The sequence below is a fragment of the Stenella coeruleoalba genome (assembly GCF_951394435.1).
Source record: "Stenella coeruleoalba genome assembly, chromosome: 15".
In the NCBI taxonomy this organism is placed as follows: Eukaryota; Metazoa; Chordata; class Mammalia; order Artiodactyla; family Delphinidae; genus Stenella; species Stenella coeruleoalba.
Genome location: NC_137161.1, coordinates 5,477,644 through 5,618,823, shown reverse-complemented (window position 1 = coordinate 5,618,823; position 141,180 = coordinate 5,477,644). Strand labels below are relative to the sequence as shown.

The 141,180-nt window shown below is 51.1% G+C and overlaps 3 protein-coding genes across 9 annotated transcripts in view; 2 read left to right on the top strand and 1 right to left on the bottom strand.

Moving 5' to 3' along the window:
- RBM38 (RNA binding motif protein 38) overlaps positions 1-6,237 on the top strand; it is a 15,385-nt gene extending 9,148 nt beyond the window's left edge. The window contains exons 4-5 of one of the 3 annotated variants that reach the window (XM_079945522.1): positions 4,883-5,072; positions 5,343-6,237. In XM_079945522.1, the coding sequence (XP_079801648.1) occupies positions 4,883-5,072; positions 5,343-5,384 (232 nt within the window). In that variant the 3' untranslated portion in view covers positions 5,385-6,237. Of the gene's footprint in view, positions 1-4,882 lie in introns of all 3 variants that reach the window. The other 2 variants (XM_079945523.1, XM_079945521.1) reach the window with 2 other exon arrangements.
- A 67,596-nt stretch (positions 6,238-73,833) lies between these two features.
- CTCFL (CCCTC-binding factor like) lies at positions 73,834-100,942 on the bottom strand. Of its 3 annotated transcripts, XM_079945147.1 has the most exons (12): positions 100,838-100,942; positions 99,926-100,245; positions 99,695-99,799; positions 99,053-99,266; positions 94,811-94,981; positions 94,368-94,501; positions 91,165-91,285; positions 90,339-90,488; positions 87,998-88,158; positions 84,520-84,702; positions 78,751-78,874; positions 73,834-75,335 (listed from the first exon to the last, which is right to left on the bottom strand). In XM_079945147.1, the coding sequence occupies exons 1-12, from the start codon at positions 100,851-100,853 to the stop codon at positions 75,187-75,189; spliced, it is 1,848 nt and encodes a 615-aa protein (XP_079801273.1). In that variant the 5' UTR covers positions 100,854-100,942; the 3' UTR covers positions 73,834-75,186. The 3 variants fall into 3 exon arrangements, with proteins under 3 accessions (XP_079801273.1, XP_079801271.1, XP_079801272.1); XM_079945145.1 differs by having other exon boundaries at positions 99,695-100,245; XM_079945146.1 differs by having other exon boundaries at positions 73,834-75,332; positions 99,695-100,245.
- Positions 100,943-101,045: 103 nt separating this feature from the next.
- PCK1 (phosphoenolpyruvate carboxykinase 1) lies at positions 101,046-140,570 on the top strand. Of its 3 annotated transcripts, XM_079946298.1 has the most exons (11): positions 101,046-101,076; positions 103,163-103,265; positions 135,263-135,526; positions 136,009-136,205; positions 136,721-136,924; positions 137,047-137,234; positions 137,449-137,611; positions 138,233-138,457; positions 138,557-138,688; positions 139,075-139,170; positions 139,502-140,570. In XM_079946298.1, exons 2-11 carry the CDS (start codon positions 103,219-103,221, stop codon positions 139,954-139,956), a joined length of 1,971 nt encoding a protein of 656 aa, XP_079802424.1. In that variant the 5' UTR covers positions 101,046-101,076; positions 103,163-103,218; the 3' UTR covers positions 139,957-140,570. The 3 variants fall into 3 exon arrangements, with proteins under 3 accessions (XP_079802424.1, XP_079802425.1, XP_079802423.1); XM_079946299.1 differs by lacking the exon at positions 136,721-136,924; XM_079946297.1 differs by lacking the exons at positions 101,046-101,076; positions 103,163-103,265 and having other exon boundaries at positions 135,244-135,526; positions 136,024-136,205.
- Positions 140,571-141,180: the final 610 nt, after the last annotated feature.

Below are 141,180 nucleotides of genomic sequence, written 5' to 3'. Positions count from 1 at the left end.
CCTGTGGGGACGTGCCTGAGTGGCATGGTTTCCCGGACTGTTTTTAAGATGACTCCTGGCCGCAGAGTAGGGGGCTGCGCAGCAGGCCTGCCAGGTCTGGGTGGCATGCAGGCTTGCTGCTGGGGGATGGGGGGGAACGGGGGGATTTGGGGGACTGGGGGTGCGGTGGGGTGGACGTGGGCAGGGGAGTCCCCGAGGACAGAGCGTGCCAGGCCTGTGCCCTTTTCAGAGGCCTGCAGAGCAAGCACACGGAGACCGGCAGCACCCTGATCTTTCTGGGGAGTAGGTGGGGCGCTGAGGAACCCGCTGGACGCGCACGCTGTTCCCCGGTGCCAGGCGCGTGAGACCTCCCCCGTTGTGGTGTGTGGGCCTGGGAAGGGGGCGCAGGGGCTGTGCTCAGATGGGGCCAGCCGGTGGTTTGGCTGGGGTTTCCTTTTCATCGAAGAGTCCAGTGGGTTCCCGTCGGGGGGCGGTGTGTGTGCACCAGCTCAGTCCCTTGGTCCCTGCCTGGCCTCTTCCTAGCCCTCTGCATGGGTGTCAGTGGTCGTGACAATGGTATTTGCCTTTTTCTTTGCAGTTTACAGCAGGGTCTCGACCTTACCGTGATGCTGGAGGGTTCTTTGTGGTCGGTGGGGGGGGGGGGGGCGGGGGGCATCCTGTGCACTGTTGGTGGTGTCCCTGGCCTCCACCCGCTGGCTGCCACTGGCACCCCCCAACCCCCAGTGTGACACCAGGAATGTCCCAGACGCAGCTGAGTGTTCCCTGGGGGCAGAGCCGCCGTGGCTGAGAAATGCTGTTCTGGTGGAGGGTCTCGGTTCTCAAGCCCTGACGTCAGCCTCTGCCAGACCCGTTTTACAGATGGGAAAACTGAGACTCACAGAAGCTCTGTAACTTCAGCGCAGAGCTGAGGGCCCCGGTCCCCTTCCTGGGGGTGGAGGGGGAGCTTCGCAGCTTCCTCCCACCTTGACTCAGCAGTGCTTAACCCAGTGGCAGAACCCACGCCAGCCGTTGTCTCCCTGGCCGTGTGACTGCTAGTGCCTCGGCCTCTCTGAGCCTTGGTTTCCCTCTCTGGGAAATAGGGTAACAGCAGCACCTATTTTATGGCTGTGAAATGCTTCATAAGTCATCTTGGGCTTTTCCCAAACAGAGTGAGGAGCGGGGAGAAGGTGCTTGAGGGAAACAGGTGAACAAATACAGACACGCAGTGTCCCCGCAGGCCAGGAAGCAAGGGAGTCCCCCTTCCTGTCACCCTGAAGCTTACTCGCCTGCACTGTGTCTGAGCATCCCCCAGCAGGGCAGCTCTGTGGTGGCCAGAGCAGAGCTTAGTCCTGACGACGCTGAGTGTCAGAAACCTGGTAAACGTGACAGCTGCCTTGGCCAGCAGCCTTGAGGCAGGTGTGGCCAGAAACCTGTCATTTCAGAGCCCCGGGTCCTTCTGCCGTGGGGACAGTGTGTGCCTGGTCCAGGTAGTGGTTCTGCAGTGTCAGTGTGTATCCGAATCTCCGGGGGCCTGTCAGATGCAGGTTCCCGGCCCCCATCTGACTTGGCAGTCTGCGGGGATCCACGTTTTTAGTAAATGCTGTGTGAAGCAGTGGTGCGCCTGCCCGTGTTGGGAGAAGTTCTGGGCTCAAAGCTTCCGTAGCTGCCCACTAAGGAATGTTCTAGGGTTCTGGGAGCCGCGTGGGGCTCACGTGGTGGGGGCATTGATGATGCCCAGGACAGCACAGTGGGCACCGCACCAAGACGCGCTCCATCGTGTCTGCGCTGGCTCCTTTTCAGAGAGACATCCGGGCGGCCGGGGCCCCTTTCCTTTCTCGGAGGGGTCTGTGCCCACCGGCTGTTGGTCAGCACCGCGTGTCCAGCCCCTCCCGTGGCCCGGCCCTGGGCGAGGCACCACCTGCTCATGTGAGGTCCAGTGGGGGAGATGGGCCAGGAGCTCAGGCTCTGAGCGCTGCCGCCTCCTCCGAGAAGCCTCTCCCGACCGCTCCCAGCTCTGGCTCACGGGTTGGTGTGTTCGTTGCCTCTGGAATCCAAGCGCTGAGAGGCCAGGGGCTGGGTCGTCTGCTCACAGCTGCCTCCTCGCCCAGAGCACACGCGCAGGCACGTGAGAAGGCTGGTTGCAGCCTGGGAGGCCAAGGCGGGATTCGAACCCAGGCCCTGCTCTGTTCAGGGCTCTTGTTCCCACCAGGGAGGCAGGAGGGGGTGGGCAGCAGAAACTCCTAATAGGGCAGAGAGGGAGAGTGGGAGCCATGGCCTGGGCGCAGGGTTCCGGGCCAAAGCTGCCTGGCTTCCTGACAAGCAGCAGTGTGTGGCCTTGGCGACCATAGGAGTGCTGCCACCCAGGAGGGCAGATGACGGGGAGGCGGGGGCCCGGTGTAGGCACTCCCTGGCCGGGGGAAGCTGGGGCCCCTCCGGGACAGGCCAGGTGTGCCCAGGCTCTCACCCCCAGGGGTTTGCTGCTGGATCCATGGGGCTGTGGTGCCCGTCGCCACCCCAGCTCTTTCCTCGCTGGGTCGTTCACCCCTCGCTCAGGATTTGCCCCTTGTATTTGTGCGTTTGTTGTGGTAAGGCACGCGTAATCTCAAATCTGCTGGTCTAGGGCATGAAATATATTCACACAGTCGTGCGGTCATCACCACTGTCTGATTCAGAACTTTGTCGTCGCCCGGAGGGAGGCCCGTAGCACTCACTCCCCTCCCCTGCTTTCCGAAGCCCCTGCAGTGTAACCACTTTCTTCCTGGGTTTGCTTTTCTGGAGATGTCACGTGAAGGGAATCATTCAATCTGTGGCCTTCTGTGTCTGGCCTCTTTTGCTCAGCATCGTGTCCTCGAGGTCCATCCACACAGTGGCGTGTGTCAGTGTGTTATTCTTTTTTATGGTGGAATCCTCCTCGGCGTGGGTACGCGGCAGGCTGGAAATCCATTCATCAGTGCATGGGTGCTGGATGGGTGCTTGCTTTTCCTTTTTGGCTCTTGTGAGTGGTGCTTCTCATTCCCCTTTGTGCCTGTGAATCCATTTGCCTTTTAGAGGTGCTCGGACCCACATGCAACCCTGACACAGCCTCCTTCCAGGCCTTTTCTTTGCGTTCAGAACATTGCCCCACATAAAGTTGCCCTCAGTCAGCTCTTGGACCCATAAAAATGGCAGCTCCATGCAATTCCACCTCACCCGTCCTCAGTACGGATATAAATACACATGTGATTTTTTTTAGCATGAACATTATCACCATTCAGTATAAATATCACAGTTTTGCATAAACAGTATCTCTGTTCTGCGGCTTGGCTTTCTCTCCCGGCAGCGTGGAGGGGAGCGGCTTGGGGCTGAGCGTGGACCTTGTCCTGCTGCCACGTGGGGCGGTCTGGGGACACTGGACGCTGCTCCGTCCCTGTGGACGACACTCGGGTTTCTCTGCTTTTTCGCTGTTCCCAGGGGTGCCGCCGGGACCCACTGAGGCCCTGTGCTTATTCGGGAGGGAGGGCTGCTGGATGCCGAGGGGCCTGGCGGGGGCAGGGAGCCCAGCTTCCAGGGCCCAGCTTTCTGTCCACTTGCTCTCCCAGAGCTGCCCCAGTTTCTGCCCCTGCCAGGCCTGCGGGAGCACCGGGAGGGGACGGTTCCCTTTTTCTTTCAAAGCAGCTTCTCTTCGGAATGGAAGGGGGGGGGCAGGCCAGGGGTCCGGGGCCTGTCTCACAGGCGTGGAGGGACGCTGGGGCGGACCCCAGGTGTGTAACCACGTCAGCCCCATCCCGTGTGACTTGTGCGGGCCCGAGAGGAGGAGGAGGGGCTGATGCTGGAGGCCACGGCGTCTGCCCCGCCGAGGCTGCCGTGGGGCCCGGCGCTGGCTGCAGAGTGGGCACCTGCTGGTACTGCCTTCCCGACCCTCAGGTTCTCTGTCTGCGGCGTGTTGGGTTGCTCCTACAGTGGAGGGCTGCATGCACGGAGCCCGCGGTGGGCATCCTGCAGGGAGGGACGAGTGCGGGGTGCAGCTCTCAGCTCCCAGGCTGATGCCCAGGGGGCCTTGGGCGAGGCACCTCCAAGACCAGTTTTTCTGTTGTAAAATGAGATGGTTACCTGAAGGCCAACCTGGGGGAAGTTTCAGCCAGTTACTGCGCGTGAGGCGTGGCCGCCGGCCTGCTGGGCCTTGTCCCTGAGGCTCTGGCCATCATCTTTTTTTCGCAGCACCGTCATTGCGGTTTTGCAGTTACGCCTGTACTACATCGTTGTCTCCGTTCACTCAGCAAGTGAGCCCCTGCCTGGGCCAGGGCCTGTGTTGTCAGTTCATGGGTGGCTGACGTTGTAGTCAGGGCAGACAGATGTGGTGAACAAGTAAACTGTGCAGGGTGGCACTGCAGGGGGTGGCACATGCTGGGAAGATGAACCCAGGGAAGTGGGGGGACAGGACTGGCTTCATGGACATGTGACCTGGGTGGTCACACAGGGACCTGTGCTCAGAAGGGCTTGTGCTGGATTTGATGCTGAAATTGTTCATCATTTTTAAACTCCCCACCCCTGCCCCCAAATCGTGTTGTGTTGCTCCTGTGAGGGATGTGTGGTGTTTGGGGTGTAGGGTGGGATGGGGGAGGCTGCCTGGAGGGGTTCACGGAGGAGACATTTGAGTGCAGACTTGAAAAAGGGAGGTGGGAGCCCTGTGGGTCTCTGGGGAAAGTGCTGTGCAGGTTGTGGGCACGGCCAGTGCAAAGGCCCTGTGGTAGGAGCACCATTATTGTTGTAATTGCACCCATTTTACAGATGAGGAAGTAGAGATGCTGGAGGGGGGACACGGCATCACCCAGCTCTTCCGGCACCTGCACTCCACCCGAGCCAGCTGTGTTGCCCCGCTCTGTCGCCCGACCCTGACCCTGACCCTCTCTGCTTGGCCCCACAGGCTGACCCCCCACTACATCTACCCACAAGCCATCGTCCAGCCCAGCGTGGTGATCCCAGCGGCCCCAGTCCCGTCACTGTCCTCGCCCTACATTGAGTACACACCGGCCAGCCCGGCCTACGCCCAGTACCCACCGGCCACCTACGACCAGTACCCGTATGCCGCCTCGCCCGCCACAGCCGCCAGCTTTGTGAGCTATGGCTACCCGGCCGCCGTGCCCCAGGCCCTCTCAGCCGCGGCCCCCGCGGGCACTGCCTTCGTGCAGTACCAGCCTCAGCAGCTGCAGCCCGACAGGATGCAGTGAGGGCCGTTTCTGCCCCTGCAACTGCGGCACCATCACCACGCGCTGGGCGAGTGCCAGCCGAGCCCAGGGGTGCACACCGCACCTGTGCCTCGGGAGACCCTGCGGGACCCCGCCTGCAACCCGGGTGGCCCAGAGACCACTTCTCTTTACACCCAGGACCGTCGCGCCTTGAGGGAGGACTTTGAGAGAAAAGAGTGACCGAGAGCCATTTGAAGATCAGCCTGAATGTCATGCACGCACTGTCCCCATCCTCCCGCACCCCTGGAGCCCATGGGCGGTCCCCCCAGCATCCTGTGGGGCCTTCTAGACCCTCCACAGACCCCAGCGGCCCTCTGGGGTGAGCAGAGACTTTGTCCCGCTCAGAGAGGCCTTGCTCCAGGGAAGCCCAGGATCGCGACGTGTGTGGACTGTTGTTGCTCTGTCTGCACAGCTGTGAACCGTGCACGGGGCGGATCACCGGCCCCCTGAATTCCCATTTTCTAAATGCTGGCCCCGGGGCGCTCCCCCTCCCCCCGGCCCCCAGACACCCAGGTGCGGCAGGGCCACCAGTGACCAGCGACGGGGCAGCTGGCCGTGGTCCTTTACGTCGAAGCACTGCGACTTTTTTTTCTTATCATCATTGTTTTGCTACTAAGATGATTCAGAATTTCAGTCTATTTTTTCAGCAGAGACTCTCACCACCAAGAATCCAAAACCTGTTTTTGACTTTGAAAGACTCGCTTTTGTCGATGGCTCTACACCCGAGGAGCCAGTGATAGTATTTCTGTGATAAGGTGTCTGCTGGCCCGGGTGCCCGAGCCCCTCAGAGGGTGGGCGTCTCCAGACAGTAAGTTGTCTTAAGCTTGTCCGCCTCCCTGCGGCTGTGACGGGGTTGCGGGCCGAGGGGCTGGACCGCAGCGTCCTGGCCGGCAGGGTGGAGGCTCAGAGTGCCCCCCGCGGTGTCGCCTGCTGTGTTTGTACCAGCCCACGCAGCTGCGGGATTGAGCTGAGACACATCTGCTTGCCTTGGGGGTTCGGGGACGGGGGAGGTGACAGTTCCCACAGCCCGCGATGGGGCTCCTGGAGGGGGAGGGGAGAGTGAGATGAGGGGCCAGGCCCGAGGGGGTTGGGGCGTGCGGGCCGCTCCTGCAGACCTACCTCAGGGAAGTGGGAGGCCTCGGGGCTGCTGCACACGGGCAGGCGCTTCCCTGCACGCCAGGGCAGAGTCAAGGCCCAGAAAGCAAAGTAGCTCAGATTCTAATAATATTTTTATTAGAATGTTCTGATTATAAAAATAAAACTTGTTTTCTTTAAAGAAAAAGTGGGTCTGTAGTTTTTCCCTCGAAGTGGGCGCCTCTGAGCCCCATAGCCACCGGGCTCAGTCTCTGATGTGCTCAGAGCAGGGCCCTGGGGGCAGAGGCTGGGCGGCTCCACCAGAGCCTGGTGGAGCAGGGGGCGGCTCCTTGGAGAAGGCAGGGCACTGCTGGCAGAACCCGGGCAGGAGCTGCTGAGAAGGCATAGGAGCAGGTGTCCAGGCCCCCTGCCCTCAGGTTGCTGGCAGCCGGGCGCGGCGCAAGTCAGGAAGGGACGTCTGGGTGTGCGGGAGAGGGGCTCCATCCCGGGCTGGTCCCAGCCTCTCCCACCATCCAGCTGGAGCCCCGACTCAGCACTGAGGGAATCACGGGGGCCTCCTGGAGGGGGTGTGGAGGCTGGAGAGGAGGTTCATTCACTCATTGCCTCACTTTCTCCCTCATTCATTCATTCTAAGAAGTGGCGTGTGCCAGGTCACATGCAAAGCACTGGGGATAGTCATAAAACACAGTCCTGCCCACTGGGTTTATAACGTACTGGGGGCACACAGCAAGCATGCAGACTAGTGGGGGAGATGCAGCGAAGGCAGACGGGGCAATTTCATATACTGGTCAGGACGTATCACCGGGGGTGACGGAGAATGAGCGGGTTCTAGGCAGGAGGAACAGCAGGTGCAAAGGCCCTGGGACAAGGAGGCCAGTGTGGCTGGAGAGGCACAGTGAGGGGAAAGTCAGTGGGAGGTGAGCTTCGGAGGTGATGGGGATGGGGCGGCAGCAGAGACCCGGTGGGTGGATGTGCTGTGAACGCAGTCTGGGGGGCGGGGGTAGCAATGCACAGACACGGCCTGGCCAGCACAGCACAGTGCGGTCGACGCCACGGTGGGGGGAGGACTGCACAGGGGCGAGGGGCCATCGGGGGGGCTCCTGGTGATCTGGGGCAGTGGAGTGGGCGCTCCTGGTGGGGAGGCCAGTGTGGGCAGAGCTCGGAGGTTGCGGCTTGGCCTCCTTTGGGATGGTCGCTCTCCAGACACCAGGCTTGTCCTCCCCGCAACCACCGCCCCAATCCTGCAGAGCGGAGCTCGGCCTCACAACGCAACATGTGCATCTGTCCCGCCTCCCACGTTCACCTACCACGCACAGCGGGTGAGCCGGGCTCCCTCCGGTCACTCTGAACCCCTCCCTCACCCTCACAGCGGACTCCTGCTAAGCCTGTCTCACATCTGCCCCCCTCCTCCCCTCCTTGCCCCCTCCCCTGTTTCCAGCCCCAGTCCAGGACCACCCCCTCTCTCCTGGACCCTTGCAGTGGCCCCTTCACGGCTTCTGCCCCATCCTTCTTCAGTCCACACTCCACATGCAGGTAGAGGGTCCTGCTGAACATGCAGCTAGAGGGTCACGGCTCCTCCAGCTCCCCTCTGGCTCCCCATCATCCTTGAGGAAAAAGCCAAAGCTGTCACTGTGGTCTGTGAGGCCCCTGCCCACACTGGGCACAGCTCACCCACCACAGGACCTTTGCACCTGCTGTTGAATCCTCCAGCTTTTACCTGCCGGCCTCCTTCAGCTCTCAACACGGAAGTGTCTTTGTCCCAGCGGCCTTCTCCGACCCCAGTCTCGGTCCAGGCAGTTGAACTGTGTCTCCCTTCATCTGCGTCCTCACCTGCCTCTGTCCCACCCCCTTTAGAACACCGATGCCAGGGGGGCAGGGGCTGTCTGCCTTGTGTCCCCCACACCTAGTGCTGTGCCAGGCACAGCAGCGAAGCTGAGGCCTGCCAGCACTCAGAACTTGATTGTGGCGGGGACACCAGCGGGAGTTTTGGGACCATCCATCCCAGCTGGAGTGTGCTGGGCAGATCTGAGGCTGGGGCCAGGGAAAGGGGGGCGGGCAGAGGTCAGAGCTGCTGCAGGGAATGGGGCGGAGGAGATGCATGGGGAGCACAGCACCTGCACGGAGCTGGGCAGCTGGGTCTGACCGCAGAGTCCAGTGACAACTCCACATGGTCAGCCCTTGGCTGTGAAGTGAGATGGGTCACCCCGATTCGGGAGGTGGCTGGGGGTGACCGGGAGCCACCTTCTTTGTCCTAGCGTCCCTGTGGGATCTCCTCGGGCCTTTTCCAATCCCTTTGATTCTGAGATTTGCAAATTCCCCCTTTCTGTAGTCCAGGCCTGCAGCCTCTGCCCAGGGAAGGGTCAGGGTTCCTGGGGTCAAGTCAGGTGGAATCCTGCCAGGCAGGGTCCCCTTTTCTTACCTGGAACCGCTGATGCCCCTCCCTGCCTGCCCCTGCCACCTGCCCATCTCCCTCCGGCTGGGTCTTAGTTTGCAAACACTGGCAAGGGGTCAGGGAGGTCAACATGGGGCTCCCAGCTCAGAGGAGACATTGCTGCAGCTGATAAGGGCTGTGGGGCCATGGAGAGAGTTGCAGGTGCTGCCAGGGTTATCGGGAGGGCCACTTGCGGCCAGCCCGTTTCCTGTCACTATCGGCCAGTGGCAGCCTCTGGGACAGACTTCGAGGACTCAAAAACATCCTCCTGGAGCCCGGGATTGAGGGCTCTGGACGGTGGCAAACCCAGGAGGGACAGAGCTTGCAGAGTCAGGGCACTGAGTGCAGAGTAGGGGCGAGCTGAGGGCGGCAGGGCCGAGGTCTGTGCCCGCGGGGGATGTGGTGACTATGATTATACATGATGATGGTGAGCACTGCTGGCAACGTCCGCGGTGCAGACGCGGCTCAGGCGCTGTGCAAGCGCTTTTCACGGACGGTTGGTGACCCACGAGGTGAACGCTCAGAGTGGCCCCCTTGCACAGATAGGGAAACTGAGACACGGGAGTGGGGCCGCCACTGCCCAGGCCCCTGAGGAGTGGCGGTGGGAGGTGCTCTGCCGTGGAGCTGAAGGGCGTGGGCCTGACCCGCGGCCCTGGTCCCCCCCAGGCCAGCAGGGTGAGCTCGGCCAGGCCTCCACCTCCCTGAGCCTCGCTGGGAATGGGGCCATGACCGTCCTCTGAGGCCGGGGCTCTGTCCCTTCTCCGCTGCGTCCCCAGCAGACAGTGTAGTGAGAGTGGCCCCAGTGATTGGTTCAGGGATAGGCATATGACCCAGTCTGGGTCAGTGAGTCAGTCCTCCTGGATTTCTGCTGGCACTCCTGGGGGAAGGAAGCTGTCTTTCTGCTGGGGAAGCCAATCTGGGAGCAGATAAGCCTGGAGCTGCTGGGGTGAGGGGTAGGGTGTGTGTGGGGGTGGGGTTGGGAGGTGGGACTATTTGTGCTCATGGAGGGACTGTCTGAGAAGGAAGCCAGAACTAGGGAAAGTAGAGCTGAGGAGTGAAGATAGGGTCTTAATGACATCTTTGGGGCCCCTTGATCCAGCTATGCCTGAGTTAGACACTGGACTTTTCCATTACAAGAGCTAATAAATTTCCTTTTTCACTTAAGCCTATTTAATTTTTTTTTTCTGTTCCTTGCAATCAAGACTCTGGATATATACAATCTCAAAGGGGCTGCATTACTTAAAAAATTAGGCTGAGTGACATACAATTAAAAAAATCAAAATAACTGGTTTTTAGCAAGTTACAAGTTTTTTTTTTTTCTCATGTAAAAGAAGTCTGAAGCAGAAGGTCCAGTGTTTAAATGAGAGCTCCAGTCATCAGAATCAGGTTCCTTCTAACTTCCCATGGCACTATTTTAGTGCATGGTTTACTTTCTCAAGACCATCTCGTAGAACAAGATGGCTGCCAGAACTCCAGCCATCGCGTCTGAGTTCCAGGCAGCAGAAGGAAGCAGGAGGAAAGTGAAGGAATACCTCAAGCTGGGAATTTCCAAGGAGACTTCTCAGAAATTGCACATTCCTCTTCCATTTCACTGGCCAGAACTTAGGCACATGGCCACACCTAACTGTTGGGGGGTGGTAATGCAGGGGTTTAGCTGAACATATAGCTGGAGTATAGAAAGCCTTTGGTTACTAAGGAGGAAGGTGGGAATGTCCATCATGCAGTTTCTGTCTCAGACTCTCGCAGCACTTAGCTGTGAGTGCAGGATACTAATGTCTCATTCAAAGGGGCTTTGTGGAGACTGTTACTGACTCAGTCTCTCTTTCGACCTTCACACCAGCGAGGTGAGCTGGGTCTGTCATCATTATGTCCATTTCCCACATGGAGAAATCGGGGCTCAGAGTGCTCACAGAATTTGCCTGGGGTCACCTGGCTCCCCAGGGGCAGTTCTGAGATGGCAGCTGAAGCTTCTCCCTCATGGTGTGTTCAGGTCTGGTGAACAGTCATCACGGGGCATGTCACCCTTGCGCAGGACTTGCAGCCCGAGGTGCTTTCACATTTAGGGTCCTCGAGTGGGGTGCTGGGTCTGCTGCTGCCAGGGGGGAACCGCGTGATGTTTTCCGGTGTACTGGCTCTTCTCCTCCTGGTCAGAACCCTCCCACAAGGAGTGGGCTAATAGTCCCATTTTACAGAGGGGAAGACTGGGGCTCAGAGGGGCTACGTGGCTGAACGTAGCTGGTCCAGGCTTGGGTTTGTCTGTCTGACTCCAAAGCCTGTGCTGTTGGCTCTGTGGCCTCCGGGAGCTTGAGGTGGAACATCTTGGCCTGGGCTCCCACCCCTCCCCTCCGCCCTGCACGCCGCCTCCAGGCAAGCAGACCCCATCGGGCCAACATGGTGCAGTGCCAAGGGCCGGATGTTTGGGCACCTCTGGCTCTGTCTCTGGGCAATAACTGGGTCGTGGTTACATCACCTGCACATGGGGTAATCCCCACAGTCGCCCTCCCTGGGCCACCACTGGGATGAAAGGGGGTGACTTAGGCAAAGTGCTCAGTGATAGCCCCCTGTGGGGTGGGCGCCCAGCTCCTGGAGCCCCCAACCCCCATGCCAGTGGGAAAGCTGAGCAAGCAGTGGAGGGTGGAGGTGAGAAAACCACCCTAATTCCTGTGAAAGCCGCCGGCTGCCTCTCAGAGTCCCGCCTGTGGATGAAGGACCCCGTGTTTCCAGTCAAATGAGGCAGCTCCCACCTTGTGTTACCCTCAGCTCTGGAACTAAGGCTGTCCTCAGAGTCCCAGAACTCATGAAAACTGACATTCATTAAATACTTCCTATGTCTGTTCTTTCTCTGAACCCTCCCAGCAACCCGTGGGAGGTTGACTGTGCCCAGCTCCCAGATGGGAAAACCAAGGCTGGGGAGATTCAGCTGCTTGCCCAAGGCTAGAGAGCTGGTGTGGCTGAGCCAGGATTTATACACAAGAATCCTGAATCAGGAGGGCACATGCTGCCCTTCCCAGAGGGCTGGGCTCTGGCCTCCCCATCCCCGCCCCGTTCTCCTCTCCTTCGTCACCGCCCCCCCCCCCCGCCCAGCATGTCCCTGCCCTGACTGCTGAGTCACACTTGTGCTTGTCCCCAGAGATGTAAACCCTGAACCAGACTCCCCCTAGGTTTGGGGACCATCCAGATACAGCGAGAGTAACAGGGGCAGCTGTCCGGCGTGCCCTGGGGCTGGGTGTCTGCACAGGGCATGGTGTGGGGTGGGCACCTGGCCCTCCAGATACCTCCTGGGCCTCCTGCTGGGGCTGATAAGTGCACGGCCTTGCTTATCAGCCCTGTCTGCTCACCCCAAGCCTTGTGTACACATCGGGGTGCCCAGCAGCCTGGAGATCAAGGATGGGGCAACCCCACCCCCTGAAGCCCAGCCCACCAGACATCTGAACCTGGTGCACTAAAGGCAACCCAAGAGTTCCTGGTGCCTCCTGCTGGCTTCTTGGCCCCGTGATAGGGATATTTTTAGGGAAATTAAAGTTTTTAAAAAAATAAATTATAACATTAGAACTGTTGGGGAAAAATTCCAAAATAAAGGAAATTTATTAAAATAATCTACACATGTGTATAAAAACGGGAGGAAGGAAATAGACTAGATGTTAATGGTACTAGGACTACAGGAGAGTTTTACTTTTTTCTTAACACGGTTCTGTACGATTTACAACTGAGCAAGAAAAATTGGAGAATGAAGTTTGGCACTTGGTTGACGTTACATCTGTGTGCACGTACCCCGAATACTAACAGGGTGGGGTGCCCGCCGGCTTGCCTGTGTTGCTCTTCTGCATGTCTCTGATGAGCCAGAGCTGGGTGGGGTCCACAGCTGTCCTTGCCTCCACCCGCCTCTTGCCTATGGGGACCCACTCGATCTCCTAAAAAGGTAACTCAGAGCACGCTGTTCCCTGGCATAGAAGCCCCTGTGGCTCCCCACTGGCCTGGAAGGAAACCTCAGTTCCTTGCCATGGCTCAACTGGCCCTGCCACCTCTCACATGCCTTTCTCAAGAGCCACTCTCCCACCAGGTGTCCTGTGCCAGGTCCTTTCTTTCCCTCAGCCTGGGTCCAAAAGTCACCAAGTCTCAGCTCAGATGTCATCCCCGCTCCCCACCTGCTAGACGCCTTCCCAGACCTTCTTGTCGAAGCTCTTGCCTCTACCCTGCCCCCCATCCTTGTTCTCTCTGATTTTTCTTTTGGGGCAGTGGTCTCTCTTTCTGTCGCCATCATCTGGGACAAGAGCCTGGACCTGGCCTCAGAGCGTCATTGGAATGAGGCTGGGCGGCCTCTTGCTCCCCCCTCTTCCTACTTGGGGCTGACCGGGTCCTCTGGGCTGCGTTCTCCCGACAACCCCACTCCTGCCTGACCCGAGGCCTCCCACCAGCCCTGCCCACCAGTGCTCAGCACGCCCGGGACTGCCCACCCCTGTGCGGCGTGGACCTGGGCTCTGTCCCGCTGGCATACACGAGCTCTCCTGACCCAGGGAGAGGCGAGCATCGCAGGAGTCTGCTTGGGCCCAGGATGAGGGAAGGACTTGTGGAAAAGGCCATAATCCTGAGTCTGGAGCTGTGGTTTCATGGGTCTCCAGGGTCACAGGGGGTGTGGGACCGCCGTGTTCCTCCTCGTGGGGAAGGAAGGACAGAGAATCCTGCACTTCCTGAGCACCTAGCTTCTGCCAGGCCCTGCGCCCGCCACTCAGCTGTGTCAGCTCCCAGCAACCCCGTGCAAGATGCATGTACACTGTCCCCATTTTGCAGATGCAGAAACTGAGGCTGAAAGTAGTTAGGGAGCTGGCAGAGCTGGGGCCCAAACCCCGGAGGGTCTGACACCAAAGCCCGCCCCCCCAACCTGCTGCCGGCTTCTCCTCTGGAGGGAATGGCAACATGAAATACGGTGCAGCCGTGAAGAAGTACATTTATGACATGGAGAGATGTTCACGGAGCACTGTGGAAAGGAGACAGAAGCTTCTCTGGCAACACTGGGCCCACAGTCCCGCATAGCAATGATTAAACACGTGCTTTCCCCCTTTTCCACAGTCCCCACCAGTCCTTATTGTGCCTCTCACCAAGCTCTGGTGGGCATTTTAGTTTGCCAGCTAGGAGCCATGGGAGAGAGACAAGGGCGGGGAGAAAGCAGGGGCCACATCAGATACACATATGTTTTATCCACCTCGATGTCTAACTAGAGGACATTCATGTGGTTAAGCCTTGATGGATGGATGGAGGGAGGGAGGGATAAATGAATGAATGGAAGAAAGTATGGACAGAGAGAGAGAGAGTGAGAGAAGGAGGGATGGAGAGAGAGAAGGAAGGAAGGACTGATGGATGGAGGGCTGGGTGGAGGGGTAGAGAGATGGAGAGACATGGATGAAGGGATGGATGGGTGGAGTGACGGATGAAGGGTGGATGGAAGGATGAATGGTAGGTTAGATAGACTGCTACCCCCCATCCCCACTCCAGCAAAGTCAGCACAAGGGTCCAGTGCAAGGGTTTGGAATCAGACAGGCTTGAGTTTGGATTTGAGTTTCTTTCCTTACAAGCTATGTGACCCTGGGTGAGTCACTCACCCTCTCTGATCCTCAGTTTTCTCATCAGTGCCTCCTAGGACACCAGTGGAAAAAGCAGTGAGGGCCAGGTTTGAGGGAGGAGCTCGAGGAGTGCCAGCCCTTTATTACAGTCAGTGCTTCTGTCCTGCTCGGCCCTGAGAAAACGGGTCGGTTCCTGGGGAGACTTGGCATTTCCCCCTCCAGTTCTGAGGATCTTGGGATCTCGCTGGATCACTGCCAATGCTGATAGCACCCTTCGCTCACTGGCTCTAACCTCAGCTGGACGGATATAACCCACCCAATACACAAACAGTCTGCTGTGAACAGGGGGAGGGTCCTTGCAGCACCCCCCCGACCCTGACCCCAGTCCTGGCTGCACCACAGAACCTGCCTCCACAGGGCTTCCCAAAACAATACTGCATGGGCCCCACCGGGACCAGCTGAAGCCCAGTCTCTGGGAGGAGGGCCTGGGCATGGGTATTTTTTAAAGAGCATCTAGATGGTTCTAAAGTGAAGCTTGGCCTAAGAACCACTGTGTCTAGTACCTTTCAATTTTTTATATGTTTCCCCCTGTCCTTTTTTCCTTTGTTTTTCTCTCTCGTTTCTTCAGAGGTCAAAAAGGACTCTGCCTTCCGTAGCTGGAGAAAGAATTCAAATTTGTTTCCTTTTTAGGGTTTTGATAGTTCACTTTAAAAAATATTTTTTTGGGAATCCCCTTGGAGTACAGCTGGTTAGAGCGGGAGAGACGGGAGCCCATCTCTTTCCTTCATGTGGCTCTAAGACCATGAGTATAGCGTGGGCTTTTATCGTAACTTAGACTGGTTTGAAAGGACAACGCTAAATGCAATCAAAGCCAAAAAGTGAGATGCCAGTTCACAGCCCCTAGGATGGCTAGAAGGAAAGGCCAGGAAAGAGCCCATGTTGGCGGGGTGGGAGGGGTTGGAACTCTCACCCTGTGGCGGGAATGTGAACGGAGGACAGGCTGGCAGTTTTCAAATGATTCAATGTGGAGTTACCATATGACCCAGACATTGCCCGCCTGGGTATATACCAAGACAAATAAAGACATACGCCCACGCAAAACCTTGTCCATGGGTGTTCTAGCAGCCGTATTCACAGTAGCCCCAAAGTGGAAACCACCTCAGTGTCCACCATTGAAAAATGGATAAACAAAGTATGGTATCCCATCCAAAGAATATTACTTGGTCATAAAGGGAACCGATGAAAAGGGAATGAAATTCTTTTTTTTTAAATTAATTTTCATTGGAGAATGTTTGATTTACAATGTTGTGTTAGTTTCAGGTGTACAGCGAAGTGAATCAGTTATACGTATACATATATCTATTCTTTTTTTTAGATTCTATTCCCATATAGGTCATTACACGGTACTGAGTAGAGCTCCCTATGCTATCCAGTGAGTTCTTATTACCTATTTTAGGGTGTACATGTCAATCCCATCTCCCAGTTTATTCCTCCCCCGCTTTCCCCCTTGGTAACCACAAGTTTGTTTTCTACATATGAAATTCGGATACATGCTACAACTCAGGTGAACCTTGAAAACAGGATGACAACTGGCAGAAGACAGTCACAGAAGACCGCATCTTGTATGACTCCATTCATATGAAATGTCTAGGATGGGCAAATCCATAGAGATAGAAAGTACGTCCGTGCTTGCAGGGGCTGGGGGGCGGGGGTGGCCTGTCCCATACGAGGCACACCTCACCAGGCAGGTCTTAGGAAACCAGCAAGGCAGTGGCTCTGAAACAATGAGAAAAGACAATGAAAGCATATTCCAGAAGAGCAATGGACGTCACTGCGGGAAAAGGCAGAACTCTGGGCCCTCCCCACACTTCTTTATCGTTGAATATCACTTCTATTTTGAATGATGCATGCGATGGGCACCCAGTCCTTCTTGATGTTTGTACCCAGGGTATCGGCTTGGCTGGAGCCGTGGGGCAAAGGCTGCGACCAGGGCCAGGCCCAGCCCAAGTAGGGAGTCGTCCCTGTGCTGGGCTGTGTCTCTAGGACACAAGGGGAGGGGAGGTTCTGGGCTTAACCAATCTGGGGAGGAGACCCAGACCTCTCTGAGGCCTGCACCCCCACTCGCCTGACCCTGGGCCTCCACCTCTATGGTCTGAGGGTGGACGTGGGGGCATCAGGTATAACCTGGGGGGCAGGGGCTCTGATGAAAGGGGCATTCATGGACTTCAGGGCAGGTTGAGGGGTGCTGTCTGGCGAATGGATTTTACTTTCTACTCTATACGTATCTTTGTTTGAATGTGGTACCACATTCACGTATTGCTTCTGTGATTATAAAAAACAAGAAGAGTGAAAAGAAGTACAATCTCAGAGTAAAACATTGGATGGCTACAGAGTTCAGTAACGTACAAAGGAATATTCCCTCCAATCCCAGATAACATTTGTGTTTGTTTCTCCAGATTTCTCTGTAGCAAGGCAGTGACAGTCATAAATATTTTTAAATGAGACCTCCCTATTTTTCAATGTGCTTGTCCACTGACCTTGGTAGCTCACAGCCCCCTTGTCGTTTCTGCATTCCGTGAACTCTGCTAACTTGTATTAGCGCCTACCGTGCACAGACTCTCTTCTAGGCCCTGCGGAGACAGCAGGGAATAACGCAGACAAATCCCCGCCCTCACAGGGCTTTCAGTTTACTGGGAGAAGCGGGCAATAGACAAGGAAACAGGTAACTAAGATCGTTACGGAATCAGCAGGAGCTGGGGAGGAAATTAGCTGGTGATCACAGGACCTTTGCACGAGCTGTTCCTGCTGCCTGTGCCCTTCCCGCAGATGTTCACGCAGTGCCCATCCTTGGCCGACTCCTTGCCATCTTCCCACTCTGCACTCTGCTTGCCTGCCTCCTCTGGAGAACTTATCAGGGTTTGTACTTCTCAGTGCATTTTATTTGCTCATTTAATATCTGTCTCCCATCCTGGACTGTAAGCTGGGAGGGGCAGGAGCAGGCCAGAGACATCCATGCTGGTACGCAGCCTCTGCGCCCAACGCCAGGCACATAGAAAGGGGCTTCTAATACGTGCTGGCCATGTGAATGCTAAATAATTTAAATTAAATGATCTTCTAAGTTGAGGAGAGGCAATCTGAGGCAGTGGGGAGTGCATCTTCAGGAGAGGATGCATGGGGGCGTGGGTACCCTGCCTGTGGGCTCTGGACCCAGCCAGGACCTGACCTGGGAAGGGCCAGCAGAGTCCAGGCCCGGGAAAAGGAGGGATCGCCTGGTCTGGGTGTGAGGAATTAGCAGAAGTGAGCAGCCGTACACCTCCCTCCCCACCCAAGTCTTCTGGGAAGGATCAGGGATGCCCGCGGGAGTGTGGGAGGTGGACGCCTCCCGTGGGCTCCTCTGGGGATAGGCTCGGTCTCTTCTGAGGGCTGTATGATTCAGTTTTGACCATATTTGCCTCAGAGCCAAGCGGCCACCCCGCGGGGCCATGGTATAAATATCGGTTTGTTTACTCTGTGTCCCAGTTGAGCATGGTTCTGAGGAACGCAAGGCTTCCCTGTTGTTTAGCCCGTGAGTTTGGAAAGCGGGCCCTGGGGGTGGGAGTTGTCCAGAGGTTCTGAGTCACATTCGCTGGGGCGGCTTGGGGTTCCTCGGCCCAGGCCACCCTGCGCGGTGCTCATCTCCAGAAAGTAAAACAGGCAAATTCTCGGTGCGATCTCAAGCCCCCTGGTGTGGCGGCTTCTGTGGCCCTCTGCCCTCTAACTGGGCCCGGGTGTCCCCCTGGGAACTAGCCGTTCCCTACATCTGTCCCCGAGGCTCAGGTGGCTCCACCCCTGACCCCGTTGAGATGGGCATGTGACCCAGACCTGGCCAGAAAGAATGTCGCATGCCACTGGCCTTAGTGACTGACTCGGGGGTAGGCACATGGTCCAGCTACAGGCAATGAGAGTCAGTGAGACTTATGATGGGACAGCTGGGAGAGGCAGGCCCCCTGCCTGTGGATTTAACCTGGGGGATGGGAGCCTGGAGCTGCCAGGGTGACCCATGGAGCCTGAGCATGAACCAGCTTAGGAGGCAGCAGAGAAATTAAATCCCGAGGACAGTGTTTAAACTGCTGGATCCAGCCATTCCTGAAGTCAGGCTGAGAGAGCCTGTCAATTCTCTTTTTTCATTAAACCAGTGTATTCGTTTTCTATCAAATCGTCACAAACTTAATGGCTTAAAACAACACATAATAGATGATTATGTCCTACTTTTGTGGGTCAGAACTCCAGATACAGCATGACCCAGCTTGGCCTTCAGCTTGGGGTGGCAGAAGTCAGGGTGCCTGCAGAGCTGTGATCTTTACTGGGGGCTCTGGGGAAGAATCCTCTTCCAGCCTCATTCAGTTTGCTGGCTGAATTCAGTTCCTTGTGGCTGTGGGACTGTGGTCCTCATTTCCTGCTAGCTGACAGCAGGGGTAGGTCTTTTCTTCTAGAGGCTGCCCACATTCCTTCTCGTGTTTTCCCCATGGCTTCCTTCAGCCACGGTGGGTCAAGTCCCTCCTAGTGTTCAAATCTCTCCAACTTCCTCTTCTGCTGCTCCTCTCTGCCTCCTGCTAGAGAAAGTTCTCTGCTTTTAATGACTTATGTGATTAGATTGACCCCACCTGGATAACCCAGGATACGCTCCCTCTTTTTTTTTTTTTTTAACTTTTGGCTGCACTGGGTCTTCGTTGCCGGGCGTAGGTTTTTCTCTAGTTGCGGTGAACGGGGGTTACTCTTCTTTGCGGTGCGCGGGCTTCTCATTGTGGTGGCTTCCCTTGTTGCGGAGCACAGGCTCTAGGCGCACAGGCTCAGTAGTTGTGGTGCACGGGCTTAGTTGCTCCGCGGCATGTGGGATCTTCCCAGACCAGGGCTCGAACCTGTGTCGCCTGCATTGGCAGGCGGATTCCTAACCACTGTGCCACCAGGGAAGCCCTACTCTCCCTCTTTTAAGATCTATAACCTTAATCACACCTGCAAAGTCCCTTTTGCCATGTAACAATATATTCAAACTTCATATAGTCCCAATTTCCCGGGATTAGGACACAAATGTCTTGGAGGGAGGGGCGTTATCCCACCCACCACAGCAGTCTGACTTGGGCTTTCTGTCATTTGCAAAGAAAAGAATCCTGAATGATTCGCCCTCCTTCTGGAGAATGATTAGTTGGACATGACTGGATTATGCAGCTGAATTTCTGACTTCAGGAACGGCTGGATCCAGCAGCTCAAGCACTGTTAAAAGGATCCAAGTTCTCTTTATTTCTCAGCCTATGTTGGTTTCATGCTCAGAGTCCATGGCCCCTGGCTCCCAACCTCTGGGTTATTCCATTGGAAAGAAAATGTGTCTCCTTCCCGCTGGTCCCTAACCTTAGCCAAGCCCGTCACAAAATCAACCTCCTTTATCTTGAAGGGCAGTCTAAGTTTCTGCTCTAAAATCCCCCACGTCGGTTAGATTCTGGCTCTCCCTTTGACTAGCCTCAGAACCACTGAATGTTTTCCCCCAAGTGACAGCACATTGTGCCCCAAAGATTCTTATTTTGTTCCTTATACAAATGTCCAAGCTTATTCTCTGTGCTAGGCACTGGAGGTGCAACAGTAAAAAAAAAAAAAAGTGGGTGTGGCTACTGCCCTGACAAGGGCATAAGCAAAAAAAAAAAAAAAAAAAAAAATCACTGCCTTACAAATTTGTGAAGGAAACAAGCAGGTGAGGTAATGGAGAAGAACCGGGAGAGTCCAGGTGAGAGGCGGGTCCAGCAAAAGTCACTGGAGGGCTTCCCTGTTGGCGCAGTGGTTAAGAATCTGCCTGCCACTGCAAGGGACATGGGTTCGAGCCCTGGCCCGGGAAGATCCCACATGCTGCAGAGCAACTAAGCCCGTGCGCCACAACTACTGAGCCTGAGCTCTAGAGCCTGCAGGCCACAACTACTGAGCCCATGTGCCACAACTACTGAAGCCTGCACGCCTAGAGCCCGTGCTCTGCAACAAGAAAAGCCACCACAATGAGAAGCCCGCGCACTGCAACGAAGACCCAACACAGCCAAAAATAAATAAATAAATACATTTATAAAAAAAAAAGTCACTGGAGAAAAGTCATGGAAGGGGGCAAGACGGTAGAGCGTTCCAGAGACGGTCACAGCCTGTGCAAACGTCCTGAGGTCGGGTGCGCTGGGCCAGGTTGAGGAACTGCGGGGAGGCCAGGAGGGCAAGAGTGTGGTCGGGGGAAGGTGGTTGAGGCTGGCAGAGTGTAGAGGGAACTGGGTGGGGATGAAATGCATTAACCTACCCCCAAGTCCTATAAAACAGAAACTGGCTTGGCTTTGGACTAGCAGCTTCCGGGGGGGGTGGGAGCCCCGTGACATCTTCCTCCCCTCCCCGGGGCACCCCTCCCCTCCCCCAGCACCTCCGCCTGTGCAGTGACGGAGCCAGAGACCATCGCCAGCACAGACTTCCGCCCCTGCTTCCGCCGGCCTCTCAGAATAGCGTTTGGCACCTCACTGAGGTTTCCACCTGCCGCCCTGGCCCTGCAGGCTGTCTCCACCCGCCCTTCCTCTAAGAGCAGGGGAAGCACTATTGTTCCTCGGGTGGTTGACTTAGTGAGAAAGGGGAACAGACAGGTCCAGCCCCAGGGGGTGTGCCCAGCATCCCCGCCCCCTTTGCCCCCTGCCTGGTAGTTTCTCCCACCTCCAGATGCCAGTAGTCACGTTCCTGCTCCTAAGAGCGGTGGCATTTTTATTCAGGATAATTGCACAGCTTCCATTCATCAGTGTATCGACTGGGAATTGTGGGGCGAGGGGGGCGGTTTGTGGGATGGGAAAGTCCCTCCCATCCCCCACCCGGTTCTCTTCCCTCCAGGCATCCAGGGCCTCCAGTTTCAACACATTGTATTTTATGCTTCTGTGTGTCTGTTTCCAAGTCAGCACGCGCCATCCGCTCTGTGAGGCCCTTGTTCCTTTCCCTTAAATACATCTTGAAGATTCCCCGCTGAGCCCACACTGAGCTTGCTATCGCCTGGTTGTCGGCTGCCTAGTATTCCACGTGTGAGTGGGCGTGCTCTACTGCCCGCCCCCTGGGATGGAGGTGGAAGTCGTTTCCAGCCTTTTGCTCATTCAGGCAGAGGTAGAACGAATCACCTTGAGCAGAGTTGCTGGTGCACCTGCCGTTGTCCGGTGCGTGCACACCTGCTGTGTGCCGGGATTTCACCTGCAGGCTCCTTCTCAGCCCTCACACGGCACTGCCGGGAGGTCACACCAGAGGAGGTAACTATTCAGGGCCACGCTTTTAAAGTTCATGTCCCAAACTCAGTGGCCTGGCTAGAACTTGACCCCTGAAATGGGGTCACTGTTCTTTCTGGGGCATCTGAAGAGGGATCACATATGCCCCAAACCAAGCTTGGAGATCATCGTGGGGTCTTCCTGTTTTTCTTTTCCTGCTTTGTCCTCACCATGCCTGCTGCCCCCTCGCCCCTGGAAAAGGCTGCCTGGTGCCCTTATCCCCAGACACCGGTGCCAGGCCCGGGTCCCTGCCTTGCAGGTGCCTGCAGAGCTCCGCCCTGTGAGCCGACCTAGTGCCCTGGGGTGGGGGCTTCATTACAACTCCACCAGCACCAACCCCGTCCTCCCAAAGAAATAAATACATTCTGTCTCCTTATTGTACTTATTGAACAACTACCAGATACAAAGCCCTAGTGAGGAAGACAAAAAATTCGTAAGTCATCATTGGAATAATTATTTAATTTCAGTCTGATAAATACTACAGTGAAGTGCCAAGCCCTCCCAGGTGTTCCTCTGCCTCAGGGCCTTTGCACATGCTCTTCCCTTTGCCTGGACCACTCATCTTCCAGGTATCCACACGGCTCACTTCTTACCTTGTTGCATTCAAACTCATAGCCCCCTACTCACCGTGCTCCCTCTCTCTTGCCTGTTCATTTTTCTCTGTAGCTCTTATCATGCCTCAAACCTACTTTTACTTTATGTATCACTTATTATTGCTTATTCATCTATTACCTGTACCCCTGGTGGACTGTCAGTCCATAACGGCAGGCATTCTTGTTTGCCTTGTTCACTGCTCTATCCGAGGTGCCTAGAAAAGTGCCTGATACACAGTAGCTTCTCAGTAAATATTTGTTGAATGAATGAATGACCTAACAGGGGATGTGACCTACTTAACTCTTCGGGGACCAGGAAGGACGGTGTCAGGGGATGTTTTCCTACCACTGGGGACAGACCCAGGTTTCATGGGGCCTGAAGTTTATACAATTTGGGGCACTGTCTTTAAGAAAAAGAGTATATAGTTACATGTACAGAGTAAGGGCCAGAGATTGAAAAAAAGACTGGCATTGACGAAGGGAAAGACATTCCAGGCGGAGGGAGCAGCCTGTGAAAAAGCCAAGTGTGGCCAAGAGCCAGGGAAGAAGGAGGGAAGGTGTGTGTGGCCACAGCATTGCCAGGGACCCCTGAGGGGCTGGAGATCCAGTGGGGGCCAGCTTGGAAGTGACAGGGTGTGACATGCGGGGCCCTGGTTTCTGCGGGATCCCGGGAGAAAGCCCGAAGAGGACCTCCGGGTCCTGCAGGACGGAGCCCGCCAGCCGAAGGCATTCCCACTCACTCTACCGGCCAAGCAGGGGGTGGCCCAGCCCTTATACCCCATTCCACCCCAATCAGCCTCCAGGAATGCATTTCCTGGCCTTGGGGTCCCTGCTCACCCCTACCCCACCCAGAGAGGTCCCCCGAGGCTGTCTGGGGAGGCTCCACTCTGCCTCCCCCCCAACCCCCCGCCCCCCCCCCCCACGCCCGGCTCTGCTCAGAATAAAAGCTTGGGGCCCTGGCTGGGGACCCTGTGCTCTGACCCGAAGCCTCTGCCAGCCATTTGCATCACAAATGAGGCTGGGTCAGGCTGTTGGGCCCTGGCCAGCCTGCCTGGTGCTGCCCTCGGTGACTTAAGGACACAAGCCACCATCCAGCTGCTGCACATTCTGCTCCCTCCCCCTGCTGCCTAGATTGTACCCCTGGGGGAGGATGCCCGGTCCCCGGTCCCCAGCGGGCCTGGGATCCTCCCGACCAGCCAGCCCTCCCACCAGCTGGGAAGAACAATTATGGCTGACAAACTGAGCTCCTGTCCTGTCTCTGAATGTCGGAGGTGGGGCGGGGAGGGTAGGGGGGCTCAGCATGTGACGTTCTGGCCTGTAGCTCTCACAGCAGCCCACTCTACAGAGGAGGAGACTGAGGCTCAGAGAGGGTGAGCAACTTGCCCAAGGCTGCTCAGCTAATAGCCGGCAGAGCTGGGACTTGAATCCATGCCATTCTGCTCTAGAAGCTGTTCTGTGAACAGGGGCCATCCCCTTGAGGGTCATCTGTGTTTGTCCACCGTATGCAGTGGGCCCTCATAGCTGCTGGATGAATAAATGGTCATCTGAGCTTTAGCCTTTCTCCCCAGCGTGGTTGGGGTGAGTAGGTGGGCCACTTCTCTTTCTAGACTCTGAGCCCGCAAGGTCAGGGCGCTGCCCATGCCTGTTTGTGGTCCTGGTATACAGCAGGCACTTAATCATTGTTTCTGGAATAAATAATGGAATAAATCAACACACAGACTCTTTCTGAGCCTGGGTTGTGCTTTTCTGCTGCAGGTTCCTTTCAAGGAAGAGGTGGGTTGTACCCAGCTCAGGGTCCCCAGGGCTGAGCATGCGGCTTGGTCCTGGAAAGTTCTCAGAGGTTCAGCCATGACTTATTCTCCACAAGCCTCGCGCTGGGCTGGCTGGGGCTCCTGCCCCAGATCCTGGGGGCCTGACCTGGGGAGGAATTCAGGGCTCCCTCTAAGCGAGCCTGGGCACAGGGAGGCCCCTGTCTCTGTCCCCTGCCTCTCCCTAGCTCGGCCCTGGAGTTCTGTCCTGCCCCAGGGCCTTTGCTCCTGCTGCCCTCCTGCCTGGCCCTCTCCCAGCAGCTCTTCCAGGGCTGGCTGCTTCGTCACCTCCTCAGAGAGGTCCCTGTCTAGCTGCAGCCCTTAGATATTTGCTATCCTCACCCCGTCTGTCTCCAGAGCTCTGTGGATGCCTTATCATTCCTCTTGGGTTTTGCCGGTGTCTCCTTTAGAATGAAAGAGGGAGAAAGATGCACACACTACATAGAGCAAAACAGAACGAGAAGGGAGAAGATAGAGGGAGAGAGTCAGATGGAGAGAGAGACAGGGAGAGACTGATGGAGAGAAGGGAGAAAATAGAGGGAGAGACTGATGTAGGGAAGGGAGAAAATAGAGGGAGAGAGTCAGATGGAGAGAGAGACAGGGAGAGACTGATGGAGAGAAACACAGAAATAGAAACGAATGTGAGAGAGAGACAGCAACTCAGAGGCAGAGACACAAAGAGAAACCGAAAGGAAACAGGACCAGCGTCCTGGAGAGAAATGGAGCCGGGGCAAGAGGGAGGGCACAAGAGAAAGTACTGTGTGGTGGACAAAAAGGGATATGGGGGCCCTGGGCTTCCTTCTGGGGTGATGGGAAGGTTCTGGAATTAGATCGTGGTGACGGTTGCACAACTCTGTGTATATGAAAAGCCACATAATTGTACGCTTTACAAGGTTGCATTTTATGGAACATGAATTTTGTCTCATTTGAAAACATGAGAGGACATCAGAGAAACCCAAATTGAAGTACGATCTACAAAACACCTGATACTCTGCAAATCCAGCAAGATCAGGAAGGACAAGGAAAGAGCGAGGACCATCCCTGGGCCTGCAGGAGACGAGATGACTAAATTCAATGCAGGACCCGGGACAGAGGAAGGACACTGGGGGAAAATGCGAATCAGGTCCGCAGTTTAGTTAATGGTACTGCATCAAAGTGAATTTCTTGGTTCGGATCATTGTACTATTATGTAAGAGATTAATATTAGGGGAAGCAAGGTGAAGGGGACGTGGGGACTATCTTTGCACCTTTTCTCTAAGTCTAAAATTATTTCAAAATTAAAAAGTTAAAACAAACGAAGGAGACAGAAACGACTAGAGAGCAGCCCTGGGACAGAGGAACTGCCTGTGCTCCTGACCCCGAGGAGACCACCAGTCAAGGCCCCTTCGGGATAAAGCCCTGGGCTGGGGGGGGGGGGCCTGGTGTCTAGTCCTCTGCCCATTACTGACAAAGAGGCTGCTGATGCCCCGGAGCAGGCTCTAGTTCCAGCTGAGGTACTTCCATGCCCGAGGCTGCAGACCCTGAGGCTCACCAGCAGAGGCTGCTGACAATTCGTGACTCTCCTGTTGTTCATTTAATGGTTTCAGCAGCGTTTGGGGCAGCCCCGGGCGCTCCCCTGCACCCATGACCATGCCTATTGATGTCCCTCTGTTCCACCTTCCCTCCGCCCCTGCTACCCCAACACACAGCCCTTGGTGCCTGCCAGCTGACTCTCGCAAGGCTCCTGGCATCCTGGGAAAAAACGCCCCAGATCCTGCTTTCCTGCGAAAATAGCCAAGTGGCAGCCCCATGCTGGGGTTGGGGATCACTTCATGTGGGTCCCCACACAGGACAGGCCGGCCCCCCGTGTTGACCTCTGGGTTCCTGGAAGGAAAATGCTCATTTTTATTTCCCTAGAACCCATTCCTGGACCAGGCATGTAGTAGGTGCCCAACACTTGTGTGTCTCCCAGACACCTTACTCCCAGGACCTCAGCCAAAGGCAGCTCTTTCCTCATCCAATGCTTTCAAGCTTTCGAAAGTGGTGAAATCTACCTTTTAAAAATGAAAATATTCAGAGGATAATAAGCCCCTACTACCACTACCCAGAATTAAACATGACACAAGGAGACACGAGGATTTTGTCACATTTGTCACTAATCCTTTTTCTTTTAAAGAAATAAAGTGTTACAGATACAGCTCAGCTTTGCTGTAACTCCCATCACCCTCCCCCCACAGCCAACCTCAGTGGGAGCGAGAGCTGCAGCCTCATGCCCAGGTTTCTACCTACATGTTTATGGTGACGGTCAATTTTCCGTATTGCTCTGTGTGCACCGTTTAAGCAGCTTGCTCGTGAACAGCCTCCTACAGCGTGCAGAGCTCTGATTTTGTGTGTTCCAATCAAATACACGTTGAGGTGCCCTCCTTTTAAGGAGCCGTTCCCCACCCCCTCCCCGACCCCTGCATCTGCCCCAGCTCATGCATCTGCAGCCCTGGCAGCCACACAGGGCTCGGAAGGGCCCCACGCCAGGCTTAATGCTCTGCTGTCTCCGTCTTGAAATTCTTAGTAACTTTTGCACGAGGGGCCCGCATTTTCATTTTGACTGGAGCCCACTAACCGTGTTGATGTTCTGACAACGTGGAACACCTAACCGAGCCCCCGTCCTGGCACAGGCCCTGGCCCAGGCTGGCCGGCAGCACAGACCACCTCAGCACATCCTCCAAAGGCTCTGTGAAAGGCGCGGTTCCCGTCAACCCCATTCTGCAGATGGGGGTACTGAGGCTCAGAGAGCTCCTGACTTGGGAGCCCACGCCCTGAAACAGAAGACCCACTTTGAAGATTGAATCTGCTCCAGACCCCTTTCTTTCCTTTTTTTTTTTTTTTTTTTTACGGTACGCGGGCCTCTCACTGTTGCGGCCTCTCCCGTTGCGGAGCACAGGCTCCGGACGCGCAGGCTCAGCGGCCATGGCTCACGGGCCCAGCTGCTCCGCGGCATGTGGGATCTTCCCGGACCGGGGCACGAACCCACGTCCTCTGCATCGGCAGGCGGACTCTCAACCACTGCGCCACCAGGGAAGCGCCAGACCCTTTTCTTTTAAAACCAGGGTCCTGCGAGTTGAAGGCTTCCTCGGCGGACCTGGCCCCTGGGCCACAGAGCCGGTTCCCCGCCATCCCCGCGGCCACGAGCCAGAGCCGCCTGGCTTGTCCGTGCTGCCCCGGCCCCGAGGCTGAATTCATTTCACCACACTTCCTCTCCCCATGGGGACTGTCTCAATGTGGGGTGAACCAACCCGGGGGTTAATCAGACCGCCACTTCCTCTTCCCAGAGACGACCTCTCACAGCCTGCCTTCTATAATTAGACCCCGGCCTGCCTTCCCCGGCTGGGCGTGGTTGGGCCTGAGGCTGCTTCCGGCTCTACAGAGGGGTTTCCACGCGGCTTCCCAAGAACCCCAGGAGCCTGTGGGGCAGGGGGCGTGTGCGGGGGATGCTCAGGCCGCGAGGCCTGGGATGGGGCCTCCTCCAGCTTCCTGGCGGGCCCTCCCCGCCACTACCCCTGCAGTCATGCGGGTGGACCAGATCCATTTCTAGGATCTGGGAGACGGGTTTTGCCACAGTCTAGAGCAGCGGTTTTCCACTGGGGGGCCGTCGGGCAATGTCTGGAGGCATTTTCGGTTGTCACAGCTGGGGAGGGAATTGCTCCTGGAATCTAGGGGGAAGAGGCCAGGGAAGCTGCCACACAGCCCGGGGTGGCCGGCTCCACCACAGAGAAAGGCCCGGCCCCAAATGTCAACGGTGCTGAGTTTGGAGGAGGACGTAGTTTTGACCATGAGGACAGCGGAGGAGAGGAGGTGGCTGGGATTCGAGGTATATTCTGAAGGTAGAGCGGACAGGACAGGGTGACGTCTGATTGTGGCAAGTACCATTGTTGAGAAGGAGCGCGATGGGGACGCCCGAGAGGGAAGGTGACAACAGCTTGTGGGAGGAGGTGACAGTGAGCAGAGGCTTGAATGATGAGGGACCTCCCTGGAAGATCTCCGGGAGAGCCATAGGGAGAGGAAGACAGGTGCCAGGGCAGGTGGGAAAGGATTCTGAATCTGGGTGAGGAAGTGAGAGGAAGCCAGGAAGGAAGGCGGGGGTCACACCCTGCAGAGGCTTATGGGCCAAGAAGTAGGAGTTTCACTGGCAGCCTCTGAATGCAAAGGTTCTGGGAGCACAGGACGGGGGTCTGGAGACTGGATTTCAGCTTGAATTGGGTACTCACTGGCCAGGTGACTTTGGAAAAATTACTCTTTGGGGCTCCAGTTTCTTCTCTGTCAAAATAGGGGCAATGCTACCATCTGGTCCCCCCAGGAGGCTTCTGTACAGTCAGTGAGGTGCTGACACAGGACACAGGATGGGGAGGTGACTCCCCATTCTAATCTGAGTGTTTAAGAGTGACCCACAAGAGCTGTAAGCTCGAGTCCCAAGTGTGGCGGACCTCCAAGACCCAGGCCAGGGTCCAACCAGCTCGGGCATCATTGCAAAGTGGACGGGCGTCCACAGGACTCTTGGAGAGCCATCTTCAACAGCGACCCCATGTGGTGGTAAGACGCCACGACTGCAGTGAAGTTTAGTGGGGAACAGGCCTCGCACCCACCTGTGGGTTGAAGACCCTTCAAGGTGCGGGAGGACCCGAGGAGGAGGTTCTGGGCATCTTGTTAATACAGCGCCTGGAAGCCTGAGTGATTAAGGAACAAAGAGATATAGTCATCCCAATAGCATAACTTGGAGGAATTTATTCTCATGTCCTTAGTTTGGAAGGAAAGTCTCCTGACACTCGGGGACTCCGGGAGGGCTGGGGGTGAGCAGGGGTGGTCACGGGGGCAGGAATGGTGCCTGTGACACTCCTGCCTCAGTGGGCTGGCCTGTTTCTCCAAGAATGCAATCAGTTCCTCTGGTCCCTCCTTGCTTTCTCTCCAGCTTGGGTGCCTGCAGTCCCATCCCAGGGAAGGAGTTCCTCAGTTGGGGAAGCTCTGAAGACACTCAGGTGAAGGGACGGCAGGAGATGGGGTGGCTGGGGGCGGAGGCTCTCACCACCTTTTCAGGCTGCAACCTCTCCCATCTCCCTTCCTGCTCAGAAGACATTTCCCACGTGGACCCGCCAAAGGATGTCACAGAAACCATCCGAGAAACATTCCAACGGGGTGAACAAATCATTTGTCCCCGAGAAAATATAGACAGTTGTTACATGGAAGAAGGCGCAGCCTTGCAGGCAAAGAAAGAAAAAATGCCAACAAAAGCCCCACTGCGCGCTGATGCAGTTAGAAAACAATTTGAAAATGATAAAGCCCAGGGCTGGCAGGGATGCGGGGAAAGCAACACATCAGCTTTGCTATAAATTGATTCCGATTTTTTTTTCTTTCTTTTTTGGCTGCGTCGTGCAGCACGACGTGTGGGATCTTAGTTCCCCAACCAGGGGTTAAACCCGTGCCCCCTGCATTGGAAGCGCAAAGTCTTAACCACTGGACCGCCAGGGAAGTCCCCAGATTCAGATTTTGAAGATCGATCTGTCTGTATGAAATAAACACTGAGAAACTGCACATACCCTCTCACCCAGCATTTTGTCTTTTGGCAAAGTGTGGCCTTATTTAGGAGTGGGAAATGGAAAAAACAAAAGCCCCACCCCCCAGATGCCCTGTGTTAACTTCTGTGGAGTTAACTCTGTGGAGTACTCACGGTATTTGAAACGCTGAACACGTGTTACCTCTTTAACCTTACAGCTGCTCGGCAAGGTGTGTGTTTTCTGAGCTCTCATTTCAGAGATGACGACCTGAAGGCCCCTGGAGTCCAGCCCTCCCACCGCGGTCACGCGGGTGGTAAGTGGCAGAGCTGAGGTTTGAACCCAGGCTGCCCCACCGGAAACTTGGGGGGCGGTCCTCACCCCACACTACTATCGCTCTGTACTGTGAAAGGAGAGTCGTCCACCAAAGAGACGCTGCTGCAGCTATGTGTGTGTGCGCTGTCACCAGGAGGCGACCAGAGGCAAAAGAGCTCCTTTCTGCTCCCTTCTGGTGGTGAATGCATGCCTGCTGCCCAGCAGGCATGCCCTGGCCTGTGGTTCTGGAATGCGGGTGAGCTGCTACCCCAGAGACCTGCTGTTGGTGGCCGGTGTTGGTGGGCCCGGCCCAGGCCACAGACCCAGCTGGCACACACGCTCTGTGTTTGTCCAAGGAATCACGCCAACGCCCTTCGTGCCGCCTTGATGGGAGTTGAGCAGTTGAACCGATGCCCAGAACCCTCATGTCTCCCGCTCGGGCAGAAATGCCGGTGGCCTCGCGGCTGGAAGGATAGTGACAGCTCCAGGCACCTGCAGCTTCAAGGAAGGCGTGACATTTTGGAGATGCTCTTGGCACAGGCCAGAGCTTGGATCCTCTCCCTCCCAAGAAGGGGATAGGAGGGGACACGTCCCTGTGGCATGTCCGAGGCTGGTGTGAGTGTTGACGTGCTGCGAACCCTCAGGGAGCAGCGGCTCGTGCTCCTGGGGTCTCCTCTCCCCATCTCTAAAGAGCAGGGTTGGCCCATGTGAGTTTGTTGAAAATATGGGGCCCAGGCTGCCACGGCCGCGGGACGCTGTGCGTGGGGCAGATGTGGGGCACGGGCGAGAAGGCCATCCCTTTGCAACAGTTTTTCTGTCCTTCTCAGTTCAGCTTGGTGCTCCCGTGTCTTGACGGCCGGCCACCCCCTGCCTGGCCCCCTCCTTAGTAGGCCTCAGGCTCAGAGCCAGGGGCAGGCAACAGCATTTTAATAACATGATTTGTCTTCACCGTGCTCGCTTTCGGAGTTACCTTCTATGAGTGGCAAGTGGTACTGGTTTTCTGTCTACATTGGTGACAGAGAATTTCCTTGTAAGATAAACTGAAGTAAAGCTAAAAGGCGAGTCATCCTAAATAAAAACGTGAGGCAAATGGTAGGTCAGATGGATGTGCTCAGTCATAGAGGTGACCCCTGAAAGCCTGAAGTCTGGGGCCCAAAGCTAAGGGCCCTCCGTGGTCCTCCCTGACGACATGGCCCTGGACGGTGTGGGTCTTGCCAGCCTCTCCCCTCCTGGCTCGTCAGTCCTCTGTGTCTAGGTGGCCAGTTCTTTTTTTTTTTTCAGCCGTGCCACGCGGCATGCGGGATCTTAGTTCCCCGACCAGGGATCAAACCCGTGCCTTGAGCAGTGAAAGCGCAGAGTCCTAACCGCTGGACCGCCGGGGAAGTCCCAGTGGCCAGTTCTCGAGTCTCTGGGACCTTTGGCCTCCCCTTCCCTTCCTCCTCTCTCTTCTTCCCTCCTTCTCCGTCCTGCCAAGTCAAGGCCAGGAAGGATTGCAGTGCAACCCCCTGCCATTGCCATGTTGGTCTGAGGGCTTCCGTATGGGGAGGGTGGCTGGGCTGCCCTGGGTGCTGGCTTTCCCTTCCCCAACTATTTCTCTCCGCCTTCGTTAGGCCAGTGCACCAGTTCTTACCTTGCCTGCTCATTAGAGAGGCTTCACAGGGTGAGGTGCAGCTTAGAGGACAAAGCGTCACGTTTAATACTGATGACAAGAGCTCACGGTCACTGAGCAGTTAACTGCATGCAGGGCACTGTGCTAAGAACTCCTTAGGTATTAGCTCATTGGATCCTCACCATAATCCTGACGTCATCTTTGATCCCTCCCCCCTTATTCCCCATCCCCTGTCTCCCGCTGCACCCAGTCCATCGGTGAGCGCTACTGACTCTGGAAAACATCTCCAGAATCTGACCTCCCCACCTTGCCTGCTCCCACACTGGGCCAAGCCCCATCACCTCTTGTCTGCATGATTGCCTTCTCTTGGTTGCCCACAGGCAGTGAGACAAATCCTTTAAAAAGTCAGGTGTGGTTCTGTCCTTACTCCGCTTGAAACCCTGCAGCGGCTCCTCAGCCCCTGCACAACCGGAGCCCGGCCCGCCTCTCCTTCCCCACCTCCTGCTTCACTATGCTGCAGCCACTCCAGACCTGAGCTCGCCGCAGGACCTTTGCACTGGCTGTTCCCGCAGCCCAAAATGCCCTCCCCACAGTATCTGCCCAATATCTGCACGACTTGCTCCTTCACTTCATTCAGGCTCTGCTCAAGTGTCCCCCTCCTTGAACAGCCCACTGTGCCCCCTTATCAAAGGGGACCCCCCTTCACTCTCTATTCCCTCCCCCGACATATTTATATATATATATAAATATATATATAAATATATATTCATATATAAAAATATATATTTATATATATAAATATATATATAAATATATATAAGCAAATATATATTTGTTTATATATATATTTATATATATAAACAAATATATTTATATATAAACAAATATATATATATATATATATATATTTGTTTGTGTCCCCCCACCTAGAATATAAGCTGTAGGCAGGGATTTTTGTCTGTTTTGTTCTCTGCTGTACCTTCAACATCTAGAACAGTGTCTGGCATGGTGTAGACGCCTAATACAAATTTGTGGTATAAATGACCAGCCCTAGGAGGTGGGCGCCATTGTTATCCCTACTTTGTAGGTGGAAAACAGGCCCAGAAAGGTACAGCCACTTGCCCAGGGTCGCAGGGATCTACAGGGAGGGATTCCCCAGAGCCCTTGCACTCCACCCCTGTGGAGTGCTGCCTCCTGTACCAGGTAAGGGTCTGAAGCAGACGTTTCTAGGCTCAAATCCTTGCTGTACAGTTACCAGCTGTGTGCCCCAGGGTGGCTGTCTCACCCTCTCTGGGCTTTGCTCCTTGCCTGCACAGAGTTCACAGCCCTTCCTTCCAAGGGTGCCCCAAGCCTTCCAGGAGTGATAATTGGCACAGCTCTTAACACAGGGCCTGGCATCCAGCAAGCCTCTGGCGATTGTCCCTCTCCCATTTATAGATGAGGCAACTGAGGCCCGGAAGATGCCCAAGATCACAGAGCCTCTGGATTCAAAGGCAGGCCTGTGTGACTCTGGGTCTTTGCCTGGGGGACGAGCTCTCCCCGTTTGGCCAGTTCCCGGGCCTGCTCCTGCCATCCGCGTCCCTGGCGACAGCCCCGCCCTCCCTTTGTTCTGCTGTCGCTGGCTGTCCGCAGCAGGTGGCGTTGCCCTGGCGCCAGGGGGAGGCTGAGGCAGCCACACACAGGTTGCTATTTGCTTTCCTCTCCACGGCCTTTCCTGGCCTGGGCGGAGGTGGGCGTGAGCTCAGGTGTGCAGGTGCGGAGGATTTGCGGTCCGCTCCTCCCCGTCTGAGCTCCTGGTGGTGCCTGGAGGCCTTGACTGGGCCACCTGCAGGGTGAGTGACCAACTGTCCTGGTCTGCCCAGGACAGAGGGGTTTCCCAGGAAGCAGGACTTGCAGTGCTAAAACCAGGAGCGTCCTGGTGGCCCACCCTGTGGGGTGGTGCGGTGGGCTGGATGGCACGTGGGGAGGAGACGGGATCAGCTACCCCGAGTACACTGCTCTGCACCCCTCTGGCCCTGCTGCCTGCGGGGTTCTGTACGGGGCCTGGCTTTGGCGTCAGGCAGAGCTGAGTGAGGAATCCCTGTCCCCTCCCATAACAATCACTTGGGCAAGTCATTTCAGCTCTTGGAGGCTCAGTTGCCTCGTTTGTAGAACGGGGATAAGATTCCACTCTCCTCACAGGGGTGCCGAGGAATCAAATAAGAAAACAGTCATAAGCATTTAGCAGAATGTGGACATCTGATGCAGGAGAGCATGTCTGATTATATTATTAGATGTCTGCTTAAAACCCAGCTTCCCAGCACTCTTAGAATAAAGCCACGGACCTTTGAAGCTCCTGTGATCTGCCTCTGTGACCTCTGGCTGCATCTCTTGCTCTTCTCTGCTCACTCTGCTCTAGTCACGCTGGTCTCCTGGCTGACCTAGACCTAACCCGCCCTTTCGCTGCCTCAGGGCCTTTGCATGTGCTGTTTTCTTTACTTGCAGTACCAGACTCCCCCACACCTACCCCCTTCCTGGGACTGGCTTCTTCTCATCTTTGGGCCTTGGTTTAAAAGTCATCTGCACAGAGAGCCCTTCCCTTTCTACCAAATTTGAAGGGATATTTATCTTCTTGGGAACAGAATGTTTCTTAGATGGTTCACGGCTGCTGCCTTAGGCCCTAGGATGATGCCTTGCCCAGAGCAGAGCTCAGGACACGTTTGTCAAGAGGATGAAGAAATGAATGTTGGCCTGTGAAGGTCCCCAGCAGGCTGGAGAAAGAACCCAGAGTCTTAAATGTCTTTCCTTCTCCGAGCCTCGGTTTCCTCATCTGTCCACAGGGGTGAGAGGGGCATCCAGCTCCTTGGGGTTTGTGAGGCATGGATGCGGGTACAAAGATGGACCAGTCTGGACTTCCCTGGCGGTGCAGTGGTTAAGAATCTGCCTGCCAATGCAGGGGACACGGGTTCGATCCCTGGGCCAGGAAGATCCCACATGCCTCGGAGCAACTAAGCCCGTGCGCTACAACTACAGAGCCTGCGCTCTATAGCCCGTGAGCCACAACTACTGAGCCCATGTGCCTAGAGCCTGTGCTCCGCAACAAGAGATGCCACTGCAATGAGTAGCCCGTGCACTGCAACAAGAGTAGCCCCCGCTCACCGCAACTAGAGAAAGCCCACGCGCAGCAACGAAGACCCAGTGCAGCCAAAAATAAATAAATAAAATTTATTAAAAGAAAAAGAAAAGATGGACCAGTCCTTTCACCGTGGCCGCACACAGTGGGACTCAGGGACTGGCGGCCCCGCCCATGGGGACCTCACGTGCACCTCCACACCCACCCTCTCCCTGCGTCCTCAGTGGTTCCACCACACACACTACACACAGATCAGAAAACTGAGTCCCAGAAGGAGTCGTCCCTGTCTGGTCGCCCCGAGCTGGGCAGCCTCCTCCCGAACGTGGCTGCCTGGCCCGGCCTCGCCTCCCTGGCCCGGCCTCGCCTCCCTCCTGCCTGCGAGGACTGGGCAGGCAGCTGACGCGTCACATGCTCTCGGCTCCCCGCAGAGACTCCAGCACGCCGTCAAAGCTGTCAAACAATGTCCCTGCCAGGTTTTTACAAGAATCCAAGGCCTCACTGCCCAATGCCAAACACCTCTTAAGACAATAGCTCCGGGGCCTGCGGGCCCATCCCGAGCGCACCGCCTCTGCTCGGCCACATATAGGCAAAAGCCTCCCTCTCCCACCGGACGGGCATCTGAGGGCGGCTGCCCCAGCCTTGGCCCGACCCCTGGCATCTTGCACCTCCAGGTCCACCAGCCTCTGGCCCAGGGGCCGGGTGAGGAGGCCAGGTGGGGCGGCGCGGGCCGCCAGGCCGGGCAGACACAGGGCCGGTTCAGGGGCCTCCCAGTGTCCTGTCCTCTCGCAGCCCGAGTGGCTGGCAGCACAGGCTCTTCTTACCAAATAAGGCCTGGGCCGCAGTGCCTGGACAGGCTCAAACTCCTGCAGAGCGGCGGGCGGCCCGCTGCCGGGTCACCTCTTCCTCCTTGAGCACAGAGCCAGCTGGCCCTGCAGAGTGCTGTCCCCGAGGTTCAGGGAGCCCCACCTCAAGAAGCCCGGGGGGACTGGTCAGCATCCCCGGGAGAGGCGTCCGTTGAGCACCGTTGGCATGTTCCATATGGAACCTTTGGAAAGCTCCGTTTAGAATCTGAGATAAGTCAAGGTGCACAAAGATCCCGGCGCTCCTGCTGTGGCCCCTGGAGCCCAAACTAGGCCACAGGGGTGAACTGCCCCCACCAAGTGCACACGCCTGCACCTGCTCCCACGCCCCCAGGGCTGTTCTGCTGTTGGGTGTGATCTGTGGGTCACCAGTTACACCCGTCAGCTCCTTCCCAGTGCCTGGTCCGTGCTATCAAAGGGCAAGGCTGGCCAAGGGGCGAGGTCAGGCGCACAGGGTGTCTAGGGAAAACTGAGGACCCCTGGGCACTGACCTGTCCCCAACCTGTGCCTGTAGTGGGGAGGGGGCGTGAGCACAGGATGAACTGGGAGGACCCCGTCCCTATGAACCAGCTTGAGCCGCACCTGGGGGAGAGCGTCCTGCAGGTGGGGAACGGGAAGAGGGAGGGGCAAGCCCGCCGTGGGTGACGGGGGCGTCGGGGGCTTGTCACGTCTCAGGAGCCACTGTGGGGCGTGGAGCTCCCCCGTCTGCCTGCCTGGGTTCCAGAAAGCAGCTTCACTTCTTGGAACCTAAGTTTTGCCATCATTTTTTTTTTTTTTAAACATCTTTACTGGAGTATAATTGCTCTGCATGCCATCCTTAAAATGGGTATAATACAGACTCTACCGTAAGGGTGGCTGCAGGAATTCAGCGGGATAAGGTGTTTGGAGGGGCTTTGGAGAGAGCTGTCTGAGGATTAAGTGGGATGCTGGGTGACGGAGGGGATCCCTCCTTTCCTGGGAGATAGGGGGAGACAGGGGCCCTCCCTCTGTTCCCGATGCCACCCCTGCCCAGTTTTTCACTGCCGTCCCTGCTTTCTCAATAGCCTAGGGGAGCTGGGGTGGCATTCTGAGGTCTCCTGAGCCACTCCCAGAGCAGAAAGCATGCGGCTGGGGGTGACACGATGTTCACGTGTGAACACGCATGAGTGTGTTTGAACGTGTGGGGCCCCCATGAGCTGCCATGAGCACAGCTGTGTGATCGTGAACGCATGCTGGAGTGTGGGCGCTCGGACCCCTGGCCTGGGCACGAAGGTGCGGTTTCCGCTGATTTCCACTTCCGAAACCTTTTCATGAGGTCTGGGAATCTCTGGGTGATGCGGCCCCTCTCCTGGGATTGCTTATGGAATTAGGGGCCCAGTGCAACATGAAAATGTACAACCCCTTGTTCAAACAGTATCGAGACTTCCAAGGTGGCAGCAGCACAGCGTTGAGCCAAGCGTGGGGCCTTTCGGAGCATGCTGACCCCGTGTGACTGCCTCGGCCCTGTCCCCTCCCTCTCCCTGGCAGCGTGAGCGTGTGCGAGCTGGGCTGGGCTGTGGTCACGCGATCAGCAGGAAGGGTCTTTAGCGTCTGTAAAAGTGACCTCGCAACCCCCAGTCATGGAAGCAGCCAGGAGCCAGGTCGGGACATGGAGCCCCTGATAAAAGCAGCTGTTCTCCGTAAGTCCAGGTGAGCTTTGTTCCCTTGGACCAGAGGCCAGCGAGTGTGTGCAGCTCCTGCTTTTAGCCAGCCTGGCGGGACGCTGTGGGTGAGGCTGTCTGTGAACGGGACACCCATCGGGGGACCGGGATTGGCTCAGCTGGGTGGGCAGCAGGGGCAGAGCTGGTGAGCCCTGGAGGCAGAGGCCAGGGCCAAGGGGCAGGATGTCCTGAGAGCCCAGAGCCCCTCCCTGGCACGAGAACCGGACGCTGCCATCTGGGTGCTTCTCCAAGGGTCTTGGGGCTGCCCTGACGGCTGCCACTTGACACCGGCCCTAGGGTTACACTCTGCTGGAAAAGTGTGTTTCCCCACCTCTCTGCAAAGTTGTCTGTGATCTCCAGAAACCACCCACCCAGTGCTTGAACGTGCCAACTGGGAACCTCGGGGATTCTGCCCAGAACCTTCCGGGTCCTCCCTCCTGAGCTCTGAGGTCCCTCAGGGAGGGGACCGGGCTTAGCTTGTTCGCTGGGGTCTCCCAGAGCCCGGCACAGCGCTGCGTGGGAGGGACGAAGAGACTTTGCGTGGAGGGGAGCACACAGGCCCCTTCGTAGCCCACGCCATCAGAGCCAGGAGCTGGTGTTCATCAGAATCCTCCTCTGAGGCTGGGGTCACAGCGAAGGTGCTATCTAGTCCTTTGACATTTTATTTTAATGGAAAGCCTGATGATTCACGTGCATTGGCTTATTTTTTGATGTAGAGAAAAGTCTTCTCTCCAAGGGTCTGAGGGGTCTGCCGACAGCTCACGTCTTTCTTGCATAAACCACACGCCTAAGTCATCTCCTGCTTTTTGCAGTTTCTTTAAAGTGGAGAAAGAAGGAATATGTTCACAGAGACAACCAACCAGAGAGGTTCTGGGCAGACTTCAGTGCTCTAAAGTAAACTTATCCTTTCAGTTAATTAATCAACAGAGATTTATTTGGCATGACTGCACGCTGGAGCTGGCCGCTAGATGCTGAGAAATCAGAGGAAAAATGAGCTGAGGGACATTCTGCCTGAGTGCAGCGAGGTTGGTTTTCTGTTTTATAAATTCAGAAACCAAGGCTCAGAGAGGTTGTGTGAGTTACCTAAGGCCACACAGCATGTGCATGGCAGGCTCTGGCCTGCAAGGAAGCTGAGTGCAGAAGTTGGCTAGAAGAGATGGGAAAACAGGGTATCATTTGGTGGTTAAGATTCAGGCTTTGGTGCCAGTGGAGTTGGGTTCACATTCTGCCTCTGGGACCTTGGGCAGGACCTTTCCCTTCCAAACCTGGGTTCCCTCATCCTCTGAGGGTTGTACTTTTCTACGGGCCAGCTGACCTTTTGGAGCCTGTTTCTCACCTGTAAGATGGGGACAGCAAGAGTACCACTTCAGCCACTCAGCAGATATTTACTGAGAACCTACTACGTACCACGCACCATTCTAGGAGGTGGGATGCAGCCGTGAACCAAGCAGCCCCCACAAGTCATTGTGAGAGTTGATGGGGGATGTGGGCTGCGTGCCCGGCCCCAGCTCCCTCTTCAAGCCAGAGATGGGGCGCGTCCGGGCAACAGGGCTGCACTGCAGGTGGACTTTGGCCAAACCGATCCCCAGCTCTGAGATTCCATCATCTGTCTGCAGCCTGCCGGGCCAGGTCAGGAGACCTAGGGAAGCAGGGAGAGGACTGGGGGCCAGAAGAGGGGGAAGGACTGGGGAGAGGAGTCGGGAAGCGGGGTTGTCACCATCGTCGCCCTTCTCTGGGGTAGAAGCGAGTTGACGGGCATGTCTCTCCGTCAGCTCTTCACTGCCCTGTCCTGTGGACCCGCAGGACCACCCAGTGGGGCAGGGGCCCCAGTTGACAGATGAGGAAACTGAGGCACAGGGGGTGGTCACTTGCTTAGCATCACCCAGCTTGTGGTGTGGAGTCGGGGTAGTGTCCCTCCGCAGCCCGGTTTTTAAATTATAAGGTATTGAGAGAGGAGACGGATGGGGAGAGGATGGGAGAGAGAAAGAGACTTGACTACGGGAAGACGATGCCCCGCTTCGGGGGGCTTTCTGGACCCCCCTCGCTTGCCCTCCAGCCGTGCCTCTCTGAGGGGCTCAGCCTCAGGCCAGCTCCTGGGCAAGCTTTGGTGCCTGGACCCGTGGAAGCTGTTACTCTTCTCTGAAGACGGTGCCCCCTCTTCAGGGTTGGGTTTTCCTTCCCAGCCAGGGACCTGGCATCTCTGGAAGCCTGGGAGGCTATTTTAAAACCTTACAGCTGGTTTTTATCGAGGCTGCTGATACGTACGTGTGGAAACCTGGGGTTCGTTCTGCCAACACTGAGCGAACTTTGCAAATGAGCGGGGTGGTGCTGGTCAGAGCGGAGGCTTGGCGGGGGGCGTGCAAGGCTGCAGCCAGTGTTCTGTCCCCATCGGGACTCTGGGAGGAACGGGTCACCCACCGGGTCTCCATGCGACCCCGAGCAAGTCCCTTCCCACCTCTGGTCCCCAGTCTCCCAGCAATGAAGACGGGGCAGCCAGGAATGGTTGCGCATGCCTGGCCTGCTCTCGTCTTTTGGGGGGAAAGCGAGGTTCAGAGAGGGGCTGCTGCCGGCCCAGGTCACCCAGGAGTACCCAGAAGACGTAGAGTTTGAAGCCAGCTCTGGTCTGACTGTAGACCGCAGCCGCTCCGCTCCTTCGCATGGCTCCCAGGCCCACTTCACCCTCGCAGCGAGGAAATGCTTATAGTCCCATCTCACAGAGGAGGAAACTGGGGTGCAGAGTGCGGTGACGTCCCCAGGGGTCTGCCCTCCAGTCACTTGTACCGGGTTTCCTCCTGCTTCTGTTCCCTCTGTCTCCCCTCTCACTCCAAGCGCTGCTTCTTCAGGAGACCTTCTCTGACCTCCAAACTAGACTCCACGCTCCTTTGGGGCGCTTACTATATAGTTTTTCTATTTGCTGCTGTAACCCATCACCACAAACGTAGTGGCCGAAAACGACAGCCTTTATTAAGCGCAGTTTGCGTGGGTCAGAAGCTCAGTGGGCCCCACCTGCTCGCTGTTTTGGGGTCTCCCAAGGTGGTGACAGGCTGCACTCCTTTCTGGAGGCCCCGGGGAGCGCCTATTTCCTGCTCATTTGGGTCGCTGGCAGAATTCAGAGGCTTGGCTCGTGGCCCCCTCCTCCAGCAGCCTCCAGGCCAAGTCTTTCTCCTCTGCCGTCTCTCTGATTCTCTCCTTCAGTTCTCTTCCACTTTTTCTCTTGAGGTGTGATTGACATATAACAATATATATCTGTATATGTTATCTTCCACTTTTTTTTTTTTTTTTTTGCGGTACGCGGACCTCTCACTGTTGTGGCCTCTCCCGTTGCGGAGCACAGGCTCCGGACGCGCAGGCTCAGCGGCCATGGCTCACGGGCTCAGCCGCTCCGGGGCACATGGAATCCTCCCGGACTGGGGCACGAACCCGTGTCCCCTGCATCGGCAGGCGGACTCTCAACCACTGCGCCACCAGGGAAGCCCTATCTTCCACTTTTAAGGCTCTTTGTGATTACATTGGACCTGGATAATCCAGGATAATCCTTCATCTCAAGCTCAGCTGTTTATTTTTTAATTAATTAGTTTATTTATTTTTGGCTGTGCCTTGCAGCTTGTGGGATCTCAGTTCCCTGACCAGGGATCGAACCTGTGCCCTTGGCAGTGAAAGCATGGAGTCCTAACCAATGGACCACCAGGGAATTCCCAAGATCAGCTATTTAGATAAATAAATCATGGGGATGTACTGTACAGCACGGTGACTATACTTCATAATACCATATTGCATATTTAAAAGTTGCTGAGAGGGTAGATTAACTTGAAGTCCTCACCAGCAGAAAAAAAAAAAAGGAAAACATTTTGTGACTGTGCATGGGGATGGATGCTAGCTATTGTGGTGATCATTTCTCAATGTACACAAATATTGAATCCTTATGTTGTACACCTGAAACGAATATAATGTGTGTCAATTATACCTCAGTTAAAAATTAACTAATAAAAAATTTTAAAAGATTTTCTCAATGTAACCTGAAACAGAAAATGAAGTGAGTAGAAATTTAAAAGAATATGTTTATTTTGTTTATTTGGTTGCACCAGGTCTTGGTTGTGGCAGGTGTGCTCCTTAGTTGTGGCCGGTGGGCTCCTTAGTTGTGGCAGGCGGGCTCCTTAGTTGTGGCAGGTGGGCTCCTTAGTTGCAGCAGGCAGGCTTGTTAGTTGAGGCATGCGAACTCTCAGTTGCGGCATGCATGTGGGATCTAGTTCCCTGACCAGGGATCGAACCCGGGCCCCCTGCATTGGGAGCACGGAGAGTTAACCACTGCACCACCAGGGAAGTCCCTAAAATGAGTAGAAGTTTCTCAAAAAATCTTTAACTTGTTCCCTTAAAAGTGGGTCCTTCTAATTTGCCTAGATGTTTTCATTCATTTTCTAATTTCTCATATATTTCTGTTTCCTGCCTAAGTGACTCCACAGTTTTAAGAGCTTCCAGTCTGTGCACATGAAATTGTCACACATCCCAACTGTACCTAACGTTTAAAATTAAGGGAAAAAATCTAGTATGGTATGTGAAACAAAAAAAGGTCAGCTGTTTAGTAACCTCAATTCCATCTGCAGCCTTAACTGCCCTTTGCCACATAACCTAACAAATTTACAGAATCTGGGATCGGGGTTGGACAAGGTTGGGGGACCACTATTTTCCTCCCATAGTTACCTTATTGGCCTTTTGCATCACACACATTTATCAAATTTGTTGTTATATATTCACTTGTTAGATTCTTGGTTTTCTGTCTCCCTCCCAAGACCGTTAGAGGGTTAGAGGTATTGAGTACAAATTCCCTGGACAAACAGAAGAAACTCCATGTTGTTATATATCAACAAAGAGGGTTGGTTGCTCAGTTTCTCCCCTGCCCCCAACAGGGCTGCTGTGTCCAGTCGCACAAGTTGTGGACTGCACAACTCCAGGGCTCGGCTCACACCTTAAGACTCTGTGATCCTTGCGGTTGCGTGGGGTCCAGCCTTTAGGCTCGTGGGCCATGGCTCTGCCTCTGAACCTGGAGCCTGTGTTCTTAACCCTGGCTGCCTTTGGAGTCATCTGAAGGGCTTTTAAAATCCTGATGCCCAGGCCACACCCCAGACCAGTTGCCTTGGAATCTCTGGAGTGGACCCTGGCATCTGCATTTCCCAGGTGACTCCAAGGTTGGGCTGAGGTGCGAGCCTCCCTCCTGAAGGGTCAGAGAAAGAGTTATGTAACACAGAGGGCGGGAAGCCCACTCAGCTAACTTTGCGTAACTGAGGCCCAGCAGCTGCTGGTGACACATGTGCTTTCCTCTCCCACGGGCCCCATTTCCTCACTCTGTGTGGCTGTGGCCCAGCTCCTGGGTTTCCTGTGGCCAATTAGCCGACCTACACGGGCGGCTGCCCTCATGGCCTCAGGGACGATTTCGGATCTGCCAACATTCGGCTGTCCGTGGACATGGGCCGCTCTTGTCCATCAGCACTGCTCCATCAGGGGTGGTGATGTCTCTCCTGGGTGACCAACTGGCTGCAGAGAGGGGCAGGGAGGCTTGGGGCCGGGCAGAGGGGGAGCAGATTCTCTCAGGGAGCCCATGAGGGCTCTTGCTTGGAAGTCACTTGAAGGTTGCGAGATCCTAAGTTCCACTTGGCCGCGGTCGATTTGCTGGCCCGTTAGTCGGGAATTATTTCCTCGGAGGGCGCCAAGCACAGCTTCCGAAGTCTGGGCGGCTCACTTTTGGGGCCAGGTGATGAAGTGTACTGGCAGCCGGAGTGAGACAGGGCATCACGGTCTGTTGGGGTAATGTGCTGTCAACGCTTTGTTTCCAGGACACTTCTGCTCTGCCGGGCGCCTTGGGACCCAGTGGGAGGGGGAAGGAGGGGGTGGATTGGGGGAGCCCGGGGTGGGAGCCAGCAAGAGAGGGGACTGTGGCCAGCACATCTCACCATTTCCCAGGAGTACTCGTGGCCCTGCCCCCGCCAGTGGAAGGCTGGGACACATGTCCGGGCCTGGCAGGTGTCTGCCTTTCTCCAGGGTCACCCAGAGCCTCACAGCCCCGGGCCTGGTGGCCCTCTGCCCTCGGCACTCAGCTCCTTGCCCTCCCCAAAGGCTTGTGTTTCTTTGGCCTGTTGGCCGGGGGCCTGGACACTTCTGTTTCCTGCTCAGTGAAGTTGGCGGTGCGGGTGGGGAGACTCAGGGTCAGTTCAGGGCAGGAAAGTGGAGGACCAGGGCTCCTCCCTGGCAACCCCCCAGAGGTGAGGCATCACGTGGTACACCGACCCCCTTGACGCTAGCACAGCCCCTCCACCCGTGGCCCTGGGGCGTTACCGTGCTAACAGTCTGCTGTGCCCTCTGCTCTGGCTTGGCCACGCCCCAGATGGGGCCAGTCAGACGCTGCAGCTTGCCCCAAGAAAGGGTGGAGGTTCTTGATAGAAGACCACCCTTCTCGGTGGTGCTGCAAGTTTGTTTCCATGATAATACCTGTCAAAGCTTGCTGGGCACCGGCTAGGGACCGTTCTCAACCTGGGTACGAATGAGTTCATTTAATCCTCAGAAAGCCTTGGGAGCCAGGTAAACTCTTGTACCCATTTTGTAGATAAGAAGACCGAGGCACGGAGAGCTCAGCTGACAGGGCCGCACACTCTTGGGAGCAGTGCTAGCGCGGGGACACAGCCTGAGCGCCTCGGCTCTGGGAAGAAGCCTGCTGACCCTGAGTTTGCTCGTGCTTTGGGAGGGGATTCTCGGCCCGGCTAGCCGCAGAGGTCACGGGGAGCGCTTCGGCCGCTCAAGGGGAACCGGAAATTTGGAAACCACATTCTTATCTGCTCCCCACAAGAGCTGCAGCTCGGCAGGGCTCCTGAGCAGCGAAAGTCGGCGGGTTCTTCATTCACTTGCTTGTTCGTTCATTCGTTCGTTCACTCGCTCATTCATTTGTTCAACCAATGTCGAGGCAGGCCTTCTCCTGCGCTGGGTTCTCCGCCAGCCTGGGTCAGGCCATGCTTCCTCTCCTGGAGTTCCATGTCCGAAGGGGAGACTGATAAGAAGTCAGCAAGCACGTGGTGTCCGTGCTGTGGCAGGTGGAAGGGCTAGAAAGACCATTAAAGTGGGTTATTAGAGACTGGAGGCTGATGGGATGGGTGCAAAGAGGTGGTCAGGAAGGCCTCTGCGGAGGTGACATTTGAGCAGAGACCTGAACGAAGAGAAGGGGTGAGCCAGGCAGAGGAGAGGTGTGTTAGTCTTCAAAGCTGTGGAACAAAGTACCGTAAACTTAGCGGCTGAAAGAGCACTCGGGGTGTCCGCGGGTCAGGATTCGGCACGTTTTAGCCGAGCTCTGTGCTCAGGGTCTGACGAGGCTGCAGCCATGGAGCCGGCTGGCCTGCGTTCTCATCTGAAGGCTCATCTTCAAGCTCCCTCAAGTTGTTGGCTAACTCAGAACTGAGATGCCTTTGTCCCACTAGCTGTTGGCTGGGAGCTGCTCTCAGTTTCTGAGGGACCTGGGAGCTCCCAGGTCCTTACCATGTGACCTCCTCCTTCGGCCCTCTCACACTTTCAAGCTCTGATTTCAGACGGTCCGGGTCCCTTTTAAGAGCTCACCTGATTAGATCAGGTCCACCCTAGGTAATCTCCCTTTCGAGAAACTCCAAGTCAACTAGTTAGTAACTTCCTCCTGGGATGGATATTCCGTCCCATTCACAGTGCTGCCCACGTTCAAGGGCAGGGAATTAGGCTGGGTGCCTGCACCAGGGAGACAGTGCTCTGCCACCCGCAAGGGATGCGGGCTCTGCTGTGTTGCCCGAGGAGACAAGAGCGCTGTCTGGAAGGACTCCTGGCCAAACTGCCTTAGAAAGAAATGTCAGTGAGAGGCACAGGCTCCATTCCAAAGCATTCCTTTGGACAGCTTTGGGAGTTTCTCCAAGTCCTGGACACTGTGTTTGAGAGCCAAGTGTGGAGCCTGCTCCTGTGTGGCTGTATCCTTCCCAACAGAGAGAGACGGGATACTGCTCAGGGCTCTCTCTGTCACGAGTGACACAAAACCTGCCTCAACTGACTTAAGAAAAATAATTTTTATGTAACTGAAATGGTCTGGCTTCAGGCACAGCTGGATCCAGGAGATCAAATGCTGTCCTCGGGACTTGATTTCTCTCCATCTCTGGCTCTGTCTTCCCTTCCAGTCAGCTCCTGGCAGCTCAAGATTTACAGCCGCCCACCTCCCCTTCCAATAGAAACGCAGATTATTTCTTTCCAACGGTTTCACAGAATTAACTCAGACTGGGTTGTTCTGGGGCATGTTCCTATCTGTGAATCAGTCGCCGAGGCCTAGAGGATGGACTAAGCTGATGAGCCAGGCCCGAGTCACACGTCCACCCTTGGACCCTGGGAATGGGGTTCCCCTGCCCAAACCATAGGGAATCCAGTGGGGCAGAGAGGGTCCTGTAAGAAAATTCTAAGTGCTGTTTCCAGAAGATGTGGGGATGCATACCGGGGCATGGGAGGGGGGGACAGAGAGCGATGTCAGAGACCATAGCTGTCTCTGCATTTGATGAGACAAAACCAGGGGGGAGAGGTGTGAACACCCACGTCCCACACCAGCCAGGGTCAAGAAGCCAACTGAGGGGAAATTCTAAAGCCACTGCATGCGTCTGTGTGAGTCAGTGGGCGCTCCCTGAGGTGGGTGGATGGGGGGAAGAACTCAGGGGGCAAAGGGGATACAGCCATCCCCGGGGGAGAGGGGGACTTCTGGGAAGGGGAGGAGGCGTGGCCAATTCCCTGCTGTGATGGCGGGGGGTAGATAGCAGGAACACCCGGGGGCACTGTCTCCTTGGGCCACGTGGCGAGGCCTGACCCATCTCGGGGGCTCCAGCTCCGGCCCAGCAGAGGCTGCAGATCTACCTCCTTCAGGTGGCCATGTGGGCTTCGACGATGGGTGCATCAGGGCAACGTGTGGGGAGAGTGCAGCCAGCACCTGGAATGTTCCACCTGGGGAGGGACCCTGGCTTTTCATGATACCTGGGACACTGGGGCAGTATGGGCAATCAAATTTGTGAGGCCCAGTGCAAAGTGAAAATGAAGACCTTTGTTTAAAAACTTAAGAGTTTCAAGACAGCAGAGTATCAAACCGAGCACAGGCCCTTCTGAGCTCGGGGCTGCGCGCCTCCCTGGCCGCGCCCGTGTGTGAAGCTGCCCTGCAGTGGGGGAGGAGCCCAGCACTTCCCTCCAAAAATCAAGTTTTATTTGACTTAGAAGAATTGAGTCAAGTGATGCCTCCTGCTTCCACTGCGGCATGCTTCTCCCCCTCAGGCACTCCGCCCGGAGTCGCGTCCTCTCTGGGCTGCGGTAGGAAGAAAGACGGACTCTGCTCACCTGTGCCAGAGGGGAGAGATGCCCTTGCTGGGCTCAAAGCCTCATTTCAAAGGTAGAAGAATCTGAATGTGATTCAAATCTGGGTTAAATACTGCTTTTGCCATTGATCAGCTGTGTGACCCCGGAGAGACAGTTCCTCTCTGACCCTCAGGCTCCTTCTCTGCAGGATGTAGGTTCTGATAGCGACAGGTTGGTTGAGCCCGCACGGAGCAGCGTAGGGGGTGGCCACGTCGCTGGGCTCTGAGGTTTCTCCGTGTCTATTGGGAGAACTTGTGCAGGGTGTGGGGCATGCTTGCTGGGGGGCGCTGCCCGTCTGCAATCACCCCGGAGTCGGGACACCCTGAGAACGGGGCCTGGCCTCTGTCTGCGGCCACCTCTACTGGCACTGCCTCGCGGTGGGGTGAGGTGAGGTAATCCCCCGTCGTGCACTCCCAGGTTCCTCCTGTGGCTCGGCCTCCCCGCACGCCCCCGCCCCGCCGCAGGGCCCTGGCTGTTCTGCAGGGTCACCAATGCCAGGGTCCTCTGTTTTGTTCTGAGGGGCCCACCTCCTTCCCTCCCTCTGTGCGTCCCCATCTGAAGGCCTCCAGCAGGTCCCGGGTCCTCAGGCAGGAGCATCTCCACGAGTCTGCAGGCTGAAGGTCTGCTCTGGCTGCCAGTGGCCAGAGGCATCCCAGGGATGTCCTGAGAAGGTCGTCCCTGTGCTCCGTAGTCCCTTCAGATTCTGGCTCCATCCTGCAGTGTGCCTGGGGGAGGAGGAGCTCAACGTGCCCACCCACTGCCGGCAACGGAGCAGGCGTCCCCTGTGTGTGAGGTGATTTTCTTCCAAGACCACGGGACCCAGAGCAAAGCCATTTCTGGCATCGCGGCAGATGTCCGGCAGCCGCTGGCTGATGGCCTCTGATTGGCTTATCTCCTGGAGCTGCATGGTGACACTTTGACTTTTCCCAGAGTCCCCTCCCCTCCTCCCATTGCCCCTCTTGATAATGGCGTGGGCCACTCTGACCTCTAGATCGATTTGCACTTTGACCACTGGGGAGCTATTGGGGGAGGTGGGAGCAGGGGTGGCCAGGCTGCTTGGGTCAAGGCATCTGTTAACAGCGGTCTCCACATTTCGCTCTCTGAAGGCTGAGAGACCCCTGAGCAAAGGCTGGCTTCAGGAGCGTGTGACCTGGGTAGTCACACAGGTGCTCGAACCCTAAAGGACCCCACGCTTGGTTCAGTGCTCTGCTCTCACTGTTGGGAAATTCTCAATACGTTTTGAACAAGGGCCGGGCCCCGAATTTCCTTTTCTCGCTGGGCCCTGCCCTTGGATTATGGGGCTGGCCGGGGCCCTGAGGTTGCCCCCCCCGCCACCGTGGGAAGAGCCCCTGTTTCTCGCAAACATTCTCCAATGTCTGCTTCCTCCTGAGAGCTATCTCATTGATGTGGCCCTGCTGGGGGCGGTTCATTCATTCTGGTTCAGGGGCCCCCTCAGAGCTGCTCCGCTGCACCCCATTTTTGATCCTCCAGCTTTTTCTTTAATTTTCGACCTTTTTCCGGCCATAGATTCATCAAGTCTGAGCCGGTGCCAGGCTGACCTCTCTTGCTGCGGCATCTCACTTAGTCCTCACAACACCCCCAGGGGATGGAAACGATCGTCAGTCTAGTTTACAGAGGCCGGGAGACATGCAACAGGCTGAGACGGCTCTGAATCCAGGCTGCAGAGCCCAGACCCTTAGCAGCCGTTTCCTGCCCACAAAGGGCAGAGGTCTCTGCTACAGAGGTCGGAGGAGAGACGAGCGTGTCCTGGGTCCACATCCTCCGCCCCTTGGCAATCTCCCTTCCCCAGGGCTTGCTCTGTGCTGGGGACGGTGCAAGACTTTGAGGTGCTCGGGATCCATGGCTGCATCATTGGGCTGGGGTTGGCCACCCGTGGGACCCGTCTGGGGGCCACGTCTTGTTAGTACCAGGAGCCAGCCTGGACCTCGCCTGGGCTGGCAGAGTGGCCTCCCTGGGGACACGAGGCCCCGGCCAAGCCAGGGTTCCCAGGGCTGGGTTCTACGGAGTTTTTTAAAGCCATTTCCTGGGCTACCAAGAGGAGGGAGGGTGCCAACTGAGTGCCTGGCTGAAGTGTGAGACCCAAACGTCCTGGAGCCCGGTCGTGGAGCCTCCTCGAGTTTCTGCCCCGGCCCGACACGGCATCTGGAGTGAAACAGGCCCAGGAACCTCTCCTTAGTGTCCCTTATGAGGGGAGAAGCTCTGAGCAGAACTCTCCGGACTGTATGTGCCCACCAGTGTCCCAGGGTTTCCTTACAGTCCACGTTCTGGTGGTGCTAATGCTGCTGGTCTAGGGAGAGAGAGAGAGAGAGAAGGAAAGAAAGTGGAAAAGGGAAAAAAGAAAGAGAGGTGGAGAGGGAGGGAGAGAGAGAGGAAGGAAGGGAAGGAGGGAGGGAGGGAGGAAGGAGGGGAGGAAGGGGGCATGTACTCTGTGGGAGAGAAGCCCCAGGGGGTGGGGGTGATGCTGTGTGGTAGTGACTGGTACAGGTTTTGCCACTGGAGTCCTAGGACCGAATCCCAACCCCATCACTGATGGCTGGGACTCAGGGCCTCAGTTTCCTCCTCTTGAGAATGGGCTAATGACAGTTCCTGCTTGGTGGGCTGGGGTTAGGAGGCAGAGGGCCTGGTTCCCGGCAGAAGCTCCGACTATGTGGGTTTTACGGTCATATTTGAAGTATGACCAAGTGTGGATCTTTCCAGAGACCCCGCCCTGATTTAGGGCTCCTCTGCAAAGATGGGTTTATCATCGGGCATTGGAAGATTCTTTTAAAAGAACTGAAGGCGGGGAAAATCACATATCATGTTTTAGCTACTGGGGAGTGGGTTTGCGGTAGAAGATTGGAAAGGAAACTTGAATTTTGGGCTTTGTATTCTATTGTATGTATAAGCTCCCTGGGGCCCCTTGAGAACTTCAAGGGGTGCCCTTGAACTCTGAAGAAAAGTTGCAAAGATAGCACAGTGTTTGCATACGTCCCTCACTCAGTTTGAATTTCCCGTAACGCTGTCATTCTACGTGACCGGGGCTCTTCATCAACCCCGGTACATCATCACTCACCCAAGGCTAGACTTGATTTCGAGCCCACAGCGTGTCCGCGTCAGGATCGCATCCAGGATGTACTTTGCATTTAGCACGCATGTTTCTTAGCCGTCTGGTCTGCGACAGTTTCTCCATTGTTCCTCGTTTTCGGTGATCTTGGCCATTTTGGGGAGTAGAGCTCAGGTGTTTTGTGAGATGACCTGCGATCTGGGTCTGCCTGATGTTTTCCTCGTGGTTAGACCAGGGTTTGGCGTTTCTGGGAAGAAAACCACAGAGGTGAACTACCCTTCCTGTCACATCCTACCACGGGCTACATGATATCCACATGGCATTGCTTTTACTTGTTAACCATCCTGGAAAACTAATAATACTACATCTTTCCACCCAAAGTGTGGAGGTGTGTACATCTGTCTCTCAGAGCTGTGGAGGTCTCCACAGCAAAGTCATCTCCAAGGGTCACTCTGAGGGACGGCAACAGGGACCAGTCATGGGAGCGGTCGTTGGGGACTTCAACCCCATCTGTCGTATTTTCATGTTTACAAGCTATTTGCTTTTTCTATGAAATGGTAATTGAATGTGTGAGTAGCCCCAGGAGCTTACTCACTGCACAGAACCAAACACATGCATGTATACACATACATACACATGTACACACACATAGTTACACAAATACACACACGCACACACACACACACACATACACACAAGTGCAAGCACACTGGGGAATCTGAATAAAATGGGTGGCTCGTAGCCACGTCAGCATCCAGGTTGTGATGTTACACTATAGTTTTGCAAGGTGTTAGCACCAGGGCAAACTAAGTCAAGGTACACAGGATCTCTTTGAATTATTTCTTACCCCTGCATGGGGATCAATTATCTAAAAATTAAAAGCTTAATTTAAAATAAATGCTCCAAATGCTCCTGCTTGTCTCCAGAATTAAATCCAAGCCCCTCCGTGCTCTGGCCCCGCCCACCCCAGCACACACCTGAGTTCCCACCTGTGGTCCACACACCCCTTTCCCCTGGGCTGTTTCAGGCCCTCCTACCTCGGCGTCCTCCCACCTCAAGGCCTTTGCACCTGCGGTTCCCACGCCTGGATGGCTCCCCTGTCCGCAGGTCCACTTCCCCCGGGTCCGTCCTAGTTGTCCTTAAAGTTTCATTTCAAGTGTCACTTCCTCTGGGAAGGGTCTCCCTCCCAACAGCGTCTGTCAGCTCCGCCTGTCCCACCCTGCAGCAGCCCGCGCCTCTCCCTCAATGCTCCCATGGCGTGATCGTGTGGATGTGTGATTATTGGCTTACTGTCCACCTTCCCTCTAGACAGTGAGGTCACGCGAGCCCCAGGGCTAAGTAGGCCCTCAGCAAATTCTTGCGGATGAATGAATGGATGAATGAACGAATGAAAATAGCCTTTGCTCCTCAGTTAGTCTGAAACAGGGCCAGAATTTTAATCCTGGTAGTGGAGATGCCAAACTTTCCACCGGAATAAAACTTGTGTTTTTCTTCCGGCCGCTTCTGGTGCGCCCTACCTTGGATGACGTGCCTGTTTGATTTGGGGAGGTTAGGGGCTCATGGGAAGGAATTCTGAAGGACTTTGTCTCCCACGGGGCTCTGGAAGGCCAGCAAGGCATTAAGAAATATCTTTCATCAAACTTTAATTCAGCCCTGAGAGCGGATTTAATCTCTGCAAGATAAGCTTATTCCAGGAGTGCAAACAGATGCCGTCTGTGGAGCGCCTGCCTTCACTCTGCTCCGAGAAGCAGGCCTGGATCTGCTCGGACACAGGTTCAGCCCAGGAGTGTGAGGAAAAAGGCTTCAGACGTGGATTTTCTCTTGGAAGCCTCTCAACCAAAGTTTTGGGAGGTGTTTGAGGATGTCCTTTTGAGACCAGGCTCCAGGCAGGATGAAATGCCCCCGGGGGTCAGCCAACCTCACCTGGGCTCAGAGGCTGTCACTCTGATTCTCTGGCTTCCGGTCATCCTCCCTCCAGCCATCCCAGCCTCGGTTTCCCCATCTGTAAAATGACCAGATGCTCGGCTTTCAAACTTGTAAGCGTGTAGGTGTGCAACGTTTTCCTCCCATAAAACGTCTCAAAAGGGTAGTGAATGTGTCATTGCAAGCTCCCTCCCTCCCCGCCCCCCTTACTCGGTGGTGAAGGAACCCCCAGGCAATGACTTCAACCAACACAGCTGCAGCTTCACAGCCAACTCACTGTTTTCTCCGGATCTCATGTTTTCATATACAAAACAGTGCCTGCAAATGAGACCGTGCCCGGGAAGCCCTCCCTTGCGCGCTCAGCATCTGGTACACGGGAAGGACTTAGTAGCGGGTTGAGGGTGGCTCCCAAAAGCTATGTCCACCTGGAGCCTGTGACCTTACTGGGAAAAGGATCTTTGCAGATGGAATTAAGTTAAGGATCTCAAAATGAAGTCGTCCTAGATCAGGGTGGACCCCAAGTCCAATGACGAGTGTCCTTAGAAGAGGAGGGGACACACAGGGAGAAGCCATGTGACGATGGAGACAGAGACTGGAGCAAGGCAGCCACAAGCCCAGGACCCCTGGGGCCACCAGAAGAGGCCAGGAGAGGACCCTACCCCAGAGCCTGCGGAGGGACAGAGGCTCTGCCGACGGCGTGACTTTGGACTCTCGCCTCCAGAACTGCGAGAGAATAAATTTCTGTTGTTTCAAGCCAGCCGGTTCATGCTGCATTGTTGCATCAGACACAGGAAAACGAATACAGATGCCGTAAATGGCTGTGAGGATAATTAACCTTCCACCTTCTCGTCCAACCAGAGCTCACATCCCCGTCTCAGTTTGGGTTGCGCGCGGATTCCCTGCGCTGCGGGGAACATCGTGCGTTTGTGGGTGTCCCCTTCCCCACGCCTTCCCGGGCTGCTCCCTGGAGGGTGTGTCGCCCACCTCTCTACCTCTCTTGCTACATGATTTTTAGGAAACTTCTCTGACATCCTGCCATCTGACTTGGCCAATTTCCTTGCTGAAATCAGACCTCAGCACGACACTGAACCCCCAGCAGGCTGACTTCCTGGAGGCTGCACCTCCCCAACAGGCCCAGGTGGATGCGCGGGGAGAAGGCTCCGCTGTGTTGTCCTGGGGAAGCGATTCCTTCCAATTCCAAGAAACCCTAAGTCCTGGGGACTTCCCTAAGGAGGGCCTCCGACTCTCACAGGCTGAGGAACTGGAGGGTGCAGGAGAATGTTTCGCACCTTTTGAGGGGATATGGATAAAAGTGAACCATCAGGGGAGAGGCCAGTGGGGTAGAAGGCATTTGTTTTGGAGCAGGATGGAGCTGGCCACGAATCCCTCTCCACCTGTATTAGCTGTTGACCAAAGTGCAAGTTACACCACCTCTCGGAGCCTAGCCTTACTCTATTCAGCCGCGAAAGGAGATAATAATGGTGCTGACAGCACAGATCAAGGAGATGAGGCTGATGTTCTACAGAACAGCCTGGGCCGGTGCCCCTGGAGTTGTGCGACCCAGTGCTGTGGACCCAGAGGGAAGGCATCCCAAGACGGTGCACCTTAAGACGTGTCAGCCCTGTGTGACTTAAGGAGACGCCCCCTGGGGCCACCTCTGGGGAAGTTTGGGGGATAATCACCCAGACCAGGCCCCCAGCAGGAACCTGCTGCTTCCAATCCAGAGAACAACTTGTCAGGCCTGTCTCCACCCCACATGCGGTCCCTGCGGTTCTTGAAACTCAGAACGTCTGAAGCTGAAATTTCCGAGGTTGGCCACCACGGGCTCCTTGTCTCCTGGTGCCCAGTGCCAAATCCTCTGCTGTGTATTTTCAGTTTGTTTTCCTGCATCCTGGCCACCCTGGTCTGTATCTCCCTCCCTCTAGGCCTGGACCATCAGAAGCACGTGTTCTCACCTCTGAAACGGCACGTGGTGTTCACGGCAAAGGAGACTGTGCTGGGGAAGTCCTTCCCTAACACTGAGGCTCTGGCATGTGGGCCGGTTGCTGCCGGCGTGGTGACTGCTCTCCACTGTGATCTACGCTGGCCTGGGACTTCCCCTCCCTCCTGGTCACGGAGAGAAGGACCTCCGTTGCCGATGTGTGGACACGCTGAGCTCCGGCTGCCCCCCTGCGCGTGGCTGTCTGCGTCCCGCCTGCTGGGAGGACTCCTTCCGCTAAGCCTTGCCCTCTGAGGGCTCCCTCACCCGAATGTCTTTCTGGATTGTCTGAGCCCTTCTTTATTCCTTCAGACCCGTTTCGAGAGTCACCTGCGATGACCCAGCCCAGCCCCACGAAGGTTTCCCCGGATTTTCTTGGCCTCCGTGCCCTGGATGTGAACTTGACTTTGCTTTCTAGCTGACAATAGTGAGTATTTTTCAGCTCTCTGAAAAGCTTCTGCCTATATTATCTCATTTAATTCCTGCACTATCCCTGCCAGTTTGGGTGGTGTGAGCCTCACTGGCCCCATTTCACAGGGAGGAAACTGAGGCCCCAGAGCTCAGGCTGCTGCCCAAAGCCACACAGCCAGCAGGGGGCAGAAGTGGGGTGTAGACTCAGGGCAATGTCACATCTGAGCCCCTGTTGGTTCCATCCGGGGGCACAGAGCCCTTCTGGAATCCTTCTAGCAGGGCTGGGGCTAGGGTGAGGCGAGTGAGGCATGGCCCTGCTCACAGAAAACACTGTCATCAAGATACACACGATGGCAAAGTAAAAAGTATCGATGCCAAAACCATCCGTGATGCACAAAAGACGAAAATGTTTAACCCAGGCTGCAGCCCTGCATTGGCACCATCCCGCCTTATTTGCCTCACCTTAAACCCGGCCCTGGCGCCAATAAACATGACTTCCACAAACAGACGGCGGCCTGGGGACCGGAGTTTACCAATTTGAATTTTCAGACTGAAGACTTCACGTATGTGCTGCCTCTGACAGCCACCTAATTTTTATTATGTAAACTTTCCAGCATGCGGAGAAGGTGAACATAGTACAGCAGAAGGTGAACGTAGTACAGCAGATCCTGTGGTGTGTGTCATTTTTATCTCTGCTCTGGACCATAAGCACCTCAAGGCCACGGGCAGCCCCGGAGGCCGTCGAGCACAAGGGTTCGTGCACTTCATACAAGGGCCGCATCTCGGGCCCACCCCAGACATGCTGCATCAGATCCGCACCCAGCAAGCCTCCTGGGGCAGCCCTGGGCACAGCCAGGCTTTGCGGTCAGACACACCAGAGTTCAAATCCTCGTCCTGGCGCTTCAATTCGACAGTGAGCGCCAAGTGCTGGGGGTTCTGCTGAGTCCTTCGCAGGCATCATCTCATTAGTCTCCATAATAACCCAGAGGCTTTTTCAGCCAGTGATTTTGTCCCCCAGAAGACACTTGGTGATGTCTGGAGACATTTTGCTTGTCACTGCCGGGAGGGGCTGCTACCGGCATCCCGTGAGTAGAGGCCAGGGATGCTGCGAAGCCCCCCCAGCACAGGACAGCCCCACAGCACAGAATGATCCAGCCCAAACGGCCGTGGTGCCAAGGCTGAGAAACCCTGCCTAGGGAGCCAGTGACGATCGTCATCTCTGTTTTGCAGAGAAAGAAACCGAGGCTTAAGAAGGGGAGTGTTTCAGAGCCACCACCCAAGTGGTAGGTGGGGGGCCATGGCAGCCCCCCAGGAGGGTTGCTGTAGCAACGGGAGAGCTCATTCAGGCAACTGACTTTTTACAAAGCATCTCCTCTGGGTTAAGTGCTGGAATCACAGTCAGCCTTCGATCAGTGCTGCCGCTGATCAAACCAGAGGCTCATAATGTTTGCTGAACACTCCGGAACTGCATCGCGGCTGTTACCCGTTAGACTCCGAAGAGTCCAGCTCTGACGTCATTCCCGTTTGGTATTTTCATTTGGACACAGGGAGGTCCTTGTGGGGGGTTGCTTGTGTTTTCCACTTCCTGACCCCAAGTTCCAGGTCTTGGTGCAGAGCTGAGCTGCCCTGGGGAGCCCCCAGAGCCCTGGAGTTCATGCTGGGCAGCAGCCCGATGCGGCCCATCTGGGGAGCAGATGTGCTGTTTACAAACCTCCACCCGAGGCCATGAGAGGTGACGGAGGGATCCCACTTCTTGGGGCTCTGGTTCCCAGTAACACGCCGGGTGGGTCCAGCAATATTCAGGACCTAGTTCTGCTAAAAAATGATGCCTTGTTTATCCGAAATTCAAATTTAACTGGGCGTCCTGTGTTTTATCTGCACCCCTACTTCCTGGACCACCCCCCTCTCTCCACTTCCCTCCTCTATTATTTTATGTAAACTTCTTATTGAGGTGTAAAATATACAAACAGAGAAGTGGACAAATCTTAACCGACCAGATGCACGGATCTTCACAAAGGGAACACACGAGGGTAACCAGTAATCACATCTGGAAAGAGGACGTGACCCCAGAAGCTTCCTCGTGGCCCTCTGGTCCCACTGTCCCACCCTGGGGTTAGCCCACTGTCCTTATTTGCAGCTCCACACATCACAGACTCTTCCTGTCTTCGAATGATCTAAGCGTGGAAGCACACAGCGTGTTCTCCTGGTCTGGCCTCCTTCTCACGTGGAGATGCAGCCCTGTGGCTGGTGCCTCATCTGTCCTCAGCGACTGGGAATATGCCACCATCAGATACATGACCCTTTGTTTGCCCCTTCCCTGTTGATGGGCATTTGGATTATCTCTAGTTTGGGGCTCTTATAAGTAAAGCTGCTAAGAACGTTCTCGCACAATCTTGCTTCAGGCGTCACCCTCGCCCTTCACATCCATCCCCAGTTCACGTATCAGCACGTGGTTGATCTGTCTGGCCGTCTCCCCTTCGGCTGGAAGCCCCAAGGGGGCTGGGCTGGCCTCTCACTCTATTACCCAGCCCCCAGCACATTGGCTGCACATGGTAGGTGCTCAGTATGGACTCGGGGGATGAAAGAACATCTGCTCCCTCTCTCCCCGGGCATCTCGGGTCAGGGCTGTCCTGGGAGCTGCGTCCATCACGAGCTAAGGTGGGGCACAGAACTTGGATTTGCATGTGCACTTTGACTGTGGACCCAGACAACTGCCATGCAAATGTTGGGGAAATGGGCCCCTGAGTCTCCGGCAGAAGAGATGGAGGAAGCGGCTTCCCCTGCAGCCTGGCGGCCGATGTCCTATTTTTACCTTCCACGGGCTGCCTGGACTCGGCAGATGTCGCCGGTGGTAACATTCCTGGGCTTCTCGAATGCTTCCAGGCACCCCGAGTGCAGCGGCTCAGAGCTGGATGATAAAGGCCGATAAGGATTCCAAGCCCAGCAACGGCCTGGCCCTGGAGCTCCTCAGACCTGTGCTGTCAGAGTCCTGTAGAGGAGCCCAGTCCTAGCTATTCTGGGTCCTGGAAAGCCTTGGGGGGACACACTGCTCTGAGGAGAACAAAGAAGGAACCCAGAGCAGCCGGACGGGAGATGCAGGCCCACAGGCAAATCCAGCTGCAGACGGCATTTTCCAGCCAATGCGATTGTTTCTGAAAATTGCAAATTAGCTCCTAATATGTGAGAATCAGGAGGAATGTTCACGTGAAGATGCGGTTCCTGCCTTTCTCTAATCACCCATTTTGCACCTGCCTGACCCAGGGGGCATTTGAATTGTGGCCCTGGGGTGACTTGGTCCTGTGGGGGTGGGATTGGGGGTTCAGCTGAACCTCTCATTTTACACGTGAGAACTCTGGCTGCGCAGAGGTTTGCAGCTCAGGTGTGAGGTCCCTTTAGAAATCCTGTCGCCTCCCAGCTGAAAAGTTCTCCCTTCTGTTTAAACACCTCTCCTTGCAAATTAACTCAGTCTCTCAAAGTCTCTCTTTTTCTCTGTTAAAAAATATTAAAAGCAAATTTAAGGGCATTTTTATAAAGGGGAGCACTGTAAAACGCCCCCCAGGCTCAGCTGCCTTTGAATATGCAAATATTCCCTTCCTGTGGCGCCACCAGAGCCTCAAAGCACCAGGATGAATAACAGGTCTGGTCAAAGTGGCTGCCCGATCGGCTGCTGTCACTGTCCTAAGATGCACACATGGGCAGCGGCTGTTTTCCGAGGGGGTCCCCAGCATTGGTGACCATGTCCTGGGTTCTCCGTCTTCTTTCTCCCACTGGCGAGCCTCAGTTTCCCCATCTGTGAAATGGGCATGGCGACCTGCCTCACAGGTGGTTGCGTGGATCCAGGAGATGATGTGGTGGTGGGCTGGGCTCAGGGCTGGGGTAGGCAAGCCCACCCCCCCAGGTGGCATCCTCAGCTCGGCACCCCTCCCGCTCACTGTTCAGGCTGTTTTGACGTTGCCTTGCTCTCCTGCAATTGCAGGCAGTCCTGCACCCACAGCCTTCCTTCTCTTTTCTTTCCTTCCTTCCTCCGCCCTCTCCCCCTCCTTTCTTCGCTCCTTAGGTGAGGTTCTTGGGAGGCACGTAGAGTGACTTTTTGTGGTAGGCCTGGCTTCAAGGTCAAGTAGCCTTGTCGGGGCCAGGCTGAGTGTAAGGACAAAGAGCTTGGGGGTGGGGATCTCTGGGGGGGGGTGGGGGCTGAAGATCCCTGAACCAGCCCCCCAACATCTGCCAGACTCTGGCCTGGCCTCCCCTCTGGACACGGAGTCTCTTTGCATATGCAAAGGAGCCATGAGCCTCCCCAGGCCAGGGCAGCACCATTCCTGCCACCTGCTCTGGAAGGGGAGGCTGCGGCCACTGAGTCCTTCCAAGGAGCTGAGTTAGGGACCCTCCATTAAGGGGAGGAGGGGAGCCCGTACCCCGTGGGGTGGTGGAGCGAGCCGCTGCTGGCTTTCCCTCCAGCTCTGCTTCCTCTCTCCTCTCTGTCCCTCTGTCTCTGTGTGTGTGTGTGTGTGTCTCTCTCTCTCTCCGCTTCCCCTCTGCCTCTCCTCCTCCCTCCCCTCCCCACCTTGTTCCTCACCCTGACCCCTTCTGGGGGGACCTGACAGCCCAGGCTGTTCTTTCCAAAGGATGCCTCCACGTGGAGAAACATCAGGATTTACTCCGGAGAACACGAGATGCAACACGAGTGGAAGCCCTCCGGCCTCCTCTGCTGCCCAGCAAGCGGCTGGAACTCTCTGCGCCCCCTTCCTTCCCCCACAGGCTGTGGGACGGGGGCGGGTGGGGGTTAGGGTTATAGCGATGATGCTAATTAACTTGCAGGAGGGGCCAACCTAGCCTTCAGCAGAGACAAGATGACACCTGGAGAGCCCAAGTTTGAATCCTGGCTTAGAATCCCACTGGCTGAACTTGGCCTAGCTATTCAGCCTTCTTGAGCCTCTTTGTCTGTAAAGTCAGGGTGGTCATTCTACCAACCACAGGGTGCTGTTGTGATGAGGGCATCATGGGTATTGCCACTCCCACCCCAGGGCCTTTGCACATGCTGTTCCCCCTGCCTGGCATCCCTCTCTCACACAACTCACTCCTTCTTTGTTCAAATGTCAAATTCTTGGGCCATCTTTTGAAAAAAACACATGAAATCCATCCTTCCCTCCCTAGCACTCCCTACCCCATCCTTGCTGTATTTTTCTCCACAGCACAGACCACCCTCTGCCCACCAGGCATCATACTTCTTTCTTTACTTCTTGGACTGTAAGCTCTGCCAAGGGAGAGGGTCTCAGTCTGTTTTCTCCCCAGCACGTGGTGTTCTGCACACACCAGGTGCTCTGTAAATACTTGTGGACACGATCGGCACATTGAATGAATGGCTTGCTTCTTTCTCATCGTGAGTAACGAAAACACACTCTGATCCTGCATCTGAGTTACCAGGACATTCAGATGTCAGCACCCCTCTCAGGCAGCAAAGGAGCAATGCGGAGGTCTCCCATCTCTGGAATGGAAAGCAGAGAGGACGCTGATCACTCAGAAAGCAGCCAGGAGGGGCTCCAGGGGGCGTGAGAATAGAAGAAACGGAGGCTAGTTTGCCAGGCACTGGTCTGAGGAGCCCACCCCAGCCACTGCGAAGGATTGCCTGAGTGCTGGAAGCTTCCGGAAGGGTCTGCTCCACAGCCCTTGACTTCAGATCTCAATCTTTTTTCTCTGAGTCGCTGAGCAGATTCTGAGGTTGCCTGAGATCTGACCCTCAGCGAGCATCTGAGAATGCCTTAGTTCTTGGCCCTCGCCATGGCTGGCGTCCCCGGAGAGCTTCAGCAATACCAAGCTGGGTCCTGCCCCAGAGGGTCTGGTCTAGATGCAGCTGGGACACTAGGATTCCCTAGGGGATTCTACTGCACGGCCACACTTGAGGATCCCCGTGTTAACGGATCTTTGTGAATGGGAATAACGTTAACTATTGTTTATCTAACATCTTCTTCATACTGGGTGTTTTTTGGGCAAATGTCACAAAACTGGGCTCCCTCCAGGGGCCAGGCAGGTCATTGTAGGAAGCGGACTGAGAGGCAATAGGGAGTGGTGGGGACTGTGGTGAACTGGGGAACCATGGCCCGTCCTAAAGGGGCAGCGAAACTCAATGCAGGTGGTGGCCAGTGTCCTGGGAAGCAGGCCCAGTGGGCGAGGGCTTCTGATGAGTCAAGAGAAACAGGAACTCTGAATTTTAGTGGGAAATTAGCTCATTTTAAAACACCAGCAATTGGGCTTCCCTGGTGGTGCAGTGGTTGAGAGTCCACCTGCCGATGCAGGGGACACGGGTTCGTGCCCCGGTCTGGGAAGATCCCACATGCCGTGGAGCGGCTAGGCCTGGGAGCCATGGCCGCTGAGCCTGCGCGTCCGGAGCCTGTGCTCCGCAACGGGAGAGGCCACAACAGTGAGAGGCCCGCGTAACACAAAAAAATAAAAAAAAAATTAAAAAAAAAAACAAAAAAACCCCACGAGCAATTAATTCATATTAAACGCGGGGGGTGTGTGGAGTGAGTAGTCATGTCCATTGGTTGGATGTGGCCAGTTTGAGATCTTGGCTTCATGTCTATTATCGCTTTTCTTCACTGCAGTATCCATGGGGGTTAGACATTATTGCTCTTTTTAGAGAAGAGGCAAGAGATTCCGAGAGGTGGGGTCATTTACTCAGGGTTGCCGTGGTAGGCAGAAAAACGGCCCCCCAAAGATGTCCCCACCCTAATCCCTATAACCTGTGACGTCCCCTTATGTGGCAGGAAATTAAAGTTGCAGATGGAATTAATGTTGCTAATCGGCTAACTTTAAAAGAGGGAGATTGTCCTAGATTATCCAGGTGGGCCAATGTCATCACAAGGTCATTTAAATGTGGAAGACAGAGGCAGGAGAGTCAGTGTCAGAGTGAGAAAACCAAGACCGGCCTTTCCTGGCTTTGAAGATGGAAGAGGCCATGAGCCAGGGGGTTTGGGCAGCCTCCAGACGCTGGAAGAGGCAAGCAAATGGATTCTCCCCTAGCGCCTCGCGCAGAGTCTCACTGCCCAGGTTGCAATCCTGGCTCCATCTTTGAGCTGTGTGACCTGGGGCATGTTTCTTAACTTCTTCTGAGCCTTGCTTTCTGCATTTTCAAAAGGTGAATAATGATGGCATTTCCCCTAAGGGATGGTTGTGAAGATGAGGTGGGATAATCAGTGTACACCCCTTGCACTAGGACTAGCCCATCGCCCATGGGCTTCTGATTACTATTATTACTGTTACGGGACAACGCTTAAAGCTCTGCGCTCACACTCCAGCTGTGGGCTCGGTGGGCACCCTGCATCAGCTGTGGGCTTCATTTGGGCCACGTGTGTGCACGGTGGCCGGGGGTAGAGGGTGGGTGCAGGGAAGTTGAGGGGGGCACTAGTGTCTCCCAGGCTTGCATTTCCTGTGAATAAAAGTTCTAAAAACCAGCAACCTCCATCCTCTTTCCGTTGAACTCTCTGCTTTTCACAGTCCACCTGAGATGGCTTCGACCTCAGATTTCCACACCCCCTCAGCGCTGCGGATGCCTTCACGGCTCTCTCCAAAATTCTAGAGTTGCTTCTAAAGGGCAGGTGCCGTCTAGCATCACCCCACATCACCCTCAAACCCCCTGCAGCCACGTGGGATCGTCCTCAGGCTATAGACGTTATTAACATAATAACAGTAACAGAAAACATTCGCTTGGTGCGAAGCACCAGGTCTCTGCCAAACACATTTCCCTGTATTGTCTCATTTCACAATCTCAAGAGTCCAAGGGGTGGCCTGTCCTACAGAGAGGGAAACTGAGGCACAGAGAGGTTTAGTAACCTATCTCTTGGACGAGGAGATGAAGCTCAGGGGCAGTAACTAGTTTGTAATCCCTTACAAATGGGAGGTGGGAGCTGGAATCCTAGGCCAGGCTGGTCTTACTCAGAGCCTACGCTCACTCTTCCGTCATCTGATTAAACAATACTTCCAGATTTTTAATTTCCCCCCAAATACCACCTTCCTCACAGACACCAGGTGAGCACGTTTGGAGGCGGGAGAGCTGAAGAGAAACTCAGCTTCTATTGGCTACTCCAATAGATGTCCTTGCAAAAGCATGTGGCTTTGCGAAGAGAAACTTTAGTCATAAAGATAGATGTTTCACCGTCTAAGTCAGATCACCCCACGCTGTGAACTGTGCTACTTAGAAATATTGTTCATTATTAGATTGCTGGTGCCATGTGGTAAGGAATTTAAATCCCCCATCAAGTAAATGAATTGCTATTAGTTTGAAAGAATGGTGTCGGGTTTCCACTTCTTTCTAAATAAAGCCTCAGGAAGACAAAAGGACAGGTGGAAGTTACAGGTTAACTTTTTGTGTGCTTGTAAAATTCAGGATGTATGCAAATGAACACAAACGTGGTAATATGGATATTAACTTAAACTCGCTGCAAGATGGCCACTTTTATTTTTTACTTCTTTTTTTTTTTGAATTATAGTCGATTTATAATATTGTCTTAGTTTTAGGTGAAGCGTGACACTTTTAAACTCATTTATTTGAATCAAAAATACTTAAAAAGGGGCTTCCCTGGTGGCGCAGTGGTTGAGAGTCCGCCTGCCGATGCAGGGGACGCGGGTTCGTGCCCCGGTTGGGGAAGATCCCACGTCCCGCGGAGCGGCTGGGCCCGTGAGCCATGGCCGCTGAGCCTGCGCGTCCGGAGCCTGTGCTCCGCAACGGGAGAGGCCACAGCAGTGAGAGGCCCGCGTACGGCAAAAAACCCAAAAAAACAAACAAACTTAAAAAGAACTTTTCAACACTGCTTTGGTAAATGGAAAACACCATCACTTGCCAGAAACAGTAATAATTATCATCATTATTATTAGTGACATTTTGAGCATTTCCTCTGTGGCAGGAACCGCCAGAACGCTTTACAAACTGTGTGACACATTCATCTTCACTGATGTAACTCTATGAGGCTGGTACCATTATTCCCATTTTACAGATGAGGAAACTGAGGTTTCCTTCCTTCAGTCTGTTCGAAATAGGGGTCTCTGGTGAGGACATGAAACTGACTTGAATTCATCTTTTGAATGCACCTGAATCACCATGTTCCCCTCTCCTCTCCCCTTATTTCACCCAGCTCCTATTCTTCTTGAAAAGTTTAGAAACTTGGTCCAGAACCCCGACCCACACCTGAAGTCTAGGCTGGTGAATGCCCTTTCCCCTCTCCCACTGCGGCTCTGAAGCACCCACCACATGCACCCTCTCCACTACCAGACAGAGCTCATGGAGGGCAGAGACAGAATCCCCCCACCCCATCCCCAGCACGCGGCACACAGTAGGTGCTCAGTAAACAGTTGTTGAATAGATGAATGAGTGAATGAGTGAAGCAAATGCTGGAAGCAAATTCAAAGTCCAGCACAGCTGAGGTTCCCCGCCCACAGGCACCTGGACGATCGAGGTGGTCCCTGTCTTTGGTTTTGGTAGTGACCTGTCTATTTTAAGGTGCTGCTACTCTGAACCTCCTTTTCTCATCTGCAAGATGAGGGACAGTAGAAAGGGGGTCACCCTGCATCTCCCTCGGGGAGCTGTTGTAAGGATTAAATGAGTTCATATTTAGATTAGAACAGAGCCCGGCACAGAGCAAATGCTCAAAAGTGTTAATAACAACAACAATATTAGGTACTATCGTGATGTACATTATCTAGTTATCTATATATCATAACTATTTATGACAAGCGATCTTGGTTTTCCATTTATTGTAGTTGTGAAGTTTTATTTAAAAATAAATGTATTTGATTTTTAAAAAGTGAGTTGGAAATAAGTAAGTATCTGTGCAGCGGTACCCAGATATGGCCCCAATCCTGAGTTGGTACTGAATGACAGGTTAACATAACCATCGGGGGGGCGGGGAGGTGACTCAGTTGGGCACAGCTTCTAGAATACGTACCCTGGTCACCTGGAGACAGGCACCACTGTGGCCTGGGGCGTGGGTTTCAGAGTAGAGAGGCCGAGGCTCTTTGGAGAAGCCTGGAGATGCTTTGCCAAGGACCTCAGATGTGCTGCCGCCCTGGGCGTCCCCATTTTGCCTTCTCTGAATGTGCAGCCTCCACCCCAGGCCCGGGCTGGTATTTTTAGCACACAGGCACCCTGCACAGCCTCATACACTCTGACCAAATTTAGAAATCACAAGAGGTCTTTGCACTTCCACGCCCTTGGTAGGAGTAATGAATGAAAAGCTCCCCTTCCCCCCACCAGTCCAGCTAGAGCCCACCCTAACGTACGCTGGGGTCTGTCTACCGACTGGTGAGACGCCCAAGATTTATCGCACAGTGAGAGAAAGCAAGTTGCAGAATCACATGTGTGTCTGGGTCTACTTCTGCAAAAAACAAAACAACCTCCCATGTGTATGTGTGTCTGGGACTGCATAGCCCAGAGAGGGGCATGGGGCAGGCTGCTAACAATGGGAATTGGGGGGTAGGGTGGCTTGGGGTGTGGAGTTGGAGGCTGGGGAGATGAGTAACTCTGTCCCTTATATTTATATAAGCAAAGCTTTACATTTACTATTTACAGTTAGCTGAAGGTTTCTGAGGCTCTGTGTGATGCTCCCTCACTGTTTCTGACAACTGGACATCCACTGCCCATTCCCTAATGCAGGGGTCCCCAACCCCAGGCCGGTACCGGTCCATGGCCTGATAGGAAACGGGCCGCACAGCAGGAGGTGAGCGGCGGGTGAACGAAGCTTCATCTGCATTTACAGCCGCTCCCCGTTGCTCGCGTTACCGCCTGAGCTCTGCCTCCTGTCAGATCAGCAGTGGCATTAGATTCTCGAAGGAGCGTGAACCCTACCGTGAACTGCGCATGTGAGGGATCGAGGTTGTACGCTCCCTAGGAGAATCTAATGCCTGGTCATCTGAAGTGGAGCTGGGGAGCGGCTGCAAATACTGATTACCATTAGCAGAGAGGTTTGACTGCACAGAGACCATAATGACTCAGTTGCTTGCAGACTCATATCAAAACCCTATCAGTGAGTGGCAAGTGAAAACAAGCTCAGGGCTCCCACTGATTCTGCATTATGGTGAGCTGTATAATTATTTCATTATATATGACAATGTAATAATAATAGCAATAAAGTGCACAATAAATGTAATGTGCTTGAATCATTCTGAAACCACCGCCCACCCCGGTCCGTGGAAAAACTGTTTTCCATGAAACTGGTCCCTGGGGCCAAAAAGGTTGGGGACCACTGCCCTAATGCTCTCAGATGTGCCAGGGACACTACTGCTCCCTGCTCTGGTCCACTGGGTGCTGACTCCACCCCCAGTTCCAGGGAGGGGCGTGGCCAAGGCTGCCCAATCAGAGCACTGCATGGCCCTGGTTCTTCAGGGCTAGGTCTCACAGCTAGCAGAGAGGTTACTGCAGACATTGTTAAAAACGGAGAACCCAAGACCCTCTGCTTAGGAGCTACTCTGGAAGCTCTGTCACACCAACGAATTCATTCCCGTTGGCCAAGCTTGTCTGAGGTTCGTCTGAGGTTCTTCTGAGAAAAACTGAAAGGATAAATAGACGAACCCACAATTATGGTTGAAGACCTCAACACTCTTCTCTAAGTTATTGAAAGAACAAACAGACAGAAAACCAGTAAAGATATAAAAGACCTGGATGGCACTATCAACAATGTGACCTAAGTGACATTTTAGAACACGCCACTCAGCAACAGGATACACAGTTTTCTCAGGTGCACATGGAACAGTCACCAAGAGAGACCATATTCTGGGCCACCAAACAAACCCTAACAAATTTAAGAGAAATGATAGCACACAAAGTTCATGCTCTGACCGTAATGTAATAAATCTAGAGTTCACAAACCAAAAGGTATATGGAAAATTCCCAAATATTTAAAAACTAAATGCACTTCTAAATAACCCATGGGTCAAAGTGGAAATCTCAAGGGAAAGTAGGAAATATTCTGAACTAAAAATAAAAATATAACATATCAAGATTTGTAAAATGCAACTAAAGCAGTGTTGGGAGGGAATTTTATAACATCAAGTGCGTATGTGAGAAAATAAGAAACTTCTCAAATGAATTATCCAAACTTCTACCTTAAGAAACTAGAAAAAGAATGGCAAATTTAACCTGAAGGGATGAAATTATAAAGAGAAGAGCAGAAATCAATGAAATTAAAATCAGGAAAAATGAGGGAGAAAATTAATGAAACAAAAAGCTGGCTACTTGAATCAAGACCAACAAAACTGAAAAACCTCTAGCTGGACTGATCACGACAAAAACAGAGAAGACAGAAATTAGCAGTATTGAGAATGAAAGAGAGAACATTGCTATAGACTCTACAGACACGAGAAGGATAATATAGGAATGTTCTGAACAACTTTACGTCCTAAAATTTGACAACTTAGGTGAAATGGACAAACGCCTGAAAGACATGGACTACCAAAGCCCACTCAAGAAGGAATAGTTAACCTGAATGATCCCATAGCTATTAAAGACATGGACTCCACAGTTAAAACTTTCTAACAAAGCAAACTCCAGACAAGGTGGCTTCACTGGTAAATACTACCATTCAAGGAAGAAATAATCCTAATTCTATACAAACTCTTCTAGAAAACTGAAGAGGAGGGAACACTTCCCAACTCATTTCTTGAGGCTAGCATTACCCTAAAACCAAAGATATTACAAGAAAACGACAGACCAGTATTGCTAGTGTACGTAAATAAAAGAATCTTCGGCAAAATGTTATCAAGTCAAATCCAGCAAAATATAAAATAGAGAATACATCATGACCAAGTGAAGTTCATCCTGGAATGCAAGGCTGTTCAACGTTGGAAAATCAGTCAGTGTAATCTATAATATTGGCAGATACATTAAAAAGCATATCATCATCTTAATTAATGTAGAAAAAGCATTTGGCAGAATTCAGTACTCATTCATGATTAATTCTCAGCAAACTGGTCATAGAAAGAAATGTCCTCAGTGCAGTAAAGGGCATCTACAAAACACCTACAGCTAACATCTTACTTAATGGCAAAAGGCTCAGTGTAAATTGAGTTCCCTGTAAATTGGAAACTAGGCAAAGATGTCTACTCTCACTACTCCTATTCAAAATCATACTGGAGGCCCTAGCTAGAGCAATATGGCAAGAAAATGAAAACATAGATTGGAGAGGGGAAAAAATAAAATTGTCTCTATTTGCAGACGGCATGATTGCCTATGTAGAAAATACCAAGGCATCTACAAACAAATTGGCAGAACTAATAACAAGTGAGTTTAGTAAGGTTGCAGGATACAAGGTCAATATACAAAACTCAACTGTATTTCTCTACGCTAGCAATGAACATTAGGAAACTGAAATTCTAAAAACAGTACCATTTACAATAGTACCAAAACAAGAAAAACCTCATGAAAAACTCAGGGTAAGTTCTAACATCTGTGCAAGGTCTGTACAGTGAAGTCTACAAAACAAGGATGAACAAAATCGAAAACCTAAATAAGTGGAGAGATATATTGTGTTCATGGATTGGAAGACTCAACATTGTTAAAATGATAAATTCTTCCCAAACAGATCTGTAAATTCATCCCCTCCAAAATGTACTTTTGTCCAACAACATGTACAAATCTGTACTTCTTTTGTGCAAATCAACAAATGGATTTGTAAATGCATATGGCGAGGTAACAGATCTAGAATAACCAAAACAATTTTGGGAAAGAAGTACAATGTTGGAGGACTCACATTTTCTCATTTTGATGCTTACTATAAAGCCACAGTAATCAAGACAGTGTGGTACTGATGAAAGCCTGGATCAGTGGAACAGAATGGATTCCAGAAATAGATCCCACGTGTGGCCAATTTACTTTCAACGCAGCTGCAAAGGGAATTCAATGGACAAAGGATGGTTTTTTCCACAAATGGTGCTGGAACAATTGGTCATCCATATGTGAAAAAGAAACCTTGATCCACGCCTTGTATCATATACAAAATTTGACTCAAAATGGATCCTTGACTTTCACGCAAAACATAAAATTATGAAACTTCTAGAAGTAAACCTAGAAAAAAGTCTTTGTGACCTTGCGTTATGCAAAGATGTCTTAGCTAGGACGCTAAAAGAATGATTCACCACCAAAAAAAGGATAAATTAGACATCGCCAAAAATTAAAAAAAAAATCTGCCCTTTGAGAAACACCACTAAGAGAATGAAAAGAGAAAACAGAGAGAAAATACTTGCAAAATATATGTCTGGTAAAGAACTTGTGTCCAGAATCTATAAATAACTCTCAACCCAATTTAAAAAATGGTTAAAAGATTTGACCAGATATTTCATCAGGGAAGATATGCAGATGGCAAGTAAGCTCATGGAAAGACTTTCAAACTCACTAGATATCAGTGAAATGCAAACTAAAACCACAATGAGATGTCACTACACACCTACTAGGACAGCTCAAAACAAAACAAGACAACCCCCTGACAATACCAAGTGAAGGCGAGGATGTGGGCAACTTGACCACTCATACCTGCCTGGTGGGAATACAGGTGTGTCCACTTTGGGAACTGGTTTGGTAGTTTCTTATCAAGTTAAACAACTTCTGTCTTATGACCTAGAGATCTCCCCTCAAGAGAAATGAAAATATATATTTGCGCAAAACCTGTACACAAATGTTTGTAAGAGCTTTATTCACAATCCGCCCAAAGTGGGAACAACTCAAATGTCCTTGACCTGGCGAACAGACAGGTGGACTGTTGAACAGCCATACAGTGGGATATTGTCCCCCAGTAGAAAGAAATGAACAAATGACCCAGGAAAGAGCAAGGCTGAATCTCAAAGTCATTACATTGAATAGAAGAAGCCAGACTCGGGCTTCCCTGGTGGCGCAGTGGTTGAGAGTCCGCCTGCCGATGCAGGGGACGCGGGTTCGTGCCCCGGTCCGGGAAGATCCCACATGCCGCGGAGCGGCTGGGCCCGTGAGCCATGGCCGCTGAGCCTGCGTGTCCGGAGCCTGTGCTCCGCAATGGGAGAGGCCACAGTGGTGAGAGGCCCGCGTACCGCAAAAAAAAAAAAAAAAAAGAAGAAGCAGCCAGACTGAAATATATAGTGTATTTGATTGGAAACATATGATTGCATCTACATGACATTCTGGAAATGACAACTGGAGGGTCATAAAGAAACCAGTGGCTGCCACGGATTGGGAGCCGGGGAGCAACAAGGGAGCACAGTGGGATTTGGGGCCGTGGTTACATGGCCATTCGTTTGTCAAAACTCAGAATTGTACACTTAAAAGGGGGAATTTCACTCTATGTAACTTATACCTCAAAAACGAAAAATATGTAAAAAAATGTAGTGTTGGAAAATAGCACTAAGAAGAATTCTAATATCCAATTCACTTAGATAAAAAGTTGTGATTAGTAAATGAATTTCTATTTGGCCAACATTTAAAGGCCCCATATTCCCATGACTGATTTCTGATTCTTCATGAAATTTTTTAAGAACAAAATTTTTAAAAATGTGAGCAAGTATCTACCTGTACACATGCATCCATCCGTCCTGACATTATCCCACCTGTTGCAGTAAATGGTAAGGATAATTTTTAAGAAGATCCAGCTGTTCTTATTCTGAAACGGGTCTGTGTTATCCAAAGTGGACTCTTAGCCTGACACAGGACACATGCAAAGTTTGCAAAGTCAGACAAATGCATTTTCAAACGTTCGTGCTCTACGTGACACATTTACCGGCAGCCTGATAGTAACTGCCGTACCGTTGGCAGGTCCCGGATCTTCCTGCCATCTCCCTCCCCTTGCCATGGGTCACGCGCTGCCACCGTGAAACAGTTGTCCCAGGCCACCTGAGCGTGCGATCTCGGTGCCAAACCACGGAGGAGGCCCCGCAAATTCCAGAACACAGCTCACATGTCGCTTCCAGAGGCTCTGTCTTCTTCCGTTCCCTGTGGGACAAAAACCAGTTGACAGGACACCTGAGAGCTACTGAGTTGCTCTTTGGGGTAGAACCACCCAGAGTGAAGTGCTTAGCTCCTGGTATTAAAAGCACCTTCACTTTTCCAGACATTGGTGAAAACAGGGAAGAAACCCAGCCTGGAGGGCAGACGATGCCGAGGTGGCGTTGCCACAATACTGCCTGATTCTCCGGTGCCGCTTGGAGCTGCTAATTCCGTGGACTGGGGTGTCCAGTTCACAAGCCCCTGGACAGTCCCAACGCCCAGAGAGATTTCTGAAGCTCCATGGTCAAGGGCCTTGGAGGAGCTGGGATTCCACCCCCGCCCCCGTGACGGGAGCAGGTGACGGTCAGGTGTGTTGTGTGGTGGGACACAGAGCCACGCTTCAGGAGGGGCCTCACGCTGGCCGAGGCCAGTGGGGGACCAGGTGACCAGTGCAGTGAGAAGTACACGCCCAAGCGACAGGCGACGCTGCTCCGAGCAGGACCCAGGCCCTCTGCAGAGACAGGCTGCCACTGGAGCAGAAGCCCCCCAGAGAACTGGGGTGTTGCCTGCAGACACAGGCTTCAGTCCAGGTGGGGCTGTCCCGCTGTCCGCACTGCCCACCTGCAGCTCCAGCCACGCCATCCATCCCTGAAAACACCCCTCCCCACCCCGTCCAGCAAGGGTGCCAGGCTCCCTCTGTGGCTCGCTGTTCTTCCCACGTCCTGAAACATTACTTCCATTTCGTGCTGGGGCTTCCGAGGGAATTCAGGAATCAGAGGTAACATGGGTTCTCGCATACGGTACTGAATAGCCACAGCTTTGGGATCACATTCTAAAATCCAGGCGCACAAAGTTGAAAAAGAGTGGTCAACAATTGCGGCCGCTTCTAGGGAGACGGTCATGCCGGGTGACACTTCAGTCTCCAGGGCTTGTCCCAGCAGAAAATGTTCCAGGGATTTCACTGCTAAGTTGGGCACATCCATTAATAAAATTTCAACTTCCTCTAGCTCCTTCAAAAGACTCCTACTTTCAAATATGAGCTTTTTTATTTAGGGAGTTGGCATCAGGCTTGCTAATGACACTCTGTGGCCAGGACAGAAAAAGCCTAGTTGTTCCTATAGTCCATTTAAAATTGATTTTTGACACCTGGGGCAGCTGTACTTAAACCCTTCTTCCTACACCAGCAGCAAACCTTGGGCGTGCCTGTGTAGTGAAACTCTTTTTTCTGCTTAAGATAAATGATTTAACTGACAACATATTTTTATGTTGTTGAAAAATCCTAGGATCCTTTCTTTGTGTGTGTGTGGTATGCGGGCCTCTCACTGTTGTGTGGCCTCTCCCGTTGCGGAGCACAGGCTCCGGACGCGCAGGCTCAGCGGCCATGGCTCATGGGCCCAGCCGCTCCGCGGCATGTGGGATCTTCCCAGACCGGGGCACGAACCCGTGTCCCCTGCAACAGCAGGCGGACTGTCAACCACTGCGCCACCAGGGAAGCCCCCTAGGATCCCTTTTAGAATTATTTTGTCAGCATTCACCGACGATTTCAATGCCATAAGCATGTTACTCTCATTTGTAGGGGGTAAAGCGGTTCTCACGCTTTGAAATACTAGATGAGCTTCTCTCCAGAAATTCATTTAACGTTTTCAAATGGCCATTAAGTGAAAGGGCTACCTCGGAAAAGGTTAAACACAGCTTTTCCAATCAAGTTACTGACCGATGCTGATTGATTTAAAGTAATTCATTGTCTGGCGTGCTGTTTTCTGTTATTACTTTCCTGACACTTATAGTTCAGGCCTTGGGATACAATTATAATAATTATCTGGATGAGTCTTTTAATCGGCGACCTTTGGACTCTTCAACCAACTGTCACACTTCATTAACAGGAAATGACATCACGTGCCGGCGGTCGTCTGGCTGCTTCTCTGAGGAATATTCCACCATGAGAACTATTTGTAGTCTTCCTATATGGTCTCCCGTGGCTGGCTCCCAGCCATGGTGGCTCAGTTAAGAGGTATTTTTTCCTTTACTGCATTTTTTTTGTCTCAACAAGCATGGTGAGCATCCCGTATAGTACTTACCTGCAACTGCTCAGAAAAACAAGCACGTATGTCCTTTGACATCCTAAATTGTGCATACTATAAAAGACAATGATTTATGGAAATGAGGCTCATCATGGCAGCCACGCCTTGGAAATGAGACAGAAGCTACTCAAGTAGCGCCGTAAACGAGGCTGCCCCTTAACATCTGTTTTATCTGATACTCAATTAAAAATAAACTGCAATAAAAAAAATTGGGGAAATGTAGAAACAGTCGGTTTGATAAGCCAAAGGTCTTAAGGCTGTTCATTGAACATGTTTAAGTATAAATAACACTGCCCACTAAAGACGGATCGTCATACAGGATACATCCCCAGGGGCTGTTCAGTAAGATTATCAACGGTTAGCCAAATGCGTAACATTTATACTGGAAATAATACCTGGAGAATAAGAAATTCCTGCCATTTTCACAAGGCTGTCGAACTTCATAATGTAAGCTGCTTGAGGGCCATCAGGACTTAACCCCCCTTGTGGTCCCAACCCTTTCAGTGACTGATCTCAAACAATAGAGGCAACAGTCATGCCTCAGGTGTGTTTCAAAAGCATCCTTTATACAGTAGAACTGTTGTCAAACCATGTTGTAATTTGAACACCCTTGCCCCAAAAAAGAGGCATTAAATTGTGCAAGAAGTGTCCATTCTAGAATCATTTCCTGCTGGATTCGCAGAACTATGTCGAAGGCGGTGTCTCTCTGGGCATCCTGACCCTGGGGCCACGAGTGTCTTCTCTTCCAGGTCCTGGAAAAGCCCTTTTCTCACTGAGCAACCTCAAGGGCCAGAAACCCTCCTGTTAAAGACACAGCTTTTTACTCACTTTTCTGTGTTGTACGAAAGTGATCAAATGAATCGCCAAGACTGTTATGACTTGCGTTTGTTAACTGTCTCCAAGGTCTGACGTCCGTCTCCGTGTTTGAAAAGAAAGAAACCACTGCCCTCTTGTGGAGACTGGTGTCATTGCTCCTGTCACAGGAGTCAAAGGCATCAGGAATTTCTCCTTCGATCCAGGCGTCAGTGGGAATCTGGGCACATAACGGAATCAAAGCCCAGCATCTGAACTTAGTTCTACCTAATAGCTCATCCAGATGTTATACATGCAAAACACTGAAAACTACCTATGAAAGACTGTTTCTGCGGAGTTTTTGATGGTGTCTACATACCAACTGGGCTTACATTTTCAAACCATGTTTCTTATGTTATCTGTTCTTTTTAAATTAAAAAACTTACATGCTAGTAAAATACATGACATGAAGTTTAGCATCTTAACCATTTTCAGCGTACAGTTCAGTAGTGTTAAGTACATTCGCTTTGCAACCAATCTCTGGAACCCTTTTCGTCTTCCCAAACTGAAACTCTGTCCTCATTAGACAATAATTCCCCCTCCCCCACCCCTTGGCCCCTGGCAGCCACCATTCTGCTTTCTGTCTCTATGAACTTGACTCCTCTAGGGAGCTCACATAAGTGGAATCATTTTGGGGCTGGCTTATTTCACTTAGCAGAATATCCTCAAGGTTCATCCATGCTGTAGCAGGTGTCAAAATTTCCTTCCTTTTTAATGATATTCCATTGTATGGACAGACCACATTTTGTTTATCCATTTATCTATCTGTGGACATCTGAGTTACTTCCACCTTTTGGTTATTGTGAATACTGCTTCTATGAACATGGGTGTACAAATATCTCTTGAAGACCCTGCTTTCAATTCTTTTGGGTCTATCCCCATACTGCTGAATCACGTGGTGACTCCGGTTTTAATTTTTTGAGGAACCACCATAGTGTTTCCATAGAATCGGCACCATTTTACATGTCTACCAACAATGCGCAAGGGTTCCAGTTTCTCCACATCCCCACCAGGCAAAGAAGACGTGTTTTTAGAACCATCATTCACATATAACAAAGAAAGGCAATTTTAAGTCATTTTATTTTATTGAGTTTTGCAAAAACTTCTTTAAACAACAGTCAAAGAATAAGAAACTACTGCAAAAGTTCAAATAGGCCCAATTATAGCATACAACAGACCATGGGGTTAGTCTTATTATGTGATTTCAATTAATTTACTGTCATAAAATGAATATACTGCCTTTCCTGCTGGGAAATTGCTTCCATATGTTCACCTGACATGGGGCTTCTGAACTTGGGGTATTTTAACACCAGATCAGCATTTTAAGAATTTGAATTTAGTCAACTAGATGGGAGAAATTCTTTCACAATGCATACATACATCAAATTGTATATCAAATCATCACAAGGTACACTTTACAGTTTTATTTGTCAATTATATCGCAATAAAGCTGAAAAAAAAAGAATTTGAACTTAGGACCTATCAATGATTTTAAAATATGGGGTGGAGGGGAGTTCCCAGCAAAAGCAGCTGCTGAGCTAAAAAAAGAAGAAAAATACGACTCAGTATAAAGATAGATACTAGTTAACTTTAAGTACTAAAGAGGCATTTCATGTGCTGCTCGAATGTGGGAAAACCTCTTTGGCGTGGCCAAAAAATACTCATTATAGGTGCTCTAAAAAAGTACCAGTTCTCTGCAAGTACACATTTTCATCATCAGATTTTTCTGTTTCTTCTCACTCGGCCAATTATTTAAAAAATATAAACAAAGGCGTTTTAGCAAAACAGAAGGGTGACAAACTGATACACTAATAAGCTATAACGGAATGTAACGGGGGGACTTCACACCTGCCAAAGAAAATTAAGAAAGAAACAAAATCTCAAAGCGAGCCCTGCTGATCTGCCCCAGTAAAAACAATTGCTCATCACTTTCCGGTCTAATGTGAGGTTTCTCTTTTTCTACTCAGTTTTTAAAAATACCATTAGGACCCTTTGCATTGAATTTAGAACTAATTAAAAGTATTATGGTAGCTTTAAATTTTATGGATAACTCATTTGTATAAAAAAGGACATAAAATTAGTCTTTTATGTTTAAAACTCGTAATATCAGAAATATCACGGGTGTGTACAATCCAACCTGCAGTTCCCCAGCTTCGCCTGTCTGGTGAAGCACTAAGTGGTCTACGTCACCATGGAAATGACTATTATCCAAAAATCACTGCTCATTCATTGGGGGTCACCCTGCCGGTATCAAGTGAATGAATTCATAGGTCTGAGGTTTCATCCTCCAATTCAGGATTGGGGCCCTTTATCAAATGCCTGTAGTGTTTCTGAAATACCCAACTGAAAACAGGCAACCAATTCTAGGCACTACCACAAGCTCTGGAAAAACTGTGACCATCCGTTGTCATGAATTTAATTGTTTCAAAGACAGTGCTAAACCCTCGTAACGCGCGTTGAGAACGACACGTTGTCGCACCGAACCTGGACTCCCCATCAGTTCTCCATCATGGCCAGGATCATCTCACAGGTCATGTCTTCATCCGGGTCCTCGCCTCCAGCCATGGCTTCTCCGAAGTCGATGGGAACCAGCCCCCCCGGGTACTGCTCTCCGCTCACCAGGGAGGCCTCCTCAGCAGCGGCTTCTTGGGGAAAAGGCACAGCGTTGGCAAATTTAAAATAAAGCAGCCGCGAAATCAGAATTGATAAAAACGCTGCGATTGTATTTTGGAAACAATGACTGAATTTTTAGCGCAGCATTTTACAAAACAATACTTCCATTTATGGGACAGTACAAATACCCTGATCTCAACTGTTTAAGGCAGGGCTTCTCAACCCCAGCTTTAAGGCAGGGCTTCTCCACCTCAGCTCTGCAGACATTTAGGGCCGGAGGGTTCCCTGCTGTGGGAACCTGTCCTGCGCACCGTTAGGCGGTGAGCAGCCTCCCTGGCCTTGACCCGCGGGGTGCCAGAAGCACCCTCCCCCAGCTGTGGCAGCCAGAAATGCCACCAGACACAGGCACCTGCGCCCCGCGGGGCAAAACCACCCCCCGCTGAGAACCGCGGCTTGAGGTGAATGCAGATCCTGTGAGTTACTGGCCGGACGGCTTACACAAGTCTTGTCCTGGTGCCCACGGAATGACACTGATGACATGAAAAAGGCCAGCGGCTCTCGGGACACCTGTCCCATCAGCTAATCAACATACCCCGAGTCACCTCCGGGCCAAGCGTCCTGCTAGGTACACGCCATGAGCCACACTCAGATCCGTGACCATCCCTGCCCTCCTTCCAGCAGCTTCTAAACAGTCAGCCCAACTTTGGGAGTCTCAAAACAGAGGCTCACATCCACATCCAACCCCATACCCATTTTCCAAATTCCTCCGAGAAAACCCGTGGAAAGTCACTGACGAGGCACCGGGAATGAGAGACAGAGAGCCCCGCGCAGAAGGCGGCTTTTTATCGCACGTGACTTCAAACTTGTTGCAACATAGTTTTGCTTACGGTTCCTTGAAGCATTTGGGAGGGGGGAGGGGGGAGAGGAATAAGACTCAGGCCTTGTGTACGAAGATGAACACAAGAGTCGCGGAACAGGTGCCGTCTGACAGTAACTTGCAGAAATCTACCGAGGACCTGGTGGGGGACACGCTGACCCACTAACACAGCAAAAGTAGAAATGAAACGATGACCTGGAGGATGTAGGTTCAAAAAAGACCCTGAAGTGCAAATCAAGTCCTGTTTCTGGCTAATACAAGTGAGGTTACTTGTCTCAATTCACACTTTGCTTTGAATACGCAGCTGACCCTCTTCGATACGCAAAACGTTTTAATATATCCAGTCTTTCCATCCCCGATTTTTAAAACTGCAAGAGCTTTGCCCTTTCTGCCCTTCTGACTCACGAACAGTCAACGCCAGCCGTGTCTCCAGGGCCCTTCCCAGAGCTCGTCGACAGAACGGTCCTGTTTCAAAGACTAGTGTGAGTAAATGGGGGAGAAGGCGCACGTGGGGACCTACTCTTCACCACTAAAAAAATTTTTTTCTGTTCTTTCAATGTCAACGTCCAGAAAGCACGTTGGGGAGAGGTCAGCTCAGGATTAATGAGGGTGAGGTGCTGCCCCGCAACTGCGGAGGCCGGTGCCCAGGCTGGAAGCCCACAGGCTTGAACAATGGAGGGGCCGAGGGGGCAGGGGAGAGGGGAGTCCATGGGAACAAGAGGGAGCAGAGTGGAGCTGGGAGTCCTGCCGGTGTATTTATTTTTTCTCAAGACACAAGTATATTTGAGGCTGTCGAGAAGGATCTGGCTGAACCGGACGAGCTGGCCGCTGGGGAGGGAGAAGAGAAACGTGGAGGGGTGAGCAGGTGGGAGAGGTGCCACGGGGTGTCCACGGGAGCCCGGGGCGGGCTGTGGCCTCTGCCATCCAGTTCTCCACTGGCGGACGGCACGAAGGCCTGCGGTGTGGGGCTGCACTCAGGATAAAAGGGACCACGTGTGAGCTCTTGGTGGGACATGGTAACTCCTGCAGGAGATAAAACAGGTGCTCCAGAGACGGGCCGTGGGTGCAATTCTGGATGGTTGTAACTGAGCTGGGCAGCTGTGCACCAACTGAGGGCCCCTAGGTCCTGCCAGGTCACCCACCCTCCTGGACCTGGCTCCCGCGATGCCTCCAGGGTTTGAGCTTTGCCAGGTGGGTGAGACGTGGAAAAAGAACCAGGGAGTTTGGCATGTGGACAGTTACTGAAATGAGGGACGCTGCACAGAGGGGAAAGGGACGGACTGCAGGACGCCCTGTTAAACGTGAGTTTCCGATAAACACTGAGTCATTGCTTAGCATAAGTTTATCCCAGATAGTGTGTGGGATATACTCAGACGACAAAGTTATTCATCGTTTATCTGAAATTCAAATTTAACTGGGCGTGTCCTCCACTTGATCTGACAACCCTTGGAGGAAGGAAGAGGCTTCCAGCTCTCCGTGGGAACATTCACAAGTCCAGGATTGGGGCTGGAATCAAAATCTAGGGAATTTAAAGGATGAGGATGCCATGCAAACATTTTCCATGTGTTTTTGCTGAAGGTTGCCTTGGTTTCCAGTCATACTCTAAGTCTAAGATTCTCATACGAAAGGAACAGAACAGCTGCACAGGAGCTAGGGCCTCCCCCTCGTGGAGCAGAACCTTCCACAGGGCCGACAGTACACGGACAACCCCTGTGTTAACCTGGGGACTCACATCTGCTCCCTGAGGCTGGAGGGAAAAGACTGACACCTGGAGTGGGTTGAATGGCAGCCCCGCAAAAGACACGTCCACATCCCAACCCCCAAACTGAGACTTTATTTGGAAGAAGGGTCTTTGAAGATGTAATGAAGGCCCTCGAGATGAGATCATCCTGGATCTTCCAGGCAGGCCCTAAAGCCAACGACACGTGTCTGTATGAGACAGAAAAGGTGAGACGCAGATACAGGGGATGCGCCCACGGGCAGACAGAGGCAGAGACGGGGTGATGCAGCCACAGGCCCGGGGCGCCTGGGCCACCGGAGGCCGGAAGAGGCAAGGAAGGGTGCCCCCCCCCCCGCCCCAGAGCGTGCAGATGGAGCGTAGCCCTGCTGATGGCCTTGATTTAAGGCTTCTGCCTCCAGACCTACAAGCAAATCAATTTCCGTTCTAAGCCACCCAGCATGTGGTCATTTGCCGCGGCAGCCCCAGGAGATGGACACAGGCCCATAGCTCCACCAGGCACAGGGACGGTCCACCAGCACGACCAGGGACAGCGGGGGCATGTGCAGCATCATCGCCTGGCTCTCACGTCCTGCCAGGACCCCACGTGACGGGGGGCGTGGACCCACCGGGGTCCCCAGGCTCACTTCCTCTGCGCATCCTCCCACTTCACCAACCCGCCCGTCGGGGCAGCAGCAGCAGCAGCAATGGCTGCTGGGAACAGGCGCCTGCTGGGGTCGGACACTTAGGGTTTCTGGATGCGTCCCCTGCACAGTAACGCTCAGCACCCAGGGAAACGTAGAACCAGAAAACCACCGTCAAAATAAAACCTGATTCATTTAACACGAGGTACCGTCTTCCTTGGCTGTCTCTTTTGGGTTGGTCGGCTTCCTCATTTTTGTTCGTCTTCCTTTTTCCGAGGTGGTTGGCTTCTCTTGCCTGGAGCCACACTTTTTCAAGTGTCTCTGCATGTTATTCTGCCGGAGAAAGGAGAGCACAGAGGAAGCCAGCATCACTGGGAATGGCGTGGAAAACCCACGGCTAAGGAGACGGGAAGCGGGGAGGAACGCGCGCCTTGGGTAATCTTGTACAAAAAAGATGGTTTTTTTTAGAGGTGACCCTTTTCCGTTGTGTTTCGGTCTAGCCGAAACCTAGCTTATTTTTAAAGTCAGGGACGTCAATGAGAAGACAAAATTCATTTTCCTAGACTGCTTCTACTGAAGTGAGGTTTGAAAAATTCAATATACCCTCGATTTTATAAAAATCAGCACTATACCATGGGCATTTTACTGCCCTACCAGCTTCCCTCCAGACCCACTATGCATGGAGGTATTAAGACTGTACAACATTTGGAATTAAAAAGGCAGCTCAGAGCTTTCCTATCGAACCTAGTAACGATATATTTTTGTCTGTGAACACGCAGGATGGTTTAAAATAAGTGAGAACACTTACACTAAGTCCATATGCTAAAGTAAGATACTGGCGGCATGTCATTAAATATGCTGATTATATAAAATGTGACCCCTAGTTTCCACTGAGACTTCAGTGTGGTGGTCGGGGCTGTCCTGGTGCGTCGGGGGAAAGAGGAAGGATCCGTATGTAAGGGGAGGGGGATGGTATTTAAATTGCTTCCATTTTATGCTTATCCATACGGGTTGGCAAACTGCTTTTGAGCTACAACGGCAGACTTGAGTAGTTGGGGCAGAAACTGGTCTGTGAAGATGAAAATATTTACTCTGGCCCTTTACAGAAAAAAGCGTGCCAATCCCTGGTTTATAGGATGACGAAGTATATAAAACCAAGCCTTTTGGAGTCAAGGATTCCTTTGTGAATATGATAAAAAGCAAGGCTCCTTCCCCAGCAACAGGCATGTGTATCTCCACGCACAGTCTCCCGACGACTTCACAAAGTTCATGGTTAAGAACTCCTGACACAAGTTTGGATGAGCAAACAAAACAAACAGAAACACATCCAGCCTTTACAAAGTAAGTGGGGTAAGATTTTAAGTAAACCTATGGACATTTACGGCCCAGGGGGCAAAGTAATAACACAAACCTCTGCGTCAGGGAACTGTTTCTCAAGAGAGGAGGTGCCCAGTATTCTGAATCCAGAGCAGGGGATCCTTACTGGGGAGGAGAGGGGTGGCCCTGTGACATTCTGGTCCAGAGATACCCTGGGACCACTGTGGGCTAAAGAATGGAAGTTTGTGAATCCTATGCTTTTTAAAAATTAAATTGAATTTGAGTATCCAGATATACTTTCATTTATTTGTCTATTTTTAAACACAATTTTTAAAGAGCAGTTTTAGGTTCACAGCAAAATTGAGAGGGAGGTAGATTTTCTTCCCTACAAATCCTCTGCTGTCTGCCTATTCTTTCTTCCCCTAAACCCCAACCCCAAGCGACCGCTGGTCCTCTTACTGTCTCCAGTTTTGCCTTTTCCAGAGCGCCACAGAGTTGAAACCATACAGTGTGGAGCCTCTTCCGACTGGCTTCTTTCACTTAATGCACATTTAAAGTTCCTCCATGTCTTTTTTTTTTTAAGATTTTTTTGATGTGGACCTTTTTTATTTTTGCTCTTTCTAAAATATTAATTTAAATGTTTATTTTCTCTTTTACATTTTGTATTATAAACTCATTTAAAGCTACAACTTTACAAATATTGACAAGCTAATTCTAAAATTCAAATGGAAACGCAAAGGACTCGAATAGCTGTAGTTTTTGGTTGCATCCCATTAGTTTGGACACGTGCTATTCATAAGTTGTAAATATAATCTTAATTCTATTCTTGATTTCTCCTTTAGTCCTAATGATGTTATAAAAGAGAGATTTTATATATTCAAATTGTGCTCAATAATATTCCACCGTCTGGATGCACCACAGTTCGTTTATCCATCCAGCTACTCAAGGGAGTCTTGGTTGTTTCCAAGTTTGGGCAATTATGAGTAAAGCTGCTATAACACCTGTGTGTAGGTTTTTGTGTGGACATAAGCTTTCAGCTCTTTTGGGTAAATACCAAAGAGCATGACTGTGGAATTGTGGGGTATGAGTATGTTTAGTTTCGTAAGAAAGTTCCAAACTGTCTTCCAAACTGGCTGCCCCATTTTACGCTGCAACCAGCAATGAAGAAGAATTTCTGTTGTCCCACCTCCTCGCTGGCGTTTGGTGTTGTCTGTATTCCGGATTTCGGCCATTCCAATAGGTGTGTCGTGGTATCTCATTGTTTTAATTTGCATTTCCCTGATGACATATGATGGGGAACAATTTTTCATATGCTTATTTGCCATCAGTATATCTTCTTTGGTGAGGTGTCAAAGTCCTTAGCCCATTTTTTAACTGGGTTGTTTTCTTATTGTTGAGGTTTAAGTGTTTTTTTTTTTTGCGGTACGCGGGCCTCTCACTGCTGTGGCCTCTGCCGTTGCGGAGCACAGGCTCCGGATGCGCAGGCTCAGCGGCCATGGCTCACGGGCCCAGCTGCTCCGCAGCATGTGGGATCTTCCCGGACCGGGGCACGAACCCGTGTCCCCTGCATCGGCAGGCGGACTCTCAACCACTGTGCCACCAGGGAAGCCCTGCCTACTTTTTTTGTTAGCGCCCTTAGCATATGAATCGTAGTTGTTTTAAGTTCCTGGTCTGATAACTCCAACATCCCTGCCATTCCTGATGCTTGCTCTGTCTCTTCAAATTGTGTTTTTTGCTGTTTGGCACGCCTTGGAATTTTTCTTTTTTTTGCATAAAAGGAGCTGCTGTAAATAAGCCTTTAGTAATGTGATGGTGTGGGGTGCGTTCTCCAGCCTGTGTTGAGGGCTCAGCCTTTCCGTGAGCCTGTGCCTCTGGGCTGTGGTTTCTCAGTTTCTTTTTTCTCCCCTCTTGGGTGGGACAGAATGTCCAAAATGGGGTGGACTTGGGTATTTCCCTTCCCCAGGTCAGTTAGGCTCTGATAAAACCCCAGCAGATTAGGTACTGGTTAACTAGTCTACCCCTAGAACAAGCCTCGGTAAGAAGAATGGTTCCTTTTCCACTCCCCCTGCAGGAAGCAGAAGGAGATTTTTTTGTTTTTGTTTTTTAGATATTCGCTGTGGGAACCTTGTTGAACTCCTGGTGGTAAAGCTCACAATATGGTGGGGATCCCCCTATGACTGGATCCCCCTGCACCTTTCAACACTCAGTTGTGCACGCCGAGCCTCCAGCAATTCATCAGTGACAGCTCTGCTTTTCCTACACCGGCACTGGCTTCCACAGCAGTTCCTGCTTCTAAGTCTCTGCTCAGGTAAGAGGGGACTCCCTGCATTCACCTGTCTGTGTCTCCAAGCTTGGGGGCAGGTTTGCCCTGTGGCCTTGCCTCTTTTACGGATCTTAAAGAGTTGTTGATTTTTCACTCTATTCAGTTTTTTACTTGTTAGGATGAAGTAGTGACTTCCAAGTTCCTTACACATGGAACCAGAAACGGGAAATCCCTTTCTTTTATTTCTTATAAACAGCTTTATTGAGATATAATTCCCATGCCATAAAATCCACCTGTTTAAAATGTATAATTCAAGGTTTTTAGTTCATTCACAGAATTGTGCAACTATCCACCACAATCAATTTTAGAACATTTCAAAAAGAAATCCTATACCGTAAACACTCTGCATTCCCCCTCCTTCCAGCTCCAGGCAGCCACTAATCTACTTTCTGTCTCTATGAACTTGCCTGTTCTGGACATTTCATCAAGATGGATCATATAATATGTAGCCTTCTGTGTCTGGCTTTTTTCGAGGTTCACCCACGTTATATAGCATGTATCAGTGTTTCACTTCTTTTTGTGGTTGAATAATATTCCCGTGTATGGGCGGGCCACGTTTTATCTGTTCGTTAGTTGATGGACATTTGGGTAGTTTCCAGTTTTTGGCTATTATGAATAATGCTGCTGTGAACATTTGTGTACAGGTTTTTGTGTGGCCATATGTTTCAACTCTTTGGGATACATGCCTAGGAGTGGAATTGCCGGGTCACATGGTAACTCTATGTTTAACTTTTTGAGGAACTGCCGGACTGTTTTACAAGGTGACTTCACCGTTTAAAAATCCCACCAGCAATGTATAACAGGTTCAGTTTTCCCACATCTTTTATTATCTGCCTTCTTTGATCACAGCCATTCTAATGGCTCGTCCTAGGGGTATCTCACTGTGATTTTGATTTGCATTTCCTTAGTGACGAATGTTTTCATGTGCCTATCGGCCATCTGTATATTTTCTTCGGAGAAATGTCTACTTAGATCCTTTGCCTGTTTTTAATAGGGTATTTAACTTTTTATTATAGTGTTGTAAACATTCTTTCTATATTCTAGATGCAAGTCCCAATGTGCTTTCTTGAATGGAAGGAGAAGTTTCAAAACTTCTGACTTCATGCTGAAGGATCCTGTGAGGTTGACTTACTCTTTACTCTGCTTTCTTGTTTCTCACACCAAAGGGCAGCTTCTTTACAATTTTAACTCGGTATGAATGACACTGTTTTTGGAGCACTGCCGCCGCTTCTGTTTGAAATTTTCAACTAATAGCATTAGCACTCCAGAACTGTCCCACACACTACCCAAAAAACACAACTACCCTACCATCTTCCTCTAAGAGAAAAGATAGTTTCTTCCATAAAAATAGTCAAGTTCAGATAATTTTAAACTTTTATAAAGCACACACATCATCTAGGGATCTAGCTAATCATCTGTGGTGGCTTTAAATGTCCACAAATTCTTTGGCGCTCTTTCTTTCAAAAGGGACTTTACCCCTCACCCCTTGAATATGGGCTGAATTATATGCTGCATTTCTAATGAACAGAAAAGTAGGGTCGTGTCACTTCTAAGATTACGGGACACTGTGGCTTCCTCCTTGCTCTCTCTCGCTCTGGTCACGAGGACACTTGAGCAGCCCAATGGAGAGGTCCACGGAGCGAGGAACTGAAGCCTCCTGCCAACAGCCATGTTGAGCACGCCGTCTTAGAAGCGGTACCTCCAGCTCCAGTCACGCCATCCAATGACTGCAGCCCCTGACAACATCCTGACGGCAACTCACGAGAGACCCAGAGGCAGAACCACCCAGGTGAGCCACTCCCAACTTCCCAACCCACAGAAAATGAGAGATACAAACGTTGGTTGTCTTAAGCCACTACATCTCGAGGTAATTTGCTTTGCAATAGATAACTAATACGACACCTAAAAAAATAAAACTGAAGAGTAAATGTATTTCTGAGCACAGTACCGAGAGCCCTATTCTAAGAATATCTACAAAACATATTAAAAACTGCATTCTCTGCCTAAATCTAATCCACAGGGACAATTTTTAACATGTTACCCTAAAAGCAGGGGTTCTTGGTAGATTGTCCGGGAGCCTGAGAACTCCCTAAAGCCATTCGCAAGATTCTGTCTGCAGGAGTGTCTTTTTTCACGGAAGGGAAACCACATGTTTATAAGATTTTCAAGAGTTTTGTGACTCCAGAAAACTAATAACCACTTTCTTAAGGCATGACAGACGCTACCTTAAATCCTGGCAAGTTTCTATAATCAGGATAAAACTGCCCAAGTGTGACACCGTGCCTGGGGACACAGGGATCTTCTCAAGGAGGATTTATTGGGACTTGAGGGAGCTTACCAAGCGGGTAAAGCCTTTGCCACACCTGGGGCATTTGTAAACAGTCGGGACGAAAGTTGTATCATGGTATTTCTTGAAGTGCACGTTTAGAAGTTGCTTCTGTGGGAAACGTCTATTGCAGGAGAGGCAGGCAAACGGCTTCTCTCCAGTGTGGGTACGTATGTGAACTGTCATATGACGTTCCTAGAAGGGAAGGAAAACAAATGGCTGAGCTACTGACAGGGATTTTTTAGCATCAGACGTTATTTATTGTATACCTTTTTTTTTTTTCCTCCCCAAAGATGTGTGCATTTTTAAGAAAAAACAAAGCAAACGCATTCTTGACACAGCACTGCCGTGGAAGTAGCGCGGTCTGGCCTCTAGGAAACAAGCTTACACGGTCCCTGCCATCAGGTTACCAAGTTCTCAGGATTAATCCCAGCTGGTCCTACAGTCCCAGGAGGGATGGAGTAGAACATACCTCGGGGAGTGAAACCGTAATCCATTTCCCCTCCCAAAGAGCTTATGTATTTGCAGCCATATTTCTATAATTATTTGCCATGATCTGAATTTACAAAGGGCAGATGGAAACTGCAAACTTGAAAATCTACTGTTAGAGTTTCAACTCAGCAGACTTTTGGGGTCTGAAGGACATTAAGCATCTAAACATTTTCCCGGCTACTTCCTGATAGTGTTACAAATCTTCATATCGATTTAAAGGCATAGTGGGGGACTTCCCCAGTGGCACAGTGCTTAAGAATCCACCTGCCAATGCAGGGGACACGGGTTCGAGCCCTGGTCCGGGAGGATCCCACATGCCGCGGAGCAACTAAGCCTGTGAGCTACAGCTACTGAGCCTGCGTTCTAGAGCCCGAGAGCCAAAACTACTGAGCCCATGTGCCACAACTACTGAAGCCCGCATGCCTAGAGCCCGTGCTCCGCAACGAGAAGCCACCGCAATGAGAAGCCCACACACTGCAACAAAGAGTAGCCCCCGCTCACTGCAACTAGAGAAAGCCCATGCGCAGCAATGAAGACCCAACGCAGCCAAAAATAAATAAATTTAATAAATTCCTTTTAAAAAAAAAAAACCATTTGGGTGAAAATAATTGTTCTTGGCAAAGAAATCGCCAAAAATTTTAACTAAGATTTATATGAGTAAATCATTTGGGGCATCAGGACAAGAATATAGAGAGAGCCAAGTAAAAGTACACATTTTATTTGTTTTACTTAAAATGGCATGATTATTCAGATGGAATATACGACCACTTCTGCATTACTGTTAATGCCCTAACTGATGGCCTTCCTTGCAATCTTTCTCTCATGAACATACACCTCCCCGCCACACACCTTTCAGCTCATCCCTCTCTCCCAGGTAAGCATCACCTGGTCTCCTGCTGGGAGTCGTGGTCCAACCTGGGAGGGCTGCTCTCCAGGACCAAAGCGGCTCAGTGCACCCAGCAGTGCTCTGGCCTCATCCCTGGCCTCCAGGTACCCCTGTCTGCTCTCTGCTCCCCAAACACCTGGGGCTCTATCCTCCCTGGGACCACCTCCCAAGTCTCATCCATCTTCCGGGAAGCTCTCTTAGCTGATTTACACAAATTTGAGCCTGAGACATCCAAACAGTCCAAACCTCAAAATCTACGAGAAAAACTCACTCTCCTTTATTCAAAGCATATGCTATTTCTAGCCCACACTTTGAAACACAATAAGAACTGACCTCCACCTTTGGTGACCAGTGGCAAGATATTCACAGTAGCACAAAATGCTTCAAAACCGCTGTTCGGTTCTTCAGCTTTTGGTCTTAGGACCCATTATACTCATAAAAAATCATGGCCAACTCCAAGGAGCTTTTGTTTATGGGGATGATATCTATTAATATTGACTGTATTCGAAATCAATTGAGAAATTAAAAATATAAAAAATATTTATCAATTCATTGAAAAATAACAAATCAACTATGTTAACATACCTCTGTAAATGTCTGTTATCTATTTTTTAATTTTTATTTATTTTTTGCGGTACGCGGGCCTCTCACTGTTGTGGCCTCTCCCGTTGCGGAGCACAGGCTCCGGACGCGCAGGCTCAGCGGCCATGGCTCACGGGCCCAGCCGCTCCGCGGCATGTGGGATCCTCCCGGACCGGGACACGAACCCGTGTCCTCTGCATCAGCAGGCGGACTCTCAACCACTGCGCCACCAAGGAAGCCCTATTATCTATTTTTTTAAAACAAAAACGCTAATGTCTCGCCTCATATATAAGATGGCGCTATTTGGGACATACCTGTATACAAAAGTACTTGCTGTTTACCTGAAATGCAAATTTAACTGGTCATTATCTATTTTTATTTCTAAGTCTGGCAACCTTATTCAAAGGAAATAGCTTCTGCCTTCGGTCTGCAGGGGTGTGTTCTTGTGGCCGAAATAGATGAAGAACATCTGCTCTCCCAGATACGTAGCTGGGAAAGGGAGCAGAATTTTTATAGTTTTCTCAAATAATTGTGGGTATTCTTCTCTATTACACCAACATTCAACAAGTGGTGATTTCTTAAAAGTTGGTTAAAATGTGGGGCCTGAAACCACACCAGTGAACTTTTTGTACTTTGTTATGTTAAAATGTGTTGATCTTTTTATACTTTCAATGGATCTTTAACCCATGCGTGATTTTGTAAATAACATGCGTGATTTTGTAAATAACAGGTGGGTCATTTGGAAAACATCAGAAGCTCTGAGTTATAAAGAGCTTCTAGGTGTTGAGTACATACTATTAAAAATGCTTTCTTAAAATCACTTCAGTCTCATTTGAAAAGTCTTAAGTATTAGAAAGCTGCCAGGTTCACGCTGATGGATGTAAGTTTTCCAAGTGGGAACTGCTTTCTTGGCAACCCATTTTCCTTGACGTGGCAGGATCACTACATTTGCTTTCAAGAGAACGTCTACAAAATACCCAATAATGGAATAAGTAGAGTTTGTCGTCTGTTCTTTCAAGAAAAAATAGTGATTCACGAAAAGGTGGCTAGTTGAGCTGGCAACTCAAAAGTCCCACCGATGCCTCCTCCAGATGACCACCGTGCTTTGGAGGACAGCGGAGGTGCTTTATGCCAACTTCGCAGTTCATCACGCAGACTATTAAAAAGAGCATTCAGGGTCAATCAAGATGGAATAAAGTGAATAACTTTCACGGCTTTGTCAAGGACATTCTTAAGTAGACTGCCCTTCCTTTTTGCTGCCAGGGCACGAAGAACAAGAACACAGTGGTCCTGCTTGGTGTGGCCGCACTGACTCACGTTAAAACAGCTCCACTGTTCTTGCACCATCAGTGCCAATGTCACCTAGTGAAAAGGGCGAATAGTGTGTTGGCATTACAACTAGTTAATAACAGTGATCTTGATCTTATGATCCTGATCGGTTTCAAGGACCTCTAGGGGTGTGTGAGCCACACTTTAAGAACGCTTGCTTTCAACTCCCGGCTCCTCCCCCAAGTGCCTGAAACACAGTACCTGCTTGCAGGCGTAGCTGCAGTGTTCACACTTGAACCTCTTCTCGTTTTTGTGAGTTTTCTGGTGCTGAATGAGAGCATAGCGCTCGTGGAAGACAGCAGAACAGTAGCGGCACTTCATCTCTGCAGCTTCGTACGTATGCAGCTTGAGCAAATGGACGCCTAAAAGAGTAACCGAACATCACGTGGGAGAATAGGGTTACGTTCCGTGAGGCCGATTTCCCCCTACGCTCCAAATAGGGTTTCTCACCCTTGCTACTACAGGCAGACCTCGGAGATATTGCGGGTTCCGTTCCAGACCATCACAATAAAGTCAATCACACGGATTTCCTTGTTTCCCACTGCGTATAAAATTTATGTTTATGCTATACCGTAGTCTATTAAGCGTGCACTAGCACTATGTCTAAAAAACAATGTACATACTTTAAAAATACTGCTAAAAAAGGCTGATCGTCATCTGAGCCTTCAGCAAGTGATAATCTTTTTGCTGGTGGAGGGTTTGAAATATTGCGAGATTTACCAAAATGTGACACGGAGACCAGAAGTGAGCAAATGCTGTCGGAAAGATGGTGCCCACACACTTGCTCAACGCAGGGTTGCCACAAACCTTCAATCTGTAAAATACGCGGCAGCTGAGAAGCACGAGAAAGCAAAGTGCAATAAAACGAGGTCTGCCTGTATTAACGCTTGAGGCTGGCTCATGCCTTCCTGGGTGGGTGTCCTGTTCTCTGCAGCATCCCTGGCCTCTACCCTCTAGTGCCAGTAGCATCCCTTCCTCCCCGCTTGTGACAACCAAAGTGCCTGCAGGCACTGCCAAGTGTCTCCTGGGAGGTAAAATCAGTCTCAGCTAAAACACTGCTGCTCTAACTGCACGGCACGCTGACACCTCATCTTAATAATCGTTCACGTAGAGCCAAGCGTTACCTAAGCTAGGGCACGTCGGACCTGGCGTGTTCATTTAACAAGCACTTGGAGAACCCTACGGTGTGGGCGGACTTTGAGGATAATGTTAAGATGGTTCTACATAACGAAGATATAACTTCTGTATTCTGGCTTAAAATAGAAGCCCCGACGTTCTGTTAGAGGCCAGTGCTCTGTTTTTCCCTACGTCGTACTCGAGAGGCGCGCTCTAGGATAATTTCGGCTCAACTAAGTCCAAAGCGTGGTGGCTTTGTGGTCCTTTGTGTAAGACGTCTCTGCACCTCATACGTGCCGACTCAGTCATTTAAAGAGCTTGGTGTCTCATATAGTGACAGGAAGGAAGACTTAGCTTGTGTACAAAGCATCTTACGGGTATATGGAGGCATAGGGAGTGCGCCACCGACCTGGATGGGACATGACCTGTATTTCTTTGCCGTGGTGTCGGTAATGTCCTTTCTTGGCAACTGGCTCAAGACTCCTGTGCCCTACGGGGTCTCACTGGGCTGTGTTTTGCAACTGACAAAGGATCTGGACGCAAAGTTAAGACTTCATGAAACACCTTTACCCTTTCAGAAATGTTTGCAAATGTTTGTGCCTCTCATATCCAGAATTTCTCTGGGCAAACCAGGGACTCTATTTCTGCCGACATATTCTGAGTGTCACAGTGTTATGTGTTTTAGAAAGAAGAAAATGAGAGACCAGGAACCCCGAAACAAAGGAGAGGGGCTGGTTCACTCACCGTCACCTCCACCACCGCCCCCGGCTAAGTAGGGCCGGTTTCCTCTGCAGGCGAGATACAATCCCAGCTCCCAGTCTGGCACTCGGACCTGCTCAAGGTGCCTCGTACTGTTAGGAGGGTTCACCTTGTCACAGGACGGATTTCAGGTCACATGAAGCGGGCTCTTTTACTGAGGCAAGTTCCTTACGGAAAGAACCATGTCGCGCTTCCACCCTCGGTTCCCAGAATTGCTTAGGGTCACAGCAAGGGTTTAAGAAAAATTTGCTGAGTGTCACGGGAGAGATCATTTAATAGAGAGTCAGAACCTGAAATCAGGCCACCTCCTGGCACCTGGTCACGAGACTCTGGGGCAGTTCGCTTTTTGTCCCTTATCCGCTTCGTCATCTGTAAAAACAGGCCCACTATGGAATAAAATAATACCCGGGAAGCCCTTTAGGAGCTCAAATGCCCGTGAGAGCTCATCTGTGTACCTGAACCGGGCCCGGGCCAGACTCTGAAACTGCACTTACGAGATCTAGCCACAAGATGGCATCACAGCACGTCCGGAAAACAAACACACACACACCCAGGAGCAGCACCTGAATCCCGCTGCCTCCCTGGAATCAGGCCCAGGGCTCCACAGGCTTCCCGAAGAGCCGGCCCACGGGGCAGCTAAAGGAAGTTCTCTAAGCCAGACACTCACGCAGGTCGCTCTTCCTTGCAGTGACGGTGTCACAATGCGGGCACTGGTACTTGGGGACGTTCTCGCCATGCTTCTGCAGGACGTGTATCTTCATGGTCCCGCTCTGGGTGAAGCGTGCGTGGCAGATGTGGCATTCGTAGGGCCTCTCACCTGGGACACGGATGACAGCAGTGACCCTCCACCGAGGGGCTTCACCCCGAAACCCCTGGTGCTCCCCAAAGGACACCTGGGGCTGAAAGCCTTTCTTTCCCCCCCAAGACTCCCTTTGCAACTCCTTTCTCATACGTTTAACCCCCAACTAGGGCCAGGTCCCTAAATCAAGCCCGGACAACGTGATGTCCAGCTGTGTGGACAGCAGCCCAGATGGGCGACTCTCCTAACATCTGGCGGTACTCACAGTTCAAGACCCACACCTAGTTCCTACCCTTGGTGTAAAGAACCCAGAAGCACACATAATCACAGTCCTTATACAACAAAATATAAAGACGGTGCTTTACGGAATCAGTACGCTTTGTTTTTTGTTTTGCCTTAACGTTGAAGGATGAATTAAGGCGCCGACTTTGAAAAACCTGGAAAACCTATGGGAGCAAATAGTTGACGGTGTTTACTCTTCACAGTGGGGTCACCACGGGGTATCTACGTGCTGTGTTTACGTGTTGAATTACGCTCCCTCAACGCTAAATAAATGCAGAGGCAACATCCCCGTGTCAAAACTTCGCTTTGACGTTCGACCTCTAGTTCTGCACCGAAGATAACTTTGCCAAGGTCACTTGTAAGAAGGAAACTACGCTTTACTTATTTGGCCTTAAGCGTGAGAAACTTTTACCGGAATGCGTCCTCATGTGCCGTTTCACCTTGCAGGCGTCTTTGCCGGCGTAGCTGCAGAGATGGCATTGAAAGGGGCGCTCGCCCGTGTGCGAACGGATGTGGCGCTTCAACTTACTTGCCTGATAAACAAATGAAAGATATTTATTGCAGCAGAAACTCCAAACTTGTGGCGTCTTCGATAAACCAGCGTTGTAAAAGATATCTAAACGAGTCCGATCTTAACAGCAGAGCCTACCTCCCACCCCGGAGAAAACCTGCTAAAGCCACTGCTGCTTCCTTTCTGCGGCGGATGACGCTCTGCATTTGATGTGTGACCCTCGGGCAACAATGAACAGGACGTTCAAGAGACTCTCACCTCAGCTTCACTTTACAAAGGAAAATGGAAATCTAGCTGCTCCCTGGCATCCACAATCTTATTTTCATTTCTAAGGCAACGGCCTCTCAATAGCTGCAAAGTTTATATCATGCTGCGGAAGTGCAGAGGCCAGAAAATTGTTTGCTTGCGTAACAGAGAAACTTGAAAACATGAGCTCTTGAATGGACCGACATCTGTCAGAGGTACTTCACAGTTCCAAGCTCTGTGGACCCTAAACGGCCCAGGGACGGAGGAACACCTTCCTTGCCATTAAGAATAGATTCTACGCGGGGACTTCCCTCGTGGCGCAGGGGTTACGAATCCGCCTGCCAATGCAGGGGACACGGGTTTGAGCCCTGGTCCGGGAAGATCCCACATGGTGCGGAGCGACTAAGCCCGTGCGCCACAACTACTGAGCCTGTGCTCTAGAGCCCACGAGCCACAGCTACTGAGCCCGCGTGCCACATCTACTGAGCCCGTGTGCTGCAACTACTGAAGCCTACACGCCTAGAGCCTGTGCTCCGCAACAAGGGAAGCCACCGCAATGAGAAGCCCGCGCACCGGAACGAAGAGAAGCCCCCGCTCGCGGCAACTAGAGAAAGTCCAGCACAGCAATGAAGACCCAACGAAGCCAAAAATAAACAAATAAATACATTTATATATAAAAAATAAGAATAGGTTCTACGCGGTAGCAGTTTGTAAGAACTTTTAAGTAGAAGAAGATACCTTCTAATTTGATTAATTACATATCATAGGCAATTAGTTAAAAGGCAAACATGCCCATTTTATCATGTTTTGGGCCTATTGTAGTGACCTTCTAGGACTGTTCTTATTCTGTATTCACTTCTTTCAGGCTCTTTTCTACCTTTAGCAGAAACAGAGGTGATGAACCATGCTTGGGCTACAGACGTGAGAAAGCCCTCAGCAGCCTGTCTGTGATCTCAGGAAGGCTCCACTTGGCCTGGTTCCCTAATGTGCAGCAAAAGTACCCAGAAGCCTAAAGAACATTCAAGAACAAAGGAAGACTCGGAATGGAAAACAAGACCCAAAGCAAAAAATTTAGCTTAGATTTTTAGAAGAAAAAAAGATAGCTTTGAGTGTATCAGAAAGCAAAACAAAAGGAATTTAAAAAACTGTAGCATGAGAGGTTTGAAAAGCGGAGTGGTGTGCATGATCAAAGAAGGCTGTGTGTAAACCTTCTCTGGACGGCTTTGAAAGGTAGGAGGAGGAGGGAGGGGAGTTCAGAAGTTGGGGTACTCTGCATCCCGGCTTCACACATTCCTGCTGGCATACGTGTAAACGGGTGGCGTCAGGGTGGGGGGCTTTGGCCACTCCCCCTTAGAGCAGACCAGCATGCTAGGACTTGGAAGATGCAAAACACAGGGTGAGGGCAGAAACAGAGGGTCCATATGTTGAGGTCGACCCTGGAGAAGGGTCTCAGCGAACGTGGGAAATTTGTGCTGAGAACTGGCAGGACACCAACCACACGTCTATTCTAGGCGTAGGATTCTCAGATGGCTTTGTTCTTTGAAACCCTCATTTTGTGTTTTCAGCGTACAGTTTCAACCTTTAACTCAGATGACAAATAATTTTTGAAAATAGTTATAGCAAAAAAAAAAAAAATTTTTTTTTTGGAATCAAATTCTGCCCTGTCTGTGAAATTTCCTAGTTGATGAAACGCAGTTTCATCACTGCTGTATTTAAACTTTAGCCCTCCCCTTTAACTCAGTTCAATTCAAGCGTATCGTCCTTTCCCAATGGGGCTCAAAATCAGGACCCAGCATGCGCTCTGCTAGATAGTGGAGTTCTTAAAGATTAATTGTACAAAAGTGACACTCAAAAGTAAATATAGGGCTTCCCTGGGGGTGCAGTGGTTGGGAGTCCGCCTGCCGATGCAGGGCACACGGGTTCGTGCCCCGCTCTGGGAGGATCCCACATGCCGTGGAGCAGCTGGGCCCGTGAGCTATGGCCGCTGAGCCTGCGCGTCCGGAGCCTGTGCTCCGCAACGGGAGAGGCCGCAACAGTGAGAGGCCCGCGTACCGCAAAAAAAAAAAAAAAAAAAAAAAAAAAGTAAATATACCGTTCTGTTGTTTCACTGAGGGTGTGCTAAATCTGCTGGAAGGTATAAAGAAACTGATCTAGTTGAAATGAACATGACTTATAACTGAAGATTTAACAAGTTGGCCTCTGTCATTAAGAGTGGAAATGGCCACGTTTAAACCTTTTTTTTTTTTTTTTTTTTTTTTTTTGCTGTACGCGGGCCTCTCCCTGTTGTGGCCTCTCCCGCTGCGGAGCACAGGCTCCCGGACACACAGGCTCAGTGGCCGTGGCTCACGGGCCCAGCCGCTCCGCGGCACGTGGGATCCTCCCAGACCGGATCACGAACCCGCGTCCCCTGCATCAGCAGGCGGACTCCCAACCACTGCGCCACCAGGGAAGCCCCGCCATGTTTAAATCTTTAAGCACATTGCTTTGTATCAAATCAGGTGCCACTGAGGAAAGCTCAAAACTCTCAGCGAACATTCAGATTGGGTCTCTGTTCTGTCAGAGCAAATACACTTTGATTTTGTGGAACGAGTCCTACAGAGAATGCAGGGTAGAACTTTTGAACAAATATGAGAATTATTTCTCCAGGACCATATGTTATTTGTAATTTGTACAGCTCTGCATACTGCTTTCCCTAGTCAGTAATCAAAGAAATCACATTTAAAAAATTAAATTTAGGAAACAAAATGAGTATTGTTTCCTGCAGAGATGTTACGAGAGATTCTACTGGTAGTTTGACTTACATGACTGTTACAGCAGCTTCTTAATACAACACTACGAAACTTGAAGAGTGAACTTACCTCTACGCTAGCGTACTTGCACATGGAACATTTAAAGGGCTTCTCGTGAGTGTGTTTATAACGTCTGTGTCGGGCACGTTCTCCACTGGTGACAAATGCCATGTCACAGTCACCACACTTGTAGGGCCTGGTTCCTGTAAGATCACATCGTTTATTCTTTCAAGCAAGATTTAGCCACATTTTTCCTAGGGAATCATAACTTATTAATGACACCCAGTCTCAAAATGCTTTAAAAATTAAGAGGCTCTTTAAACCACAAAGGCCCCGGAAAGATATGAGAAAAACCTTGGGAACATCCAACGTTTTTAACTAAAATTGAAGAAAAAAGACAAAATTAAAGTCTAAAAAACTGCATTATTTTAATATACAAACAGATGGATTTGCATTCTTACCTAAGCCTCAACACACATCATTCAAGGTAAACGTCCCTCTCAGCTGTTTACCTGTATGGGTGTTGATATGATTCCGAAGGACAGTAACAGTACGGAAAGCTTTCAGGCAAAGGTGACACGTATAAGGCTTTTCATTGGTGTGAGTTTTCATATGACGATTCAAACTCGAAATTCTAGAAGAGGTGAACGTGCAGATGTCACAGTGGAAGGTTCGTTTTCCTTCTGTAGGAGGGAGAGACAACATTTATGTATTTGTACAAACCTTTCTTTAGGTGTTCAAGTTCCACTTAAATACAAAGTAACTACACACATCCTTTTCTCACCTAATGTGGTAACTGAACAAAAGGTGCTCCATGCAAATGGTAAGCAAAAGAAAGCTGGGTGGCTATACTAATGGACAAGACAGACTTCGACAAAAATTGTTACAAGAGACAAATAAGAACATAACGCAATGATAAAAGGGTCAAACCATCATGAAGATATAACAATTATAAACATACGTGAACCTAATAACAGATCCCCAAAATACTTGAAGCAAAAACTGAAAGAACTGAAAGTAGGAAGAGATGGTTCAATAACAGTTGGAGACTTCGATGCCCCACTTTCAACAATGAAGAGAACCAGACAGAATATCACCAAGGAAACAGAAGACTTAAACAACATTATAAACGAACTGGACAGAAGAAACAGCTATAGAACACTCCACTCAACAACAGGAGAACATACATTCTTCTCAGGTACATAAGGCACCTTCTTCAGGAAAGACCATATGGTAAATCAGAAAACAAGTGTCAATTAATTTTAAAAGACAGAAATAATTTGCTCTCTGACCATTATGGAATGAAGTCAGAAATCAATAAAAGAAGGAAATTTGGAATATTCACAAATATATAGAAGTTAAACAACATACTCCTAAAGGACCAATGGGTCAAAGAAGAAATCACAAAGAAACTGTAAAATGCTTTGAGATGAATAAAAGTGAAAACATGGCATACCAAGCTTACAGGATATAGCTAAAGTGCTCAGAAGGAAACTTTTAATTGTAAACACTTACATTAAAAAAGAAAAAATATTTCAGATCAATAACCTAACTTTACATCTTAAGGAACTAGAAAAATAAGAGAAGTCTAAACTCAAAGCTAGCAGAAGGAAGAAATAATAAGGATTAGAGTGAAGATAAATGAGATAGAAAATAAGAAAACAGCAGAGAGGACCAATGAAACGAAAGTTGGTTCTTTTAAAAGATCAACATTGACACTTTCTCTAGACTTGTAACTAAAAAAAAAAAAGATAAGTCAAATAACTAAAATCAAGAAGCAAAGTGTACTACCAACCGTACAGAAATAAAAAAGACTGTAAGAGAATACACAGATGTGTGCCAATAAACTAGAAAACCTATACAAAATGGAAAATTCCTAGAAACACACAAACTACCAAAACTGACTCAAGAAGAAATAGAAAATCCAAATAGCCCTACAATCAATAAAGAGATTGAGTCATTAATCAAAAAAGTTCAACAAAGAAACCCCCAGGGCCAGATGGCATCATTGGAGAATACCACCAGACTTAAAGAATTAACAGCAATCTAAAACTCTTAAAAAACATCTAAACTCTAAACTCTAACATCTAAAACTCTTAAAAAAAAAAGAGAGACGAGTAGGAAACACTTCCCAACTCATTTCATGAGGCCAGTATTACTCTGATACTGAAAAAAAAAGACACCAAAACAAAACTATAGACCAATATCCCTTATGAATACCGATGCAAAAATCTTCAACATACTAGCAAACCAAATCCAGTAGCATATTTAAAAGATTGTGCACCTTGACTAGGTGGAATTTATCACAGTAATGGAAGAGAGGTTGAACAGATGGAAATCAATCAATGTAATACACCAAACTGACAAAAGAAAGGGAGAAAAAGCCCTACGTGATCATCTCAATAGGTACAGAAAAAGCACTTCACAAATTCCAACACCCTTTCATGACGAAACACTCAACAAACTTGGAATAGAAGGTTTTGGGGTTGAGTTGTGTTCCCCAAAAAGATCCGTTGCAGTCCTAATGGCAAACATCCATGAATGTGACCTTACTTGCACATAGGGTCTCTGAAGACAATTTCAGATGATCATACTGGACTAGGACGGGTCCTAATCCAATACGACTGGTATCCTTATAAGAAGAGAACAGAGACACAGAAAGAGACACACGGAGAACTTTATGTGACAACAGAGGCAGAGACTTGGAGGGATGCACCTACAAGCCAAGGATGCCGTGGTTGCTGCATCAGCAGAAGCTAAGAGAAAGGCATGGAACATATTCTCTTTTAGAGCTTTCCAACAGAGCATGGCTGTATCAACACTGATTTCAGACTTCCAGCTTCCAGAGCTGTGACAGAATATGTTCATGGTTTTTTTTTTGTTTTTTTTTTAAGATGTTGGGGGTAGGAGTTTATTAATTAATTTATTTTATTTTTGCTGTATTGGGTCTTCGTTTCTGTGTGAGGGCTTTCTCTAGTTGTGGCAAGCAGGGGCAGCTCTTCATCGCGGTGCGCGGGCCTCTCACTATTGCGGCCTCTCTTGTTGCGGAGCACAGGCTTCAGACGCGCAGGCTCAGTAGTTGTGGCTCGCGGGCGTAGTTGCTCCGCGGCATGTGGGATCTTCCCAGACCAGGGCTCGAACCTGTGTCCCCTGCATTAGCAGGCAGACTCTCAACCACTGCGCCACCAGGGAAGCCCTGTTTATGTTGTTTTAAGCCACCCAGTTTGTGGCATTTTGTTATGGCAGCCCTGGGAAGCTAATACAGGAACCAATTTAAAAATGGGCAAAGGATTTGAATAGACATTTTCGAAGAAGACACACCAATAGCCAATAACACATGAAAAGATACTCAACATCATTAGTCATTAGGGAAATGCAAATGAAAACCATAATGGGACACCCCTTCACACTCACTAGGATGGCTGTAATTTTTTTAAATGGAGAATAGTGAGAATGTGGAGAAAGTGGAACCCTCCTACATTGCTGGTGGGAATGTAAACTGGTGCAGCTCTGCAGCTCCTCAAATAGTGAAACATAGAGTGTCCAGCAATTCCACTCCTCAGTATACACCCAAAAGAACTGAAAACAGGTGTGCAAACAGAAACGTGTCCATGAATATTCATAGCAGCACCATGGACAACAGCTAAAAGGTAAAAACAGCCTAAATCTGGATCAACAGATCACTGGATAAACAGAACATGGTGTGTATCCACACAATGGAATGTTATTCAGGGGTGAAGGGGTGAAGTACCGACACATGCTACGACGACGTGGATGAGCCTTGAAAACGTTATGGTATGTGAAGGGATCCAGACACAAAAGGCCATGTGCTACCTGGGTATGATTCCATTGAAATGAAATGCCCAGAAGCGACTGTTTGATGGGTACACTTTTCTTTTTAGGGTGATAAAAATATTCTGGAATTAGACAGTGGTGACGCTTGCACAGAATTGTGAATATATTAAAAAACCTGAAAATGAGCTAGGAGCTGGGAATTTGGGGGTACAATCTCTTGATTTAAATATATGAGAAGCTAATATATAGCAAAGGTTACGCATGCAACCAGCTACTGAAGCCAGAGGCAATCAGCCTAAATGAATAACGTTAACCACACGTAAGAAGAAGGGACAGTGGTGGCAGTGTGGCTTTCTAAACTGAGTCTCTTTCTAACCCCGACTAGCTGTTGCTAGAAGGAGGAAACAGCCGAGGGTGGCCAGATATGACTTTTTATAAATGAGCTAAAAGTTGAGACTTCAAGGGTGGACTCTCTTGATTTAAATAAGGGAGAAAAACTAATACTTTAAAAAAAGCTGAACAAATACTTTTCGAGGGTCAGAGTCATCCTCTTTCCTGGCCTCACCTAAACATCCCCTCCCCTTAAAGGGAGCCTCTGCTGCCCTCTGGGCATCACTCCTTCCTTCTCCAGGGCCTGAAGCACTTGCTCTGGTCTCCGTCAGACCCCCTAACCCCCCGGGGATGCAAACTAGGGAGCAGATGGGGCCCAAATTTCTATTTATGTGCACGGCCCTTTTCGGGAGCCTCTGTACTATGCTTTCAAAACATCTGCGCACAAGATGCAAAACTCTTTTGGATTTGACTCACAATACAGAACGTTAGCTCAAAACTTCTCCCATTTCCTGACATGCTGAAAGCGACTAAGGCAACCACTTCAAACTTCAACTACCATCCCCTTCCCCTGAAGAGAATCAGCAGCCCTGTTGTTTGAAGAGTCTCTTACAAAGGAACTGGCCTACCCTTTGTCTTTTTTTGACTTTCTGTAGCGTTGGCTTCTTCAACACGTGCTTGACCCAGCGCAGGTTTCTCAATATTTAAGGGTGAAATTGTCAGAACAATTTCAACTCTTCCTTCATCTCCTGGTCTCACTTCCAGAAGAAGAAACTGCCCTTCTGTTTCTTCACTGGATCCACCTTCAGCCAGCAGCCGTTCCTCTTCCTGACCTTTCTCAAGCTAATACACAAAAACAGGTATTCAAACAAGTACAGTACTAGTAATTACAGCCTGATTCAACTCTTTGCTTTGATGAAACCACAGAATCCATAGAGAAAAACACAAATTAAAGAAGCACAGAAGATTGTCCATTGCAACCAAAATGCTTCAACTGTAATTACTAAGCATCGAGGGTCTCGGTGGTGAAACAGAACACAATTTAAAGACTCGATGCGTCTCATCGTATTCTAATTAGTGTAACTTTTTAAACTCTTCAAAAACAACATGAGGGCCCCCAAGATTTTCCTGGGAAATATTTTTACTGTATTTAATTTTAAATTGCAAATTTTAAACTGCTTGTCCATACATAATACTGCATGAAGGGTAACTCTAAAAAACAGTTTTCTGGCTTCCTCCCCTGCCCCCCATTTTATTAAAACTAGTTGTACCTTTCTAGATCCAGAGCTTTCTGCCAGGCTCACTGCACACTTACTGTCTTCACTGGCCCCAGTCACATTCTCCTCCAGAACATGAAACTGCATCACCTCCACCTCCTGCAGCAGGTACACCTCCTCCTGGATGCTAATGGTGACACACTGGTGCGGGCTCTGCTGGGACCCCTCCCCAAGCCACACCAGTGACTGCAGCCCACTACCAGCCTGCTGCACCGTCCCCTGCACCTCTTCCCGGTGCTGTGGTGCCAGGTTCTGCAGCTCTGCATCTTCGGAGGTCAAGTGCACCATCTGCAGGGTCAGGATGTGCTTCTCGCCCTCCTCCGGGATGGCCAGCAGGAGCTCCAGCTCGTCCCCTGGGATCTTGGCCTGGAGGGCCCCGTGGGTGCTCTCGGCCTCTAACTCTTCAGAGCTTGGGTGTTCCCTCGCTCTGCACACCCCTTCTTCTTCCTCCTCCAGGGCTTTTTCTGTTATCAACTCTGGTTCTTTGCTTTTGGTGAACTGCTCCGGAGGGACAGAGATCTCGGTCCCTGCCATTGTGACTTGGTCTGTCAGAGAAAGAGCAAGCCGTGTGGGTGGGCACAGTGGGTTCGGCCTAGCAGGCTTTGGGGCTGCTCAAGGCCTGACAAGGTTCCAGCCTCAAAAGGCTTTGGGGCTTACACGGCTCAGGACTAAGTTAACTCAGCCTAGGCCTACAAGGGGCTGGACTAAGTAGGACTGAGACTAAAGCAGGTGTTTGTCCAGAAGATTCTAGAACCAACAGATGTGGGCCTGGGCAGGCTTTCAACAAATGCACATTCCAGGCCTGGAACGCTTGACCCTGTGCAGGCTTCCAGCAAATGCGCATTCTAGGCCTAGAAGGGAGGCCTGGACAAGCTTCCCACCAGGGCACAATTCCAGACTCAGCACCCTTTGAGCCACGGAGGCTTTTTGCCTCGAGCCTCTACCCACGCACCCTCGGCCATGCAGACCTCAGGTCTAGCATGAGCCTCTCCTGGTCTGGGGCACCTCCCCCCTCCTGGCTCCACCCTGGCCGACCCCCTCCTCGCCACCCACCGGAACCTTTCCTGCCCACACCCACGCGGAGCAGCCCCGGCTCTGGAGGAGGCTGCAGTCTGGCCCCCGCGGGTGGTCCCTCACCCGGGAGGCGTGGCATCGGCGCCCGGCCGGCCCAGTACCGGTGGGCTCCACCTCGTGCCGCGTGCTGCAGGCCGCCGCCTGCTGCCGCAGACAGCTGCCTGGGCTCGAGGGTCAAGAATGGCAGTACGCAGGCGCAGGGCAGGAACGTGGCCGCGTGCAAGGGGCGGGGCCGGGGGAGGGGTTGATGGGGCATGCGGAATCTGGAGGAGGGGACGTGGGAGCTGCAGGGGGCGCTGCAGGTAGTGCCGAGAGACCGTGGCGGGGTGGGGATGGATGAGGGGGGGAGTGGAGGGGAGGGGGCGCTGAGACCTGGGGGGAGGTGGTGAGGGGGGAGGGGAGGGGGACCTGCAGGGGGCGCTGAGACCTGGGGGGAGGTGGTGGTGGGGAGGGGAGGGGGACCTGCAGGGGGCGCTGAGACCTGGGGGGAGGTGGTGGTGGGGAGGGGAGGGGGACCTGCAGGGGGCGCCGAGACGTGGAGGGAGGTGGATGAGGGGGGGATGGGAGGGGGACCTGCAGGGGGCGCTGAGACCTGCGGGGAGGTGGCGAGTGGGGGGAGTGCAGGGGAGGAGAGAACCAACTGAAAGGGGTTTTGAGAGATGGAGTGTGTGGAAGGGGGAGGAGGGAACCCGCTGGAGGCTACGGAGAGATGGCGGAGGAGAGGAAGAGCGGGAGTAGAGGGAGGGAGGGGGGAACACAGCGGGCGTGATGGAAAACAGGATTGAGCCCAGGACATGGCCAGGGGGTGAGAAATGGCGGTCAGTGGAGTAAAAGACGTTGAGGGGTGAAGGGCGGGCTGTGGAGGAGATATGAGGAGACCAGAAGGAAGACACGGCTATAGGTGGAAGCAAGAGGGAGCGAGAAGGCGAGACGCTGGGAGGGGGCTGGACCCCGTACAGTTTCACATCCTTCCCAGCTCTTTAGACAGTCTAAAGTGCTTTCCAGAAGCTCTCCTGTAAGGCAGCTGGAGGGCAAGGGAAAGTGAGGGAGAAACAGAGAAGGGGGTGGGCGGAGAGGTGAAACTCAGAAGGAGCTGTGAACCCAGCACCTGTCCTTGAATTGTTCGTTGTAAAGGGGTTACTTTCTCTTGTACGAATTTCATCTCAATAAGTTCTCTTTAATGGAGAATAATGGTTTTGATGGTCTCCACAAGGAGTTGGTTCTCCAGCGAGATACAGAATAAATACAAGTTTGGGGCCAACGGAGGATTAAAATCATTTGCAGTTCACTGATGTTTTTAAGGCATGGTTTACACTATTCCAGGAAATTTCATTCTGTTTTATTTTTACTTCTTAATTTTTTTCAAAATTTTAATGAAAATTTAATGTTTGCTGATTGTGTATAAATATATTTGGATGCCGGGAAACAAAAAATAACTCAAAGAAGAAAGCATTCTTGAGGACAGGATTGGGGTGGGCCTCCAGAACCTCCGGGGAGGAATGGCCTGTCATCTGGCCTGCCTTTATCTGAGCCCGTCTTCCAACAAACCGGTGACGGGTTTTTCTCCCATCCGTAGCCAGAGAATCGTTGATGTCCATCAAAGTGCTTCCTGTATGTCTGCCCATTCGTTCTCCACAGCCCCTTCTGGTAGCTCTGTATTTAATTTCACATTATCGTGCAGAGTACCTATGCAATTTTTTTTCATTTTTGATAGTACAAAGGATAGAACTGAGTTCACTTTTAAAAGAAACTCATTTGAAACTAACACAGCACTGTAAACCAACTATACTCCAATAAAAAAACAAAAAAACAAAAACTCATGTACCAACAGTAATGGGCTTGTTGGTTAAAATCTTGGATGGCTAGTCTTAACGTTGTGTCTGGGTTTCTATTACAGTATGTGTGCTCTATGGGTGAAGATAAATATTTGAAGGTCACTGGGAAAAGACTGTGTTATAATAACTTCTTTTAAATCATTTAAATGAGTTTTTCTGCTTGAGCAATCACGACCTATTTAGCGCCTTCTCGGGTAATTTTGCATTATTGCCCTCACACTCATGAAGCTAGAAAGTTTTAACAGGATTTATATAATAAATTCATGTTTAGAAATTTCAACTACGGATTAAAAACACATTTTTTAAAGGAGAGGAGGGACATAGAAAGGGGAAACCGAGGTAGACTTGGAGGGAAAAGTAGGGGCTTAAAGAGGAGAGAGTCGGGGGGAGGGACGAGCAGGGGGAGAGCGTCCTTGAAAGGGAGAGTAGGGTGACGTGGGTGAAGCACTCAAAGGAGGTAGAGCAGAGCAGACAAACCTGCAGTTTTCCAAACTTTGGTTCTGATGTGGAAAGTTCCAGCAAAGATTGCATCTGTTTCCTTTCCTCTTTGCAGGCACCCCTGGGACTCCCTGGCAAACCTGGACTCCCTGGCAAACCTCCCACCGAAGGATGTGTCACCTTGGAGCCTCTGCGGAGCCTTCTTTCAGAAGGTGGAGGTAGGAGGGACACCCCAGAAGGTTGTCTTCCTTTGAGAGTCTCCAGGCAGCCCTGCTGACTGGGGGAGGGGGAGGAGACTGCACACGTGCAGGACCCGCGAGGCGGCGGGTGTCGAGGCAGCCTTCCTGGGCCAGGCTGCTACCCGGGCCGTGTCAGTGACTGGGTTCAAAAGGTGGGCAGTATTTGGAGCCCACCGGTAGGCCAGACACGATCTCAAGACAGCAGGCTTGGCTGGCAGCCTCTGGAAGAATCCAGACTGTCGAAGCCTCATTTCAGCAGGGCTGGCTTCTTTGCGGATGCAGGTGACTGTCACCTGTCCATTCCTTATTGTCTGTGGGATCTGAACTGACTCTTCCTTTCCGATTCCATAAGCCTCCCTGCGTTCTTGGTTAATATAATATTCGGGGGGAGACACCTCCAGAAAGAGATGCTGGATTTCTGTAAAAGGCCTGTGGAGCACAGGAGACTAGCAAAGTAAGAGATGTGACCTATGTCAGCCCGGCTGCGTGGAGCAGTTTCTACCAGTTACACTCTCCAGCCCTGTTTATTAGGGGCGTTGAGGTAAAGCGCAAGGCAGGTTGCTTGCATGTAGTCTAGAATGAAAAGAGCAATCAACTCGTGGGCCTGCAGCCGTCTTGTCAAAAGCCTAAACTCCTCAGATTCGCTTCAGTTGCCTCCTTTACCCCTTCCCGGTCCCTGCTCCATCCAGACCCATCTCCTGACGACCTCAAGTGGCCACACAGGGTGTAAGCTGAGCCGTGTGTCTGTCCTAATACCCAGAGCTGTGCGCCTGGCTTGGCTTTGCTGTCGTAGGTGTCCCTGAGAGCACTGATGGGTACGGCGTAGCCCTGCCGAGACCTGGCATCCTGTCCCGGAGGGATATGCTGCTGCATCTCCTAAAGATGCTGCGGTTGGCACCGGCCGGCCTCAGGCTCCTCCAGCACCTTTGGTGTAGTTGTTGGTTGCTTGCCTCCTTCAGGTGACGGGGATGCTCACCACACCTTTTGCCCGGTATGTCAAGGGACTTGTGTGTGGCTGTCAGCTGCTTGCTGGATGGGCTCCTGGGAGAGGCCACAGAGGCCTGTAGCATTGTGGGCGGTACTGTTCCTTGGCCCTCCACATCATCAGCTTTTGACCGGCCAGCGTGGCTCCAAGGAAAGAAGGGTCCCGGCCAAGTGTATGGCGCTTACCACGTCAGATGGAACAAGGGTAGGAGGCCACGTTAACACTTGGTTGCAGAAAGCAAATGTTCGAGTACCTCTACTCGGCTCTCTTGGCCACAAATTCTACCTCCAAGGTCTGCTTTTGACCCAGGAGGCATGGATGACGGGGGCAGCGGGGGGAGCAGACGTAATGTATAATCCTATTCAGAAATGTAATACATTTACCCAGAGATATATACATGATCAATATAAAAATATTTTGAAACAAAAATATAATAAGTGCATGTGTTGCAGGACGGCATTGAATGAGGCAGGCCGGCAAGTGCTGACGACATCTTTAAAATTTATTCTCAGTCTGCTCACTGCTTCCAGAGTGAGTGTCGTGAACCTTGCCACCTAATGAGTCCCTGGCCCCCTAACTTGAGTGCAAAATCGTTATAAGGCACGTGGTACGCACTTAAATAGTTGAGCTTCCCAAGTGAAAAAGGAGTTTGGTGGTGAAATGCTATGTGAAGTTTGGAATTGTCAGAGAATCTGCGGCAAGGGGTCTTTGTCAGTAGTTTGCATCCAGTGTGCCTAGGACAGGGAGGGTCCTCGGCAGTGTTCTGTGGAATTGCTGGAAGCTGGTGTCCATAGCCCTTCCCCATTCTATTTTTCTTGCCTCTTTAGCATCCAGGAAGGGTGAATTTGGTTTTTATATCCTGGAATCTTACCTAAATAAACGTCAGAGTGGTTTTCTCCTGTTGCCCTGAAGCGATATTTACCTGAACAATTGAGAGACATCTCTGACCGCTTCATTTTAAGAAGCCTTCCTGAAACTTTTTACTTTCTTCAACAGTTGTTCATTCATGCCGTAGGTGTTTATAATTAACTCAGCTAACTCCATCGTTGGGAAATGGGGTACTCAGAGGACCTTTCTGAAAGATGATGTGTCGCCCCAGAATTTCCAAACTCCACACTGGATGGGCCACTTCCCAAGACGGGCGGTGGGCCTGCTTTAAGGTAAAGAGCATTTAACCCATGATAGGTTAGGAGGAAGCCCTGGTACTAACTAAGGTACGTTCGTACTGCCTCAGCTGCGTGTGTCACTATAATCAGTTCACTGCTAAGGAAGAGGAGATGGAAAGTTAATTTCTACTTTGTCAAATATTAGAATTTAAGAGTAGATCCCACGTTCTTCTTCTGCATGGTTGGGTGTTTCTGTGTTTATTTGCGTATATGGCACTGAAGCCTGACTAGCAAGTGGTAGTACATTATTACTTAATCCGCTGTGACAGTGATAAGGTTGGCCCCTCCGTGTGTCATAGAGATAATTCATGCCCAAAGAGTACATAACAGCCTAGCTCTTTTGCTGAAATGTGATTGCTGTCATTCTGGCTTCAACCGGTGGGTTGCCAAGGAGCGTCCACTTTCGAACCTGCCAGTTAACCTGTCGGGCAAACAATGTTTTTATATGGATCATTACCCTTTGACCTTTGGTATGAACACAGACCGAATGTACTTTTATTTAATGAGCAATTCAGCATTGCTTGTGGACTTGGCCACAGGGTGAAGAGTCTGGGGACAAAGGAGGCACAGGGGAAAATTCTTAAAACCATGTGGGATGTTTATGAGAAGGGAAGAGGCAGGATACAAGCATGGGAATTTGACTATTAAGCAAAAGTGCAGTAGGTGTTCTGGAACTCTCCAGAAGTTTATCATTATAACCTCTACCTTGTCCTGCTTCTACATGAAGAAACGTTTGGGAAATAAGTAGATAACTAAATAATAAAAGCTTTATTACATTAAGTCTGATTAGCTGGAGTCCAAAAACAAGCATCTTGGGGGGAAAAAACCTGGAAATGTGTACTCCAGCCCATGAATGGTAGTTCACCTGGGGGCTGGGGTACTGAAGAGGCCGATGGGAAAGACTGTTTTATTCTGTGCATAATTTCTTTAGATAGTACCTAAAACGAGTGTGAAAGAAAAGGTGATCTACTTTTTTGTTGTTGGGAAAAAAAACCCTGGAGGATCAAAAATCTGAAATAAATGCTGAGGGTTTATGGACTGTGCTCCGTTTGTCTCTACAGCCCAAGCTTCTAACTGCTGTTCAGCATCCAGAGGAAGCATAACTTAGCAGTAAAAGTGGTGCACAGCTTCTCTGCTGTGTGGCCTTCGACTGCTTACTCACCCTCTCTGAGTCTCTATTTTCTCATCTGTAACTTGAGCCTAATAATAGTGCATTCCTAATTTTATTATTATGGGGAATAAATGAAATAATCCGTATCAAGTGCTGAAAAATAACACAGAGCTTGGGATACAGTAAATACAAAATAAATGTTAGTTATTTTATTAGTATTTTTCACCAATTTATGCAACAGTTGTTATTTATAATAGAATATTTAGGTTGTTGGAATTTTGCAAGTCTTTATCTATCTATCTATTTATTTATTTATTTTTGGCTGCATTGGGTCTTCGTTGCTGCGTGCAGGCTTTCTCTAGTTGCGGTGAGCTGGGGCTACTCTTCGTTGCAGTGTGCGGGCTTCTCATTGCGGTGGCTTCTCTTGTTGTGGAGCACGGGCTCTAGGCGCGTGGGCTTCAGTAGTTGTGGCACATGGGCTCTAGAGCACAGGTTCAGTCGTTGTGGCGCACGGGCTTAGTTGCTCCGCGGCATGTGGGATCTTCCTGGACCAGGGATCGAACCCCTGTCCCCTGCATTGGCAGGCGGATTCTTAACCACTTCGCCACCAGGGAAGTCCCTCTGCAAGCCTTTTAAACTTCACTTTTTAGATTTCTTATGCTAGTTCTAAAATTAAATCTGCCTTAAAAAAAATGACATCCCTAAATCTTCTGGCACAGAACAGATAAAGAGGGATTATTTTACATTTTTATATTTCTCCAGTAGGTTTAGCATCAGAAAAAGGTCTAAATTCGTGGCATGGTTAGATCATACCTAATTAGATGCTAATTAGAGGCTGGTAATTCTACTCTCAAATCTAAGAGGACTGATGCCCTGTGCTGTCCAGTGCCGAGGACAGCTTGGGATGGCCTAGCTTTTGCGGGAGCTGTTCCATTCTTGCTCTTGTCAAGGTCAATGCTAACCACACTGATGGGTCCCTGCTCAGCTCCCAGTGCTCTGACCTCCCCTCCAATCCTCCCCTGCCCATCCCCCAACACAGGCCACTAGGATCTCGCCTCCGCTCAAAACACCACCCCGCCCCACACAGAGCCCTCCAGATGCCAGGAGAGCTGGTGACCCCCGCCCCCCAGACTTCAGGCGACCACCTCTCTCCCACCTGCTCCCGTCACACAGCCCCTTACTGCCTCTCACACCCCAAGCAGGCTGTCCCTCAGGGACTTTGCGCTTTGAAGGGTGGCAGAATGCCACCCCAAATACCCCACTTTCGCATAAGGATTATTTTGAGCTAAAGGCACTTGGAAAAGAGCAGATGCAAGAAGGGCCTCCTGACCTCTCCTTTTCTTCCTGAAAGCGGGAGATGAAACCCCCCCGTGAATGGTGCCCTCCCGGTACCGGGAAGAAAGAAACAGTCTTGTCACCAGAGGTGGGGCGTGGAGGCCGAGAGAAGTCCGAACAAGCAGACTTGTTAAAATAATTCCTATTTTCCTTTAGTCTCCCCATGTATTGTTACTTTTCCGTAGTTTCCTGTCTCTGCTCAGCTCGGTAGATAAACACCCAGACCTGACCCGTTCACTGGGTCTTTGTTCCCTTGGGGGGCGCCCATGTCCGTGGAACAATCTGTGTGTGCTTCTCCTGGTAATCTGTCTTAGATCAATTTAATTCTCAGGCCCAGCTGGAGACTCTAAGAGGACAGAGGAAAAGTTTTGCCTCCCCTAAAGTTTGATCTCTGTTCCACCATCCCTTCTCTGAGGCCTTCCTGACCTTCCTGTTTATTTATTATTTTTTTGTTTTGTTTTGTTTTTTGAATTTTATTTATTCATTTTTTATACAGCAGGTTCTTATTACTTATCTATTTTATACATATTAGTGTATACGTGTCAATTCCAGTCTCCCAGTTCATCCCACCACCACCACCCCTGACCTCCCTGTTTAAAACGGACCCCCCAGTGTCCTTTGTCAGCTTCCTGTTCCCTAGCATTTAAAAGTAGTTGGCATGTCCTCCAAAACTTGAAGGCTCATGGTGTGCTCATAACAAATGTCACTAAAATGCATGCTCCCCCAGGGCCAAGATCATCCTGTGTTTTCTTCTGCTGTCTGTTCCTTCCTGGTACTAGATCAGGCTTGCCCCTTGCAATGCACTCAACAAATACCTGTTGAATGAATGGACCTGAGTGAATAGCTGTGCTATCATTTTATGCAATAATGTTACCTGGTTCTGAGAGCCAAGCGTTCAAAGTCAATGCCTAGTGGGTTCCGTTTACCTTTTAAGGTTAGTTGTCTGTATCCTTGTAACGTCACACACGTCTAATGCTGCTTTAACTTCTCCATTTGGAGGATTTAGAAAGGCTGCCTGCCGTAATACAGCAGTAGGAAATAGAAGCCCCGAACGGAAGCTGAGAGTCTGTTCATGGTTTACCACTTACGCCCAAAGTACCTCTGGCTTTTTCGTTGACACATGTTCGAAAATATATGTTCTACAGAATTAACATTAAGAATCATTACTTTGGAAAGGGGAAGAGATGGTTTTCACTTGGAACAAGGGCTGCATTTAGGGTGACAGAGGACTCAGAAGAGTCTCCGTGTGTGGGACACCTGCCGAGATGCAGGGCAAACGGTCTTCTCTTCAATTTGGGGTCGTCAGGGCTGCACGTCAGCCAAATATTTGTGAATGGATGGATGGAAGGAAGGAAGGAAAAGGGAAGGAAGGGGGAAGGAAGGGAGGAAGGAAGGGGCTTGAAGAGCAGACTAGAAGCCCCGATGAATGCGTGGGAGGCTGGCGGATAGACCAGGTTTCCCAAAGACTGCTGTTCAGGCCAGATGCCCCTCCGGCCAGGCCGCCCAAGGGGAGACACATTGTCTGAAGCAGCTGGCCTCCTCACATCTCTGGAGAGCATGACTATCATGAAGTGGAAAATCCCCTTGATAAGTTGCCTGCAGGTGGAAGAGGTTCCCGGCCAACATCCTCAACGAGATAAAGAAACTGCTCTGTATCAGACGTGGAGAATTCGCCTCTATTGTGTTCGCCTTTTCTTGTCTGTCTGTTTTCGAAGGTGGGGGGCGTGCAAGGAAGAGAGCAGAGAGGACGGAAAGAGGGACGGCCAAACAATACAGCTGACCCTTGAGCAACGTGGGGGTTGGGACACTGACCCTCTGCAGGGTCGAAAGTTCTGGTATAACGTACAGTCGGCTGTACATAACGTGCCTCAGGGGTCCCCTGCATCCACGTCTAGGGATTCAACCACGGTGGACAGTGCAGCACTGTTGTATTTACTACTGAAAACACCCGCCTGTCAGTGGACCCACACACTTCCAATCCGTGTTGTTCAAGGGTCACCTGTGCTGCGAAATGGCTGATGTGTTGCTTCGAGGTGCATTTTACGAAGCTGCAGGTGGCGCTTCTCTCTCCCAGCCGTCCGTGAGCTCTCCCGCACACACAGGGGCCTCGGTTTGGGGGCGGTGTGTGTGGTGTGTGTGTGATGTTTGTGTACATATAGAAACCAAGCGGCGGGCTGGCTTCCACGTGGGCACGTGTGCAGTGCAGGCCAGCGTGGGTCGGGGGAACGGTCCACAGGTGAAATTAACCCAGAACTGGGGTTTGGACGCAGAGGCCACCATGAGGATGTTGGTTTTGAAAATAATTATAGATTGACGGGAGGTTGTCAAACAAGAGCGTACGGGGGGGTCCCTTTACCCAGTCCCCTGCAGTGGTTACATCTGAGGTGCCTGCAGTGCAGTATCAAAACCAGGAAGCAGACATGGGTACAATCCGCAGAGTTCATTTAGACTTTCACAGTTTGACGTGCACTCCTCTGTGCGTGTGCATGTGTAGTTCTATCACACGTGTAGATTTGTGTAGCCGCCACCACAATCAGGATAGCACGTACCATCAGCCCGGGATGCCTCCAGCTACCCCTCTGTGGGCACACGCACCCTCCTCCCCTACCCCATCCCTATGACCGTAAGAATTTAAGCCCCTTGCGAATTAGCAGGAATCTTGGGAAGGATGTTGTCTTTTTCCACAAGGCTGGATGGGAGGCTCATGCTTATCTTATCTAGACATTAGGGGGCCGTGTTGGCTCCTGTACCGTAGCCCTAGAACTATGCTGATGTGACAAAGCGCCTCTGACTTCCGTCCTGAAGAGCTCACACTCCAAAGTCCTCTCATTCCCAAAGTCTGTGTGTGGACAGCCTCTGACGAAGCGGGTGGGGATGGCGTCTGAGAGCTAAACGTTGTGAGCTGGGTCCTCGAGTGCCAGGGGTGTCCACGGAGAGCGGGGAGAAAGCCTCGTGGGGTCCGGAAGCATCGGGGCCCTGCGTTACCAGATTCGTTTCCTCTGCAGCCCCGGAAGCGTACCCAGTATCCTGTGACAGTAGCGATCACTTCCATGAAGCATCCCAAAGTGCCTCTATCATGGATAAAGGATCCATTTTAAAATCTAGAACACAGGCGGCAGAGCCATTTGCCTTTAGGGCCCAGGCACGTCGGTGACTCTGGCGGTGGGAGATGGGTAGGTGTCCTCTCCCGAGGGAGACAGCGCTCCGAGCACCGCTCAGCCACAGCCACAAAGAGACAGATGCCGAGCGTCTTGTTTTTCTAGACAAGCCAGGGCCTGAGTGTGCAACTAAAGTCCTCTGAGTGTTAAACGGTGGCAACTAATTCAAAGAAGTTTTCAGTCCTCTTGTCAACCAAACAGAATGGATGCAGGAACCAGATTGGCCCAAAGCCAAGGGGGCTATTTTCCCATCGGTTCCCATTACTTAGTCACAGAAGGAGGGACGGGGTGGTTGGCACCGTGGGTCATTCTGAGAGTACTTGTGAGCGCTTTAGGAGCTTACGACGTCATTGTTTTTCTCGAAAGAGAGCCCTGGAAGTGATAATAATTAACCTTTGTAGAGCGCTGTCAGGCTCACCACACCCACGGCGGTGCAGGCGTTCCCGATTCCCCTCCTGGTACGACGGGTACGTGGATGTTTGCCTGAGGTCACGGGGCCCGGGAGTCCAGGCACGGCCTGAGCATCTGAACCGCAGGTGTGCACGAAATCAGGGTGGACTGGGGGCACCCCAGGGCTCTTGCTACAGCCCCCAAGTGCGTGACAATTACTGCAACGGGGCTAACCAGAGAAAAGTGACTTTTCCCAATTGGGAGGGGAAGCTGGTGGTGTTGGACCTATTGCTGCTTCTTGAGGGCCTTTCATATGGGTTTAGACTATATTGACTTTAGACCGTGTTCAGAAGCTAACCCCCTTCCCTCCGCATCGCTCCCCGGTTTTTCTCACCACCATCAAAGACGGCTCTCACCGTCCTCCCCGATGCACGCACGCGCACACACATACGCTTGCTCCCTGCGTGTGTTTTCACTTGCCTGTCTCTTCACTGGTCCAACTCTGAAGCAGCCCTCAAGACTCCTTCAAATCTGCCTTTTCCTGTGTCTGCCTGGGCCACACAGGCCCCCTCTGAGCGCCCCCTCCTTCTTCCCTGTTCTCAGGGCTCCCAGGAGGTGGAGGAGGGCAGGGTTCCTGCAGGGCTGTGTGGATGGTCCGAGGTCAGGAGTTGGACTCTACTTGGGTTCCATAGGAACCCACTGGAAGGGTTTGCCCCTGGGAGTGACGCAACCCAATTTATATTTTAGAAAGTTCTCTCCTTTCCTTATCTCTCGTCTCACAGCTCCTTGCACCCTCAGGTGCCTAGATTCATGCTTTCGACTTCATAATGGTAACTGTGATTTTTGCTGATGGGAAGGTCTGCTGCGTTTCCACTGACTTGGCAGGAGAAAGATGCTAAAGGTGTCATTCTGGTGAGGGTGACGGGTGAATGGCCAGGTGATGGAGGCAAGCTGCCCCCGGCGTCTTGACTTCTCAGGGAGCAGAAATGATTTTCTTACGGCCAGAAAGGTCACAAACGTGACCAGCTCATCCCCATGTCTCTCCCTTGAAAGACACGTCTGTTATTACAGCCGAAACATTTTTCTCATCAGGTTGCTGTTTGTGGAGATGCTCACTTGGGAACTGTTTAGTCTTGATTGTTCTAAACAGCCTGGGCTGGAGAGTAAGGGAATCAGTCTTCGGTTGGTCGAGCTTGGACACTTGATCTAGAAGGAGCCCGAGATGTTCTTTCCGGATTGCAACCCTTTGCCCCGGCCTGCGTGCCCGCCTGGTCCAGCTCCTGCCAGCGGCCTCTGGGCCGTCACACCACCTCCTTCTCTGCCCCACTGTTTCTGCGCTGCAGCCTCCCTGGCCTCAGCTTTCCTTTTAAATGCCAAAGGCATGCCCATTTTGGGGGGTCTCCTCCCTCAGACATAAAAATGGCAACTCCTTCTCAATGGAAGTGTACTTTGCCCAGTGTAACTGCTGTCTAGAATACTCCTCCACAGCACATGATTTCTGTCACCGTCACGTGTTTTATTAGCTCTTTCCTCTCAGTTCTTGTTTATGAGTTTGCCTGTTTATTGTTTGTTTCCCCTTAGGATGTGGCTCCAGGAGAGCAGGGCTACCTTGGTCCCCTCTGTCCCACAGAGCCGTGAACAGCGCCTGGCATTCATCTGCTGAGCGAACTTGAAGAGTCCAAATGTCAATGTCCTTTTTTTAAAAAAAAAAAACTTTATAAATCTATTAGTTTTTTTTTTTTTTTTTTAATTTCAAATATAGGACTTCCCTGGTGGTACAGTGGTTAAGAATCCGCCTGCCAATGCAGGAGACACGGGTTCGATCCCTGGGCTGGGAAGATCCCACATGCCGTGGAGCAACTAAGCCTGTGCGCCACAACTACTGAGCCTGTGCTCTGGAGTCCACGAGCCACAACTACTGAGCCCTCGTGCCTCAACTACTGAAGCCCGTGCGCCTAGAGCCCGTGCTCTGCAACGAGAAAAGCCACCACAACGAGAAGCCCGCACACCACAACGAAGACCCAATGCAGCCAAAAATAACTAACTAAATAATTTTAAAAATTGAAGTATGGTTGATATAATGCACTTTTAAGTCTTGAGTTCCTGCAGTGGACAGAGTGAAGGCACTGCTGGTGGTCTTGACCTTGACAACGGCAGACACAGCATTCGTAACTCCCCAAATTCAGTCTTCTCGTTAACCCTGTGCAAGCGTTGAGCTCTTGCAAACGAACTCTCCAAGACATGGAGCATTCCAGAGAATGGAGGTGCAGGGCTCCGGAGTGGACATGTGCCAACACCCCTTATCCTACTGTTTGCTTTGGCACCGTATGCCCGCTTGCTTTCTGAGAATTTCCTCTGGCTTCTTTCCAGCAATCCGTCAGGAAGTTATAGACTAAGCACCCTTCAGCAGTTAGACTAGACTTCAGTTGTTTTTTGAAAGATGAATTTAGAGGTAATTTCCCAATTACCAGCAGTCGTCACATGAACTGAGACAAAAGACCGCTGAATCTTTACTTTGGTACAGACCAGCCCTCACTCCAGCAGGAACCGGTTGTTGTGTCTTAGTGATGAATGCAGGGAAACAGCAGCTTAAAAACCAATTAGCTTTGCTGTGCAAAAGCTTTTAAGTCTCATTAGGTCCCATTTGTTTATTTTTGTTTTTATTTCCATTTCTCTAGGAGGTGGGTCAAAAAGTATCTTGCTGTGATTTATGTCGTAGAGTGTCCTGCCTATGTTTTCCTCTAAGAGTTTGATAGTGTCTGGCCTTACATTTAGGTCTTTAATCCATTTTGAGTTTATTTTTGTGTATGGTGTTAGGGAGTGTTCTAATTTCATACTTTTACATGTAGCTGTCCAGTTTTCCCAGCACCACTTATTGAAGAGGCTGTCTTTTCTCCACTGTATATTCTTGCCTCCTTTATCAAAGATAAGGTAACCATATGTGTGTGGGTTTATCTCTGGGCTTTCTATCCTGTTTCATTGATCTATATTTCTGTTTTTGTGCCAGTACCATACTGTCTTGTTTACTGTAGCTTTGTAGTATAGTCTGAAGTCAGGAAGCCTGATTCCTCCAGCTCCATTTTTCATTCTCAAGATTGCTTTGGCTATTTGGGGTCTTTTGTGTTTCCATACAAATTGTGAAATTTTTGTTCTAGGTCTGTGAAAAATGCCAGTGGTAGTTTGATAGGGATTGCATTGAATCTGTAGATTGCTTTGGGTAGTAGAGTCATTTTCACAATGTTGATTCTTCCAATGTAAGAACATGGTATATCTCTCCATCTATTTGTATCATCTTTAATTTCTTTCATCAGTGTCTAAGAGAAAAACAAATACCATATGCTAACACATATATATGGAATCTAAGAAAAAAAAAAAAAAAAAGGTCATGAAGTACCTGGGGGTAAGACGGGAATAAAGACACAGACTTACCAGAGCATGGACTTGAGGATATGGGGAGGGGGAAGGGTAAGCTGTGACAAAGTGAGGGTGGCATGTACGTATATACACTACCAAACGTAAAATAGATAGCTAGTGGGAAGCAGCCGCATAGCACAGGGAGATCAGCTCGGTGCTTTGTGACCACCTAGAGGAGTGGGATAGGGAGGGAGACACAAGAGGGAAGACATATGGGAACATATGTATATGTATAACTGATTCACTTTATTATAAAGCAGAAACGAACACACCATTATAAAGCAATTATACTCCAATAAAGGTGCTAAAAAAATAAATAAATAAAAAGAATTCCATAACCAAAACAACAACAACAACAACAAAAAACCAAAAACCAATTCGCTTTCTGCTTCTTTGCTAATGAGGGGACAGTGCCGGGCAGAGTTTGGCTGCTTGAGAGTGGAGTTCAAACAGGGCCAGCCGTGGGAGTCAAGCTAGCAGAACTGATGAAAGGAACACACTTCAAGGACGTCTGTGTTCTTAGCAATACCAAAATATTCATCTTCATTGGATGAAACGCTTCTGAGTCCGCATTGTCAGTATAGACGTTAAGGATGTAATAGCTATTGATGCCTATTCTAGATAATAATGCCTGAAGATATCACTGGGGCATTTTTCATGGGAGCTTCACTCTGCAAGTGGAAGTTTTTCTGCATGGTTGCTATCTGCAAAGATGTCAGACTTATACACGCTAATATTTGTAAGGTGGCATTGATATTATTTTTTCCTGCAGTTGTTTGTGTGGCATTGTGCTTTGTTAACGAGTGCATTGTGTCATGGGTTGATGTCACAGGGCGATCGGTGGCACAGGGGGACGGGGGGTCACCTTGAGGCTGTTGCTTGGGCTCAGGGTCTGATTTGCCGCCATGAAGGTCTAGGCATTTGATTCTGTCGGGACTCCACAGTGGTCTCGGAAGGCACTGGCATATCAATCAGTGCCAATTTCTTAATTTACGACAAAACACGACCTTTCTAGAAAGATAGACCCCAACTCTACCATCCAGGCTTCCTCATTCCTTGCGGCTACTGTGATGAGAGAGAACTGTGGTTGGTGGAAAGACAGACTGGGGCAGAGTCCCAGCTCTGCTAGTGACCTCCAGCAAGACCCGACCTTTCTGAGCTTCAGTTTCCTCATTTGTAAGACAGCCACCCTGCCTCCTACTCACAGGGCAGTTGGGAAGATTAAGGGAAAATATGTATGTAAACTTCTGGGTCTGAAAAGAAGCACTGAATGATTTAAATGAGACAGGCAAACGCAGTGGTTAAGCATATAGACTTCAGAGTCAGTGAGGGGATTTCTCTTACAGCTGTCATACCCTGAAATACGCTGCTGCTTTTTTCTGAGATTCAGTCTTCTCATCTGCTAACTGGGATCCGAAAGTTATCTACTGCATAGGCTTGTTGTTGCATTGAGTGAGATACTGAATGGTGATCACGGTGCCTGGACATGGCAAGGGCTCCAGGGAATGGAACTCACCACTGTCATTAGGAATCTTAGTAGTTTGGGTGGCGGAGATCATAGCAGCGATTGTGGCACCGCCAGCAGCCACAGCAAAACAAGCCAGGAGGTGAAGATCGCTTGATGAGCACAAAATCGAATGAAGAGGTGGACGGTCACGGGCAGAGCTTCTCTGCCCTGACGTTTATTGGTGTTTCAGGCGGAGATTCTCTGCTGTAGGGCTGTCCTGTGCATTCCCTGGTACTGAACTGCATCTCTGGCTTCTCCCTCCAGATGCCAATAGCACCACCCGGTTGTGACAACCAAAGATGCCTCTGGACACTGACCCATGTCCCCAGGGAGAGGGCAGAATCGCCCCACTTGAGGAGCTCTAGTCTAAGGGACAACTTCACCCAGACCAAGGAGAAGCCCACGGTCCTCCGTAAGTTGCTCCATTGTCCACACGCGTACGGAGGCCTCCCTGCCCGATGTTGTGCTCTGATCCTCCCTTTTCTAATCTACGCTGTCTTTTGTCTGTTTGATGACAAATGTCGAACGACTACTCTGAACCAAGTATCTGGGGGATAATCTACGGGGAAGCAAGGCTCAGCCTCTCCCTCGGGGACGTTCCCTCACACAGACCTTCCACCTTGAGCCCTTCCGTCCGCACACTGCTGCTCACGTGGTCTGGGGCCTTGACCCCAGGTTTCTGAAGCTCCCTGCAGCCTGGAGCCTCCCCTGGCCCCTCGGAGACCAACCTTCTTTGCACAGAATTACCTCTTTGGAGAGCTTATCTTTTTCCTTGTGCGGTTGCCCACGATATTTACTAGCATTACGATCTTGGGGATGAGAATTAACCCCTCTGGACCTCAGGTTCCTGTGCAAAATGAGGGCGACGATAGGTTCCCCAAGTGGTACCCTGCACGCAGGTGAACCGAGATTCCCGGGCCTCTCGCCTCTTCTCTGTCTTTTCTAATGATAACTTCATTCTCAATTGTACCTCGCCCTGCCTCTTGATACTTACCACAAAGTGATTTTTGAGGACAGAGCTTAACTTACCGTGTCAAAGCTTCAGTTATTTTTTTTTCTATTATTCCAGTGCCTACATTGGTCTGCGTTACTATCCAATTTCAAATGTTCCTTACCAGTGGAACTCAGTGGTTCGTAAATTGCTATATCATGGCCAGAACAGTTTGCCCCACTGTACTTTGAACTAATCTCTGAGAAGGCCTGGCTGAATGCGTAAACGCACAAATAATTTTCCAACTAAAAAAAAAAAAAAGAGGTACTTTATTCCTTTCAAACCAAGCAAGAACCGGGCTAGAAAACTATGACTGAAGAAAATTCTTTAGGGAACTATTAAGTAAACATCAAGAATGACTGGGAACTTCATTTCGTAAGGTCTCTGTTGCTTATTGGTTTTGTGAGCCTATGCAGCGCCCGCCAGGAGATAAGTGCATATATAATCCCCGCTGTGCTTGCTGTGTTGGGTAACAGCTTGAGCCCTTAAGTAGCTTCAGCAGTCGCCAGAAATCCTCTTGGCACTGTTCATTTGCTTAGCAAAGGCTTTCTTTAAAGATCTGAGAAGGTAAACTTCAACCCGGCCTCTGTCAGAATTCCTATTAGAGGTACACAATTGATGAGGTTTACTTAGCTCCTTTCCATTTTTGCTGTACTTACCAGGGCGACGGTTCCATATTTCCGAGATACCTAATGTTCATGTCATGACACTGGTCTTATAGCTGCTTCACATAATTTAATTTGGGGCACCCAATTTTACCTATTGATTTTTCAAAGGGAAGTTAATAATTTTAAAAGGAAATTTTCATTCCTGTTCACCCGCACTAGCTCCCTGTCTCTGTCTAAGAAGTTGAATCATTGCCATGAGGGCTCCTGGAAAGCTTGCAGGGCTGGCCGTCAACAGAACTGGGCCAGATTTGGATTTTGTCTCTAATGCACTACGTTCATTTCTTCAATATGCAGTGTCAGTATTTTGGAATAATCTTCGATTTTCCTACCTCTCAGAATTGTGAAGATTGAATTTGGGAAAGAAGGAAAGCAGAAAGGTTTCATACAAAAATCTGTGCACAGGGTCTGTCAGATCTGCAAAATGAAAATGGATGGGTTGGCATACCAGAATTCTAAAAAGATTTTTTTTTTTTTTTTTGCGGTACGCGGGCCTCTCACTGTTGTGGCCTCTCCCGTTGCGGAGCACAGGCTCCGGACACGCAGGCTCAGCGGCCATGGCTCACGGGCCCAGCCGCTCCGCGGCATGTGGGATCTTCCCAGACCGGGGCACGAACCCGTGTCCCCTGCGTCGGCAGGCGGACTCTCAACCACTGCGCCACCAGGGAAGCCCTAAAAAGATCTTTAAGAGAGAGTGTACAGGGAGCGAGCCGTGGAGGAAAGCAGAAATGTCACAAGGGACATTTCACAAAACACATTGTGGTTTAGAGATAAGGTCAGGTTTCAGGCAGGAGAGGCAGCGCCTGCTACAGAGGATGGGGGGTCAGCCCAGCGATATTTGGTCTGTAGTTTATGCCATGACTTAGGGCCAGACAGGCAAGATTAGGAGAAAGGTGGGCCATCACAGTCACCAAGGAAGTTTATATAGTATCGTTACAAGGGAAAAGAGAACAGCCAGCTACATTATCCATAGTAGCCCCCAAATGGAAACAACCCAGATGTCCATCAGCAGAGGTCTGGATAAACAAAAGGTGGCATAAACACACAATGGAATACTATTCAGCCATGAAAAGGAAGGAAGTACTGATACATGCTTGAAAATATGATGCTAAGTGAAAGCAGCTCCGAAAGGCCTACATCTCGTATGATTCCATTTATAGGAAATTTACAGAATAGGCAAATCAGTAGAGATGGAAAGTGGATGGGTGGTTCCCAAGGGGTTAGGAGTTGGGAATGGGGAGTAGTGAGTGGTTTCTTTTTGGGGTGATGGAATGTTTTAAAAGTGATTGGGACGATGGTTGCACAATTCTGTGAATATAGTAAAGCCCACTGAATTGTATACTTTTAAAGGATGAATTACTTTAGGGTGTGTGAATTGTATGTTACAGGGAGAGAGAGACAGAGAGAGGGAGAGAATTAGGAGGTTATGATCAGAAGAACTTGAAATAGGATTTTTAAAAATCGTTATTTCTGTTAATAAAAGTGATGCCTCCAGGTGCTGAGTTGCTGGAAAGAGTTTGGGTTTTGGAGTTCGGAGACCTGCCTCTAGGCCTCGGGCAAGTCTCGTAAACTTTCAGGGCCTTAGTTTCCTCATCTAAGCCTCAGGGAGTTAGATAAAATGATCCATGTGTTCCTTTCCAGCTGTAAATACCCTGCGATTTCCAAGATTCTCTTCCTGTCTTCTTTCTTGCCAAGCCCCAGAAAATTCGACCCGACATCTCCTGGCCGGCACTGACGTGAAGAGCGCTTATGGTGTTAACTAACTTCGGATGTTCTACATATTGGGTTTCCTTTGAACGGGGCGTCCTTGAAGCAGAAAGTTCCTAATTCTTCTTAAATCGTCCCGTACGATTCTAAAACTACTTAGAAACGCCATGCATGGATCATGGGAATTGTGACCCTTGACCTACATTTATGTAACCTTCTGGTTACACAATCAGGCAAGGTGGGGTTAGAAAAAGGAATGTCCTTTGTCTCGAGTCCGATACCTGCCCATGGGACCAATTTATCACCTGATTTTCTTTCTTGATTCCTGTTTATCTCTCCTGACCTTATTCAAAGCGACTTGAAAACATTAAGTACAGCTCTCGATTTGGTTAAACTTATGGCTCTAAGTGAAAAAACAAGACTGTCAACTTGGAGCTGTAGATAAGGCCGTTTTCCGGGGACGGCAGGCTTTACCTGCAACTGACATCTGAAAGTTAAAGGTGGAGGGGGCTGGTGGGGGGGAAGGAAAGAAAGGCAAAGGAGTTATGTTACCGTCGGTAAAGGTTAGAAATGAATCACAAGATCAGGGTAGGAAACCGAGTAATAAAATAAGTGCATAATAGTGGGTTGCCAGGCAGACAGTGGGCTAATACTGAAGTGACAGTTGAATACAGCTGAGGGGCTCAGCGAGGGAAGAGTGGGCGAGATGGAAAAACAAACGAAGAAATCCTAAAAGCCAACACAGAGGGGAAGAGCAGTCTGTCACTTTGTCTTAGGAGAAATTAAGAAGCCTGACAAATTATAAGTGTACTTTCCCTGGGAAACATGATCAGACAATCTGAGATTGGCGCTCCTGGCGGGGTGGTGCGTGGCACGGTGGGGTCCTGTGGGTTGACCTCTCTGACTCGGCACAGGGACGGTCGGGACTTGATGAAGTTTGCAGGTGTCAGTGAGGCGCCAGAGTGGGAGCAGGGTGACGTTTGGGAGTTTCGCTGGATCTCCTTGATTCTTCTGTTCAGAAAGAGAATAGCAGACAAAGGTAAAGACATGTAACGTTACCGAGGGCCCGTGTACCCATCCGTGGGCTGCCATGCATTCCGGCCTTTGATTTTCCCCGTGACCCTGTGCAGTTAGAACTATTCTTATCCCCCTGTTCCAGACGAGGACCCTGCGGCAGCTTTGCTCAGTCGCACACAGCAAGGACCCTGTGCTTCTAACCTCCCTGACGTCTGTGTCCCTCCCCGGCGTCCTCTGGAGCCACGGCGTCAACGGTTAGACGTTCCTCTCCCAGGCAGGGCCGGAAGGAGGGCTTTTCAGGGACCACCTAGACTTGGATGACATGGGTTTCACTTGTCCTGTCACCATAGAGGAAATGGACAGGGCCATTCTGAACATTTGCTCTCCTTTGCAGTTGGTTGTCTTCTTCTTCTCTCCAGTGGCAATGGCTTCGCCAGGCTCTCGGAATAACACCTTGGCAAGAGTGTGCCTCGGTGTGTCTCGGGAACAAGCTGCACGGAAACCCTCCACACTCCACACCGGCCTCTGCCCAGCCAGCCTGCGGAGCCGGCCGCGGCCTGCGCTTCAGGCGGGCCTCAGGTGTACGGGGCAGCTCAGCTCAGCGTTCAGACGAGGGTGGGGTCTTGGAAGGCTGGGGCTCCTCCCCCTGTCTCTCTCCAGCCCACGCAGAGTCAGGCAACCACTCTCAGCCACCGTGGACCTCTGCAGACTAAGAAGGGATTCAGTCTCATTCTAGAAGGTTCTCTCCCGTTCTCAAATGTTATGACCAAATGAAGAAAGAAAGGCTGACTTTGAAATCAATGCCTCGACAGGGCAAGGGGGAGAAAGTTTCTAGTGGACGGCCCAGGCCTAGCTAATGTTCCGTGAAGGTAGTGGAAGGCATCATTTGTTTTCAGAGTGTAATTTTATTGTATCTTAATGCAACGAAGGTAAGATAAATTCCCTATTATTTTATAATAACCCTATCATTTTTATAATACCATACTATTATAATAACCATTTCACTGCAAGTGATGAGTATGTAATTGCATTTCTTATATATTAGTATATTATAATTTACCACCACAAACTTGGCTCTTTTTTCCCCTTAAGTTTTTATATTTTCGCTATTGAAAAGCTTCTAAAGATTTTCTGAAGTGGCTCATTCAGGCTTATACTGCAGACTTTCTGCTACAGATCTTCTGCCATCATCTCTCTTTGCAGATGGTAAACTACTCTGAAAGGTTTAATGAATAAATGAATAAATGAATAATGACCAGAGCAAAGTCCGGGTAAAGCAGTGCGTGCTTGGGGTGCCTGGCTGACATTTTGCGAATGGTGACGATCTTATGATAAAAGATGAACTTAAGCCCCTCCCCCATCCCAGCTCTCCTTCCCGACTCCTAAGAGTTTTCCCTGGCGTGGTTATGTAAATGTTCAGAGCATGAGGGAAATTATGACCTAATCTCAAAAACAAATGAATCACCAGCATAAAGGGCGCTTCTGCCTCCCGCTTTTATGTCTACGGTGACTCATGACGGTGCTGCGTTTGCAAAGAGATGGAGTTTGGAACATGTTTGCATGCCTGCCGGAGGTCATTGCGTTCCTCCCTTTAGCCGTGTGGATGCAGGATGCCTATCCCCCGCCCACTGCCCTCCACCAAGCACTCAGATGTGCAGAGATTCCCGACAGGGCCCCGGGGTGTCGGGACAGGACAGGTGTGCGGGCCCGTCCGGCACTTGGCAGGATGTGGCGCGTCCCTGGTCCCCATGCAGTAAATGCCATTCATGCCTCCGTCGTTCTGTGACAACCCCACAAGCTCCGCACGTTTCCAAAGGCAGCCCGGTGGCCAGGGGTGGTGAGGGTCCTGCCCGCGGCGGAGAATGCGTTTGAGACGGTGAGGTTCTGCTAAGCTCTCGTAGATGCTGTGTGCACGGGCACCTAAATGCTCGTCTGCGTCTCCTCTGTTGAACACGTGGCCAACTTAAAATCGATCATCTAATTTAGTGCTGCCCTTATTTATTCCTGGCAAGACGCTTGTTTGAGGTTTTTGTATTTTGTTTACTCAAAGAATTCTTGTACAAATAGGCTCTGAGGTCTCAGGAAAGGAGAGAGGTAAAGTACTTCATACAAATCAAACCCGGAGGCTTCTTGATCTGCTTGGAAGTCCAAACAAGATGTAACAGTGGCAGAAGTGGGAGGCCCAGGCGAGGCCCCCAGGGCTCCCCCTGTTGCATCGAGGGGGACATTTACTTCTGACTGACTTTTCCGTAGCCCAGTGTTACGACTCCAAACTCCCATCCTTAAACCCAATGTTGTAACCCGGAAGTAGATGGCTCTCAGAGCTGGGCTCATCTTAACCAAGCTCACGAGACTGTTGTTCAAAACAAGAACACCGGGCTTCCCTGGTGGCGCAGCGGTTGAGGGTCCGCCTGCCGATGCAGGGGACGCGGGTTCATGCCCCGGTCCGGGAGGATCCCACGTGCCGTGGAGCGGCTGGGCCCGTGAGCCATGGCCGCTGAGCCTGCGCGTCCGGAGCCTGTGCTCCACAACGGGAGAGGCCACAACAGTGAGAGGCCCGCGAACCGCAAAAAAAAAAAAAAAACAAGAGCACCAACATGCTGACCTGCAGTGAGACCAGAGCTGTGCTGGGACTGAACTCCTGGCATCTATGACCTGCAAGGCCTTCAGAAACCAAATCATTGTCTCATGGTGCTCAAGACTATAGAACTCAAGCAAAGAGGTCAGTTAGGTTAAACGGAGTTTACCTTCTCATGCAGCAAGTAGCCCTGAGCATCTACCACGGTCAAGGCTGGGACACAGTCCCGACCAAGGCTGACAAGGTGTTTGTCCGGCACGGAGCTCATCACATTTGAATCAGGGAACCTGAAGTTTAACCCACAGATAGATAAAGACACTAATGTCAAAGAGTAATAAATGCCAGGAAGGAAACACACCTGGGGACAGTGTGCTGGGGGTTGCTTGGAAAGGCTGAGCCCCAAGTGACAGGGAGGCCCAGCCACCCACAAGCCAGGGGCAGTGCTCCAGGCAGAAGGAAGAGCATGTGCAAAGGCCCTGAGGTAGGAACGAAGGTGGCTCAAGGACGTGACCAAGTTTAACTCACAAAAAGGAAGCTGATTTTGGAGTTCTGAGGGCGGACCACAATCTGATACAGAAGGTTGGGTAAGCAGATGGAGCAGGTTACAAAAAAACAATGCACTGACATTTCTGGGATTCTTCTGGTTGCTGTGTGGACCGTCCCACACCCGTCTCACCCCTCACATCAGTTAGCACAATGTCTGGCCTCGTGAGTTGCGCTCCAGTATGTGTCAGTAAATGTCCCAGGCACTGCAGAAAGGGAAGGAGCAGCATGGGCCAACCCCAAACAAATAAATGCCTTTCTGTTAAAACGTGAGTGCCTGCAGCCAGAGATAGTAAAGGCCATTTCCCCGAGGTGACCTGTCCACGCCGCGATGTACCGTGGAGACTGAGATTTCATCTCTGACTTAGACTTTTTTTTTTTTTTTTTGCGGTACACGGGCCTCTCCCTGCTGTGGCCTCTCCCGTTGCGGAGCACAGGCTCCGGACGCGCAGGCTCAGCGGCCATGGCTTACGGGCCCAGCCGCTCTGCGGCATGTGGGATCTTCCCGGACCGGGGCACAAACCCGCGTCCCCTGCATCGGCAGGCGGACTCTCAACCACTGCGCCACCAGGGAAGCCCTAGACTTTTTTTTTTTTAAAGGAAAAACATATGTCATATGCAACTTTTTTTTGACATGACAATACCTGTAATAATTAGATACATAAAGAACAATGAAACAGCAAGCGTTTCTAAGTATATTTTGAGCGGTTATTATCTACCATCAGTGCCTTTCAAATGTCACTTTGTCGAGGGTTCCTCTGTCGCAAAGCAGGAAACTTTCTCGCTGTTCTTCTTTAAAGTAGTTGGGAGTGTTTTAAATCTCTGTGTCGAACTATGCAAGTCACTGCAAAGTTAAAGTGCTCCAAACCTTTATTTTGAAAAGCCCAAATGGTGCCCATCAAATCAGCGGGAACATTCCCTTTTCAGAATTTAGCACGTGCTTCTGGAAATGTCAGATGTGCTCTCATTTAAATAATGTGACATCTCACAAGAAGACATCTGATGAGCATTGCATTCAGTTGTTAAAAGTACAACAAAGAAAGTCCAAGAAGTTCCCCCACCCCCTGCTGAAATTTATCATTAATAATTCACATGAGCTACTTTGTGTGGACGCCTACTGAATGTGATTGAATTTCTCTTTCTCTCTCTGCAAATGGAGGCTGTGAAGGACTCATTTGAACTGAAGGGACACCTGAAATTTTCACCTGAAAGGAAGAAAGATGAAGCATTACAGTTACTCAGCTAGGCTTCACGCACTCAAAACGTATGCAAAAATGTCTAAACACAGAAGTGCTTGAGATACATCTTCAAATACAGATATTTTAAAAACGTGTAGTGACCCCCAACACGGGAACTTTTCACTTACCACCATGGGCCAACTCACAGAAAATCCAAGCTCGCTTGTTTGCGACTCATCACGTTTTTTACGGGTGTGCACAGGGTTCAGAATGCTTGTGTATCTCTTGTGACTTTGAACCTGGAAGTTGTAGTTTGCTGAACAGAAGTAAACACGAGCCCCCGAAGGACTGGTCCATGGCTACCGTCTTGTTCCCAAGATGCCACAGGCCCAGGAAGACAAACGTTGGCCTGAATACAGCTTGGGTTGGTGCAGTGGGTCAATGGGAGGGGTACCAGGGAGCTGTTTCTGGGCCTGGTATTCACCCTTTTCCTTTTCCTTTTCCTCTGCTCCCCACCCTTGGTCAAAAATATGGAGGCTCGACTCGAATGAATAGCTCAGGGAGCCAAAGGCCGACCTCAGTGCCAGGTGAAGTTTTGAGACAGGTGGCTCACCCTTGCCCATGGACTAGCCCCTGGCACCCAGAGCATCAGGGGCCAACAGCCTTCCCAGCGCCGAATGAGATCAGGGATGGGAAACAATTAAGAAAACTTTGCTAGCATAGCCCCCTAGCCTAGGAAACGGCTCTCTGAAGGAGACACTGTCCTCTCTCGGAGGAAGTCGAGGCAGGTCGGCCTGAGTCACCGTGCATCTTTGTGGTGCAGCCGGTGACACAGAGTGCACTGGGGAGGGGAAGTGTAAAGGCTGCCATGCTTCCTCTCGCCAGGCTTAAATTAATTTCTTCATATGTTCTCGTTCGTTAACAGTGATGGATAGAGTGAAGATATTATTAATAAAAATTAGGCAACCAGCCTGGGAGTGGACTTTTGTTCGTGCCTCAGCACTTAGCAAAGGGCAAGTGTAAAAAGGATATTTTCAGCAGCTTGTGATTGGAACGAGTCGGGCCAGGTGGAAGACGATTCCAGCCATTTATCAAAGCTGTCAAGACGCGTCTCCCACCAGAAGTGTTTACCAATATTCACAATGCGCTCCTGCGTGCTGCTCATAGGAGCCCGGTCGGTCGTAACTCAGGACTTTGAAAACGACTCGGGTTATTTAGTGCCCCTGTTTGATCGAATATGCGTCCGTCCTGTGGTTCCTGATGCTCCTAATTATGAGAAGGCACTGTGGAACTTCTGGAAAGGTAAACAGCTGCTCAGAAAGGCTGCTCAGAAAAACGCCTGCCTGGCTATAGCTTCGAATGAGCCCAGGCAGAGCGTGCTCCGGGGAGCGGATGATGCCGGGGAAACGGCAGCATCAGGAGTGAAAAATGAGCTGGTTATTCCACACACGTGATAACATAAATCTGACTCAAGGAACTGAGAGAGAAGAGTAGACAGGAGAGCATATGGAAGAAGTTAAATAAAAACCCGAGGTGGCACTGCCGTTACTCCATGGGGGGGTGGATGCATTGATGGGGCGTATTTATTGCCTGCGCCCTGTACTTGGTACTTAGTCACTGTCGCCGAGGGGGGCTCTGCGCCGCTGTGTGTAGAACTTGTCTTCCAGCTGCGTTTATTTAGCGGTTGTTTGCTGTGTGCCTACTGTGTGCCAGGCATGGTTTAAGGTGCAGAGTTTGCTGAAAGGATTGAGAACACAGACTCCTAGAAGTCAGGAATTTTGCGTTTGCTTTTTTGTCCCTTCATAAGCCCACAAGGATGTTTATTTGGGTTACCAAGTATGACCGGGGCTACCCTCTGATGTAAGTTCTGTAATAATCCTCACTTGACAGATGAGGGAACTGAGGAAGCATAGAAAGGGTATGACTTGAGGAGGGCCACATGGTCCAGATACGGACGGGAGCCTCGGCCTCCGGCGTCCATGCTGTCGGCTATGACACTGCTCTGCCCCCAAAAGGACACCATAGGCCCCGCCTGCAGATTGAAATACTGAACCAATCCCTGTTTCCGATCACCGGAATGGTCAAAGAGGGGCCACTGCTCAGTGAGGTTGGCCCACGTCTGTACATATAGAAGCTGGTGTCTGAAAGCCCGGACTTCTCATGGCCTTCCAACCCTGGAGCAGTGGGCCCTGCCGCTTGGAGAGAGGACCCACAGGGGCTTGTGTGCGGAGGCCAGCCCCTGAGACAGACGTCCGTGCCCTAGACCCTGCTGGTCCTGGCCAGGTCAGCCCCCAACAAGGCAGAGAAGGATTGAGAAAGAGGCCTGTTGCGTCACACCTTCCTTGCACCAAGCCAGGGAAAGAAAACTTGCCTAACCTCGGCTTTCGGCAGAGCTGCAGGATGGAGTTCTGCCTGACTGAAAATTAAAGAATGCCAGAGACATAAGCAGGGCAGAGGTCTCCCCAGCCCCTGCTTCCCATTTTCCTGGCTGAAACACCAATGAATCTTCCCCATCTGTGTTGGCCTGTGATTCTAGGTACCCACGACAGATTTCTCACCCCCTTGCCAATTTTATCTTTTCTTGAAATATCCGAAACACCAAAATGAAAGTTTCTTTCCACGTTTACCATTTATTTTACTTGGTTGCCTCTTCCAAGCAGCACAGACTAGTTTAGGCAAAGGGGCTCGTGGGCTGGCATCTTTTTCCATCAGACTCTGTGGTCATTGTTCAAACAGGGTTTTCTGCGTGTGGGTAGAAGGGCTCTGACTTGGTACTAGGATATGAGAGCAGCATCCTGAGGGGCCTCCGTTTCCTCTGTATTTCAATTTGCAAGTATTTTAGGGTATTACGACTAAGTTAGATGCCCCAGTCCCTGATGAGACATGCTGGCTGGACCCCGATCCTGGGGGATGTGTCCCAAGTACCAGTGCTGTGAATCCCACCTCCCACCCTTGGGAGAGGAGCTGAGAGTGTGAGATTTACTGAGTTTTAGGAATTATCCCCAGCACGGATCGGAAAAGACATTTTTGTTCTGAGCCGCAACACTGCAGGCATGAGGAAGAACTTGCTTCGTTACCAGGGAGCTCTAGGAAAGAGAGCGTTCAGTTCCCGAGCGATTATCGTTATTTCCGATAGAGTTAACTGCTCTGCAAAGTGGATCCATTTTCTCGCTGCAAGATAAGTGCGTTGGATTGTTTTTTTTTGGTAACTATGCAATTAGTTCTTTTTGCCCCGTGCTTTGCCTGATGGTGCTGTCTTTTCTCTGTGAGTGTGCTTGGAACGGTGTTTGGCGGTGAATCTGTTCTCACTCTGCTGCACACGCTCTGGGAAAATGGACTTGCTTACCCCGTAGCACCTGAAATCGAGGGCACTGTGAGTCGGAAGGACCGGCTCAGTTTAGAGATAAGGAAACTGAGACCGTAGAGGGTAAGGGACCGATCCAGGGACGCTCAGTAACGATGGCACACGCATTTTCAAAGACCTCCTGGAGCCACACCACCCAGCTAACGCCCTCCACACTGCAAGTCATGTGAAAACACACAGGAGTAGAAAACTGGTGGGGGACGGGTGGGTGTGCTGGAGACCCGCCTGCCTCCTAGAGTGGCCTTCAGGTGAGCGCCCCTCCCCCACACACAACATACCTGCTCCCACACTGGGCCATTGTCCCACATCTTGCACATAAAAGACGGCACTACATAATCTTTTTTTGGTTTTTTAACTGAGGTGAAATTCATAGCATGAAATCAACCATTTTGGAATGGAATGGAAAAAAAAAAGGTCATGAAGAACCTAGGGGCAGGACAGGAATAAAGACGCAACATAGAGCATGGACTTGAGGACGCGGGGAGGGGGAAGGGTAAGCTGGGACGAAGCGAGAGAGTGGCATGGACGTATATACACTACCAAATATAAAATAGACAGCTAGTGGGAAGCAGCCGCATAGCACAGGGAGATCAGCTCGGTGCTTTGTGACCGCCTAGAGGGGTGGGATAGGGAGGGTGCGAGGGAGACGAAAGAGGGAAGAGATATGGGGATATATGTATATGTAAAGCTGATTCACTTTGTTATAAAGCAGCAACGAACACACCATTGTAAAGCAATTACACCCCAATAAAGATGTTAAAAAAAAATAAGCCGTTTTAAAGTGTAAAATTCAGTGGCATTTCGTACATTCACAATGTGATGCAACCACCACCTCTATCCGGTTCCAGAACTTTCATCACCCCTGAGGGAGACCCCCAACCCATTAAGCTGGATTCACATCACCTTTTAAGGACCCTTTCAATTATATGATTCTGTGGCTTTAAAATAGGAACTCAACTCATTCAACTCTGTAGAAAACAAACACACGAACAAACAACAACAAGAAAAACCCTCCACGCTTCAGAGACTTTTAAGATTTCCCCATAAAAGTAGAACATCTAAATATTTGTCCCTAACAAACACAGCCGGGGTGGGTGACTGGGATTGCCAGGGGCAGGTGGTGCTGCACAGATCATTACACGACTGAACAGTGTTCTCCTGCCGTTGGAAACTTCCACGCCTGGGCCAGTTGGTGCCCACGGAGTCGCATCCCTGGCAATGGACACCCAGAGGTGATTTGCGCACATGCTTTTGGCTTCAGGACAAGATATGGGACTTACATTGTTGGTTTCTTATCACCTTCTGGAAAACTGCTGTCCCTTTGATCTTTACCAGGAAAGGGGCATGCTGACCTACGAATTCAGATTCCTGAACTGAGGGGCATTTTTGTGGTCACTCCCTGGGTGTCATGAGCCTCTCCATCACCCCCATTGATGGTGGGGTGGAGTGGGGAGGTCTCGGGCTTGCAGTTGACAGCCCTTGCTTGGGAAAATGGCTTATTTGCCCTCTCTGGGTCTCAGCAGTTCCACCCCTCCAATGAAAGAATTGGTTGTGAGTGGTGAATTTCCAGTGTTTCCTGAAACTCCTTGTTCAAACAGAGATCCGATGTGGCAGTCTAATATAAGACTCACCGCGGGTGAAGTCAGAGATGCTGCGGGTGAGGAAGGCTCTGAGCGCATCCCACCTGGCCATTCCCCCTTCCTTCTCCGGGAGGCTCAGAGGGGCGCCCCCAAATCCCTCAGAGCACAGGATGGAAACCACAGATCCTGGCTGTACAGGAACTGCAAGCACTGGTGTTGATGGTCTCTGGAATTTTTATTTTATTGGCCTCAAGGTAACCATTGACCAATGGATGTCAACCAAACTGTCCTCAGAATCCTCTGGGAGACGCCACCCAAGTGCATGGCTTTGTTTTCCATTGCTTATCTGGAATGGAGCTATTCCTCGCCCCTCGCCTCAACTGCTCATTCGTCCTGGCCCTGCCCTGGTGTCCATGTTGCCTTCCTGATGGCTCCATCCACGCAGGCATCCCGTAGGCTTTTCAAAGTCTTTCTCCCTCACTCCTCAGGACCCTGGGGACAGCTAGCTGCAGCTTAGGACAACAGAAAATGTGTATGTGACCTCAGGAAGGCGTAGGGAAGATGATACCTTTAGGTTTGAAACTATTTTTTTTTAGTGTCTGGTCCTTCTCCTTTCAACAAAGAGGTTTTGTATGTGGACTCAACTCTTTAGATGTTTCTGCAAAAGAAGAGCAACTTTGTACATTAGGACATATGTGCTTAAGTGGCCCCAGGAAAGCTGGGGCTGGGGGTCCCTGCTGTGTTTGCAAATGCAGAAACGACAAATGCAACTCACAGGGTGGGCTGGCCAGAGGTGGCCACCCACCCTCCCCAGCCACCTTGGAGTGTGTTGAAAATCCACGAGGGGGTTTGACTGAAGGTCCTCAGGGATTCCAGCAGCAGGGTGACAGTAGAGCTGCCCTTGCAGGTCCCTGTGGAAACCAATGGCTGGTACGCAGTTCTGAGACTTATACAACTAAGCCCGTGGGTAAATGGGGAAGACGCAGTGTCACTGGTCAGCCCTTTGAAGACTTTGCTCAGTGAGTCCCCTTTGGAGCAGGGAGTCTTCAAGGACAGGGGCAGACTGGAGCCCTAAGACATCATCAACAGAGGGATTAGGGAACTTTGCCTGTGAGTCCTCAAAACCCTAGCTTCTCTCTGTATCACTCTTTTCTTCTAGAGAACTCAGTACTTTTAGGTAAATCTGGGTCCAATGTTTACTTTTAACATTTTGACAAGGGACACTTGCAAAGGAATAGTACCATCCTTCCATCATGTACATGTGCGTAAGGGGACGGTTGGATGACTCACTGCTCCTACATTTTAACTGAACCAACTTGTTCTCTCCAGGAGACTCAGAATGTAAAAACCTTCTAAGTGTTGGTAGCATGTAGAACTGCGCGTAAATTCTAGTTTCTCCTTTTTGTTTTTAATCTAGGTACTCTTCAAGGGAATCTAACCTATTGTTATGGAGCAAGGGCTCCTGTGCCTATGGTATAGAAAGCCAAACTCTGACAGCGGGTGTTTGCAGCAAAGTCAGGGTTTATCTGCAGGGCTCCAGGCAAGGAGATGGGAGACAAGCCTCAGACCTACTCCCTCTTGGTCTTCGAGTTGGGGGTGTTTTTAAAGGGGAAGAGCAAAGAAACAGAGATTAACCATCGTTTTGTGACATTTCCTACTCATAGTTTCAGGGGTCAGGATTCTCTGGCTTACGACTCTCTGGCCAGGTGGTCCATGGCTCAGGGTCTGTGAGCTCACCCTGCTCTGGAGAAACAACCTGAGTTTGTATGTTAGTGATGAGACCTACGGCAGCACCTTCAGTGCGTTGATGCTACCGATGATGACAGCAGTCTTAGTCATCTGATTCTGGTTGATGAGTGATCAGTTAGCATAGGATTGTGGTCAGAGGAGACAAGAAAGGGAATAAAGTTTTGGATAGAGAGATGAGTCCTAAAGTCGGTAAGGGGGGCTCAGTTTCAATCCCCACTCTTGTTTTAACTTTTCCCAAATCTTTGAGGGAACAGGGTGATGACCACTCTGGCCTACTTCCTGCTGAAATGAGGCATAGTCCTACCTTAATTGGAGGAATGAAAAAGGAGGAGGGCTTCCCTGGTAGCACAGTGGTTAAGAATCCGCCTGCCAATGCAGGGCACACGGGTTCGAGCCCTGGTCCGGGAAGATCCCACATGCCACGGAGCAACTAAGCCTGTGCGCCATAACTACTGAGCTTGCGCTTTAGAGCTGGTGAGCCACAACCGCTGAGCCCACGTGCCACAACTACTGAAGCCCGCGCGCCTGGAGCCCGTGCTCTGCAACAGGAGAAGCCACCGCAATGAGAAGCCTGTGCACCTCAACCAGGAGTAGCCCCTGCTCGCCACAACTAGGGAAAGCCCGCGCACAGCAACAAAGACCCAACACAGCCAGAATAAATTTAAAAATAAAATAAATTTTTTTAAAAATGTAAAGAATCATTAAAAAAAATAGTCTAAGAAAAAAATGGAAAATTATTAAAAAACAAGTTTTCGGCCCACACCCTTGTGCCGGTTGCTCACCCACAGACATCTTCCAATCCCCAAACCATTCCTTCTCGACAAGCCTAAAATACTGCCTAGGGGTGCCGATGCTTGGTCCAGAAGGGGATTCTCCAGCCAGATCCCCAGGCCAAAGGGACCTGGGCTGCTGCTGGATCTGCAAAGGAGAAGCCGCGCACCAGCAGAGGGTCCGCAGCCCATTGGCTCTGACGGTTATCAAGGGAGGTGCAGAAAGCCAGACTCTGACAGCGGGTGTTTGCAGCAAAGTCAGGGTTTATCCGCAGGGCTCCAGGCAAGGAGATGGGAGACAAGCCTCAGATCCACTCTGTCTTGGTCTTTGAGTCGGGGGTGTTTTAAAGGGGAGGAACAAAGAAATGGGATTAATCATTGTCTTGTGACATTTCTGTGACATTTCTTAATCGTAGTTTCAGGGCTCAGGGTTCTCTGATATGTGACTCTCTGGCCAGGTGGCCCATGGCTCGGGGGGCTGTGAGCTCACACCGCCCTAGAGCAACAACCCGCGTTTGTAAGTTAGCGATGAGATCTAGAGCAGCGGCTTCCGTGCGTTAGTGATGTATGACATCAGTGTTCTCGGTCATCTAATGCTGGTTGATTAGTGTTCAGTTAGCAGAGCGTGGAGTTCAGAGGTGACGAGAAAGGGATTGAGGTCAGAGAGCAAGGGGAACAGTTTTGGATAGAGCGATTAACCATAAACTCAGCAAGGGGACTCGGTTCTGGGGGGACTTGGTTTAACTATTACAGTTTTTACTGGCAAAATGGGAATCTCTACCCACTCGGGGAGATCAGCCATACTGGTGTAAACGTGTGTCCTGTGTATGTACGCTTGTGCCTTTGAATGGCTAATTTCACGGATGTCAGATGCTGAGGAAGTGTCCCCAGTGACGGAGCATCACATTGTGGTTGAAATTAGCCAGGACACTCCCTTCTGTGTGGCTGATAGCATCATTAAGAATGAATTCCAGCGACCATCTAGGCAAATGACTTTAAACACAGACATCTCCTGTCGTACTTATACTGAAAGATTCGGCTGGCTGAATTAAAAAGCTGGGTAAATGAAACCTAGCGATGGGCTGATAGTTTGGGTGGAAGTTGGTGACACGAGCACACCCAGCGCGGCAGTGGAAGCAAAGCCCCGTAGGATGGTCCTCCAAGTACTCCCGGTCTGAGATTGTCGTTCCCGACGCCTTGTGACGGTCACGGCGCCTTGCAGACACAGTCACGGAGCCATCTCAGCTCACCCTCCACGGGGGAGGCGGGCAACTCCCCACCGCCCTCCTCCAGGGAGGGGGCGCCCACTCAGCTGTGGAGCTGGCTGAGGGGGGCGGTGTCGGGCCTTGGCCCCGTTCTCCCGACTTCTCACCTAGTGTTCTCGACACTGGCCAGCAGCTCCATAGGTCATTAAATTCGACTGACGTTCTGACGGCTTGCAAAGCAGATTCTTTGCAGCTGTTATAAAGGTCTCATTGCTCAAGTGTAATCTAGCAAAACCAGCCCCCTCCACTCCCCGGACGCTAAGATTTGCAAGGGCAACAAAAAGTGTATAGTCGACTCCAGAAATAACTGCACCCAGCCGGAACTCCTCGGACAATACATGGAAGGTTCCAGAAGGGGCAAAGGTTCCTCACAAGGGGCAGTCCGGTGTGCCGCTCCGGAGCCCAGCGGCTCCTGTTCCAACCCTCCCTCTGCCACCCACCAGCCCCGCATTGGGGAGTAGCCGCTGGGCCCCCTGTGCCTCAGTGTCCTTGTCTGTACACAGACTGTTCGTGGGCGCCACCTCAGATGGTGGCAAGGAGTTAAGTCGATACAAAGAGCTTACAACAGTGCTCTGCACTTATTCATTCAGCGCCTACCGTGTGCCAGGAACTGTGCATACAAAACAGGGAGAAAATAGGCAGAAATCCCTGCCCTCGCGGAGTTTCTTTCTATTTGGAGTGAGGGCAGGGGGCGCACCATGGACACTCTATAAGGTTAATCACCCCTAATTAGGTCAGACAATTGCCAACAGCCGCACACCATCCCGTTGCATTTGGGGGTGTTCTTCCCGTTGGCCTTTGACTGTGGGGTGATACCTCACCACTGTCTCGTTCTACCAACCAGCAGCGGTCCGTACACAAGACGTACTGCCAAAAGCCCTGAGGTCCCCCCAAGCCGGTGCTCTGTCCCACCTGCCTGTCAGAGGGAGGGCCTGTGTTTTGCATCAGCAGGGGACTGGGTCAGAGTTTCGTCAATCAGCAGTTGTGTAAGGCTTTGCTATGGCTGGGCCAGGGGCCGGAGGCCTCCAGCACTCATTAACAACTATCTGTTCAATGATTATCTCCCTGGGGGTTATTGTGGTGAGCCGGTCCAAAGCATAACTGACCGTGGCCGTGATCCAAAGACCAGCCCCTGACGTCAGAGATGAGCCTCCCTGGGTGTGGCTGAGGGGCTGGACCTCTGTCCTTCATGGAATTTAAAGCCAGGAAGTTCTGCCCCCAAACACCAGACAGGGCCTTCTTCCCACTGGGAACGCACACTCACCCGCGGGAAGAGCCTTGAAAGAGACCTTTGGGTCCCTGATCCGGATCGTCCAAAGAGAAGAAAGGTAGGTAGAGCTGTTCGTTTATGTCTCTCACAAACTGCAGTGCTAACAGGAACTGGCTTTCTTTTCTCCTCCCAGCCCCGACTGTCTGGCGAGGTGCAACCCGGACAAGGCGCGTGGAGTTGGGGGGCCTCCGTGGTTGTTTTTGTTCAGGAAGCCTGTGCTTTTTCTATGGCAGGAAACTTGGCGCCTGTGCCCCTCAGCCCAGCCCCGCAGAGATGCCTCCCCAGCTCTCAGGTGGTCTCAGCTGCTCAGCCAGAGTTGTCCAGGGCACCCTGGACAGCCTGCCCCAGGCCGTGAGAGAGTTCGTGGAGAGCAACGCCAAGCTGTGCTGGCCCGACCAGATCCACATCTGCGACGGCTCTGAGGATGAGAACCGGCAGCTGCTGGGCCGCATGGAGGAGGAGGGTGTGATCAAGAGGCTGAGGAAGTATGACAACTGGTGAGCACAGCCTCGGGCCCTTCCGCGCCGCCCAGGGTGCAGGTGGGGAAGTGGTGGAGGAGGGCCTTGGGCAGGGCCGGGCCGGGGCTGTGTGGTTTGCAGACTCTTGAAAAGCTTAGGAAAAGAGCCAGAACCACAGAAACTTAATTTTATGACGTTCGCAGAGCAGCCCAAGTCGTCAAAGAGGGGGCGCACGCGAACGCTGTCTGCAAACTAGGTCCCCGATCCAAAGGAAGGTCGGACAGTCCCTGTCCTAACAGACTAGCTCCTGGTCTGGTGTGTGTCTCCCTGACTGTGTCCCCGGCGGCACGGCTGTGTCCACATTGCCGGAGCCTCGCTAGCGCGCTGGGCACCGGCCAGGTGTGGGAAGAAAGTGATGATGAACAACTGGTCCCTTCGTGAATGGCGCGGGGCTGAGGGCGTCCAGGGCGCAGGTGCCGTGCAGAGAAGCAGCGCTTCCTCTCCAGTCCTCACCTGTGTAGTTTTGCTTTTTGCAGCTGGTTGGCTCTCACTGACCCCAGGGATGTGGCCAGAATTGAAAGCAAGACGGTCATCATTACTCAAGAGCAAAGAGATACGGTGCCCATCCCCAAAACCGGCCTCAGCCAGCTGGGTCGCTGGATGTCCGAGGAGGATTTTGAGAAAGCGTTCAATGCCCGATTTCCAGGGTGCATGAAAGGTGAGTGAAACGTTTATTTGAGCAAAATGTCAGCAAACCTTTTATTATTGCGTCTGCCCTGATGTTACTCGTCAGAGAACCTTTTCTTATTGCGTCTGCCCTAATGTTACTCGTCAGAGAACCTTTTCTTATTGCGTCTGCCCTAATGTTACTCGGCATAGAAACTCCCCCGGCCCCAGAGAGCCTTACATTCCACATGTGAACTTGGCCGCATATTGAAAATGTACGTCTCAGTTCTGGTTTTATAGACTGTCTTATGCGACCAGGAAAACGCTTTCTACACATGTGGACTTAAGATAGCTTGGTGGAACCCAATTGCACATTTATGAAAACTCTTTGATTTTGGAGTTCTGGCCACTTTTCAGTGGACTCTGCTAACTCGGGGGCACTGGTGGCAAGCAAGGCGTGATGTTGTCAGAGGCGGAATCTTGAGAAGGGTCCACCGAGGGAAACAGTGGTGGTTGTTTGTGAGTCCGGGGTCATTTCTCACCGCTTCCCACTCACCGGCCCCGCAGGTCGCACCATGTACGTCATCCCATTCAGCATGGGGCCCCTGGGCTCGCCTCTGTCCAGGATCGGCATTGAGCTGACGGATTCGCCCTACGTGGTGGCCAGCATGCGCATCATGACGCGAATGGGCACGCCCGTCCTGGAAGTGCTGGGGGACGGGGAGTTTGTCAAATGCCTCCATTCCGTGGGGTGCCCTTTGCCTTTACAAAGTAAGCATATTGTTTCAAAATCAAAAGCTAGAACTGAAAAAAAACAAACAGCAAAAAGCAAGCTTCGCCTTAAACCCAGGCGGGGACGGTGCACACTGATGTGGGCGTGTCCTCCCGTGCAGAGCCTTTGGTTAACAACTGGGCCTGCAACCCGGAGATGACACTCATCGCCCACCTGCCCGACCGCAGAGAAATCATCTCCTTCGGGAGTGGGTACGGCGGGAACTCGCTCCTTGGGAAGAAGTGCTTTGCTCTCAGGATGGCCAGCCGGCTGGCCAAGGAGGAGGGGTGGCTGGCAGAGCACATGCTGGTAAGAAGCAGGAAATTCTAACTGCGCGCTGTAGAGGGTCGGGCAGAGGAGGGGAAGTGGCGAATCCCTACCGCTTCAGAGTTCCGACCGTGCTCCAAGGACAGGTCTAGAAATTCCATCAGTAACGATGATGGAGACACCCTCGCAGACTAAAGCGTGCACCTCTGGGGCAGAAAGGAACGAAGTGCTTAAGGAGAAATCTTGCCTCCGACAGATTCTGGGCATAACCAACCCCAAGGGCCAGAAGAAGTACTTCGCGGCTGCCTTTCCCAGCGCCTGCGGGAAGACCAACCTGGCCATGATGAACCCCACCCTCCCAGGGTGGAAAGTAGAGTGTGTGGGGGATGACATCGCCTGGATGAAATTTGACCAACAAGGTGACTCTTTTAGGCCCAAGTGTTGATGATAATAATTGAACCTAAGTGAAGTTTTGGCTTTCAGAACGTACCAAATTCTCTTAAATCCACAGTGTTTGGATTTTTAATTCAGTTATTTCAGTTCTTGCCAAAGCTCAGACAGATGTATTCCATCAGCATTCTTTAATCTCATATCAAATGTGGATTGAAATGGGACCCTATATTGCTGTTTGTTTGTATAATAAATTGATTAAAATAGCTTGCTGGGGGACTTCCCTGGCGGTCCAATGGTTAAGACTTCACCTTCCAGTGCAAGGGGTACAGGTTCGATCCCTGGTTGGAGAGCTAAGATCCCACATGCCTTCGGGCCAAAAACCCAAAATATAAAACAGAAGCAATATTGTAACAAATTCAATAAAGACTAAAAAAAAAAAAAAAAAAGCTTGGTGGGAAACTGGTGTGGAAGAAAGAATCAGAGTTGACTGATAATGCTGGGATGAAAAAAGAGAAATAGATTCTAGGCAGGAGGATAAAAATAAAAGACTTGAGAATTTGGTACAGAAATTAGCCTGGCGAGATATAAGAATATATATTATGCTTTGCTTGGTATTTACTTCTACTACCTGGTTTAAAACTTTCCAGGTAACTTGCGGGCCATCAACCCAGAGAACGGGTTTTTTGGTGTCGCTCCTGGAACCTCTGTGAAGACAAACCCCAATGCCATCAAGACCATCCAGAAGAACACCATCTTCACCAACGTGGCCGAGACCAGCGATGGGGGTGTTTACTGGGAAGGCATTGACCAGCCACTGGCCCCGGGCATCAAGCTCATTTCCTGGAAGGGCAAGGAGTGGGACCCCAAGGATGGTAAGCGCCCCCCGCCCCCCCTGGGAGACCTGGGGCCCCAGCCCATGGGCGTATGTGTCGGGCCAGACGCTCAGGGCCTCTCCTCTCTTGCTGCTGTAGGGGAGCCTTGCGCCCACCCCAACTCGCGGTTCTGCACCCCTGCCAGCCAGTGCCCCATCATTGACCCTGACTGGGAGTCTCCGGATGGCGTGCCCATCGAGGCCATCATCTTCGGGGGGCGCCGACCTGTTGGTGAGGCTCCCCTGCATTCGGGCTGGGGACCAGAGGACGTGGCGCACTCTCCCCTGTGACGTGACCTTGTCGGAGGGTGTCAGGGATGCAGAGCTTCCTTTCCCAGACGGCAGGGCAATGAGCAAGCCCCAGGCTAGAACGTAATTTCTGGCCACCTAGAACTTCTGGATCCTTGGTCCTGTGATGCCGCCCCCAGATTGACTTCGGCTGCGTGGCCTCCTGCTGTAACTTGACGTGGCGGCATCTGCCCTTAGCTCTGGGGATGCAGAATTAGCTCAGTTAGAAAGACAACACACAGCTGTGTCTTCCCATTTGTGAGCTGGCATCGCCGGCCGAGGGGTCTGGGTGTCAAGGCCTGTAAAGAACGTTCCTTTCTCCTGCTAAAGGTGTCCCTCTGGTCTATGAGGCCCTCAGCTGGCAGCATGGCGTGTTTGTGGGTGCGGCCATGAGATCGGAGGCCACGGCAGCGGCAGAACACAAGGGTGAGTCCGGCCAGAATCTGGAGCCGCTGAGAAGGGAGATGGACTGCTCTGTCTCTGTGGCTCTCTGTCTCTGTCTCTGTCTCTGTGTCTCTGTGCCTCTTTGCCTCTGTGTCTCTCTCTCTCTCTGTGCCTCTCTGTCTCTGCATGCCTGTCTTTGTCTCTCTCTGGCTCTGTTTCTCTATCTCTGTCTCTGTGTTCCCTCTCTGTCTCTGTCTCCCTGTGTCTCTCTCTGTGTAGAGACGTAGAGAAAGCCAAGTGGCCATGTCAACAGTAAACGTGCTAACAGCGTCCTCTGAGGCATCATTTACCAACAGAGCCCCTCTGTTAACAGGCAAAGTCATCATGCACGACCCCTTCGCCATGCGGCCCTTCTTCGGCTACAACTTCGGCCAGTACCTGGCGCACTGGCTCAGCATGGCCCAGCGCCCCGAGGCCAAGCTGCCCAAGATCTTCCACGTCAACTGGTTCCGGAAGGACAAGGCCGGCAGGTTCCTCTGGCCGGGCTTCGGCGAGAACTCCAGGGTGCTGGAGTGGATGTTCAACCGCGTTGGCGGGGAAGGGGGCGCCAAGCTCACGCCCATCGGCTACATCCCGGACGAGGACGCCCTGGACCTTCGGGGCCTGGGGGACGTCAGCGTGAAGGAGCTCTTCCACATCTCCAAGGAGTTCTGGGAGGAGGAGGTGGAAGACATCCAGAAGTACCTGGAGGGGCAGGTGAACGCCGACCTCCCCCACGAGATCGAGAGCGAGGTCCTGGCCCTGAAGCAAAGAATCAGCCAGATGTAGTCACACCCCAGACCTCACCTGGTCCTCCGCCTCCAATCCGTACAGAGAGAGCGAGAGAGCGAGCGAGAGAGAGAGAGAGAGAGAGAGAGAGAGAGAGAGAGAGAGAGGGATGGGGCTTCCTGAGTTCTCACTGCTTGCAGCACCGCAATGACCGCACCCAGAGGCCGATCGAAAGACACCCCTTAATTTTTCTGATAAGACCACAGCAGAGTAAGGCTAGTCACTAATGAGGCTGTGGAGGGAAATCTTGGCAGCTCCAGAGTCCACTATGCGATGCACCTTTGTTCAGCTTAGGGACCTCAGGCTCAGAGTCTTTTTTGTTCCTTCTCTTCCGCTGTATCAGTTAGCCGGAATGCACACAAGAAGATACTTGAGCTGTATATATGTGTACGTGTGTGTGTGTCTGTGTACTGTTGTCTAAAGCACATTTAATAACTCTGGAAAAATCTCGGGCAAGATTACCTACTAGTAGTTGCTAGAAAGCGACGTTGCTTTGTTATTAATGTGTGTGTTTAAATTATTTTTATATACCGTAGTTCCTTACCTCTACATGATTTCAACGTTTTCCCTTAACACTTCTTGGAACAAGAATCACAAAATAAACTTTTATAGAAAAGGTGGATTTGTTTGCTGTGTTTTTCTTATTTGAACCACCACAAACAGGGAACTCTGATGACGCCCTTTGTGATGGAATCCCCTGCAAAGAATCCCCTAACCCCTGACGGAGGGGTTAGGTGGGGTTGGAGGGGGCAGGACAGAGCCAGGTGGGGAGGTGTGAGCAGAGAGAATGCTACCCAGAGGTGACACGGTGCCACACTTTGGATTTTCTGAGTTAACCACTGGTTAGTGCCTAGAAGCCACTAGTTAGTGTCCTTGAACAATTCCACAAACCTTTCAGTGGTGGATCCTGTGTAACTGGAACGGGAACGTTTAAAATGTGCTTTTTGACAAAACCTTGGGTCTCGGCTTTCCACAAGAATTCTGTCGTGGCTAACTTCACAGGTTTTTGTCAATCAATACTTCTTTTGAGCAATGCTTTTCTCCACCGTCATCCATAGGGGAAGAGAGTAGAGAGAAAAAGGTCCTTCGGAAGAAACAGCAAAAGGGCTCTCCAGGCATTGACGGAGCGCCTTCTGTATACAGAGTGTCGTGCCACTGGTGGGCTCACAGTGGGCTGCCCCAAGCCCTCCGCTGGTCCCTCTGTTCCAGATGTTCGTTTATCGG

Bases quoted from the DNA above. Each gene is read 5' to 3' on its own strand.
- CTCFL (XM_079945145.1), bottom strand. The intron at 88,159-90,338 runs GTGAGTGTCTGG...TTACTCTTTTAG, and splicing joins TGCAAGGAAGAGCGACCTGC to GCGTCCATTTGCTCAAGCTG. The intron at 78,875-84,519 runs GTAAGCTCCCTC...TTTCTCCGGCAG, and splicing joins GCAAAGGCTTTACCCGCTTG to AATAACATGCAGAGACACTT.
- PCK1 (XM_079946298.1), top strand. From the start codon at position 103,219: ATGTGTCACCTTGGAGCCTCTGCGGAGCCTTCTTTCAGAAGGTGGAG. The intron at 136,206-136,720 runs GTGAGTGAAACG...CCGGCCCCGCAG, and splicing joins ATTTCCAGGGTGCATGAAAG to GTCGCACCATGTACGTCATC. The intron at 137,612-138,232 runs GTGACTCTTTTA...AAAACTTTCCAG, and splicing joins GATGAAATTTGACCAACAAG to GTAACTTGCGGGCCATCAAC.